The 142,206-nt window shown below is 34.6% G+C and overlaps 16 protein-coding genes, 1 long non-coding RNA gene and 1 pseudogene across 22 annotated transcripts in view; 13 read left to right on the forward strand and 5 right to left on the reverse strand.

Annotated features, from left to right (window-relative positions):
* The first annotated feature begins 607 nt into the window (after nt 1–607).
* LOC148787691 (uncharacterized) lies at nt 608–1,564 on the forward strand. The gene is made up of 2 exons (XM_088881073.1): nt 608–892; nt 983–1,564. Exons 1-2 carry the CDS (start codon nt 608–610, stop codon nt 1,562–1,564), a joined length of 867 nt encoding a protein of 288 aa, XP_088737199.1.
* Nucleotides 1,565–8,917: 7,353 nt separating this feature from the next.
* LOC105164624 (raucaffricine-O-beta-D-glucosidase) lies at nt 8,918–13,128 on the forward strand. The gene is made up of 13 exons (XM_011083317.3): nt 8,918–9,170; nt 9,293–9,362; nt 9,507–9,565; nt 9,648–9,723; nt 9,874–9,951; nt 10,112–10,199; nt 10,315–10,804; nt 10,929–11,047; nt 11,174–11,391; nt 11,501–11,532; nt 11,794–11,899; nt 11,997–12,108; nt 12,612–13,128. The coding sequence occupies exons 1-13, from the start codon at nt 9,009–9,011 to the stop codon at nt 12,877–12,879; spliced, it is 1,878 nt and encodes a 625-aa protein (XP_011081619.2). The 5' UTR covers nt 8,918–9,008; the 3' UTR covers nt 12,880–13,128.
* Nucleotides 13,129–14,329: 1,201 nt separating this feature from the next.
* Nucleotides 14,330–15,240, forward strand: LOC148787692 (uncharacterized). The gene is made up of 2 exons (XR_016065883.1): nt 14,330–14,542; nt 14,617–15,240. It is a non-coding gene; the product is annotated as an uncharacterized LOC148787692 (long non-coding RNA).
* A 507-nt stretch (nt 15,241–15,747) lies between these two features.
* Nucleotides 15,748–16,077, reverse strand: LOC148787693 (uncharacterized). The gene has a single exon (XM_088881082.1). The coding sequence runs from the start codon at nt 16,075–16,077 to the stop codon at nt 15,748–15,750; it is 330 nt and encodes a 109-aa protein (XP_088737208.1).
* Nucleotides 16,078–17,036: 959 nt separating this feature from the next.
* On the reverse strand, nt 17,037–18,681 carry LOC148787694 (uncharacterized). Its single transcript, XM_088881084.1, has 2 exons — nt 18,427–18,681; nt 17,037–17,885 (listed from the first exon to the last, which is right to left on the reverse strand). Exons 1-2 carry the CDS (start codon nt 18,679–18,681, stop codon nt 17,037–17,039), a joined length of 1,104 nt encoding a protein of 367 aa, XP_088737210.1.
* A 5,546-nt stretch (nt 18,682–24,227) lies between these two features.
* LOC105164625 (raucaffricine-O-beta-D-glucosidase) lies at nt 24,228–28,434 on the forward strand. The gene is made up of 13 exons (XM_011083318.3): nt 24,228–24,476; nt 24,599–24,668; nt 24,815–24,873; nt 24,956–25,031; nt 25,186–25,263; nt 25,420–25,507; nt 25,623–26,112; nt 26,237–26,355; nt 26,482–26,699; nt 26,809–26,840; nt 27,088–27,193; nt 27,291–27,402; nt 27,906–28,434. Exons 1-13 carry the CDS (start codon nt 24,315–24,317, stop codon nt 28,174–28,176), a joined length of 1,881 nt encoding a protein of 626 aa, XP_011081620.1. The 5' UTR covers nt 24,228–24,314; the 3' UTR covers nt 28,177–28,434.
* Nucleotides 28,435–31,208: 2,774 nt separating this feature from the next.
* On the forward strand, nt 31,209–35,048 carry LOC105164626 (raucaffricine-O-beta-D-glucosidase). The gene is made up of 13 exons (XM_011083319.3): nt 31,209–31,446; nt 31,625–31,694; nt 31,829–31,887; nt 31,969–32,044; nt 32,207–32,284; nt 32,441–32,528; nt 32,650–33,139; nt 33,264–33,382; nt 33,512–33,729; nt 33,838–33,869; nt 34,101–34,206; nt 34,301–34,412; nt 34,541–35,048. Exons 1-13 carry the CDS (start codon nt 31,297–31,299, stop codon nt 34,797–34,799), a joined length of 1,857 nt encoding a protein of 618 aa, XP_011081621.2. The 5' UTR covers nt 31,209–31,296; the 3' UTR covers nt 34,800–35,048.
* A 5,957-nt stretch (nt 35,049–41,005) lies between these two features.
* Nucleotides 41,006–44,791, forward strand: LOC105164627 (raucaffricine-O-beta-D-glucosidase). The gene is made up of 13 exons (XM_011083321.3): nt 41,006–41,223; nt 41,367–41,436; nt 41,587–41,645; nt 41,753–41,828; nt 41,991–42,068; nt 42,225–42,312; nt 42,428–42,917; nt 43,042–43,160; nt 43,294–43,511; nt 43,617–43,648; nt 43,864–43,969; nt 44,064–44,175; nt 44,304–44,791. Exons 1-13 carry the CDS (start codon nt 41,062–41,064, stop codon nt 44,560–44,562), a joined length of 1,869 nt encoding a protein of 622 aa, XP_011081623.2. The 5' UTR covers nt 41,006–41,061; the 3' UTR covers nt 44,563–44,791.
* A 5,004-nt stretch (nt 44,792–49,795) lies between these two features.
* On the forward strand, nt 49,796–56,464 carry LOC105164628 (putative beta-glucosidase 9; annotated as a pseudogene). The gene is made up of 7 exons (XR_016065722.1): nt 49,796–49,976; nt 54,911–54,980; nt 55,114–55,172; nt 55,279–55,339; nt 55,502–55,581; nt 55,738–55,825; nt 55,937–56,464. The product of XR_016065722.1 is annotated as a putative beta-glucosidase 9 (transcript).
* A 5,533-nt stretch (nt 56,465–61,997) lies between these two features.
* On the forward strand, nt 61,998–73,215 carry LOC105164621 (uncharacterized). Its single transcript, XM_088881088.1, has 27 exons — nt 61,998–62,201; nt 62,348–62,417; nt 62,636–62,694; nt 62,783–62,858; nt 62,959–63,036; nt 63,214–63,301; nt 63,441–63,936; nt 64,114–64,232; nt 64,353–64,570; nt 64,715–64,746; nt 64,933–65,038; nt 65,141–65,249; nt 65,368–65,612; nt 65,699–65,704; nt 68,940–69,073; nt 69,225–69,294; nt 69,459–69,517; nt 69,642–69,717; nt 69,892–69,969; nt 70,175–70,262; nt 70,370–70,778; nt 70,871–70,989; nt 71,260–71,483; nt 72,082–72,113; nt 72,297–72,408; nt 72,553–72,664; nt 72,797–73,215. Exons 1-27 carry the CDS (start codon nt 62,052–62,054, stop codon nt 73,008–73,010), a joined length of 3,579 nt encoding a protein of 1,192 aa, XP_088737214.1. The 5' UTR covers nt 61,998–62,051; the 3' UTR covers nt 73,011–73,215.
* A 3,123-nt stretch (nt 73,216–76,338) lies between these two features.
* On the forward strand, nt 76,339–80,598 carry LOC148787695 (putative beta-glucosidase 9). Its single transcript, XM_088881090.1, has 6 exons — nt 76,339–76,358; nt 77,510–77,585; nt 77,737–77,806; nt 77,961–78,019; nt 78,140–78,215; nt 78,391–80,598. Exons 1-6 carry the CDS (start codon nt 76,339–76,341, stop codon nt 78,471–78,473), a joined length of 384 nt encoding a protein of 127 aa, XP_088737216.1. The 3' UTR covers nt 78,474–80,598.
* Nucleotides 80,599–81,534: 936 nt separating this feature from the next.
* On the forward strand, nt 81,535–94,128 carry LOC105164618 (uncharacterized). The gene is made up of 18 exons (XM_011083310.3): nt 81,535–83,506; nt 83,747–83,806; nt 84,521–84,581; nt 84,714–85,107; nt 85,200–85,318; nt 85,583–85,706; nt 89,340–89,426; nt 90,896–90,962; nt 91,118–91,176; nt 91,263–91,338; nt 91,526–91,603; nt 91,705–91,792; nt 91,891–92,616; nt 92,703–92,923; nt 93,044–93,075; nt 93,310–93,421; nt 93,497–93,605; nt 93,680–94,128. The coding sequence occupies exons 1-18, from the start codon at nt 81,535–81,537 to the stop codon at nt 93,882–93,884; spliced, it is 4,590 nt and encodes a 1,529-aa protein (XP_011081612.2). The 3' UTR covers nt 93,885–94,128.
* An 8,272-nt stretch (nt 94,129–102,400) lies between these two features.
* On the forward strand, nt 102,401–104,330 carry NDHU (Chaperone DnaJ-domain superfamily protein). 2 transcript variants are annotated; one of them, XM_011083309.3, is made up of 5 exons: nt 102,412–102,873; nt 102,955–103,016; nt 103,098–103,187; nt 103,279–103,419; nt 104,105–104,330. In XM_011083309.3, the coding sequence occupies exons 1-5, from the start codon at nt 102,612–102,614 to the stop codon at nt 104,198–104,200; spliced, it is 651 nt and encodes a 216-aa protein (XP_011081611.1). In that variant the 5' UTR covers nt 102,412–102,611; the 3' UTR covers nt 104,201–104,330. The 2 variants fall into 2 exon arrangements, with proteins under 2 accessions (XP_011081609.1, XP_011081611.1); XM_011083307.3 differs by lacking the exon at nt 104,105–104,330 and having other exon boundaries at nt 102,401–102,873; nt 103,279–103,656.
* A 132-nt stretch (nt 104,331–104,462) lies between these two features.
* LOC105164616 (uncharacterized) lies at nt 104,463–113,308 on the reverse strand. 2 transcript variants are annotated; one of them, XM_088881684.1, is made up of 17 exons: nt 112,947–113,308; nt 112,616–112,700; nt 111,335–111,395; nt 110,899–111,035; nt 109,957–110,009; nt 109,814–109,880; nt 109,598–109,728; nt 109,260–109,430; nt 108,996–109,175; nt 108,830–108,886; nt 108,130–108,177; nt 107,998–108,035; nt 107,527–107,614; nt 107,263–107,461; nt 107,071–107,175; nt 105,751–106,449; nt 104,463–105,454 (listed from the first exon to the last, which is right to left on the reverse strand). In XM_088881684.1, the coding sequence occupies exons 1-16, from the start codon at nt 113,116–113,118 to the stop codon at nt 105,777–105,779; spliced, it is 2,265 nt and encodes a 754-aa protein (XP_088737810.1). In that variant the 5' UTR covers nt 113,119–113,308; the 3' UTR covers nt 104,463–105,454; nt 105,751–105,776. The 2 variants fall into 2 exon arrangements, with proteins under 2 accessions (XP_088737810.1, XP_011081607.1); XM_011083305.3 differs by lacking the exon at nt 104,463–105,454 and having other exon boundaries at nt 105,495–106,449.
* Nucleotides 113,309–116,825: 3,517 nt separating this feature from the next.
* Nucleotides 116,826–119,141, reverse strand: LOC105164615 (uncharacterized). Of its 2 annotated transcripts, XM_020694254.2 has the most exons (3): nt 118,393–119,141; nt 117,390–117,994; nt 116,826–117,312 (listed from the first exon to the last, which is right to left on the reverse strand). In XM_020694254.2, the coding sequence occupies exons 1-3, from the start codon at nt 118,854–118,856 to the stop codon at nt 117,236–117,238; spliced, it is 1,146 nt and encodes a 381-aa protein (XP_020549913.1). In that variant the 5' UTR covers nt 118,857–119,141; the 3' UTR covers nt 116,826–117,235. The 2 variants fall into 2 exon arrangements, with proteins under 2 accessions (XP_020549913.1, XP_011081606.1); XM_011083304.3 differs by having other exon boundaries at nt 116,826–117,994; nt 118,393–119,140.
* A 4,346-nt stretch (nt 119,142–123,487) lies between these two features.
* CKX7 (cytokinin oxidase 7) lies at nt 123,488–127,378 on the forward strand. Its single transcript, XM_011083303.3, has 4 exons — nt 123,488–124,463; nt 124,589–124,864; nt 125,789–126,051; nt 126,727–127,378. The coding sequence occupies exons 1-4, from the start codon at nt 123,756–123,758 to the stop codon at nt 127,040–127,042; spliced, it is 1,563 nt and encodes a 520-aa protein (XP_011081605.1). The 5' UTR covers nt 123,488–123,755; the 3' UTR covers nt 127,043–127,378.
* Nucleotides 127,379–132,981: 5,603 nt separating this feature from the next.
* SLOMO (F-box family protein) lies at nt 132,982–141,232 on the forward strand. 2 transcript variants are annotated; one of them, XM_011083300.3, is made up of 18 exons: nt 132,983–133,149; nt 133,489–133,907; nt 134,614–134,794; nt 134,883–135,015; nt 135,480–135,579; nt 135,661–135,858; nt 135,933–136,203; nt 136,303–136,401; nt 136,505–136,593; nt 136,670–136,769; nt 136,901–137,071; nt 137,557–137,709; nt 137,956–138,116; nt 138,238–138,436; nt 138,680–139,143; nt 139,237–139,300; nt 140,669–140,755; nt 140,874–141,232. In XM_011083300.3, the coding sequence occupies exons 2-18, from the start codon at nt 133,504–133,506 to the stop codon at nt 140,952–140,954; spliced, it is 2,955 nt and encodes a 984-aa protein (XP_011081602.1). In that variant the 5' UTR covers nt 132,983–133,149; nt 133,489–133,503; the 3' UTR covers nt 140,955–141,232. The 2 variants fall into 2 exon arrangements, with proteins under 2 accessions (XP_020550083.1, XP_011081602.1); XM_020694424.2 differs by having other exon boundaries at nt 132,982–133,907.
* Nucleotides 141,233–141,636: 404 nt separating this feature from the next.
* LOC105164612 (uncharacterized) overlaps nt 141,637–142,206 on the reverse strand; it is a 2,913-nt gene continuing 2,343 nt past the window's right edge. Inside the window, exons 6-7 of the mRNA XM_011083302.3 lie at nt 142,087–142,197; nt 141,637–141,939 (exon numbers count right to left, since the gene is read on the reverse strand). Coding sequence (XP_011081604.1) covers nt 141,807–141,939; nt 142,087–142,197 — 244 coding nt within the window. The 3' untranslated portion in view covers nt 141,637–141,806. The remainder of the gene's footprint in view (nt 141,940–142,086; nt 142,198–142,206) is intronic.

The raw sequence follows: 142,206 nt of genomic DNA on the forward strand, positions 1-142,206 counted from the left end.
ATTTTTATTTTTAAGTCTTCCATATATTATTATTTTTTATTATACAAATTATATTATATATATAGATATTAAATAAAATAAAAAAATTCAATTAACGAATCTGACCATTTAAATAATCAGTATAAATAATTATAAATGATTTAATGCATGTTTCAGTATAATTATTATCAAACTTATCAAGAAAATGAATACAGAATTATTGTAACACTCGCATAAATAATGATACAATTATCGCTTATTGACAAATGAAGTTTGTTTTCATTCATTCCCCAAAAAACATTACTGAACTACTACATGGAAAAACTAAAAATAATTTCATCTTTTATAATGGTGTTAACCAGATTATTATTTCAAAAAATTCAAGCAATCATCTCGTGGTACCATATGGTTTTATGTTCTAGTAACTCATTAGCGAGATGATTATTGTTTGTTTATAATTCCAACCCTTTGTGATGTGCGGCAGTTTTTTTCCTTATGGATATGTAAATGATTGTAATTAATTGTTACGAAACTTTGATATATAAGACAACCCACAAAGATGCAACACCCAAATGACGCTGGTTCCTCCCACTCATCTCGATACGATAAAGTATTGTGGACCACGGAAATGGAACGCGTGTTCATTGAGTTAATGCATGAGGAGTTCATCACACTCCGACTCCAATCATCCACATTTCCACCGTCAGTCTGGGCTCGTGTAACCGAGCGAATGAACTCGGTTATGAGTCAGGGTTGTCTTCTTACGACGGTACAGCTTAAGGGCAAACTTAACAGGCTGCGTCGTGCTTGGCGTTTGTTAAACGAAATATTGAATAGGGGGACTGGGTGGGGATGGGATTCAGAAAGGAATACCATAACAGACGATGCAGGACGCTTGGAGGAGCTGTATCGGGTAAAAATCTACTCCTGCTGCCTTCTTGATTGCAGTGTCCTTACAGAGTCGCAAACTAATTACATATCTTGACACTATAAATAAATGCAGGAAAATCCTGAATATAAAAAAATAGTTGAGCATGGGCTTCAACGCTTTGACCTATGTACTGAAATGTTCTCACGAAACACCGCAACTGGTGGGCTCGCGCGTTCGTCATCACAACAACGTCGGACAATCCACAACACCAACCACATAGACGATGAACAGATGGATGGCACACATTCGGGCAGCCGTCGTTCACGAGATGAGTACGAAGATACAACATTCTCTCAATCTGTTCCCATGACGTCCCCAGACGAATACTTTTCTTCCCCGGGACCATCGCATGCTTCCGCTGGTCCATCTGGCAGCGGGCGTCGATTCCGACGAGTAGCTAGTGAGTTGCAAGCTAAGAAGTGTCAGACGATGGATAAGTTGAATGAATCACTTCAAGGGAAGATTGACCGAACCGGGCCCAAAGCTACTGAATCAATTGAGCGGTGCGTAGACGAGTTGACAAAGTTTAATGATTTGCCAGATATCATCTTCACCACCGCATTGGAGCGTTTTCACAGTCACAGCACGCGCACGATCTTCTTACGTCTTAATGACGAGAATAAACTCCGATGGTTGTACTCTTTGGGCAAGTGACTGTATTGCTTGATTGTTAGAAAATTGGAATGTTACTGATTTTATTATGTCTATTCGTGCATGTATGTATTACCGATTTAATCATATTGCACTCAATCCAAGTACCCATGCTCGTTAAGTATTTTCATATCCCCAGCCAACAGACATCTAATGCATGTAACTTACACACTAATTTATCTTGTTTATGTTTAGCAATACATCAACGATCGGATATATGGCAAGCTCGGGAGTTGGTGGAGGTCTAGATTCGAACTCCGCAAGCGAGAGTCCGGGGACCCCAGGGACTCCAGGAAGTAACGAATCTGATGTTCCAGAGAAATTTTACGCATTCAGAGATTTAATATGCCCAGAGTTATTTAGGGAAAATGTGCCACGTAACACATCTTCACTACAAGGAGCAGGATGGGTTGCGGAGATTATGACGACCCCACACCAGGGAAGGTTTTTTGACAACATTTGCATGACCAAGCCATGCTTTTATGCTTTGGTTGATGCATTGACTAGTAGAGGTTTATTGCCTCATGGTCAGACGTCCAGAGTTACCTCAATTGAGGAGGTTGCACTTTCATGCAAACGGTTGGCATGCATAAAAGGCACCGCGACAATATGGAGCGATTTCAACACTCATTGGAGACTATTAATCGTAGATTCCACCGAGTGCTTTCTGCCTTGTGCGCTATGGCGCCAGAACTAATAACACATCCGAATTTTACAAACACACATCCGAGAGTGGCAAATAACCCAGAATTCTACCCATACTTCAAGGTACGTACCACATCTATCATTATCGTAATATTTCATGCATGTAGCTATACGTAATTGTTGAAATTCTTGTAGGATTGCGTTGGAGCGATGGACGGAACGTTGGTACCTGCATGGGTCCCCCAAGTTGACCAAAATCGATACAGGTCGCGGAAAGGCCGCCTAGCATAGAATGTACTAGCAATATGTGATTTCGACATGAATTTCACTTATGTGTATGCTGGGTGGGAAGGAAGTGCGGCCGATGCCCGTGTCCTGGACCATGCAGTTTCACAGGATCGAAATTTTCCTTTCCCTCCAATCGGTGAGTATTGTAATATATAAATTAGATTCCACCAACCTCTAGTTTAAGGACCAATTACGTGGCACTAGCGGTTCTCTTTATGATGATACCTTGTGACAATGCAGGTAAGTATTATTTGGTAGACGCGGGTTTCGCAAACTACCAATGTTTCCTGGCTCCTTATCGAGGAACAAGGTATCACCTACCTGAGTGGAGGGGACAAGGTCGTCGATATCATACCCCACAGGACATGTTTAACCATGCACATTCAAGGTTGAGAAACGTAATTGAACGATGCTTCGATGTACTGAAAAAACGTTTTTCAATACTACAGTGGGGGATGCCGAGCTACCTTCAGAACCACCAGGTCGATATAGTAATTGCCTGTTGCGCCCTTCATAACTTCATCCGTAAGTTCAGCAACGATGACATCATATTCAACGAACCAGATGAAGATATTCAGACTGACACGGATTCATTCTACCATAGGGGACATCCAACCACTTACGAGATAGAAGCCCAGCGCAACCTTCGAGATAGCATAGCGATGCAAATGTGGGCAGCCAACCATCGAAACTAGCAATGAACGTAGTGGACAGTGTTGATTCATATGTGAACTATTCAAACTACTTTCCTAATGTAACTTTGTCTTGTTTATGTTACGCTATAATATCGTTTAGTACTATTTGCATGAAAAATTATAGATGTGCTTGATTGTTCACATTTGTGAAACTGTTTAGATAGTAGTTTTAAACAAATTGACAGTTTTGTACATTTTTCAACTGCACACGTGCTGCGAATTTGCACAATAATTATTTTGCTGACCGTAATTCTTTGCAGCCATGGCATACCGCAGATATCTGGAGAGTGCTGGATTTCCATAGGACGACCACTAGAGTTTAAATATTGAGCAGCGCTTCATGTGGATGATACTTGACGACAACACTCGGGCGCCTATGAGAGACGATGCACTTGCGGAGGCGCAGATGAGTTACTGGGCACGCGCATTACGTAGACATTTTGGATATCCTTATACCCGAGACCAAGTCCGTGATAAATTCTACGAGTTTAAAAATCGATTTCAACAGTTCCACGGCATCACTCAACTACCAGGGATTTATTATGATATTGAAACATTTACTATGGTGTTTCCAGTAGAGCTACAACCACGTGCATTACGGGTACGTCATTTTAGTTCCAATATGATTATAGCTACTTAACCTGTATCGTTTGAAAATACTATTGTAATTTCCAACGCTAACAAATTTATAATTGGACCCTTTTTACAGCGTTTTTCATTTGCTAGACGGTACTATGAGTACCCAGAGCCACATTATCCCAGCATGTTAGAGGTGTGGGGGCGCATCATGTTGCCAGGTGTTCCTATTGAGGCACAAAGCGAAGCAGGAAATAACGAAAGTGGTAACATCGTGCGTAATCCGGTGAGAGGTAGCGTGGATGCACCTATTGTTGTATCGGATTCTACTGCCCCATCGTTACAGTCACATACGCACGTCGCCAGTTGGGATGCAGTGGACCATGTAGCTCGTGGAGATGGTGGCCCGGTTCTAGCATGCAGTACCTCAGTAGCTGCACGACGCAGTATCGACATGGGCTCAGAAGTGGGGGGGATTGGATCGTGGACTGACTACATTCGTCGGATTGGTGTGCAGTCTGATCGGGGTGCCCAGACGTACAGTGAGGGAGACAGCACAGCGCGCTCACCGCGACCACGAGGACTACCACCACACCGTCGTGACGGTCCTTAGACATACACTGCCGACAGGGAAACTTTCAAGTCGAATATTGATTTAATCATTTAAAAGAAAACAACTAATCGAGTAGTTTGTGTGTGTCAAATGCATTAGTTTCTTATATATCGTGCAGTTGTGTAATTACATTTTCATCATCCCCAAAAATTGACAGCCTTGTATGTCATGAGTAAAAATAATTTTAATTGTTCTGCTTTTGACTAATCAATGCTAATTGATTAAACTTTGATTATTTACATATTTTGGAATCAATATAGTTTTCTATTTGAACGATTTTTTTTTTTCAAAATTTGAACTGTGTGGACACTGTATAATTACTGCATGCGTAATGCAAGTACTTATTATTTGATTTATCAATTAAATATTTTCACCGCGAATATAAAGGCGGATGAAATCATTTTCAACATAATACTGTAGTGCATGTAATTATTTATTTAATTTTTAATTATTATTTAATATAAAGTAATAAACTCCACACCAAAACAGATGAGATATAGTGAATTTTTTTAAATTATCTATATAATGTATATTATATATTATTTAATATATATGCTATATGTTAAATCTAAGCAACAATTATACATAAAAATAATTTTTAACTTACAAAAATATTGATATTAAAAATATTTACTATCAGTGATACTGATTAAAAATATATTAAAATTTTCTACCTCAAGAAATTACTTAGTTTTGTATATTGCGGATAATACACCAGTACTATGTACGAAATTCATATTTTTTATTACTTTAATTATCTATTATAATTAATCAATCCGAATACAAAACAAACGAATGTATTTTCATCATATTACTATACTTCAATTTACTAAATATTAATTACAAATTTTTTGAACTTACACTATTTTAATATTTCGAACTCAAAATTTTTAATACTTATGTGAAATATTTGAGAAATTTGAAAATTGAGAAAAATATACAAATAATACGTACTTAAAAACAAATATCTATTATTCAAATGTTTATATATTATATTTTTGTTAGTCCAAATTGTAGGTGTAACAAGATCTAATTTGAGATAATATTACAGTGCAGTAAATTATTCATTAAATTTGTAATTATTATTTAAAATATTACAAAAAAATATTTAACAAAGATAATTACTTAATTTAAATATATATACTATATTTCACTAACAAACAAACTATTATATACATACACAATTATATTAATAAATATATACAAAAAAGACATGATTTGACATCCAACAGTAATTTGTCTCCTATATCCCAATATCAAACATACACCACTTATTTTAAACTATTTTATATTATATCAAAACACAAATCTGAACATACCATCTATCTCAAACACATACTTATTTATTTTTATTTTTCTCTCTCTATCTCCAAAACACAACCAAAACACCAAATTACAAATCCAAACACAATGAGACTATTTTAGTTTCCATACTTTGACAGAAGAAAAACACCATTCATCCCTTTAAACAATCAATCAAACACCCTTTCGTTACCGACAGCAAGCAGCAGTGATGAAGATCCGACATGTATTATGCTTTAGTACAAGGAATCTGTCTTCACATTCTTAAGGTTCTTGGCAGAGTTAAAACCAAGAATTATAAGTTCATTTGCCTTCTGTTTTAATTGGGTGGCAATGACTGATTACCTGAGTCAGTTCATAGCTAGTTTCATGTTGTTTGTTCAGGTATACACTAGTAGAGTATCTTGCACTCACTTCGTTATTGTCTATGTCAGAAAAAAAATTTCTGATCCATCAGAAAGATCGAAAACGGACGATGAACGTGAATCTGATACAACTATCATGCATTTCTGCAAACTCATTTTCGCAGAAAAAGGGGTTGCGTCATCAGAAGTTGGGGCCAACATACAAACATGAGATGTAAGGAAATCGACCAATTCTCAGATCTGCTGCACTTGTGATCACATAGCTATGGCTATCTAGAATCTTGGTTGGATTTCAAGTTTCATGTTACTCTCTGACATGCTACTTCTAATTACCACCAGTGTCCAGTGAAAACTTTATATTCCTATACACAATCAACTATGAAGAATGTTTGGAAAATTGTTGAAGTATTGGCTGCAAAATAGCTATATATTATCGTGAATTTCACATCGACGTAAAGCCTGAGTACTAGTATTTCGTTTAATATACTCGACCAGGATAACATTAATTGCACAGCAGTAGTTAGAACTACAAGTGGTGATACAAAACATATCTCCTCCGCACATCATTAGATACAAAATTTTTCAGAAATTTTGCTAATCGATAATTTACATTGTTGAACACATGGGTTAATTGGGCCATCATAATTCAGATCAAACCGTTAGATATGATAAAACTTACAAAAAAATACATTTGGTAAAGTTTTAGACTTATTGGATATACGGATGTCAAGATATCGTACTCGAAACATAAATATAATCATTCAAGACGGTGTATCATTGAATTAGGCCCTGTGATTTTAAATCATACCGTCTGATATGATCTAATGGACAGAGTCTTGTATATATTTAAATTTCGTATGAATCAGGTGCTCGAATTTTAAGATATCGTAATTATTGATTAAACTTTTTAATCTCATTATATATCTAATAAAATAATAATTAGAATTGTTCAACCATCATCATCATTATTATTATTGTTGTTGTTATTATTATTATTATTATGATTTTTAGATTAATTCATAGGAATTACTAAATTTTGACATAAATTTATAAATAATAAAAATCATAAGTGAATTACTTGTCAATTTAAAAAATGTATAACATAATACAAATATATATTAAAATATAAAATAAAAATATTATAATAATTTTAATTATAAAAAGTATTAATAATTTATTAAGTTGTTGATTAAATTTATTTTTATATAAAGATCAAATGTATAAATAAAAGTACCATAGTAACCATAATTTATTATTATCCAAAATAAAATGTATGATATTGATTAATAATTATAATATATAGTTAATTTACATTATAAAACTGATTAAATATTAAATATAAAATTAAATATATAAAGAATTCATAAATAAAAAATATTCTTATTTTTTGTGTTTTAATATTTTCATAAATAAAAAAATTCCTATTTACAGCATCAGAGATGGAAATTTCCGTGGCTAAATTAAAGAAAAAATTAGCTATGGAAATACAGATGGAAATAACCAAGTCTCAGCCATCTCGATTTTTAAGCAATCATTTAACAACATCAGAGACGAATTGTATAGCAAAACAAGTCATATTTAATGAACTATATATATTCGAGTTTGGGAATTGTATAGAATACCTTTGTCTGATAAAAAAATTAATATGCGATTGCTTTTCTTTTTCTTTATTCCTTTCAAAAGTCTCTTATTTATATAACAATCCATAGCTTATGTGTGTTAAGTTTTTGTACACAGCTCTTGTTGAGCAGTTAATTATGACCACATTTCATGTACTTTGGACATTTGAAGCTATGCTTTAATTCTTACTAAGCTTTCTTCAAGTTTGACAGTTGATGAAGATCGATCTTCTCTTCTTTCATTATTATACCTTTTTTTTTTTTTTGTGGAAATTAATGCGAAATGAGACAACATCAACTTTGATCATCTTATTGTATATGCAACTAACATTAATTGTTTACTTTTGAGTTTTTGGGTCGAAGATAAATTAGATTAGTAAAAGAATAATAAGCACACCAAAATGAGTCCCATAATAAAATTAATGCATGTTATAAATATAATTGCGTGTTCCTCGTGTACGGATATTTAATTACTCATATATATATATATATTTTTATTTTTATTCTTTTCTTTTTCTTATTCGTATTCGATTTCTTTCTTTTGCTTTAGTTTTGCTTTCTTTTTCCTCTCCTTCCTTTCGTCAAATCTTGGCCATCATCATACACATGGATGGCCCGCCATAAACTTATCCATGTCGTGATTAATCCTAGTTCTTTTTAAAAGCGTTACTGTTTGACGGTGATCTTCTAATGACCTAATTATATTAAAGCATGAAAAGTTTTATATTACCTAACAATCTTTGTTTTTGGGCATTTGTTATCATTCATTTTAGGCCAAAATTTTATTATTGGTCCAGGGTCGACATATTTAGTCCTACGTTTTCTAAGATTACCAATTTATTCCAAAAATTGAGAATTTTTAAAACATTTGGTCTAAAATTATGTAAGATGAAGTGTATATGCGCACATGTATAAGATTACCATCACGCGCACATGAAGTGTATATGCCTGTTAATGGGACACTTTGGAGGAAAGTGTGGAGCTAATTGTGTAATTTAAAAAAATATGGGACTAAATATATTGCTTCTGCTATCTTACGGGATAAAAGTAAAATTTTTTATTTTAAAATTGAAAAGGTATGGTGCCCAATATAGCAAAAACTAAAGTGCAGAAGAAGGAAGACAAATAAAATAAGATTGTGATGATTAGCATGCTTTAACTTTTGGATGATAGATACATAGGTACTTGGCAGACAAGGAAACAATTGGATTCTTGCATGAAGCCATATGGAACACCTATAAATACGTCCATTGTCTTATCATTTTTGTCAACCCAAAATTACAATAACTACTTTCTTGCATTCTATATATAACCAGCTTAGCTAGTACGTACCTACTGTCTGAAATGGAGAAGAACAACAGCCTCTCAGTCCTCCACAGTCCAGCAGCATATGAGGATCAGTTTAACGAATATCTCAACTCCAAAGTCCGCAACCACAACAGCAACATCAGTCGCCATGATTTCCCTTCAAATTTTATCTTTGGATCTGCGACAGCTGCTTATCAGGTTTAATACTCAATATTAATCCAAATTGCTAATGATCATATGTATATATATATAATCACAAGATTTTAATTATCATGGATGATCTTTTTGTGTTTCAAATTTAATATGTTGAATTAATTCAGTTTGAAGGTGGTGCTGCAAAAGGTGGGAGGGGGCCTAGTATCTGGGATACTTTTGCCCTCAAGACTCCTGGTCACTCTCTCTCTCTCTCTCTCATTCTCTCTGTGTATATACATATATATATATATATACATTTATATATAATGTGACTGCTATGCAAATTAGTTTAATTGCAAAATCCAACTGATAAATACATGGATTGATTCTGAGTGACAGGAAGAGTCATTGATGGATCCAATGGAAATGTGGCTACTGATTTGTATGCCAGATTCGAGGTCATCTTTTTTAACTCTCTTTAGAATTTAATGGGAATGTATAAAATTTTTATATACTTACATTTAATTAATTTATTTGCAGGAAGATATTACATTGATGAAGAAAATGGGGTTTGATGCCTATAGATTTTCAATTTCATGGTCAAGAATTTTGCCCGGTAAGATATACAATAAAATTTAATTACAATTTAATAAATTAATTATTTTTTTATCTTTGAACTTGGAGTCATGAAAAATAAAACTTCCTATATTTTTTCACATATATATATTAAGTGTTATTAACTGTGTTCTACTCGTTTCATTATTAGGTGGAAGGTGTTGTGCTGGAATCAACAAAGAAGGAATTGACTACTATAACACCGTTATCAATACTGTTATCAAACATGGTTGGAATCAAAATATATATGCAACAACTCATTTCTTGTGCAGTCTTTTCGTAAATTACATATTAATATGCACACAACACTGCATACACCTTCAAATAAGTAACTGCATATGGTTATGTCATTATAATTAACATGCATATATGTCGTCCCTGTAATGCAGGCCTTGAACCATATGTGACTCTTTTTCATTTTGATTTACCTCAAGCACTACAAGAAGAGTATGGTGGGTTCTTAAGCAAACAAATAGTGTAAGTGGACTTATTAAACGATATATTCATATATGTCTCCAAAATCTGTTGTATTATTTGTACATAGAAATGATGGATGTAACATTTAATTTTCTTTTTTTGGGTTTTGCAACAGGAAAGATTTTCGTGAATATGTTGAGTTATGCTTCTGGGAATTTGGTGATCGGGTGAAACATTGGATCACAGTGAATGAGCCGACAACCTATTGTGTTAATGGATATGCTTCATGCACTTTTCCACCTAGTCAAGCTATTTCTTCAGCTTATGTTTCAGCTTTAGCTCCACAATCAAAAGATTTTGTTTCTGATTCACCTCCAGCGGACGTCGATTTGACTTCTACTCCACCATACGTCCGCTCAGCTTTTACCTCACTTTTACGATCATCATCAACCGCTTTTAGAAATGGAACTAATATTCCTCCTCACAGAGGTCTTCATCATGACCCAAAGCATCTCTTATCCACATTTCAAAGCAGTAATATTAATAACCGTAATCTCTATGGTTCCGGTCCAAACACATATGATCCTAAGAATGTGTATACTGCTGCAAGAAATATGCTCCTTGCTCATTCCGAAGCTGTGCACAGTTACAGAACCAAATTTCAGGTTAATTTAGGCATTTTTAATGCATGTTTAGTTTATATAATTATTTAATTAGTTAGGATGCAATTTATAATGCCTCCATGTATAAAGTTTTGGCTTATTGGAAAACCGTATATAATAATTATAGGGACATCAAGGAGGGAAGATCGGTATAACACTTTGTTGCGTCTGGTACGAACCTCTATATGAACAAGATAAAGATGATATTGCCGCTCAAAAAAGAGCCCTCGATTTTTCATTGGGATGGTAAGCAAACTTGTTGTAATCCTCATTGCATGATACTAATTGCAGTGCATGCATGTATGTTCTGTTTCACTTAATTGTACTTAGGATGAAAAAGGTTTCTTAATATAGATTGATGAATCATGGCAGGTTTTTGGAACCTATAGTTACGGGAAACTATCCTCAAAATATGATTGATTATGTTCCTCCTGAAAATCTGGCTCCATTTTCATCAAGTGAATCCCAAAGGCTTAAAGGATCCTACGATTTTCTGGGATTGAACTACTATACAGCCATCTATGCTGCTAATGATCCTGATCCCCAATGTGAAGATGGCTACTTCAAAGATCAACATGTTAAATATCAGGGTATATATGTTGCAGACAATCTTATGTAGCAAAATCTTAGTTGTTTTTTTTTTTCTTTTTCCTTTTTATTTTAGAATTATAAGTCATATGATAATTTTTTTTTCTACAGACAATCGAGGAGGGATACTAATCGGCCCCGTGGTAAGATCCTCATTTTTAATTTTTCAAATAATGTTTTTTTTACTCTTGTTTTGTTTTTTTCTGGTGAAGTAACTAGTTGGCTAGCTATCACGTGCTAATATATGAAGCACGCACACACACACACACACACACACACACACACACACACATATATATATATATAATATATTTGCACGCATGCATTTTTTTATGTTTGTTTAAATTTATAAAATAATTGATCTATTCGTTAATGAATAAACTTGTTTTTTGCTTGGATTTTAGGCTGGTTCATCATGGTTACACATAGTCCCGTGGGGAATTAAAAAACTTTTGACGTATACAAAAGCGACATATGATAGCATACCGCCTATATACATCACAGAGAATGGTAACGTGCTAATTACTTTTTTATAATGCAAGTTGTTTCTAAATAGTTTTTTTATAAATGACATTTAGCAGTAAATTTTTGCAATTATTTTTTTCAGGTGTGGATGAAAAGAGTGATTGCAAGCTCACTGCTTGTGATGCTTGTGTTGATCCAGTGAGGGTGAAATACCACCAAGACCATCTTGCATATATTCTACAAGCAATGCATGAGTGAGTCTTTTAAGAAAAACTACTACATCTAGACTCCAAAATATTACTAAAATTAATTTATGCTCTTATCTAGATTGAAAAGATTATAATTTTAGTCTAATATCTTAAGAAGTGGAATTTTTTGTTGTGTATGAATTAATTTTTATAATAGTTCTTTTAAGTCAAGTTGGATAAAAAAATTAGTTTCCAAAGTTACAGGACTAGATTGCAATTTAATTAGATCATGTGCAAGTTATGTGCAATTTTTCAGCCAAATTGGCCAGGACAGGACTAAATTGACAAAATCTTAAAGGTACAACACTAAACTGCGAAATTCAGTTTGGGTAGGGTTAAAAATGCTATCCCTAAATTACAGAACCAAATTTATATTTTTCCCCAACAATATTGCTATCGAATCTTCATTTCTTCATTGTGGAATCTGATGTTCCAAATCATCCAATATCAATATATATACAATTCATTTTTTAATATTGCTCACAAAATTGATCATATTCCAATTGCAGCGAAGACACCCCCGTGGACGTAAGGGGTTACTTTGTATGGTCATGGTCTGACAACTATGAATGGACAGAAGGATACACAGTTAGATTCGGACTCATATATGTGGACTTCATGAATAATCTTACACGATATCCGAAACAGTCTGCAATTTGGTTCACAAATTTCTTAACAAGGAATGAGCCTTTGGGTGGCCTAAAAAAGAGGGAAATTACTGATACTGCGGAAAGTGAGATTGAGAAGAGGCTGAAAGCTGTGGAAAAAGTAAAGTGAATGATCTTACTATATACAATTAATGAATCCCAAGGTACTATATAAGTTGAAATATGTATCTCGCGCGTACGTGTGCTCTTTGTTTTTGGTTTGTGTGGTTTGATCAATATGAATAACTGGTTGTGGTTTACACACTAGTTCTTCAAATAATAAATGGAGCCCTATGAGGCCTCTTGCAATGTATGCTTGTTGTTGTAATGTATGGTGTGTTTGTTTAATAACATATATAAGAAGTTAATTATGATACAAGATTTTAATTTATATTGAATTATACGTTCAATTTTTTTAATATGGTCAATATGTGTATATATATATGTACGCAAATATATGATGGAGCAATTAAAGGAAATTTCAGGATAACTATAAGGTCATATAAGACGTGCGTACCTAATTTTAAATTTATGGGACCAAAATTGGAAACAAGTTCACTTATGAGACAAAAAATGTAATTTATCCTTATTTTGACTCTATTGACTAATGGAGAGAGCAATTGCCGTTATCAATTGGACGGAAATCCCTCAATGATCCTCAAATTGAAAAAACAAAAAAAAGAATACATACAGGACTTAATGTGCGAATTGACCTGAGTGTAGGACCAAAATTGAAAATAGATGCACTTATGGATTAAAAATATATTTTACCCTTCATTGTAATGGAAAGTTAGATTCAGTATAAGTACTGATTATTCATCAAATATATATACTCCTAAAGCTGCCTAAATTTTTTCGCATTGCAAAATGTGCAGCGGAAAAGTAAAGTTAGAAGGATGGTTTGGGTCATGTCCTTTTGAAAGTTTGATCAATGGAAGGAGTAATGTTACGATGACCAGTTTAATAAAATGCCAAAAATTAAGTTGGCCAGAGAATTTGTAATGGTTTGGAAGTGAGATAGTCCTTCTACTCTATCTTTTTCTGTTAATATATGCGAAATCTATTAATTAGTCTATGATGTGGTCGATGTTTTTTTACTAAAGGATAAAATTGAGATTTTTACCATGACGCAATTGCACACCAGGTGAAATGTAATTTTTGAAAAGTGGCTGCTGATTTCAAGAGAATCAATGAATAGCAACTTGGATTAAAAAATTAGTATTTTGGTATTTATAGTGGTATTGGCAATTATACGGTGTGATGGGTTGTATTTGCTTATGGTGTGTCTCCTACATATCCAATTACTTTTTTACCCTTATAATTTTATATGTATTTTTACTAATGTATATCATACAGCCCCCCCACTCTCGGATGGAATTTGCACTTGCTGGTGTAATATTTTATGTGAGAGTAAACACTAAAGAAGACTAACTACAAATAATAAATGAGAGTAGGTGGGTGGTTGGGGGCTATTAATTGTCTCCTATCTACTTACTTACATTTTTTTTCCTTGCATTTGCCCTCTTTCCATTTGCATCTCTATTTCCATACTTCTCCACATGGCTAGCAAAGGTAACTTCCTTGGTTAAATTTTTGCTTCCCTTTTCATTTGGTGCACTTGCTTATTTTTTACTTCTTTGATTGAGATGTGGAGTGGAGAGGGTGAATGTGAGAGTAGTCGACGGGTGACGACATGCCCGACAGAAGGGAGGGTAAGGCGAAGGTGGGGGGATGCGCCGTTGTCAGATCGAGGCGCCTCGAGGTGGGGGGGTTGGCTCCTCCCCCCAGCTCGGGTTTGTATTGTGCTTTTTACCCAACTACTTTGTGTGATTCCGTTGGTTTTGATTAGTCTATTTTATTTTTGTAGGATCTAGTTGTGACAACGGCGGTTAAAAATCGATGAGCTGCCCAACTGGCCGAAATGAAGCGTTTGGAGGCTGCTTTGGAGCAGCGGGAAGGCGACTTTTCCCGGCTCAAAGAAGAGAGGGATGATGCTTTAGGGAATATTGCTTCTTGGGAGCGTCGATTTGAGCGCGAGGTCTCCAGTGGGAAGAAATTTTTATCCTCGCCCTCCGGTGTTGCTTTTATTGCTAAGACTCAAGAGGAGGCGGTTTCGAAATTTCAGGAATCGGAGGAGTTCGAGACAATCTTAACTGATCGGGCAGCTCCAATTTATGACGACGCTATTCGAAAGTGCCGTCGAGTCCTTCGTCGGACCCTTCGCGAGAAAGGCCGAATTGTTGAGGAGGACATTGGACTCCTCGATCCCGAGGTGTCGGAGGGTAAAGAGGAGGTGATGGAAGTTGCCGACGGTTGAGCCCCCAAGTCTAGAAGTTTCGTAGTTTTTCATGTGTTTTCTAGGATTTATTATCGGCATGTGAGTGGATTTATTATTTAGTCTTTGACATCCGGCTTGTAATCGACTTTGATTCGTGATTGTAGTAGTTTACGTAATCGGCTTTTATTTTGTTTGCCTTGTACATTTCTTGGACGAGTTTGCCTTCTCTTACGCAAAGTATTTTGATTGGGTGTTGCCTCGAGGGATGGTTTTGCTCGAGTCCCAGAGTTAGATTTCTGCCAACTTCATTTATGGGGGGCAAAATTTTCCGGGGACAACATCGCTGGAGGGTGATCTTTGATGGACTTCTGTTTAGGGGTCCCTGGGCAAGTAATGCCTCAAGGGGGCCTCATGAAGATCCATAGTCCCCTTGTCGAAAAGATTAACTAGGGCAGGAAAATTAACTTTATTACTCGAGCACGAATTACAAGGGTTTCGCAAGGGGTCACCGGGGGGGGGGGGGGGGGAGAAAAACGTTACACTTCTACTTCGTCCTGTATTACAAATTGTTCAAAAAGTAACTCTATCTACTCAAACAACTTAACAGTAATACTTCTTCAGATTTTTTATGTTCCATGTGCGAGGGATGTTCTTCCCATCGAGCTGTTACAACTTGTAAGCCCCCGCACTCACCACATCTACAACTTTGTAGGGGCCTTCCTATTTGGGGTCCAGTTTCCCAATGGGGCCCAAGGCCTCGGCTTTTCGCATCACCAGGTCTCCTACTTGAAAGTTTCTGGGCTTGACTCTCGCATTGTATACTTTTGCCATTTTAGTTCTGTACACAGCAGCCTGGATTGCGGCTTTCTCTCTGACTTCTTCGACAAAGTCTAAGTTCATTCTCAATCTTTGCTCGTTGCAGTCTGGGTTGTAATATTTCACTCGGCAACTAAGTTCTCCTATCTTTGCGGGGACTACGGCGTCTATCCCATAGGTTAGGTTGAAAGGCGATTCTCCTGTTGGAGTCCTCGGCGTCGTTTGATACCCCATAAGACACTGGGAAGCTCATCCACCCATGGCCCCTTTGCATTTTCCAGACGTGTCTTCAAGTGTTGAAGTATCGTCCGATTGGTGACTTCTGTCTGCCCATTCGCTTGGGCATTACTAACTAAGGTGAAGACTTGTTTTATCGCCAGTCCCTTGCACCAGTCCTTAAGTTTATTTCCCGAAAACTGAGTCCCATTGTCAGAAATTATGGCGCGGGGGATGCCAAAGCGGCATATGATGTTCTTCCATAAAAACTTAATCACTTCCTTCTCTGATATTTTGGCTAACGGCTCGGCCTCAACCCACTTAGTAAAATAGTCCACTGCAATGATTAGGAACTTTCTTTGCCCCGCGGCTTGCGGAAATGGCCCCACTAGGTGCATGCCCCACTAATCAAAAGGGCAGGGGCTTTCCAGGGGATGCATCAACGCTGCCGGCTAGTGACTAATGTTTGCATGTTCTTGGCACGCCCGGCATCGCCTTACCAACCTATGCGCATCGAAGAGCATCGTTGGCCAAAAGAAACCCTGCCTGAGGGCTTTTCCCGCTAAGGCTTTTCCTCCGAGGTGGTTTCCGCAAATTCCCTCGTGTGTCTCTCGTAAGACATAATTTTCCTCTTCGGGGGTTAGGCATTTTAAGAGAGACAGTGAGAAACCGCGTTTGTACAATTCTCCATCCATTATGACAAAGCGGGACGCTTTTCCTCTCAAGGCCTTCGCCTCTTTTTGGTTCCCTGGTACGGCTCCACTACTTAGGAATTTGACGATCTCTTCCTTCCAGCTCGGAGGTATTGGGTCAGCACACATGATCTCCTCTTTCTCTCTATCGCGGCTCTTTCTGAAAAGAGAAAAGTGATTCTCCTGCTTCGGATGGCTGCCATCGAGCTTGCCAGTTTAGCTAGTTGGTCAGCCACAGCGTTTTCCGTCCTCGACACCTGGATAGCAGAGGCTTCTTCAAACTTTTCAAGTAGATTTTTTTGCTTTCAATGAATACTTAGCCATTTTTTCATCTCCGTTCTCGAATGAGCCTTGGATCTGGTTAACCACCAACTGTGAGTTGCTATAAATGATAATCTTCCTTGCCCCTACGGCTAGAGCTAACTCACCTCCTGCTAAGAATGCCTCGTATTCCGCTTCATTGTTCGACGAAGGGTATTCCAGCTTTATAGCATACTCGAATTGGTCACCTTCAGGGTTCTCTAGAACTATTCCGACCCCATTTCCCGTCATCGTTGACGATCCATCGACGTGTAGAGTCCAGGAAGACGTAGAAATACTTGCTTCATCATGTGCCAGCTCTACGATGAAGTCAGCTAGCACTTGTGCTTTAATGGCTGGCCTGGGGTGAAATTCAACGCCGAATTCACTCAACTCTATAGCCCACTTGACCATTCTTCTGGAGAGCTCTAGACTCGACAATACTTGTTTCAAGGGGTGATTCGTCAACACCACCACTTGGTGTGACTGAAAATACAGCCTCAACTTTCTGGCTGCGGTGATTAAAGAGAGGGCTAGTTTTTCAATTTGGGAGTACCTGGATTCGGCCCCCTGCAGCATCCTACTAATATAGTACACCGGGCGGTGTTCTCTATTTTCCTTTCGTACTAAAACTGAGCTGACAGCATCAACAGAAATCGCCAAGTAAAGGTAGAAGGTTTCTCCCATTTTTGATTTTGTCAATAGAGGCGGTGAAGACAAGTACCTATTCAGCTCGTCGAATGCTTCTTGGCTAGATCTGTTCCATTCAAACTTTGCCGCGCCACGAAGTATCTTGAAGAAATGACGGCCTTTATCCGCGACCGCGAAATGAATCTATTCAGGGAATCCAATTTTCTCGCAAGCTTTTGTACCTCTTTGATCGATTTGGGTGGGGGCATGTGCATGATAGCGCTGATTTTTTCGGGGTTTGCTTCTATCCCTCTTTCGGAGATCATGTAACCGAGAAATTTTCCCCCCCGTACCCCAAAGGTACACTTAGCAGGATTCAACTTCATGCCAAAAGCTTTTAGGATTTGGAGGCATTCGTCTAGATCCTTGACATGATCCTGTTCTTTAACACTTTTAACCCACATGTCGTCTATATATACTTCCATGTTTCGACCAATTTGGTTTTTGAACATGTCGTTGACCAGCCGTTGGTATGTTGCCCCTACATTTTTCAGGCTGAACGACATGACATTGTAACATAAGATCCCCTGGTTTGTGACAAAACTTGGTTTCTCTTGATCTTCAGGGGCAACAGAATTTGATTGTATCCTTGATACGCGTAAAAAAAACTCAACATTTCACATCCGGAGGTGGAGTCAACCAACAGGTCGATACGTGGGAGGGGGAAGGGATCCTTTGGACACACCTTGTTCAAATTTGTGAAGTCGATGCTGAGGCGCCATTTTCCGTTTGGCTTCGGAACCAAGACGACGTTAGCCATCCACTCTGGATATTGCACCGGGCGTATGTGCTTGGCTTCTAGCAGCTTATCCACCTCCATTTTTATTGCCTGATTTCTCTCCGGCTCGAATACCCTTCTCTTTTGTTTCACTGGTTTTGCCTCGGGATTTACGTTGAGTTGGTGAGTGATGACGCCGGGAGGGATCCCATAGAAATCCATCATGCTCCAAGCAAACACTTCCTCATTTTCAGTTAAAAATCGGGTCAAACTCTCTTCGGTGGACTAACACATCGCCGTGCCTATCTTTAATGTCTTTTCGCCATCTACAGAGAGATGGATCACCTTCAGCTCTTCCACGGCTTCAACTCTTTCTTCCCCACTGGGTGCTCCTACGTACTCTTCCGGGGGATCTGTTGCCTCTCGTCTCCCATCAGTTATTTTTCTCTTCATTTTTTCATCGGTCGCTTCATCCATCTTCTCGCGAGATCATTTAAATGTATTTATGTAGCATTCCCTCGCCATTCTCTCATCCCCTATTGCTTCCCCCACACCGTCAGGAGTGGGGAATTTCAGCTTCAAGTGGAAAGTAGATGCTATCGCTCAGAAGAGGTTTAGGCTTGGTCTCCCCAAGATGACATTGTAAGCGGATGGGGCTTTCACCACGAGGAACTTCACTAATTTCGTGGATCTCTTTGGATAAGAACCGAGGGATAACAGCAGCGTCACCTCCCCCACTGGTTGGATCATGTCTCCGCTAAAACCCGTGAGAGGGGTGTTCACCTTCCGAAGTTATGCGTTATCAATCCCTAACTAGACATATGCATCATGGAATATAATATCAACAGAACTTCCACTATCCACCAAAATTTTCTTGACCCAGAAGTTAGATATCGTGGCGGAGATGACCAGGGCGTCATTGTTTTGATTCCTCGTTGGGTCAAAGTCTTGCTAGCCGAATGAAATCTCGTCCTCTTGCTGCGATCTAATGTTATGAACTTGGATAGGGGTTTGCGCATGACTCCCCCTAGCTGCTCGGGTGAGGGCCCTTCTCGCATTGGCCGAGTCACCCCCAGCGGGGCCACCCGAAATCACGGCGATGACCCCTGTCGTGGGGAGGTTGTCGCCGTTCCCAGCTTGTTTGGAGGTTGAGTCCCGGGGTTGGGGCTTCGATCCCTGATTGACATATTCTTTTAAATATCCTCTTTGGATCAACTTTTCTATCTCATTTTTCAAATGGTGGCACTCCTCCATTGTGTGCCCTCTGTCTCGGTGGAAATGACAGTATTTGTCGGATTGAGCCTCTTAGGATTGTCTTTCATTTTTCTCGGCCATTGATTTATCAGTCTCTGCTGCTCAGCTACAACTAGTATCTCCTCTCTGGGAGCATTCAAAGGGGTATAGTGGGCGAAACCAGCTGGAGGTACATGTTTGCATTCTTCCTTCTTCTTTGGCGCTTTCTCTTCTTCCCGACCCTTCCTTTTGTTATTGAAGGAAGGATCCATCGCGTTCGACTCCTCAATGCGGATGTACTTTTGTGAGCACACAGGTAAATCCTCCATAGTGCTAGGGGGTTTGCCGGCTATAGACTCCTTGAATCTTTCCGGTTGTAAATTCTGTTGGACAATACTGGCTAACAACTCTTGATTGACATGGGGAACCTCATGCACTACATCTACGAACCTTTGCATGAAGTCTCTCAGGGTCTCGCCTTCTTTTTGGCGAATAGTTAACAGGTATGCCGCTGTTTTCGAGACCTTTTTGTTCATGAAGAAGTGGTGCAAAAAATGCTGAACCAACTGCTCAAGGCTGGAAATAGTTCCAGTGGGCAGTTGGTTAAACCAGACCAACGCGCGTTTTGAGAGTGTAGTGTGGAAAACTTTACAGTACGCAGCGTCACTCAGATCATACCAATCAATCTTGGCATAGAATTTGTCTAGGTGTTCCTGTGGATCTCCTGTCCCGTCACATTCTGATAGATTCGAAACCTTGAGACCAGCTGGGAGCGCCTCGGCCAGAATATTGGAGGCAAATGAGCTTCGTCTTGGAGGTGCCACAGCCAACGACAATTAGGAGTCCTCGGCTCCCCGAGTTGGTGGGGGGGGGGGGCAGAAGATTCTTGGTTATGGAGATTCCGATCTTGAGTTTGTACAACTTGGGGTCTAGAGATATGACTGTTTACTTCTTCTCGCCTCTGCTCCTCTTCCTCGGGAGCCGACGATAGTTCTCGACTTCTGCGAGGGGAAGGAGGGGGCGGGTTCACTGGTTGTTGCGCCACAAATTGGGCCATGGCTTGAGCTGCAGCTCGAGTAGACGCGTCTCATATCAAGGCTAGCAAGGGCTCCTGTGTCAGCTGAATCATTGGTTCTTGGGGTGGAGCATCCGAGGGGAGTACTCCGGTTAGGGACACGGGCAGAGATTGTTGATGTGACGAGGGACTCCCCCATTGAGGGATGCCTGCTCATGCGTCAGGGGGGTTACCTCCTGAGGAACTGGTTGTTCTCCAGCCGGGCTCTGTTCCATTCCGTTTGCTTGGGCTTCTCGGATTACATCTAGATCGTGTACGTCACGGGCTCGAGACCTGGTCATGCTCAACGTTGATGTAAATTTTTCCCACAGACGACGCCAATGATGTGGTCGAGGTTTTTTTACTAAAGGATAAAATTAGGATTTTTACCACGACGCAATTGCACACCAGGTGAAATGCAATTTTCGAAAAGTGGGTGCTGATTTCAAGAGAATCAATGAATAGTAACTTAGATTAAAAAATTAGTATTTTGGTATTTAAAGTGGTATTGGTAATTATACGGTGTGATGGGTTGTATTTGCTTATGGTGTGTCTCCTACATATCTAATTACTTTATTACCCTTACAATTTTATATGTATTTTTCACTAATGTATATCAGTCTACACACTATTGCAATTGAGTTGGCCAAAATAATTTTTTGGTCTCATGAAATAATTTTTTGGTCTCATAAAATTTATTTTGGTACCACAACTTTGATAGGTATCGCTTTTAGTCCCATAAAATTCATAATTACATACTTTTAATTCCAAAAGGTCACGTACATTATGGTTTTTGGGACAAAAAATGCGTTGTTTAATACTAAAAAGACGTAATTTTAGGACTAGAAAAAGACCCAAAATCACATTTTTTTTTTAACTAAAAAGATATTATTTTGAGTTTTATGTGGCTAAAAGCGTCATCTGCCATAGTTGTGGTACAAAAAAAAGTATGTCCTTATTTTATGGGACTAAAAAGATATTTTGCCCCAATTAAATACAACATTACTTTTAGGTTAATTTATGGACAAAATGCATAAAAACTCCCTGTGTTTTAAAGAATTTACCAAAAAAACGCTACTATTATGAGAATAGGCTAAAAGCTCCCATGTGTTTTGTAAAACTCAACTCAATCGCCCCATCTCCGTTAAATCCAACTAACAGTGTTAATTTTTTAGAAAATGACCGTTGTACCCTTACTTAATATATATTATTTATTATTTTATTGATCGTTGGATCTTTTTTTATTAAATATTGATCGTTAGATCTAATCAATTAGTTTCAACCGTTAGATTTTAAAAAAACAAAAGGTTTAGATTCAACAAATTATTTAACTTATATTATATATAAATAATTTAAAATTTTAAAAATATATTATTATTATATATTTAAGAAAAACAACTAACTACCCCACCCGCTGCCCCCCACCACCTTACCCTCGGCTTCCCCCCCCCCCCAACCACTATCTCATCGCTGGCGCAACAATTTTCTTAAATCCTTATATCTCTTTAAATTCTTTATCAAATTGAATGAGGCCGGTCTCGTTAGAATCTTATTGAAGAGACAAGTCTGATGGTGGTGGTATGAGATAGAGATTCGACGGGACGGAGACGAATCAACGACAAACATGTTCGACGATCGTGGCTCGAGTCTACTCTCTTTGATTGACGAAAACTCAAATTGAAAATATAAAAATGTTCGTCTTCAAGAGAGGATTCGAATGGTACCATTGGACGTCGGAAATTCATTCGGACGGCCCCGAAAACTTAGAAACAAGTTAAGTTTCCAGCGAAAAAAATGGCAAAATCGCAGTTTTTCTTTTTTTAATTTTTAATTAATTTTAGTTATATTAATTAAAATGTGTTTTAGTTAATTAAGAATATTTTAAATAATTTTAATAATTAAATATTTTGACTAATTAATAATAATTATTATTGTAATTAAATATATTTAATTAATTAAAATAATTTTAGATTTGATAATTAACATTTATCAAATTATTTGAATTTAAATATAATTTAATTTAATATTTAATATTAAATAAATTAAATATAATTTAAATTTAATATGACAAAATTTAATACTTATTTTTTAGGGTGAGAAATAGCAAAAGGAAGATACAAAATAAGTCAAAAAATCCTTTGTATGTTATATAGACCCATAGAGGGGTATTTTAGTCCAAAGTGTCACTAAATATGAACTGAAACCGCAGAAAATGACTACCAAACGCAGCTGACGCGCGTCTCCTCCACTTCTCGTTAGTTGCTAATAAAATAAGGGTTTTCTGCTGATCAAAACAAAATAGAGGGGGTTTTTAGCTTATTCTGAAAACAGAGGGGTATTTTTTGCATACTTTTTAAAATATAGGGGATTTTATAAAAAAATATAAAATTGATGAAAAAATATATTACAAATGTCAATATATAATTAGCAAAATTTTGACGAATTTCTGACAATGCACTCAATATCCTTAACAATTCATTGGAAACTAAATAACCGTAAAAAGTTACGCGAAATTTTAAGGGAAAATATGCAATTTTAGTCCTATAATTGGGGATAATAATTTTTATCATGTTCAAATTACAATTTACAATTTGATTCTATAACTTTCAGAATTGTAGTAATTTTAGTCATTTTCGGCAAATTTAGTAGAAAAATTCTATGTGATTAGCCATGCCAACACCAAAATTGTGGCTTCCGACGGAATTGATGGCATGACAATTCAAAATATTTTATTTGCATATATATTGAGCTTTTACATATTTTTTTGTATTATATTATAATATCAAAAATTGCACACCCACATTCTGTTGTGAGATATAAAATTTATATTGTCATTAACTTAAAACATAGAATTATTGTGTATTATATAGTTACGAATATAATTGCGTGTTCCTCATGTGCGGATATTTAATTTTTCTTTATTCTTTTCTTTTACCCTTTTCTTTTTGTTATTCGAATTCCACCTCTTTCTTTTGCTTTAATTTTGGTTTCTTTTCCATCTGCTTCCTCTTCTAAACCTTGGCCATCATCATAGTTAGATGGATGGCCCCTCTTACCCTTATCCAATCACCTTTGGTTAAAGGAGGAAATTATTTTGACAAACTTATTAATATAATATTACCAAACAATATTTGATATAATTAATTTCAGAGTGAGAAATGGCGACTTTTAATTCTATTTTCAATGGACAAATCACAAACATTAATCAATTCTATGTCATTTCATATATATGCGCATACCTTGACTATAAAATCTGTCTCTAATTTCATTTAATAAAATTTAGATTTTAAAATTGAAAAGGTATGGTGCCCAATATAGCAAAAACTAAAGTGCAGAAGAAGGAAGACAAATAAAATAAGATTGTGATGATTAGCATGCTTTAACTTTTGGATGATAGATACATAGGTACTTGGCAGACAAGGAAACAATTGGATTCTTGCATGAAGCCATATGGAACACCTATAAATACGTCCATTGTCTTATCATTTTTGTCAACCCAAAATTACAATAACTACTTTCTTGCATTCTATATATAACCAGCTTAGCTAGTACGTACCTACTGTCTGAAATGGAGAAGAACAACAGCCTCTCAGTCCTCCACAGTCCAGCAGCATATGAGGATCAGTTTAACGAATATCTCAACTCCAAAGTCCGCAACCACAACAGCAACATCAGTCGCCATGATTTCCCTTCAAATTTTATCTTTGGATCTGCGACAGCTGCTTATCAGGTTTAATACTCAATATTAATCCAAATTGCTAATGATCATATGTATATATATATAATCACAAGATTTTAATTATCATGGATGATCTTTTTGTGTTTCAAATTTAATATGTTGAATTAATTCAGTTTGAAGGTGGTGCTGCAAAAGGTGGGAGGGGGCCTAGTATCTGGGATACTTTTGCCCTCAAGACTCCTGGTCACTCTCTCTCTCTCTCTCTCATTCTCTCTGTGTATATACATATATATATATATATATACATTTATATATAATGTGACTGCTATGCAAATTAGTTTAATTGCAAAATCCAACTGATAAATACATGGATTGATTCTGAGTGACAGGAAGAGTCATTGATGGATCCAATGGAAATGTGGCTACTGATTTGTATGCCAGATTCGAGGTCATTTTTTTTAACTCTCTTTAGAATTTAATGGGAATGTATAAGATTTTTATATACTTACATTTAATTAATTTTCTTGCAGGAAGATATTACATTGATGAAGAAAATGGGGTTTGATGCCTATAGATTTTCAATTTCATGGTCAAGAATTTTGCCCGGTAAGATATACAATAAAATTTAATTACAATTTAATAAATTAATTATTTTTTTATCTTTGAACTTGGAGTCATGAAAAATAAAACTTCCTATATTTTTTCACATATATATATATATTAAGTGTTATTAACTGTGTTCTACTCGTTTCATTATTAGGTGGAAGGTGTTGTGCTGGAATCAACAAAGAAGGAATTGACTACTACAACACCGTTATCAATACTGTTATCAAACATGGTTGGAATCATAATATGCAACAACTCATTTCTTGTGCAGTCTTTTCGTAAATTACATATTAATATGCACACAACACTGCATACACCTTCAAATAAGTAACTGCATATGGTTATGTCATTATAATTAACATGCATATATGTCGTCCCTGTAATGCAGGCCTTGAACCATATGTGACTCTTTTTCATTTTGATTTACCTCAAGCACTACAAGAAGAGTATGGTGGGTTCTTAAGCAAACAAATAGTGTAAGTGGACTTATTAAACTATATATTCATATATGTCTCCAAAATCTGTTGTATTATTCGTACATAGAAAGGATGGATGTAACATTTAATTTTCATTTTTTGGGTTTTGCAACAGGAAAGATTTTCGTGAATATGTTGAGTTATGCTTCTGGGAATTTGGTGATCGGGTGAAATATTGGATCACAGTGAATGAGCCGACAACCTATTGTGTTAATGGATATGCTTCATGCACTTTTCCACCTAGTCAAGCTATTTCTTCAGCTTATGTTTCAGCTTTAGCTCCACAATCAAAAGATTTTGTTTCTGATTCACCTCCAGCGGACGTCGATTTGACTTCTACTCCACCATACGTCCGCTCAGCTTTTACCTCACTTTTACGATCATCATCAACCGCTTTTAGAAATGGAACTAATATTCCTCCTCACAGAGGTCTTCATCATGACCCAAAGCATCTCTTATCCACATTTCAAAGCAGTAATATTAATAACCGTAATCTCTATGGTTCCGGTCCAAACACATATGATCCTAAGAATGTGTATACTGCTGCAAGAAATATGCTCCTTGCTCATTCCGAAGCTGTGCACAGTTACAGAACCAAATTTCAGGTTAATTTAGGCATTTTTAATGCATGTTTTGTTTATATAATTATTTAATTAGTTATGATGCAATTTATAATGCCTCCATGTATAAAGTTTTGGCTTATTGGAAAATCGTATATAATAATTATAGGGACATCAAGGAGGGAAGATCGGTATAACACTTTGTTGCGTCTGGTACGAACCTCTATGTGAACAAGATAAAGATGATATTGCCGCTCAAAAAAGAGCCCTCGATTTTTCATTGGGATGGTAAGCAAACTTGTTGTAATCCTCATAGCATGATACTAATTGCAGTGCATGCATGTATGTTCTGTTTCACTTAATTGTACTTAGGATGAAAAAGGTTTCTTAATATAGATTGATGAATCATGGCAGGTTTTTGGAACCTATAGTTACGGGAAACTATCCTCAAAATATGATTGATTATGTTCCTCCTGAAAATCTGGCTCCATTTTCATCAAGTGAATCCCAAAGGCTTAAAGGATCCTACGATTTTCTGGGATTGAACTACTATACAGCCATCTATGCTGCTAATGATCCTGATCCCCAATGTGAAGATGGCTACTTCAAAGATCAACATGTTAAATATCAGGGTATATATGTTGCAGACAATCTTATGTAGCAAAATCTTAGTTGTTTTTTTTTTTCTTTTTCCTTTTTATTTTAGAATTATAAGTCATATGATAATTTTTTTTTCTACAGACAATCGAGGAGGGATACTAATCGGCCCCGTGGTAAGATCCTCATTTTTAATTTTTCAAATAATGTTTTTTTGACTCTTGTTTTGTTTTTTTCTGGTGAAGTAACTAGTTGGCTAGCTATCACGTGCTAATATATGAAGCACGCACACACACACACACACACACACACATATATATATATAATATAAGTGCACGCATGCATTTTTTTATGTTTGTTTAAATTTATAAAATAATTGATCTATTCGTTAATGAATAAACTTGTTTTTTGCTTGGATTTTAGGCTGGTTCATCATGGTTACACATAGTCCCGTGGGGAATTAAAAAACTTTTGACGTATACAAAAGCGACATATGATAGCATACCGCCTATATACATCACAGAGAATGGTAACGTGCTAATTACTTTTTTATAATGCAAGTTGTTTCTAAATAGTTTTTTTATAAATGACATTTAGCAGTAAATTTTTGCAATTATTTTTTTCAGGTGTGGATGAAAAGAGTGATTGCAAGCTCACTGCTTGTGATGCTTGTGTTGATCCTGTGAGGGTGAAATACCACCAAGACCATCTTGCATATATTCTACAAGCAATGCATGAGTGAGTCTTTTAAGACAAACTACTACATCTAGACTCCAAAATATTACTAAAATTAATTTATGCTCTTATCTAGATTGAAAAGATTATAATTTTAGTCTAATATCTTAAGAAGTGGAATTTTTTGCTGTGTATGAATTAATTTTTATAATAGTTCTTTTAAGTCAAGTTGGATAAAAAAATTAGTTTCCAAAGTTACAGGACTAGATTGCAATTTAATTAGATCATGTGCAAGTTATGTGCAATTTTTCAGCCAAATTGGCCAGGACAGGACTAAATTGACAAAATCTTAAAGGTACAACACTAAACTGCGAAATTCAGTTTGGGTAGGGTTAAAAATGCTATCCCTAAATTACAGAACCAAATTTATATTTTTCCCCAACAATATTGCTATCGAATCTTCATTTCTTCATTGTGGAATCTGATGTTCCAAATCATCCAATATCAATATATATACAATTCATTTTTTAATATTGCTCATAAAATTGATCATATTCCAATTGCAGCGAAGACACCCCCGTGGATGTAAGGGGTTACTTTGTATGGTCATGGTCTGACAACTATGAATGGACAGAAGGATACACAGTCAGATTCGGACTCATATATGTGGACTTCATGAATAATCTTACACGATATCCGAAACAGTCCGCAATTTGGTTCACAAATTTCTTAACAAGGAATGAGCCTTTGGGTGGCCTAAAAAAGAGGGAAATTACTGATACCGCGGAAAGTGAGATTGAGAAGAAGCTGAAAGCTGTGGAAAAAGTAAATGAATGATCTTACTATATACAATTAATGAATCCCAAACTATAAGTTGAACTATGTATCTCGCGTGTACGTGTGCTCTTTTCTTTTATCTTTTTCTTTGGTTTTGGTTTGTGTGGTTTGATCAATACGAATAACTGGTTGTGGTTTACACACTAGTTATTCAAATAATAATTGGAGCCCTATGAGGCCTCCAGCAATGTATGCTTCTTGTTGTAATGTATGGTGTGTTTCTTTTATAACATATATAATAAGTTTATTATGATACAAGATCTTTTTTTATATTTAATTTATATTGAATTATAAGTTCAAATTTTTTAATATGGTCAATATGTGTATATATATATATATGTATGCAAATATATGATGGAGCAATTAAATGAAATTTGAGGATAACTATAAGGTCATATAAGACGTGCGTACCTAATTTTAAATTTATGGGACCAAAATTAGAAACAAGTCTACTTATGAGATCAAAAATTTAATTTACCCTTATTTTTTATTGTATTGACTAACAGAAAGAGCATTATCAATTGAAAGAAAATTTCTCAATGTTTCTCAAATTGAAAAAAAAAAAAACCACATATAGGACTCAATGTGCGAATTGAACTGAGTAAAGGACCAAAATTAAAAATAGGTCCACTTATGATACCAAAAATATAATTTACCCTTCCTTGTAACCGAAATTTGGTTTCAGTGTAAGAAGTACTGATTATTCGTCAAATATATATATACTCCTAAAGCTGCCTGAATTTTTTCTCATTGCAAAATGTGCAGCGGAAAAGTAAAGTTAGAAGGATGGTTTGGGTCGGGTCTTTTCAAAGTTTGATCAATGGAAGGGGTAATGTTATGATGACCAGTTTAATAAATGCCAAAAATTAAGTTGGCCAGAGAATTTGTAATGGTCTGGAAGTGAGATAGTCCTTCTACTCTATCTTTTTCCATTAATATATACGAAATTTGTTAATTGGTCTACACACTATTGCAATTAAGTTACGATGCTATTGTGTAAAACGAATATGCACCTCACCACAGAAAAATAATTTTACAGAAATAGGATTTTCCGATGGATTTTCTGATGGATGTAACGCAAATTTCATGTTTTTAAATTTATTGAAACAAGAAAAATATCATAAATGATTTTTGAATTTAATTATACTTTTGCGGCTACAAAATCTCTATTTGGAACCCTGATTCTTCACTTCATGAATGCGATTTTAATTTTGGCAACTTTGGAGGTGGAGCTTGATGCTTTGATTTCCTACGATGTTGACTTGGGTTTTCGATAACATTAATTCAAGAATCTTTTAACTTATTCCCAAATTAAAAGCTATAAACTTGGAGTGTTTGACTTGAAGTTTGGGTATTTCTTGGTGGACTGGATATTTTCATCTTCCACCAAGATGGATTTGTGTCTTGACAATATTAATTCGCAGGTCTTTTGATTTCTTCAAGAATCAAATGTTGATTTTGGAAGGTTTCTGAGGCGAACACCTTAATTTTGTTTTGAACGTGTAGATCTTTCTTGATTTGCGCTTGAGAGGATTTTTGAGACTTCTTGAACGCTCTCTTGCTTTTTTCTTTGATTCTCTTAATTCTATTTTGAGTGATTTCTTGACTCGTTTTAACTCGTGTCCTGTCTGGTGCCTTGAATTGTATCTGTTGAGTGATGAAACACCCCTATTTATAATTGTAGGGTGGAAGACTTTGCCATATTCACTTGAGATGATATGGCGCAATATGATTGACCTTTTATTATTTGTTTCCTTAATCACAAGATGTGATATAAAATTACCAAATCACGGATATTTGCTTTCTTTATTGGCAAGAAAATAATTAATACAACGGATTCTGACTAAGTTCGCACCATGTACTCAATATCCTTGACAAAATCATTGGAAACTAAATAACCGTAAAAAGTTACATGAAAATTTAAGGGGAAATATGCAATTTTAGCCCTATAAATCAGGGAGTAATAATTTTTATCATGTTTAGATTACAATTTGCAATTTGATCCTATAACTTTAAAAATTATAGTAATTTTCAGCAAATTTAGTAGAAAAATACCACGTCATTAATCATGCCAACATCAAAATTGTGGCTTCCGACGGACTTGATGGCATGACAATTCAAAATATTTTGTTTGCATATATATTGAGCTTTTACATATTTTTTTGTATTATATAATATATATTTTATAAATTAATGCATGTTATTGTCATTAACTTAACACATAGAATTATTGTGTATTAATTATGAGAGCATGCATTCCAATTGAATTATTGTGTATTAATTATTGGGCCATTTGACTTAATTAGCTCTCTTTGATTTTGATCTTCTCTTTTGTTATAATTCTTGTTGCATCAATTTTAGATATATATGTATGTATATTTACGAATATATATAATTGCGTGTTCCCCGTGTACGGATATTTAATTATTCTTTATTCTTTTCTTTTACCCTTTTCTTTTTGTTATTCGAATTCCATCTCTTTCTTTTGCTTTAATTTTGGTTTCTTTTCCATCTCCTTCCTCTTCTAACCTTGGCCATCATCATAATTAGATCCATGGCCCCTCTCAATCTTATCCAATCACCTTTTGTTATTTTGACAAACTTATTAATATATATAATATTACCAAACCATATTTGATATAATTAATCTCAGAGTGAGATATGCCGACTTTTAATTCTATTTTCAATAAATTTTTCTTATTTTGCAGGTATTATTCATTTTTACACTAGTGCATGGACAAAGCACAAACATTAATTAATTCTATTTCATTGCATAAATGCGCAAACCTTGACTATAAAATCTATCTCTAATTTCATTTAATAAAATTTGGATGTTAAATTGGAAGAGGTATGGTGCCCCCTCAATATAGCAAAAACTAAAGTGCAAAAGAAGGAAAACAAATAAACTTAGATTGTAATGATTAGCATGCTTTAACTTTTGGATGATAGATACATAGGTACTTGGCAGACAAGGAAACAATTGGATTCTTGCATGAAGCCATATGGAACACCTATAAATACGTCCATTGTCTTATCATTTTTATCAACCCAAAATTACAATAACTACTTTCTTGAATTCTATATATAACCAGCTTAGCTAGTACGTACCTACTGTCTGAAATGGAGAGGAACAACAGCCTCAAAGTCCTCCACAGTCCAGCAGCATATGACGATCAGTTTGACGAATATCTCCGCAGCGACAACAGCAACATCACTCGCAATGATTTCCCTCCAAATTTTATCTTTGGATCTGCTACTGCTGCTTATCAGGTTTAATATACACTCAATTTTCCAAATTAATTGCTACTCATCATATTAATTATTTGACTTCAATTAATATATATATACATACTCATTATACATTATTAAGATAATATATAATCACAAGATTTTAATTATCATGCATGATCTTTTTGTATTTCAAATTTAATCTGTTGAATCAATTCAGTTTGAAGGGGCTGCTGCAAAAGGTGGTAGGGGACCTAGTATCTGGGACACGTTTGCCCTCAAGACTCCTGGTCTCTCTCTCTCTCTCTCTACATATATATATATATATATATATATACACATTTATATATAATGTGACTGCAATGCAAATTAGTTTAATTGCAAAATCAAGCTGATATATACATGGATTGATTCTGAGTGACAGGAAGAATCATTGATGGATCCAATGGAAATGTGGCTACTGATTTGTATGCCAGATTCGAGGTCATTTTTTTATTTCTCTTTAGAATTTAATGGGAATGTATAAAATTTTTATATACTTACATTTAATTAATTTTCTTGCAGGAAGATATTACATTGATGAAGAAAATGGGGTTTGATGCCTATAGATTTTCAATTTCATGGTCAAGAATTTTACCCGGTAGGGTTTACAATAAAATTTAATTACAATTTAATAAATTAATTATTTTTCGATCTTTGAACTTGGTGTAATGAAAAATAAAACTTCCTATATATTTCCAAATATATATATATGTATATATATTAAGTGTTATTAACTGTGTTTTACTCGTCTCATTATTAGGTGGAAGGTGTTGTGCCGGAATCAACAAAGAAGGAATTGACTACTATAACACCGTTATCAACACTGTCATCAAACATGGTCCGGAAAAAAATATACAATAATTCTTTGTTTGTGCATTCTTTTCGTAAATTATACATTAATCTGTGCACATCACTGCATACACCTTCAAATAAGTAACTACATATGGTTATGTCATTATAATTAACATGCATATATGTCATCCCTGTAGTGCAGGCCTTGAACCATATGTGACTCTTTTTCATTTTGATTTACCTCAAGCACTACAAGAAGAGTATGGTGGGTTCTTAAGCAAAAAAATAGTGTAAGTGAACTTATTATACCATATATATATATATATGCATGTCTCCAAAATCTTTTATATTATTGGTATATAGAAATCATGGATGTAACCTTCAATTTCCATTAATTGGGTTTTGCAACAGGAAAGATTTTCGTGAATATGTTGAGTTATGCTTCTGGGAATTTGGTGATCGAGTGAAGCATTGGATCACAGTGAATGAGCCGACAACCTATTGTGTTAATGGATATGCTTCATGCACTTTTCCACCTAGTCAAGCTATTTCTTCAGCTTATGTATCAGCTTTAGCTCCACAATCAATAGATTCTGTTTCTGATTCACCTCCAGCGGACGTTAATTTAACTTCTACTCCACCATACGTTCGCTCAGCTTTTACTTCACTTTTACGATCATCATCAACCGCTTTTAGAAATGGAACTAATATTCCTCCTCACAGAGGTCTTCATCATGATCCAAAGCATCTCTTATCCACATTTCAGAGCAGTAATATTAATAATCGTAATCTCTATGGTTCCGGTCCAAACACATATGACCCCAAGAATGTGTATACTGCTGCAAGAAATATGCTCCTTGCTCATTCCGAAGCTGTGCACACTTACAGAACCAAATTTCAGGTTAATTTAGGCATTTTTTATGCACCTTTAATTTGTATAATTATTTAATTAGTTAAGATGCAATTTATAATGCCTCCATGTATAAAGTTTTGGCTTATTGGAAAACCATATATAATAATTATAGGGACATCAAGGAGGGAAGATCGGTATAACACTTTGTTGCGTCTGGTACGAACCTCTAAGGGAACATGATAAAGATGATATTGCCGCTCATAAAAGAGCCCTCGATTTTTCATTGGGATGGTAAGCAATCTTGTTGTGATCCTCATTTCATGATACTAATTGCAGTGCATGCATGCATGTATGTTCTGTTCACTTAATTCTACTTTTCATGAAGTATGTTTCTTAATATAGATTGATGAACCATTGCAGGTTTTTGGAGCCTATAGTTACGGGAAACTATCCTCAAAATATGATTGATTATGTTCCTCCTGAAAATCTGGCTCCATTTTCACAACGTGAATCCCAAAGGCTTAAAGGATCCTACGATTTTCTAGGATTGAACTACTATACAGCCATCTATGCTACTAATGATCCTGATCCCCAATGTGAAGATGGCTACTTTAAAGATCAACATGTTAAATATCAGGGTATATATATTCCAGACAATCTTATGTGGCAAAACCTTAGTTGTTGTTTTTTTCTTTTTCCTTTTTATTTTAGAATTATGTGTCATATAATAATTTTTTTCTCTACAGACCATCGAGGTGGGATACTAATCGGCCCCGTGGTAATGTCCGCATTTTTAATTTTTCAAATATTATTTTTTTTCCTCTTCTTTTGTTTTTCTGGTGAAGTAACTAGTTGGCTATCACGCGCTAATATATGAAGCATAGACACACACACAGACATATATATATATATATATGTGTACACATGTATTTTTTTATATGTGTGTTCAAATTTATAAACTAAGTTATCTATTTGTTGATGAATAAATTTGTTTTTACTTGAATTTTAGGCCGGTTCATCATGGTTGCACATAGTCCCGTGGGGAATTAAAAAACTTCTGACATATACAAAAGCAACATATAATAGCATACCGCCTATATACATCACTGAGAATGGTAACGTACTAATTACTTTTACATAATGCAAGTTGTTTTCAAATATTTTTTATAAATGACATTTAGTGGCAAATTTTTGCAATTATTTTTCCAGGGGTGGATGAAAAGAGTGATTGCAAGCTCACTGCTTGTGATGCTTGTGTTGATCCAGTTAGGGTGAAATATCACCAAGACCATCTTGCAAATATTCTGAAAGCAATGCATGAGTGAGTTTTTTTTAAGACAAACTTCATTTCTTATTGTGAAATCTGATGTTCCAAATAAACCAATATCAATATATATACTATTCGATTTTGAATATTGCTCATAAAATTGATTATTATTGGAATTGCAGCAAACACCATCCCGTGGACGTTAGGGGTTACTTTGTATGGTCATGGTCTGACAACTATGAATGGACAGAAGGATACACAGTCAGATTCGGACTCATATATGTGGACTTCATGAATAATCTTACACGATATCCAAAACATTCAGCAATTTGGTTCACAAAGTTCTTAACTAGGAAGAAAATTTTGGGTGGCGAAAAGAGGCTAATAGCGAATGCTGAGGAAAGCGAGTTTGAGAAGAGGCTGAAATATATGGAAGAGTGAAGTTAATGCACCGATCATACAGTGAATCTTAAGTTATTATAAGTTGATGAACGATGTACCATGTGTGCTCTTTTATGGCTTGATCATGAATAACTGATTGTGGTTTACACACAAGTTATTCAAATAATAATTGGAGCCCTATGAGCCCTCCAACAATGTATGCTTATTATTATTGTAATGTATGGTGTGTTGTTTTAATAATGTATATAAGAAGTTAATTATGAAATAAGATGTTCTTTTAATTATTTATATTGGATTATATGTTCAAATTTCTTAATATGGTTAATATGTGTGTATATGTTGGAGCAATTAAAGGAAATATGAGGATAACTATTTTTTTTGTAATTTTACTAATGAACCCTTTTTCGATTTTTTTTTCATATATTAGAAAATAAATAAGTTAATATTATACTAAAATAATTTTAATATATAACAAATTTAAAAAATCTTATTAGTAAAAATTCGTCAAACTAGAACGAAAATATTTTTTATTAATAAAAATTGTCATCAAGAGTATTGTGCATTTATTCTAAGCGATTGGACTTAAATAAAATAAAAATTAATATCAATAACCATCATGTAATAGTATTTTCAGAAAACATTGATGTCTTTTTTAAAAAAATATATATGTACTGGTATTATTAGTGGGGATGAATAATGAATTGGAGGAAACTTATATATATATATATATATATATATATATATATATATATGAGTAAAAAATAAATAAAATAAAAATATGTATGTTTTGGGCTTATACTTTTACTTTTTCATCAATTTTGGACGGAAACGAGAAATGTTCATATAAATCTAGTTTTACTTTAACCGAAATTTCTTTTCCGTATAAGAAGTACTGATTATTCGTCAAATGTACACCCTCCTAAAGGTGTGGAGAATATGCTGTGGAAAAGTAAAGGTAGAAAGATGGTTTGGGTAGTTTTGGAAGTCCTTTTGAAGGTATATTTGAACAATCGAAGGAGTAATGTTATAATGACAGTTCAATAAAACGAGATAGCTTAAGTAATTAGCCAGAAAATTTGTAATGGTTTGGAAGTGAGATTGTCCTTCTATTCTTATCTTTTTTCGTTACGGGTAAATTCTCCTCAAATAAAAAATAATTATATTCTCTAGATGATTATGTGGAAATTACTATTTTATTCTTGATAATATTTTTTAAAAGATATTTGGAAAACAAAATTAATAGGATATTTATTTCAACAAGAATTCTTTATGCAGTCAAATAGTCTAACACTACAAAAAATGCCGGGATTTGTAACGGCTTTTTTGTAACGCCAAATACACACGACCTTTTTAACATTTTTATAACGGATTGGATGTGCTGCGTCATTGAAAGAGGTAATAAAAATGCATTTAGTTTGTAATGGCCAAAACCATTACAGTAGCAATTACAAGTTTTTGATATGCCTAAAACTGTTACTATTTATTGACCGTTACTAATGTGCTATGGTTTTTATAACGACTCATTATTTTTGTAACGACTTTTTGGTGAAATAAGGAGCCGATACAATGGCTGGAGAAAAATTGCGAAAAAATATACGAAAAGACAATGTTACAGAAATCGTGACATTAGAGACGATATTTTTTGTAATGCTCGTTACAAAATTCGTTGTAAAATAACGGCTACATTTTCTAACGGCTAGTTTTCAATTGATATATTAAGGGTTCCGAAGGCCGTTACAAAAGCCGCTACAAAAAATTTATATATGTGTAAGTTGTTTTAATTTCATTTTATTTGTTGTAGAAATTCTTACTAACGACACACACTATATCTCAAGATTCTGATTTTCGTACATATACATTTGATTAGCTTATAGATTAATACTCGAATTTTAGACCGTCGACTAGTGCTGATCATCACTTAAGTTGGTTGACTAGGTACCAGAGACTAATTTAATACTTTATTGTGTTTAATTAAATTAATTGTAGTTTACTTATTTTAATTTTATGATTTTTTATTAATCTTAAATCATTTTAATTATATATATTCTCTTAAATAGTGTACTGTAATATTTATACATTTGTAGGTCGTTAAATTAGAATATTAATTATATATGTACATGTGAATACAGTGATATATACACACTTACTCCAAATTTGCACATCGTTCTGTTCAAATATCGTTGGATCGATCCAGTAAGAGACATGAAGGTACACCCACGCTATCACTTCGTTGATGTAAACTTAAAAAAGATGTACCAGAAGGATGAGTCATTCATACTTGCACAACAAACAGTGCAAATGTACTACACTAAGTACCCAAGTATAAAAAAGAACAAAGCGGATTGGATGACTGTTTGCAAAATCAAGACTCGGGGAGTTGTTGATGAGTCCAAGTGGATTGAGATTGCATATCAACCGGAGGAAGTAGTACCAGTCCTTGAAGTTGTTATAGACAATCAGACGTACGATGTACGTGATCTCAATGGTTTACAAATTGTGGTCAATCTTTTGATTGCACACCAGCAGGATGCAGGTATTTCACGGACTCAAGCTGGTCAAACTAATAATGAAGATGAAGAGGATGATGAAGACAACTTCGATGACTACGAGACTAACGAGAATGAAGACGAGGCAGCATAATGTATATTTTTTTAATAAAATATTTTTATTTTGCAATATTATAAAATAAAAAAATATATATTTTTTTTTAAAAATTTATTTTTTTGTAACGGCCACATTAAGGCCAAAACCATCACAATTTAAAGTGGCCAACTTTTGGCGACAGACGAAAAATGAAATTTTGTAACGGAGACAACTCAAAGAGCCATTTGTCGCCGTTACAAAGCAGTTACAACTTAAAATTTTTGAAATCAAAATATAAAAAAAAAGGTGAGAATTTTAATTTCGATTGAATGTTACAAAGGGTGCTACAGAGGTTGTTACAATAGTAAATTATACCAACTGTTACAAAAGCAGCTACTGAAAACGAGCCATCTCTAAAATTCATATTGGAAAATGTCACATCTTTACATTTGGGCACCTGATTCATACCAAATTTAAATATGTACAAATATATGTCCATAAAATCATACTGTCATTATGATTTTAAATCATATAGCCTACTTTAGAAGTCTTGAATGATTACTATTACCGTTATAGGAACAATATGGCGAGATCCATATGCCCAATAAGGCTACAACTTGGCCGGATGGATTCTTTTATAAGTGTGATCGTACTTGACAGTTTGATATTAATTTTGACGGTCCGATTAATTCATGCAGTTCAATCCTTTAAGATGACCGTTATATCAATGTAATACTAACATTTATGAATAAATAAATTTATTGCATACTGCATACATGTATCAATGTCAAATAATTTTTTTTGTGTTTTTTAATGTATTTCAATTATATTGTTCCACTACAATGATACGTTTCACAATATTAAGTTGTCGAAAACGACAATTTTTTCTAAAACAATTTAAGTAAAAATAACTAATTATTTGGAACACTCTTTGTAACGTTAGGCACATCACTGAACAAAACGACGTCGTACCAATATCTTGTATTACCTTTTGTAACGGATTTTACACGACTATGTTTCCATAATTTCTTTTGTAACTCACTTTGCACCTATTTTTTCGGTAAAGGTATTTTTCATTAAGTAAAAAAAAAGTACAATAGTACAATACAATTTACTTAATCTAAGCGGTTTCCTCGACAGGCCAAGGAATCCACCATAAGCGGTAAAACGCACAAGTGCTAATAGCAGTAGGTAATTCTATACTAAGAATCCTCTGTTGCACATCTCGATCCATCAACGCAACGACAATGTGTGTATCTTTATGTACTCCATCAAATCGCCTAATGTTGCGCTCACACCAGATATGGTACACACACTTTGTACCTGTAACGGTCATGGCCGTTCCAAAAAAAAAAGTTATATAACCGACGCTTAGCAGTTTTTTCCCCCTTCTCCTCACTCACTCTCTTCTCTCGCTCTGTGTTCCTCTTCCTCTCCCTTCCCCCACCTGTTTACCGCCCTCATCTCTCTCTCTCTCCCCCACCCCCACACCACCACCCTGCCACCACCAGCCCAACATCGCAGCGCTCCCGACCTTGATGATCGTGTATTGGCCCTCGAGTGGTACGTTAGAAACACCTATCCCAACAGTCCGAGCATCTAGTTTCCAAGCCTCTAGCTGATCCTGGCATCCGACGACGAGGACGACGATGATGACAAACGCGCTGCTGCAGGGAATATTTAGATTATGATTTTTTTTGTATTTTGTAAAAATATAATTCTAAAATAATATTTTATTTTTGTAATTAATTTATTGTTGTTGGTTATATTATGTATTTTATATATAAATTTATTTATTTAATTTTACAAAAATAAATATTGAAAATGTATTAAATAAAATTAAATAAAATAAATATTAAAATATATTAGATGAATATTAAACTTTTGTAACTGCATTTATAACGACTTTTGTAATACACCAAAAATAGATAAAATTGTAAGGCCGTTACAAAAGACTGCCAAAAATAATTACTAATTTCGAAACTAACCGTTCCAAAATTTGTTATAAAAGCAGTGTGTAAAGCAGTGGCAAAAATAGATACAATATAATACAAAATCGTTACTAAGAGTATTACAAAAATTGATCTAAATATCTAGCACAATAATACCTAAATGTATTACAAAAACCGTTACAATAGCAATTAAATCAAATTCTACTTAGCCGTTACAGAAGCAGTTCCAAATCTATTTTTTTATCATGTGACTAGTTTTGTAACAGCTTATAGAAGTCAGAACAATGACCGTTACAAATTGTAACGACTTTCAGTCAAGTCGTTACAAATAATTATAAGCCCGATTTAGCCGCAGTAAGGAGTCTCCGTTACAAAAGCCATTACAATTTAAAAAACCCATTTGAAATAAATAAATAACGGTTATAAAAACCGTTTCAATAATATATATATATATATATATATATTGTATTGTATAGATCGCATATATGCCATCTATACACTAATATAGTCTTCATTTCCTTTCCTTGCTTTTGATATAAGTATAAAAGCTTCCGTGTTAAATAGATCTGATAACACTATTTAATATTATACAGATGATATAAATTAAAGATGTCAAGAGTATGATAGTGTAACTTTCTTTTACCTCCTAAAGATATATATAACGTCACTTGGAAGCTTAATTATAACTTTCACAAGTTATTACCAAAGATATAAACTATTTTTTTTTTTTCGTGACGAGTAATCTGTATTATTCAAATATTTCTCATTTTGAATATCTATTGTCACATCAATTTTTGAAAATTCAAATTTACCCTTTAAGTCATTTCTTTTCTTTAATAAAATTTTATCATAATAGTAATTTTAATATTTTTTTAATACATATACTAAAATATCGCTCAAACTTGCGCAACTTTTGATATTTTTATGTTTTTTTGAAGTCATTATCCCTTGACTGATAACCCTCATATATATAAATGTCACGAACACAAATGCGTTCTTCATGTACATTTCCCTGGATTTATTTATTTTTTCTTTTTCTCTTTTCCTTTTCTTTACTTATTCTTATTCTTTCTCTCCTTTTATTTTTTCCCCCTTTATCCTCTTCCTATGGCCCTCTCCATCTAATCCATGTTAATTACGACTCTCTCTCTTTTACAAGTTTTGGTGTTAGATGGTGGCGACCTCTCATTCTCTTGTCTTATTAAAGCTGGAAAAAGTTACAAATCGAAATCTTTCTTTCATGATATGATTATTTTTTATAATTTAATAGTTGGATGACCTATAGATTTTTTGTTCAATAATCAACAAAAAATAGATAAAAATATAAGTGAGATTGCTAACCACTCCGTCAATTACCTTAAAATACCTTATCAGATCAAAACGTTCAATCAATATTAGTGGAGCTGAGCAAAAGAAAAAAGATATATACATACATATATTAAGTGTTATTACACCAAACTTCAGGTATGCAATTATCCCTATATTTTAACTCAAACCTACCCAATATAGCAAAAAATTAAAGTATGCCATAAGTGCAAAAGAAGGAAAACTAAATTAAATTCTCATCCTTTAACTTTACCTGGAGAGGTACGTGCGTACTTGGTGGACAAGAAAATAATTGGATTCTTGCAGCTACCACCAATTAAGCCTTAGAGCAGTGACAGTGAGCACCTATAAATAGCTCCTGTCCCTCTTCATTTTTGTCAACCCAAAAAAATATATATCCACAAAACTTAGAGTACCTTTCTAGTGTTAATTTGTCTGAAATGGAGAGCAACAAAAGCCTCGAAGTCCTCAACAGTCCAGCGGACTATGAGGATCAGTTTACTGATGAACTCAAATCCAAAGTCCGCAACCACAACAGCCACATTACTCGCCACGATTTCCCTCCACATTTTATCTTTGGATCTGCTACTGCTGCTTATCAGGTTTAATACTCAATACTAATCAAAATTGCTAATGATCATATATATATATATATAATATATTTTATTAAGAAAATAATGACAAGATTTTAATTATCATGCATGATCTTTTTTTGTTTCAAATTTCATATGTTGAATTCATTCAGTTTGAGGGTGCTGCTGCAAAAGGTGGTAGGGGACCTAGTATCTGGGATACTTTTGCCCTCAAGACTCCTGGTCTCTCTCTCTCTCTCTCTCTCTCTCTCTCTCTCTCTATATATATATATATATATATATATATACATTTATATATAATGTGACTGCTATGTAAATTAGTTTAATTGCGAAATCAAGCTGATAAATACATGGATTGATTCTGAGTGACAGGAAGAATCATTGATGGATCCAATGGAAATGTGGCTACTGATTTGTATGCCAGATTCGAGGTCATTCTTTTTAACTCTCTTATACAATTTAATGGGAATATATAAAATTTATATATACACCTATGTAGGTGTATATATATACTTACATTTAATTAATTTACTTGCAGGAAGATATTACATTGATGAAGAAAATGGGGTTTGATGCCTATAGATTTTCAATTTCATGGTCAAGAATTTTGCCTGGTAGGATTTACAATAAAATTTAATAACAATTTAATAAATTAATTATTTTTTTATCTTTAAACTTGGTGTCATGAAAAATAAAACTTCCAACATATTTCCATATATATATATATATATATATATTAAGTGTTACTAACTGTGATTTACTCGTCTCATTATTAGGTGGAAGGTGTTGTGCCGGAATCAACAAAGAAGGAATTGACTACTATAACACCGTTATCAACACTGTCATCAAACATGGTTCGAATCAAAATATACAACAATTCTATTCTTGTGCAATCTTTTTGTAAATTATACATTAATCTGTGCACGTCACTGCATACACCTTCAAAAAAGTAACTACATATGGTTATGTCATTATAATTAACATGCATATATGTCGTCCCTGTAATGCAGGCCTTGAACCATATGTGACTCTTTTTCATTTTGATTTACCTCAAGCACTACAAGAAGAGTATGGTGGGTTCTTAAGCAAAAAAATAGTGTAAGTGAACTTATTATACTATATATATTTGCATGTCTCCAAAATCTATTGTATTATTGGTATATAGAAATGATGGATGTAACCTTCAGTTTCCATTAATTGGGTTTTGCAACAGGAAAGATTTTCGTGAATATGTTGAGTTATGCTTCTGGGAATTTGGTGATCGAGTGAAGCATTGGATCACAGTGAATGAGCCGACAACCTATTGTGTTAATGGATATGCTTCATGCACTTTTCCACCTAGTCAAGCTATTTCTTCAGCTTATGTTTCAGCTTTAGCTCCACAATCAAAAGATTCTGTTTCTGATCAAGCTCCAGCAGACGTCGATTTGAGTTCTACTCCACCATACGTCCGCTCAGCTTTTACTTCACTTTTACGATCATCATCAACCGCTTTTAGAAATGGAACTAATATTCCTCCTCACAGAGGTCTTCATCATGATCCAAAGCATCTCTTATCCACATTTCAGAGCAGTAATATTAATAACCGTAATCTCTATGGTTCCGATCCAAATACATATGATCCCAAGAATGTGTACACTGCTGCAAGAAATATGCTCCTTGCTCATTCCGAAGCTGTGCACACTTACAGAACCAAATTTCAGGTTAATTTGGGCATTATTGATGCACCTTTATTTTATATAATTATTTAATTAGTTAAGATGCAATTTATAATGCCTCCATGTATAAAGTTTTGGCTTATTGGAAAACCGTATATAATAATTATAGGGACATCAAGGAGGGAAGATCGGTATAACACTTTGTTGCGTCTGGTACGAACCTCTAAGGGAACATGATAAAGATGATATTGCCGCTCATAAAAGAGCGCTCGATTTTTCATTGGGATGGTAGGCAATCTTGTTGTAATCCTCATTTTATGATACTAATTGCAGTGCATGCATGCATGCATGTATGATTTGTTCACTTAATTCTACTTTTGATGAAAAATGTCTCTTAATATAGATTGATGAATCATTACAGGTTTTTGGAGCCTATAGTTACAGGAAACTATCCTCAAAATATGATTGATTATGTTCCTCCTGAAAATCTGGCTCCATTTTCACCTCGTGAATCCCAAAGGCTTAAAGGATCTTACGATTTTCTGGGATTGAACTACTATACAGCCATTTATGCTGCTAATGATCCTGATCCCCAATGTGAAGATGGCTACTTTAAAGATCAACATGTTAAATATCAGGGTATATATGTTCCAGACAATCTCATGTAGTAAAATCTTAGTTGTTTTTTTTTTTTTCCTTCTTGTTTTAGAATTATAAGTCATATGATAATTTTTTTTTCTACAGACCATCGAGGTGGGATACTAATCGGCCCCGTGGTAAGATCCTCATTTTCAATTCTTCAAATAATATTCTTTTTGCCTCTTTTTTTGTTCTTTTTCTGGTGAAGTAACTAGTTAGCTAGCTATCACGTGCTAATATATGAAGCATATACACACACATATGCACACATGCGTTTTTATATGTGTGTCTAAATTTATAAAATAATTGATCTATTTATTGATGAATAAACTTGTTTTTTCTTGGATTTTAGGCTGGTTCATCATGGTTGCACATAGTTCCGTGGGGAATTAAAAAACTTCTGACATATACAAAAGCAACATATAATAGCATACCGCCTATATACATCACAGAGAATGGTAACGTGCTAATTACTTTTACATAATGCAAGTTGTTTCCAAATATTTTTTATAAATGACATTTAGTGGCAAATTTTTGCAATTATTTTTTCAGGGGTGGATGAAAAGAGTGATTGCAAGCTCACTGCTTGTGATGCTTGTGTTGATCCAGTGAGGGTGAAATATCACCAAGACCATCTTGCAAATATTCTGAAAGCAATGCATGAGTGAGTTTTTTTAAGACAAACTTGATTTCTTCATTGTGAAATCTGATGTTACAAATAAACCAATATCAATATATATATTATTCGATTTTGAATATTGCTCATAAAATTGATCATTATTTGAATTGCAGCAAAGACCACCCCGTGGACGTAAGGGGTTACTTTGTATGGTCATGGTCTGACAACTATGAATGGACAGAAGGATACACAGTCAGATTCGGACTCATATATGTGGACTTCATGAATAATCTTACACGATATCCGAAACATTCAGCAATTTGGTTCACAAAGTTCTTAACTAGGAAGAAAGTTTTGGGTAGCGAAAAGAGGCTAATAGCTAATACTGAGGAAAGCGAGTTTGAGAAGAGGTTGAAATATATGGAAGAGTGAAGTCAATGCACCGATCATACGGTGAATCTTAAGTTATTATAAAATGATGAACTATGTACTGTGTACGCTCTTTTATGACTTGATCATGAATAACTGGTTGCGATTTACACACTAGTTATTCAAATAATAATTGGAGCCCTATGAGGCCTCCAACAGTGTATGCTTATTATTGTAATGTATGGTGTGTTGTTTTAATAATATATATAAGAAGTTAATTATGATATAAGAAGTTCTTTTAATTATTTATATTGGATTATAGTCAAATTTCTTAATATGGTCAATATGTGCGTATATGTCGGAGCAATTAAAGCAAATATGAGGATAACTAATTTTTTGGTAATTTTGCTGATGAAACCTTTTTCGATTTTTTTTTCTTCATATAATAGCAAATAAATAAGTTAATATAATACTAAAATAATTTTAAATCATAACAAATTTAGAAATTCTTATTAGTAAAAATTCGTCAAACTAGAACGAATATATTTTTTATTAATAAAAATAGTCATCAAAGTGACCACGATGTAGTAGTTTTTTCAGAAAATATGGATGTCTTTTCTAAAAAAATATATATATACCGGTATTATTAGGGGGGATGAATAATGAATTGGAGGAAACTTATATATATATATATATATATATGAGTTCAAAAATAAATAAAATAAAAATATATATGTTTTGGGCTTATACTTTTACTTTTCCATCAATTTTGGACGGAAACGAGAAATGTTCATATAAATCTGGTTTTACTTTAACCGGAATTACTAATGCATCTTTATTATTTGGAGAAATTATAAATTCTTTTTAAATGAAAAATAATTATGTAACCTCTAGACGGTGAGGAAGAAATTACTATTTTATTCTTGATAATATTTTTAAAAAGATATTTGGAAAAAAAATTAATAGGATATTTATTTCAACAAGAATTCTTTATGCAGTCAAACAGTCTAACAGTACAAAAAATGTCGGGATTTGTAACGGCTTTTTGGTAATGGTTACACACGGCCTTTTTAACATTTTTGTAATGGATTGGACGTACTGACGTCATTGAAGAGGTAACAAAATGTATTTATTTTGTAACCACCAGAACCGTTACAATAGCCATTACATATTTTCAGTGTGCCTAAAACCGTTATAATTTATTGACCGTTACTAATTTATTATGATTTTTATAACGACTTTTTGGTGAAATATGGAGCCGTTATAATGGCATGGAAAAAGACCGTGGAAAAATATACAGAAGACAATGTTACAAAAATCGTGACATTAGAGACGAATTTTTTGTAATGGTTGTAACAAAATCCGTTACGAAATAACGGCTATATTTTCTAACGGCTAGTTATTCAACAACTATATTAAGAGTTTCAGAGACCATTACAAAAGCCGCTACAAAAAAACTTATATATGTGCAAGTTGTTTTAATTTCATTTCATTTTTTGTAGAAATTCTTACTAACTACACACTCTCAACACTCTGATTTTCGTGCATATACATTTGATTAGCTTATAGATTATTACTAGAATTTTAGACCGTCGACTAGTGCTGATCATCACTTAAGCTGGTTGATAAGGTAACATAGACTAATTTAATACTTTATTGTGTTTAATTAATTAATTATAGTTTACTTATTTTAAGTTTATAATTTTTTAGTAATCGTATATCATATTAATTATATATATTCTTCTAAATAGTATAGTGTAATATTTATAAATTTGTAGGTCGTCAAATTAGAAAATTAATATATATATATATATACACGTACGTGCGAATATAATGATATGAACACACTTATTTCGAATTTTCACATCATCCTGTTCAAGTGTCGTTGGGTCGATCTAGTAAGATGCATGAAGGTACACCTACGCTATCACCTCGTTCTTGTAAACTTAAAAAACATGTACCAAAAGGATGAGTTATTCATACTTGCACAACAAGTAGTGTAAATGTACTACACTAAGTACCCCAGTATGAAAAAGGATAAAGCGATTGGATGGCTGTTTGCAAAATCAAGGCTCAGCGAGTTGTTGATGAGTCCAAGTGGACTGAGGTCACATATCAGCCGGAGGAAGTAGTACCAGTCCCTAAAGTTGCTGCAGACAATCTATCGTATAATCTACGTGATCCCATAGTTTACAAATTGTGGTTGATCTTTCGATTGTACACCAGTAGGGTGTAGATACTTCACGAACTCAAGCTGGTCAAACTAATAATGAAGATGAAGAGGATGATGAAGACAATTTCGAGGACTACGAGACTGACAAGGATGAATACGAGGTTACATAATGTATATTTTTTTAATGATATCTTTTTATTTTGCAATGTTGTCAAATAAGAAAAATTATAATTTTTTTAATTGTTCTAAATTTTTTTTAGTGACCACATTAAGGACAAAATTGTTACAATTTAAGGCAATCAACTTTTGGCGACAGGCGAAAAATAAAATTTTGTAACGGCGACAACGCAAATAGCCGTTACAAACCCAGTTACAACTTAAAACTTTTGAAATCAAAATAAAAAAAAATAGGAATTTTAATTTCAATTGGCCGTTACAAATTACAAAAGCCGTTATAATGGTAAATTATACTTGCTGTTACAAAAGCAGTAACAAAAAATGAGTCATCTCTAAATTCAGATTGAAAAGTAGGATATCTTTACATTCGGGCACCCGATTCATATCAAATTTAAATATATACAAGTACATGTCCATTAAATCATATCGACGGTATGATTTTAAATCATATGGTCTGATTTAGAAATACAACATTTTGAATGATTATTATTACGTTCTAGGAACAAATGTCGAAATCTGTGTACCGAATAAGGCTACAACTTGGCCTAATGGATTCTTTTATAAGTGTGATCATATATAATGGTTTGACCTTAATTTTGACAGCCCGATTAACCCATGCAGTTTAACACTATAAGATGATAGTTACATCAATGTAATTCTAACATCTAGAGTATACAAATTTATTGCATATTGCATACATGTACCAATGTCAAACAAAAAAATTTGGTTTTTTTCTTTTTTAATGTATTTCAATTATATTGTTCCACTACATACAATGATATGTTTCCACAATTTAAATAAAAATAATTAATTATTTGGAACACTCTTTGTAACGGCTTTAGGCACACCACTGAACAAAACGACGTCGTACTCATATTTTGTATTACCTTTAGGCAGATTTTCCCCCCTTCTCCTCCCTTACTCTCTTCTCCCACTCCCTCTTCCTCTTCCTCTTCCTCTCCCCTCCCCCACCACCCCCACTGCTGCCCCAGTCGTCCACCCGTCTCTCTCTCTCACTCTCTCTCTCCCTCTCCCCCCCCCCCCCCCATCACCCACCACCGCCACCACCAGTTCACTGCCCCTATGTAGTTTTTTTTTTCTAATTTATTTTTACTTGTATAATTATTTTTGGCATTGTTATTTTTTGAATCTTTATTTTTGTTATAAATTTTGAAAAATGTTTATATAATTATTGTGTTATTTTTATAATATTTATATAATTTTTATGGTTTTTAAAGTTTTTCTATTTTTTTTGGTAATTTTAGGAATTTTTAATACATTTATGAAATTTAAAAAAAAATTCTGAAACATTAAAAATTTTCATAATTTCTAACATTTATTTAAATTTCTGTAATTTTAAAAAAATCAGAATTTTTTCATAATTTTCTGAAATTTTTTATTCTCTATAATTTTAAAAAATTTTCAGAAAATTTTCATAATTTTTTAAATTTTTTATTTTTTGTAATTTTAAAAAAATTTCAAATTTTTTTCATAAATTTCTATTATTTAATTTCTGTAATTTTTAAAAAATTTCAGAAATTTTCTAATTTTTTATTTTTTTTATTTTTTATAATTTTAATAAAAAATTGGAAATTTTTCATAATTTCTGAAATGTTTTTGGAATTTTTGTAATTTGTGTAATTATTTAACATGTTTGCAAGAGATGTTCTTGAGGATGATGGAGGAATGCCAAAGACAACACAACAATAATGAAAAACCTCCATTATGGTCTCAAGGCTCCGTGGCCCCGACAAGCAGCAGGTCTGGCTGTAGCAGCTTGCCATCAGAAGAGGGGTCGAGTATTCAGTCTCGGCTCCAAGGCCCACCATTCAGTTGCTGGACTATCACATCTCAGCCATTCCTCTGCTCCATTGCTCTTGCCACCACAGCCGCAGCGCCTCGACCTTGAAGATCGGGTATTGGCCCTCGAGGGATACATCAGAAGTATCGATCCCAACTAACCCGATAATCTAGCGCCCAAGCCTCCAACTGATCCGCCAGCACCTAGCGGCCACCAAGACGACGACGAACACGCTGCCGCAGCGGATAATAATTTAGATTAGAATTTTTTTTAATTCTGTAAAAATATTATTTTAAAATAATATTTTTATTTTTGTAATTAATATAATATTTTTTGTTATATTATGTGTTTTTTATATAAATTTTACAAAATAAATATTAAAAAATATTTAATAAAATTAAACAAACTAAATATTAAAATATATTAAATAAAATTAAATCAAATAGATATTAAAATAAATTAAAAAAATAATAAGTTCTGTAACTGCATTTGTATCGACTTTTGTAATACACAAAAAACAAATAAAATCGTAAGACCGTTACAAAGACTAGGCCAAAAACAGTTATCAATTTCGAAACTGACTTTCCAAAAACTGTTACAAAATCAGTGTAAAAAGCAGTAATAAATGCAGTGGCAAAAATAGATACAATATAATTCAAAACTGTTACAAATAGCATTACAAATCGATCCAAATAACGAGCACAATAATAACGAAATATGTTACAAAGGTCATTACAATAACAATTAAATTAAATTCTACTGAGCCATTACAGAAGCAATTCCAAATTTATTTTTTTTCATGTCACTACTTTGTAACGGCCTATAGCAGTCAGAACAATAACCGTTACAAATCGTAACGGCTTTCAGTCAAGCCATTACAAATAATTTGTAATGCCCGATTTAGTCGCAGTAAGGCTCTTCGTTACAAAATCCGTTATAATTTAAAAAAGTCGTTTGAATAAAATGATTTTTTTTTGTATTGTATAGATCGCATATATGCCATCTATACAATAATATAGTCTTCATTTTCTTTCCTTGCTTTTGATATAAGTACAAAAGCTTCCGTGTTAAATAAATAGCTCCTGTCCTTCTTCATTTTTGTCAACCCAAAAAAATATATATCCTCAAAACTTAGATTACCTTTCTAGTGTTAATTTGTCTGAAATGGAGAGCAACAAAAGCCTCCAAGTCCACAACAGTCCAGCAGACTATGAGGATCAGTTTACTGATGCACTCAACTCCAAAGTCCGCAACCACAACAGCCACATTACTCGCCACGATTTCCCTCCACATTTTATCTTTGGATCTGCTACTGCTGCTTATCAGGTTTAATACTCAATATATGTTAGGAAATGGATCGGGTTAAGATGGACAACAGCTGGAATATGAAGGCGATAAAAGACACACGAATTTGTTAACCCAGTTCGGATATAAATCCTACGTCTGGGGGCGATACCAAGCCAGGAGAAAACACTCAAAGAGGAGGAAAATTGAGGAGTACAACACACACACACCTGTATGCAAGTTTTCATCACACGTGAAAGACAACACTCACTCTCGTCTCAGCTCTTTCTTTTCTCTCTCGATTACACAGAGAACTTATATGTTTTTCTCTCTACTCTACTCTACAAAACAATGCTAATAAGAGTAGTATTTATAGCCATGACTTATCCTTTTCCAACTCAACTTGGGATTTCTTAGTTGAATCGGGTTATCCTTCTTCTTCAAATCAATCTTCACAACTTAACAATCTCCCACTTGAAGATTGATTAGCTTTTCTCCACTTCTTTCTTGGTACCGCCGGGTTTGTCCACTCTAGCCATCAAGGCCAGTCGAAGCCGTACACAGCTTCAACTTCTCCATCGCAACCGCCTTGGTCAGCATGTCCCCAGGGTTCTTTTCTCCTTGGATCTTCTCCAGCTGCAGTGCCTTCTTCTCCAAAAGTTGTCGGATGAAATGGTACTTTATCTCGATGTGCTTTGTCCGCGAATGGAACGCGGGATTCTTTGCCAGATGGATCGCACTCTGGCTATCGCTATGAAGGATCACATCTGCCTGAGGTTTCCCTAATTCACCTAAGAAGTGTTGCAACCAAATGAGCTCCTTAGCCGCCTCAGTAACTGCCACGTACTCAGCTTCCGTCGTGGACAGTGTGACAACCTTCTGCAGCTTTGAGACCCAGGATACGGCTGTACCGCCATATGTGAACACGTACCCTGTAGTGCTCCTCCTTTTGTCATAGTCACTCCCTGCAAAATCAGCATCAACAAACCCAAACAAGGTAAGCTTGCCCTTACCAAACACCAATGCTCGATCTTTAGTACCCTTTAGGTACCTAAGAATCCATTTCACAGCTTCTCAGTGCATCACTCCTGGATTGCTCATAAAACGGCTAACTACTCCCACTACATGTGCTATATCCGGTCGAGTACAGATCATAGCATACATCAGGCTCCCAATTGCTGAGGCATACGGTGTGACTCTCATCTTTGCACGTTCGGAGTCAGTTTGGGGCGAATCACTGTTGGATAGTTTGAACTGATTTCCTAATGGCGTTCCAACCGGTTTTGCATTTTCCATCTTCAATCTGCATAATACCTTCTCAATATAATCAGATTGAAATAACCACAATTTACCAGTACCTTTGTCCCTTGTGATTTTCATGCCCAATATCTGTCTTGCTTCGCCAAGATCTTTCATGTCAAACTTCGTTGACAACTGATCCTTGAGCCTATTGATCTCCTTGACATTTGATCCTGCTATCAATATGTCATCAACATACAGGAGTAAAATGATAAAAAACTCATTGAACCTCTTCACGTAGCAGCAATGATCAGCATTGCATCTAGAGAAACCTATCTCTAGCATGAAGTTGTCAAACTTTCTGTACCACTGTCGCGGAGCCTGTTTCAATCCATACAGGCTTTTCTTCAGGTGACACACCTGCTGATCATCTCCATTATACCCCTCTGGTTGTACCATGTATATCTCCTCCTCAAGATCCCCGTGTAGGAAGGCTGTCTTCACATCCATCTGTTGTAACTCCAAGTTCTCTGCCGCTACCATGCTCAATACAAGACGAATAGTAATTAACTTGACAACAGGTGTAAAAACATCAGTAAAGTCAATACCGTATCTTTGTTGGAATCCCTTTACTATGAGTCTTGCCTTGTACCGCTTCTTCCAGTCTGATTCTTCCTTAACCCGATAGACCCATCTGTTCTGTAGGGCCTTCTTTCCTTTTGGGAGCTGACACAATTCCCATGTGTTGTTTTTCTTCAACGAGTTCATCTCGTCGTTCATCGCAAGTTCCCACTTGCTCTTGTAGGCATCCTTGATTGCCTCTGCATAACATTCGGGTTCTCCACAATCAGACAAAAGCAAATAATAAAGAGAGGGGGAGTACCTATCTGGGGCCCTTCTCAGCCTCGATTCTCGACCCAGTGCCAAGGGTGTGCTGCTTTCAGCAATCGGTTCCTCCGATGCTGGTTCTGGCTCTATCTCTGTCTGTTCGGTTTCGTCCGTCTGAACTCCCACTGAATCTGTATCTGCTGGTCTCATGATCCCAAAATTTGAAATGTAGAGATCAACAAATTCCCTTTCCTTCTTGTCATCGTCCGGGCTTACCTTCCTGTCGTTGTACATTACATCCTCATTGAATATAACATTCCTGCTACGAATTATTTTCCGATTTTGATCATCCCAGAATCTATACCCAAATTCGTCAGTCTCATACCCAATGAATGTACATTTAATTGACTTAGCATCCAGCTTATCCAATCATCGTTCAAAATATAGGCTGAACAACCAAAAGTACGTAAGAAAGAAATATCCACTTTCTTACCACTCCATACCTCTTCTGGTATCCTGTTGTTCAATGGGACAGAAGGCCCTCGATTGATCAAGAAAGCAGCCGTGTTGACTGCATCTGCCCAAAACATCTTTGGCAGTCCGCTCTTCAATCGCATGCATCTCGCACGCTCATTCAGTGTTCTGTTCATCCTCTCAGCAACGCCATTTTGCTGAGCTGTCCTCGAGATTGTTTTCTGCATTCGGATTCCATGGTCGGCACAATAATTCTTGATACCTTCACTGTTGTACTCGCCACCGTTATCCAATTTGAGACATTTCACTTGTAGACCTGTCTCATTTTCCACTAGTGCCCTCCATCTCCTGAATGTATCAAAGGCATCAGATTTTCTTTTTAAGAAATACACCCATACCTTTCTAGTGGAGTCATCGACGAATGTCATGTAGTACGTTGATCCACCAAGAGATGACACTGGTGCTGGCCCCCACAAATCGGTGTGAACAAGCTCCAACTTTTCTTTCCTCGGAGTTCTTTCTGTGGTCAAGAAGCTCACCCGCTTTTGCTTTCGGAACACGCAGTGTTCACAATGACCCACCTCCATCGATTTTAACTTGGGCAACCGTCCTTTCGACTTCAGCACGTTCATTCCTTTCTCGCTCATGTGGCCCAAGCGATTGTGCCACAAGTTAGCCTGCGATACAGTTGCTGCAAAGGGGATGTTTGAACTGGATCCTCCCGCCATGTAGAGCGTTCCCGACTTTAGTCCTCGTGCCAAAGTCATTGCTCCCCGACTGATCTTCCACTTCGCGTCTCCAAACTTCGTGTGGAATCCATCACTGTCCAGTTGTCCGACTAAAATCAAGTTCCTCTTCAGTCCTGGTATGTGTCTCACATCATGTAAGGTCCAGCATGACCCATTCGTTGATTTAATCCGCACATCTCCCTTTCCTACAATCTTGAGGGGTTTGTTATCTCCAAGATAAACTAAGCCAAAATCACCTGAGGTGTATGGCTCCATGATGTCTTTGTTGCTGCATGAGTGGAATGAGGCCCCTGAATCCACAATCCAATCATCGGAAGAACTGCTCACACTCAACAAGAGTGCATCCGTGATCTCTTCCGTCGCGGCATTCGCTGTCCGGCCCTCCTTTTCCTTCTTTGGTGCCCGACATTCGCTTTTCATGTGTCCGGGCTTCTCGCAGTTCCAACACACCATCTCCTTCTTGCCCTTGTTTTTCCCCCTGGACTTTGACCTTCCACGGTATTTACCCCGTGTGTCCGGTCTCCCTCTGGACTCTGTATGTAGTGCAGAGCCAGATGGTCCACCCGTTTGCCTTCTACGGGTTTCCTCGTTCAACATCATGTCCTTGATGTTGTCGAACTTCATCTTCTCCTTCCCTTACGAAGTGCTTACCGAAGTAACAACCACATCCCAACTGTCAAGTAAAGATGAGAGCAAAATTAACGCTTTTACCTCATCATCAAACACGATATCCACAGACGCCAGCTGTGTCGTGAGTTGGTTGAAGTCATTGAGGTGATCGGCCACCGACTTCCTCTCCTCCATCTGCAACCTGAATAGTTTCTTCATCAGCATGACCTTATTCATTGCTGAGGGTTTCTCGTACATATCGGCAAGAGTCTGTAGGACTTCCTTCGTGCTCTTCGCTCCCTTCACATGATAGGCGACATTCTAAGAGAGTGACAGGATTATTGCGCTCATCGCCTTTCGATCGAGCACCTTCCATTCTTCATCACTCGTCTTCTCGGGCTTCTCTGCAAGTGGTTCGTACACGTCCTTCCCGTATAGGTAGGCCTCCATCTGCATACGCCAAAACCCAAAGTCGGAACCATTGAACCGTTCGACTGGAACCTTTCCCTCCATCTTAACTCCTTGAACCAGGCTCTTGATACCAGTTGTTAAGAAATGGATCGAGTTAAGATGGACAACAGTTGGAATATGAAGGCGATAAAAGACACACGAATTTGTTAACCCAGTTCGGATATAAATTCTACGACTGGGGGCGATACCAAGCCAGGAGAAAACACTCAAAGAGGAGGAAAATTGAGGAGTACAACACACACACACCTGTATGCAAGTCTTCACCACACGTGAAAGACAACACTCACTCTCGTCTCAACTCTTTCTTTTCTCTCTCGATTACACAGAGAACTTATATGTTTTTCTCTCTACTTTACTCTACAAAACAATGCTAATAAGAGTAGTATTTATAGCCATGACTTATCCTTTTCCAACTTAACTTGGAATTTCTAAGTTGAATCGAGTTATCATTCTTCTTCAAATTATTCTTCACAACTTAACAATATAATCCAAATTGCTAATGATCATATATATACATATGTATATTATTAAGAAAATAATGACAAGATTTTAATTATCATGCATGATCTTTTTTTGTTTCAAATTTAATATGTTGAATTCATTCAGTTTGAGGGTGCTGCTGCAAAAGGTGGTAGGGGACCTAGTATCTGGGATACTTTTGCCCTCAAGGCTCCTGGTCTCTCTCTCTCTCTCTCTCTCTCTCTCTATATATATATATATATATACATTTATATATAATGTGACTGCTATGCAAATTAGTTTAATTGCAAAATCAGCTGATAAATACATGGATTGATTCTGAGTGACAGGAAGAATCATTGATGGATCCAATGGAAATGTGGCTACTGATTTGTATGCCAGATTCGAGGTCATTCTTTTTAACTCTCTTTACAATTTAATGGGAATGTATAAAATTTATATATACACCTATGTAGGTGTATATATATACTTATATTTAATTAATTTACTTGCAGGAAGATATTACATAGGGTTTGATGCCTATAGATTTTCAATTTCATGGTCAAGAATTTTGCCCGATAAGATATACAATAAAATTTAATTACAATTTAATAAATTAATTATTTTTTTATCTTTGAACTTGGAGTCATGAAAAATAAAACTTCCTATATATTTTCACATATATATATATATATATATATTAAGTGTTATTAACTGTGTTCTACTCGTTTCATTATTAGGTGGAAGGTGTTGTGCTGGAATCAATAAAGAAGGAATTGACTACTATAACACCGTTATCAATACTGTTATCAAACATGGTTGGAATCAAAATATGCAACAACTCATTTCTTGTGCAGTCTTTTCGTAAATTACATATTAATATGCACACAACACTGCATACACCTTCAAATAAGTAACTGCATATGGTTATGTCATTATAATTAACATGCATATATGTCGTCCCTGTAATGCAGGCCTTGAACCATATGTGACTCTTTTTCATTTTGATTTACCTCAAGCACTACAAGAAGAGTATGGTGGGTTCTTAAGCAAACAAATAGTGTAAGTGGACTTATTAAACTATATATTCATGTCTCCAAAATTTGTTGTATTATTCGTACATAGAAATGATGGATGTAACATTTAATTTCCATTAATTGGGTTTTGCAACAGGAAAGATTTTCGTGAATATGTTGAGTTATGCTTCTGGGACGGGTGAAATATTGGATCACAGTGAATGAGCCGACAACCTATTGTGTTAATGGATATGCTTCATGCACTTTTCCACCTAGTCAAGCTATTTCTTTAGCTTATGTTTCAGCTTTAGCTCCACAATCAAAAGATTCTGTTTCTGATAAAGCTCCAGCAGACGTCGATTTGACTTCTATTCCACCATACGTCCGCTCAGCTTTTACTTCACTTTTACGAACATCATCAACCGCTTTTAGAAATGGAACTAATATTCCTCCTCACAGAGGTCTTCATCATAACCCAAAGCATCTCTTATCCACATTTCAAAGCAGTAATATTAATAACCGTAATCTCTATGGTTCCGATCCAAACATATATGATCCCAAGAATGTGTATACTGCTGCAAGAAATATGCTCCTTGCTCATTCCGAAGCTGTGCACAGTTACAGAACCAAATTTCATGTTAATTTAGGCATTTTTAATGCATGTTTAGTTTATATTATTATTTAATTAGTTAGGATGCAATTTATAATGCCTCCATGTATAAAGTTTTGGCTTATTGGAAAATCGTATATAATAATTATAGGGACATCAAGGACGGAAGATCGGTATAGCACTTTGTTGTGTCTGGTACGAACCTCTATGTGAACAAGATAAAGATGATATTGCCGCTCATAAAAGAGCCCTCGATTTTTCATTGGGATGGTAAGCAATCTTGTTGTAATCCTCATTTCATGATACTAATTGCAGTGTATGCATGTATGTTCTGTTCACTTAATTGTACTTAGGATGAAAAAGGTTTCTTAGTATAGATTGATGAATCATGGCAGGTTTTTGGAGCCTATAGTTACGGAAAACTATCCTCAAAATATGATTGATTATGTTCCTCCTGAAAATCTGGCTCCATTTTCACAACATGAATCCCAAAGGCTTAAAGGATCCTACAATTTTTTGGGATTGAACTACTATACAGCCATCTATGATGCTAATGATCCTGATCCCCAATGTGAAGATGGTTACTTCAAAGATCAACATGTTAAATATCAAGGTATATATGTTGCAGACAATCTTATGTAGCAAAATCTTAGTTGTTTTTTTTTCTTTTTCCTTTTTATTTTAGAATTATAAGTCATATGATAATTTTTTTGTCTATAGACAATCGAGGAGGGATACTAATCGGCCCCGTGGTAAGATCCTCATTTTCAATTTTTCAAATAATATTTTTTTGCCTCTTGTTTTGTTTTTTTTTGAAGTAACTAGTTGGCTAGCTATCACGTACTAATATATGAAGCACGCACACACACACACACACACATATATATATATATATATATATATATATAATATATGTGCACGCATGCATTTTTTTATGTTTGTTTAAATTTATAAAATAATTGATCTATTCGTTAATGAATAAACTTATTTTTTGCTTGGATTTTAGGCTAGTTCATCATGGTTACACATAGTCCCATGGGGAATTAAAAAATTTCTGACATATACAAAAGCGACATATAATAGCATACCACCTATATACATCACAGAAAATGATAATGTGCTAATTACTTTTTTATAATGCAAGTAGTTTCTAAATATTTTTTATAAATGACATTTAGTAGCAATTTTTTGTAATTATTCTTTTCAGGGGTGGATAAAAAGAGTGATTGCAAGCTCACTGCTTGTGATGCTTGTGTTGATCCAGTGAGGGTGAAATATCACCAAGACCATCTTGCAAATATTCTCAAAGCAATGCATGAGTGAGTCTTTTAAGACAAACTATTATATCTAGACTCCAAAATATTATTAAAATCAATTTATGCTCTTAATTAGATTGAAAAAATTATAATTTTAGTCTGATATCTTAAGAAGTGGTATTTTCTGTATAAACTAATTTTTATAATATTTCTTTTAAGCCAATTCGGTTAAAAAATTATTTTTCAAAGTTACAGGACTAGAATTGCAATTTAATTAGATCATTTGCAAGTTATGTGTATTTTTTTGGCCAAATTGGCCAGGAAAGGACTAAATTAACAAAATTTTAAAGATACAACACTAAACTGCGAAATTCAGTTTGGGTAGGGTAAAAAATGCTACCCCTAAATTACAGGACCAAAATTATATTCTTCCCCAACAATATTGATATACGAATCTTCATTTCTTGATTGTGGAATCTGATGTTCCAAATCAACCAATAACAATATATGTACAATTCGTTTTTTTAATATTGCTCATAAAATTGATCATTATGGCAATTGCAGCGAAGACCACCCCGTGGACGTAAGGGGTTACTTTGTATAGTCATGGTCTGACAACTATGAATGGACTGAAGGATACACAGTCAGATTCGGACTTATATATGTGGACTTCATGAATAATCTTACACGATATCTGAAACAATCAGCAATTTGGTTCACAAATTTCTTAACAAGGAATAAGCCTTTGGGTGGCCTAAAAACGAGGGAAATTATTGATGTTGCGGAAAGTGAGGTTGAGAAGAGGCTGAAAGCTGTGGAAAAAGTAAAGTGAATGATCTTACTATATACAATTAATAAATCCCAAGGTACTATATAAGTTGAAATATGTATCTCTCGCGTACGTGTGTTCTTTGTTTTTGGTTTGTGTGGTTTGATCAAATATGAATAACTGGTTGTGGTTTACACACTAGTTCTTCAAATAATAAATGGAGCACTATGAGGCCTCCAGCAATGTATCTTTATTGTTGTAATGTATGGTGTGTTTTTTAATAATTTATATAAGAAGTTAATTATGATAAGGATGGATTTGATTTATCATTTATATATTGGATCTGACATGCAGATTTTTCATAGGTAAAATTATAATTTTTTTTCGTTATTAGAGATCGCTAGTATTTTTTGTCATGTAATTTTCTCTATTTACACATTTAATTCTTTATTTTATGAATTTAATTGTAAACATCTTCCATTTGATCCAATTTTGACAAATTTAATAACGTATTTATAATTTAGTCTCCTTCAAATTCAAGTATATATTATTTTTTGTCCTGTTAGCACCAAAACTATCAACACGGGACTAATTTTATCAGAAAATGATCAAATATGAGATATTCATGTCTAAATTTATAAGGTGAGTCTTAGTGCTACTTACAACTCTCCACCTTTTTAAACTTTTTTAGGTTTTTTTGAAAAATGTGGCCAAGTCATTAGTAGCACTAATGACTTGGGCACAACTTGTTTTTTTAATCTATATTTGTGTTATACTTAATAGTGATAATTATATACTAATTAATTAATAGTTATCATTATTTTAATTTTATAATGTAAAATATTAATAAAAATATTAATTTTAAATTAACTTTAACAACTAATAAAATTAAAAATTACATATAAATAAAAAAATTATTCAAGTATTGGCTTTATTATTTTAACATTTACAATTCTGCCTTAACATATTATTTTGATGTGATGGAGCTTCATTTTGTTTGTGATTGGACACGATTTGTTTTTTTATCTATGTTTGGGGTCAGTCCATCTCATTAGAATAGTGTCGTACATCAATTGAAATGTCCCAAAATTTCAATTGATCCACAACACTACTCTACACATATTTATAATATATATACTAATTATAATTCTATTTATGTATTTACTAATTATAATTTTTAACTGAATTACATTATAATTTTTTTATATAATATTTAATAATAAAAAATATATTAATTATTTTATTAATTTTTAACAATTATTAAAATTAAAAATTACATATAAATAAAAATATAAGAACTATAACGTGGCTCAGGGTTTAATTTAGTCCTTAGTTCTTGTTTGGTTTATTATCACATCTTATTTAAATATTTTTAATCTGTTTAGCATGTAGTAAACCAAAAATAGTATAATTATGTAATTATTAAAATGAAGAGAAAAATATTTAAAACAAAGTATGTTTATTTGTTAGTGTAGCACAATATTTAATAAAATTTAATATAAACAATACTTAACAAAAAAATTAAAAGAAATAAAAATGCCCAAGTCGTTAAAAAAATAAAAATAAAGGGGAGTGTTAGTAGCAGAAACGACTCCCCTTAGGATTGCAACTCTACCCATTTTGCGGTAGAGTTGCAATTTTATCTTTTTTTAATAATATATGAATAAATAACTCAATTATTTACTAAATTTAGATAAGAAAAAAAAAAAGGACTCTGGCTTGCATATAAAACAAAAATTAAGAGTATGATATATATCACTAGAAAAAAATTATTATTAAAAACAATATTAATGGTTATGATTAATTTTTTTAGTAAATAATTATAATTAATCACGGTTAAATAAGATTAATGTAAAAAATTAATTTTTTCATTATGACAAAATTATTTCGTTAAGAGCCATGTCAAAATATTTGTCATGGCTTTTAATCGTGGTAAATATTTTAGCTCCACTGGCAAAAATTACAACTAATAATCATTACAAGATCATGATCAATAACTATTAATTCGGTACTACTATTTATTATTAATCATGACAATGAATCATAATTAAATGAATTTTTTTGTAGTATATGGCTCTATTTGCAGCTACTGCATGGAGGTACGCCAACATTTCTATTACTGAAATACATGTAATGAGTACGTATTAATCGTGTTCCTCGTGTACGCTAATTTTATCGTCAATTGTTTTTTTTCTTTTCATCATTCCTTTCTTTTTATCTTCTCCTTTTCCTTTAATTATTCTTTCTCTTCTTTTGTTTTTTCTTCCTTTATCCTCTTCCTATATATTTCCTGTACTTGCTGTGTTTTCTAAGAGGATTAAAGGCAGTTTTAGTTTCCTAACTTCAAGATATTCTCATTTTAGTTCCGTAATTTACTAGGGTTCTATTTTAGTCCTTTATAACTTAAAAAAACTCAATTTTGATACACATTTAGTAGAAAATTCGCCTCAATCACCGGAAAAAGTCACATGGTCTTCACGTGACTTTTTAAATTGGAGGTTTCGTTTTTATTGGCTTAAAAAGCTCACGTGGCGACGACTTGGTGATGGCGTGGAAATAAAAACGTGTACAAAAATTGAGTTTTTTTAAGTTATAGAGGACTAAAATGGAACCCTAGTATGTTACGGGATTAAAATGAGAATTGCCTGAAGATAGGAGATTAAAATTGCCTTTAATCCCTAGGCCATGTGACTTTTTAAGCCAATAAAAATGAAACCCCCCATTTAAAAAGTCACGTGAAGGTCATGTGACCTTTTTTTCGGTAACTGAGGCAAATTTTCGACCAAATGAAAATTGAATTTTTTTAAGTTATAGAGGGCTAAAATGGAACTCTAGTAAGTTACGGGACTAAAATGAGAATTGGCTGAAATTAAGGGACTAAAATTGCCTTTAATCGTTTCCTAAAATCTAGGACGTCCAGCCATCGGGACACAAACGTCATTTTCTATGGACCTCTCCATCCCAGTAAAAATCATTTTCGGACTAGGTTTAATCAAACAAATCACAGAGTAAAGATATCACGCTTGCTATATGATTGGTCATTTTCTCTAAATTGTACACCAATTACACGGCAAGTGTAATGATTTAGGTCTGGTCGAGTTAAGTTTGGACTAGAATTTTCCCAATCGAGCTGAATTTGAACGAGCGTAGATATATTGGCTACAAATTTATAGTCCGTTGCCGTTAACTGCTCGGGCATCGACCCAAGAAGAATCAATTTTAGGCTTATTGGTAATCCATGATCAACTTCCTTTCGTTCCATTCAATCCTCCTCTTCTTTTTTTACAAGTTTTGCTGTTAGATGGTGACCTTGCAATCGTCTTGTCTTAAAGGTGGAAAAGTGCTAAATTGAATTGCTGTAGTAAAATCTTGTTATGTATATTAGTTTTTGATACTTTAATAGCACGGTTATAGAATGTGTGGTGTGTGCAGCAAGTTAGATAAGTTTCCAGAAAAGGAAAAAATAGAATCTAATGTTTTGGCTTTAATAAGCTTGGATGAGAAGCAAGAAATTGGATTCTTGCAAAATAGATGCAATGGAGCAGCTATAAATATGTGAAGTGGTTCTTCATTTTCTATATATAAGCATTAGAGAAAAAAACAATAGTAGGTACGTAGTTGTTGTGCAGGTGGTGAAATGGACAACGGTTCAACTGGATTATGGCCAGCAATTCTTGATAAGGTTTATGAGCTGATGAACCCGCCTTCCGCCGATGGCGACCTCAAAATCACTCGTAATGATTTCCCTCCTAATTTTGTGTTTGGAACTGGCACTTCTGCGTACCAGGTAATTTTTCATCAACACCACCACTAATTAATTCCAAATACCTACTTCTTCATTATTAATTAATTATGTACTGTACGATTGACTATTATAAAGGCCATCACAAGATTTTTTTTATTAATTCAAGATATTGATGTTTAATCCTGCAGAATGAAGGTGCTGCTGCACAAGGTGGTAAAGGCCCTAGTATCTGGGATACTTTTACCCTCAACACTCCTGGTCTCCCTCTCTCTCTCTCTCTCTTTGTGTTTATGTGTGCATGTATATGCATGCATGCAAGTTAATTATATATGCTCTCTCTCTCTCTCTCTCTCTCTCTCTCTCTCTCTCTCTCTCTCTCTCTCTCTCTCTCTCTCTTTGCGTGTATGTGTGCATGTATATGCATGCATGCAAGTTAATTTTATATGTTGATAAAATGGATGGATTCTGAGTGACAGGGAGGGTTGTTGATGGATCTAATGGAAATATGGCTACTGATATGTATACCAGATTCAAGGTAATTTTAACTCTCCTTGGAGTTTAATGGACTGTATATAATTTATAAATAGGGTGCATATACTTACATTTAATTTATTTTCTTGCAGGAAGATATTAAAATTATGAAGAAAATGGGGTTTGATGCCTATAGATTTTCCATTTCATGGCCAAGAATTTTGCCCCGTAAGGTTTACAACGACGATTAGAGTGTAATAAAAGAGCTCCCTATATGAGGTGTTATTACTACTTGTTGAACTGATTTATGTTGTAAATGTCTTATTAGGTGGAAGGTGTTGTGCTGGAATCAATCAAGAAGGAATTGACTACTACAACAACGTGATCGACACTCTCATTGAACATGGTTAGACAAAAAATCATCAACAATTCTTTTATTGCAACGTACAATTCCATCATTTGAGATACGTTGCTTTCACATATATATATAGGTTTCTGAAGAGAAATATCTAGATCTTTTAACCACTGAGATGGTACTTTCAGAATGCTAATGTTTATTTGTGCATGTGTCCCTGTCATGCAGGAATTGAGCCTTATGTGACTCTTTTTCACTGGGATCTTCCTCAGTGTTTACAAGATGAGTACGAGGGCTTCTTAAGCAAAAGAGTGGTGTAAGTTATTTCTGATGTCTCAAAAGTCGACTTGATGCATAAACAATAACAAGATTGGTCAAAATAGGTTGTCCTCATTAGGAGGGGAGATGGAGGTTATATATAACTTTGATGGTTTTTGGTGATCATACAACAACAGGGATGATTTTCGCGAGTATGCGGAGTTGTGCTTTTGGGAATTCGGTGATAGGGTGAAGCACTGGATTACGCTGAATGAGCCGACAACCTATAGTATTCAAGGATATGCGGCATGCACTTTTCCCCCCAGTCAAACCCCTTCTCCAACGTTCCTTTCAGCTCTAATTTCATCAGTGAGAGATTTCTTTCATGATCATCCAGCTATGCAAGGCTTTGATATCACTTCTATTCCATCAACTATTCGCTCACTTTTGGCTTCACTTCTCCACTCATATTCTTCAGACACTTACACAGATGGAACCAACGTTGTTGCTTACAGAGGCGTTTTTGAACCAACGCAACTCTTATCCACATTTCTCTATGATGATACTTGTACTAATTATAACAATTATAGTTCAAAGCCAAAGACAGATCAAACCAAAGATGTCTATATTGTTGGAAGAAATTTGCTCCTTGCTCATGCCGCCGCAGTGGACTCGTACAGGAAAAAATTCCAGGCTAACTAATATATGTCCATCGGCTTTGTTTGCTCATTGTATTTAATTTATATTATTAAGAATACAATTAATTTACTATATATATTTACTGATGCCTCCATGCATAATAATTTCTGATTTAAATTTTCCCCCTGTCTATTAATTATGGACTTAATTTGATTGAAAAATCTTGATTAGGAACATCAAGAAGGAAAGATAGGAATAACACTTGTCACCCACTGGCTTGAGCCTCTAAATGAACGTGACCCTGATGACATAAAGGCTGCTAAAAGAGGCGTCGATTTTATGTTGGGATGGTAATTAATTGAGTCAATTCACAACTCCCCCCCCCCCCTTAATTCTCTGTTATCTGATCGAAATTAATTAATTTTTTTGATACAAATGATCGAGTTTTGTTGGTTGATTAATAATTTCAGGTTCCTGGAACCTATAGTATCAGGCAAGTATCCGCAAAGTATGATAGATAATGTTCCAACAGAAAACCTGGCTCCGTTTACAAAGTCTGAATCTGAAATGGTGAAAGGATCATATGACTTTCTGGGTTTGAACTACTATACAGCAAATTATGCTTCCAATGATCCTGAACCCGACTGTGCAGATGGCTACTTTAAAGATCAACATATTAAGCTTCACAGTATGCTCCGAACAACCTTCTATATATAAGACAAATATAATTGCTTTTGTTTCCTTTGAAAACTATATATTTAATCAGATTAAATGAAACTTTTTAATCAACAATTAATTCTATATGTCCTTCTTTTGCCCCCTCTATATATAGCTCGTCGAGATTGGACGCCAATCGGCAAAATGGTAATGATCGATCTCCCATTCCATTATTCAAATTTTTATTTATTTATTTTAGTCAAATTAACAGGTACACACATGCATGAATCCTATATATATGTATTTGTACATAGATGAAATAAACTAGTTTGAAAGAACTGATTTATGCGTCCATTCATAATATATTTGTTTGTCATGCATTTGTGAAATTAGGCTGGTTCATCTTGGTTGTTCATAGTTCCATGGGGAATTTACAAGCTCCTCAAACACACAAACGAAACGTACAAGAACTTGCCACCAATATACATAACAGAGAACGGTACTATATACTCTTTTTTAATTACTTGCAATTGTTTGTATTTAAACCATAATTTATAGATATATGCGGTGATCAATATTGGCAAACGAATCACTTTGATAGGGGTGGATGAAAGGAGTAATCACAAACTTACTGCTCATCAAGCCTGTGACGACACAATGAGAGTGAACTATTACCAGGAACATCTTACATATGTTCGGAAGGCGATGGAGTGAGTTTTTTATTTATAAATTCGGATTTGCATCAGATATATTGCATGTCAACTCTAATATTCAAGTTATATATATATAAATATATTAAAGTTTTGATCATTATGATTATAATTGCAGTGAGCACGTGGACATAAGGGGTTATTTTGCATGGTCGTGGTGTGATAATTTTGAATGGACTGAAGGGTATTCAGTTAGATTCGGGATCATGTATGTGGACTTTATGAATGATCTCAAAAGATACCCCAAAAAGTCAGCTATATGGTTCAGTAAGTTTTTGAAAAGGAAGAAGAAGGTAATTGTGAATGCTAAGAAGAGGCAAAACACAAAAACTACTGATTATGATGATCTGGATGCGCTGGATTAAAGCTGCTGCTGCTTCAAGACTACTAAAACCAGTGCTTTTATGCACTGTGTCTGTGTGTCCTTTTACTATATGTATGTTTTTAAGTGTGTGGTTTGATGAATAACTGTTTGTGTTGGTTATTCTACGTACAATAAATGGAGCCCTACAGCTATGAGGCCTCCAGCAGGGTCTGCTTCTTGTTGCAATGTGTGATGTGCTTTATAAACAATATATATAACAACTTAATTATGAGTACATGGTTTCATTTATTTTCCTTATTATATTTAGATATATAGATACCAAATCAAATTATTGGCTTATTCTGGTTTATGGTCTGATGTAAGAGTACATCCGGGTTCATAGATTTGAACTCATACCTTTCAAAATTTTCAACTATAAACTTGAATTATATTTTGTTGAACAGTTACCAATAGATTTTAAATTCTTTTAACTTCGAGTAATTCAAAATTATTTCTTCAAATACTTCTCACAAATTTAAATTTACGAATCCAAATAGGTTTAATTGCATTTCTAGTTTTGTAGTTATAGTCATTTGGTATTTTGGCCATGATTTACTAGGTTAGCAATTTAGTCATGTACGCTTTTAAGTTTTTACAATTTTAAAATAAAATTGATCGAGATTTTTAAAATTGAACAGAAAAAGACAAAAATCGAACTTTGAAAAATTCTAACCAATTTGTCCTAAAATCCCAAAAGTTTAAAATGTATAAAACTAAATTATTATCCTAATAAATTACAAGATTAAAAATACATCTACATCGTCCAAATATAACAGCAGACCAACTTGGAATGCTAATTTCCAATAGCCTTATCCCCATACAGACAAATAAAAACTGGGTACATGACGTATAGGTGGGCAGCTGCACCCTTAATGACCGTGTGAGATATGATAAATAGTGTGAAAGAGAGTTTCATTAGTCAACTTTATTTGTTCAATCTTCCAGAAGGAAATTTTGTTGATAACTACAATTACTAAAAGTAAATGCAACTCTACTAAATTTATATTTCAGGACAGTACTATTTGAACAAATAAAATATTCCATGTCCCATAAATAACATTGCAACTTAGACTTTTTCGTCCTGACAGAATATATTACTTATGACCTAAGTTCTTATGAGATTGGATAATTAATTAAGGAACGTGACACTGATGCATGCACGTTTCGTTCCCCCGGTTTTTTTTTTTTTTTCTTCATTGTTTTTTAATTTTCAGATATATAGAAATCAATGGCTTTCAGAGAATAAATTAAATACCATTATCAAAAAATAAATTATTTTCTATATAATATAGATCGATGACTGTGACTTAAAAATCATAACAAATCAATATTATTTACAACAGCCAAACTAAAAATCAATGCGAAACTTAAGGTGTCTCAATCAAAATGTTAGGTGCCCAATCCCATCTCGACTAAATCATTATATACTAGAAAAAACAAAAGTTAAGTCAAGATCCAAAATAGAGCATTCCCAAGGCATAATTAATTAGATATTAGTCATAATTGTACAATGATTTGTAACTACAATGTATCAAGTGTTGGAATCGTTGCTAACAAAAATACTCGAGAAATCAATTAAGAAACATATTCATGGGAGTTAATTCAATCAAGTAATAATATCATATCATAATGTTGAAAGAAAACTAATAATATTAAATAACCAACTTCCAACTACTATTTTATAACTATATCCAAAAATTAACCAATTAGGCGACAGATGTTTTGGCAAAAGAAGCAGTAGCTTCTAATTTTGAATCACTATAATTCAAATTCTTGCCCCATATTTCTGACCTTAATTTTGTGTTAAGATATATATATATATATATGATAGTTATGTACCAAAGGTTATCCAATTTAAGCATCTAAAGCGTATATGTAATTATACTCTTGTGAGAAAACCTATTATATTTAATACTAATTATAATGTTATTGTTAAAAAAAGACAATATATACATTAATATTAAGACGTGAATGCAGCGACCTACCCTCGTATTGTCGTGATGGGACAAGCCAGTCAGTCAACTATATTAATTTTTGCAGTAAATTTTCTTACCCAATTTACAGGAAAGGGGCCTGCAGGTTGACATCGTACTACAAATATTTAATATGATATTGATTGAAGCTTACCAACATACAATTTGTCATATGCGACTGCCAACGTTAAATTCGTCGCATTTTATTAGTTCAACACTTCAACTAACGCCACAAAATTAGGATATATTTGAAACCATGAATCATTTATAAAAATATTTATATATTATTTATTAACTCAATTTTTATATGAATCAAAAATCAAACCCCTAATCATATGAATGAATAAGCAATTAACAAACGTAGGACATATATAGTTAATTATATATCAATTATCTTTTCATTGTTAGAAAAGAAGAGAAATAATAATAATAAAAAGAAAAAGAAGATGAAGAAAGGCAAGTGTGGAACCCGACAAGTTCGCTATTTATAATTATTAAAAAAAAAAAAAAAGGCAAGTGGGAACCACTCAAATTGGGAACAGAAAATTAATTTGTTAATTGACTTAATCATGTAGGTCAAGCATCGAGGAATGATCATGTTCATACACTAGAATGATGAGGCAATTAATTATAAGGTGGTTGATAGTCCAAAATAAAATTGCATTTTTCATTCTGTATTAAGAAAAGTGTCGCTACCGAATTATCTTATCAATATATTTAGAGTGAATAGGGGGTTGAACTCCCTAATGAGCAAGATATGTTTAAATTTCTCACCTATGAGACCTACGAAGCAAACCACTGTCAGAACTTCATTAGAAAGTTGTTGGTAATAGACCTCTTCAATGCTTAAGTCAGATAAGTCGTAGGTATAATGTATAAAGTTGTAAGCATATTAGGATAGTAAAAATTATACTTAGAATATGTGAGTGTAATTATTTATAAGTTTCCCCTAATTGTACAATTTTCAAGTTAAGTTATGAACCACAAATGATAAAAAGAAAATCGCATACATATTAGAACATTGGAGGTATCATGAGTATATCGGAAAAACCCGAAATAATTACAATTGACATACAGTAGGAAAATATATATGAAGCAGTATGTGATGTTACTACAATTGAATTTCCGGGAAAATGGGTTTAGCAACAGGGGGCAGTGGGCTTAGTTATGTGATTATTTAAGGCAAGTTGCAATAATATACTAAAATTAATATAAATTGAGATGAGGTGAAGAAGCCGGTGTTGAGCAGCTATAAATAAACGGAAGTGCATTGGGTGCTCATGTCTCATCAATTAACCCCAAAATCCCTTAGCAAGTAAAAGAAGGAGAGTGCATCCAGAATTAAGTTTTGAGGAGTTATGGAGAAGCAATTTAGCAGTATGAGCATCAGCGCAACAGAAATAACTAAGGCAGACAGCACATGTAACATCAGCTGTAATCAGTTCCCTAATGATTTTGTCTTCGGAGTTGGTACATCTGCTTACCAGGTAAATATAACTAGTACCACGTATTCTCTCATCCATCTCATTTCTAAACAAATATACTTAAGAAATCTGTGTACATACATAACTTATACGGTTTTTTGGGTCAATACGCTCATTTATTTTGTTTGTCATTTATAAATATATAAATTTAAAGCATGAAGGAGGTGCTGTAAAAGGCGGTAGAGGCCCTAGCATCTGGGATGTTTTCGCCTTGAACGCTCCAGGTCTCTCTCTCTCTCTCTCTCTCTCTCTCTCTCTCTCTCTCTCTCCATTTGTGTACATGTATGTATGTGTATGTAGACTGCATGAACAACGTATATATGTGCATGTGCAAGGCTGTATATAATTAGCGCAAGTTACTAGCTAGCTTCATTGATGCGAGTGACAGGCAGAATTGATGATGGATCCAATGGAAACGTAGCTGCTGATATGTATACCAAATATAAGGTAACTTAATTGACTCTCCATTTTTATTGAAGTTATAGATATGTATATATATATATATATATATATATACACACTTTACATGTTGACTTTGATTAAGGATAGATTTGTTACTTAATTTATATAGGATGATATTAAGATGATGAAGAGCATGGGTTTTGACGCCTATAGATTTTCGATTTCATGGTCAAGAATTTTGCCCGGTAAGATTTATACATGTTGATAAATAGTTATTGGTGATAAAAACAAATATTAATCAATAAATTTATGTGGTTCACATGTGATTAGTCATTAACAAATTTTTAAACCCAAGACGTGCAAGTCTTGATACATATGTCTGAGCTAATTTGTTTATTTGGGTTTATGTATATTGTTAGGTGGAAGACTTTCCCTTGGTGTCAACAAAGATGGAATTGACTATTATAATGATCTTATCAATACTATCATTGCGAATGGTTAGACTCATCACAGCTTCATAACTTACCCGCACTTATGCTGCATTTTAGGCTAGCAATTATTTGTACATATATACTACGATCATCATCTGGATATATAGTTCTATACTATATATGAAATTATATAATATATATATAATTAATTTTTAAAGTATTATATATTTATGAAGTATACATGATGCATTAAGTACTTGTGATGATGCAGACATGACACCTTTTGTTACTCTGTTTCACTTCGATCTTCCTCATTCTTTGCAACAAGAGTACGATGGCTTCTTAAGCAGAGACGTAGTGTAAGTAGTTCATTATCTCATTCATGTCCAATATCTTCCCAAACCACATAAATATATATACATTAATGTTCCAAGATTGTACTAATTACAACAACATTAATATATAGGGAGTTTTTCCGTGAGTTTGCCGAGCTGTGCTTTTGGGAATTTGGTGACCGAGTGAAATATTGGATCACATTGAACGAGCCATGGAGTTATGCTCATAATGGATATGTGACACGCCAATTTCCACCTCTGGGCCGTGATTTAACTGCAGCTCGACGTTCAGCAGCTCTAACTTCAACTCCGCCAGCTCTAACAAAAAGCACTACACCCAAAATGATGAACTACATCCCCTGCAGATGTAGGCCACATGATGAGCAACATCAATATCTCAAGGCAGCTGCAGCCTCCAATCAATTTAGTAGCAGTGGGTCCAGACTAAGATGGGATCCTGCCAAAGATGCATACACTGTTGCAAGAAACTTGCTGCTTGCTCATGCAGAAGCTTTTCACGCTTATAGAACCAAATTTGAGGTTGGTTTTGACCACTTAATTCATTTCTTCTTCACAAATTTAGAGAATAAATTGATGTCTATGAATTGATCGAAACTTTAAACTGTCATCAGGAACATCAAAAGGGCAAGATAGGAATTGCACTTAACTCAGTCTGGTGTGAGCCTTACAAGAAAGATGATGCTGATGATATAGAAGCCGCCAAAAGAGCTATGGATTTTATGTTTGGATGGTAATTAATCCACTTTAATTAATTATAACATCATTTGTCTCTTTTTTAATTATGTGACCGTATATGCATGATTAAAAGTGTAATTATGAATTGAAACATGGGCAAACGTTAACATATCTACAAGAGATGATATCCAGGTTGTTCAGTACTTGGATGTGATGGGTTCTTCCTCATTTTTAAAGTTTAACGATGCACACCTCCTCCCATGCATCTTAATTTAATTTTAATGTCATTTTTAATTTTGTTGTCCCAATTTACTATTAATTTCAGGTTCTTGGAGCCTGTATTAACTGGTCAATATCCAAAACGTATGAGAGATTACGTTCCTTCTGAAAATCTGGCACCTTTCTCAGATCGTGAAGCCGAGATGCTCAAGGGCTCCATTGATTTTCTTGGCATAAACTATTACACAGCCATTTATGCAGCCAATAATCCCAATCCCAGAGACGTCCAAGAAGGCCACTCTAGAGATCAGCACGTCAAATTTAGTTACAGTAAGTTTTTCAGAAAAATCTCCTTTTTCTTTATGAACCAAATGTAGTGCATCCTTTTCTTCTAAATTAATTAATAGGATTATTTTCATCCCCTAACTTCAGGACATTCTCGTTTTAGTTCCTAAGTTACTAGAGTTTCATTTTGGTCCCGTAAAACTGAAAAAATCTCAATTTTGGTACAAATTTGATCGAAAAGTTGAGTCACTCGCCGTAAAAAGTGACTTTTTAAATTAGGGCTTGCATTGTAATTGGCCATCCTAAAAGGCTTAAAGGTAATTTTCGTCCTCTAATTTCTGGCCTTTCTCGTTTTAGTCCCCTAACTTCAGGCCATGTCTTCACCACATCATTTTTTTCAGCCAATCACAATGCAAGCCCCAATTTAAAAAGTCATTCCGGCGAGTGACTCAAAACTTTCCAATCAAATTTGTACCAAAATTAGGATTTTTTTAGTTTTATGGGACCAAAATGGAACCCTAATAACTTAGAGGACTAAAACGAGAATGACCTGAAATTAGTGGATGAAAATTGCCTTTAAGCCTTAATTAATATATATATATACGTGCAACTGATTGTATCCTTTTACTATTGTTTTCTGCAGCTGATCCTCTTGGGACGCTAATAGGTCCACAGGTGAGATGGAGAGATTCTACAATATTAATATTGAAATTTATATTCCTAAATTTTCTCTCAACTTGCTAATTATTGTTAAATAGAAATAACTACGTTTATTGGACTGGAATATTTATTCGTATTACACATTAATAACAAACTAACTTATATAATCATATTTCCATTGATGGATGTATATTATAGGCTGGTTCGGAGTGGTTGCACATATATCCTGACGGACTTTACAATTTGCTGACAAAATATGTCAAAGACCAATATAAAGACAAGGTCCCGGTTATATACATTACAGAAAATGGTACCATTTTACGCACTACGTACCATACTCATTTGCTATGTTATACATATATATATATATATATATGTATATATATAGTTTAAGTGAATATTTATTAATCATAACTACGAAGTTTGCAATCTATATATGTACTTAATTAATTAGGGGTGGACGAAAAGAACGACTACACACTCACAGCTAAAGATGCTTGTGCCGACAGCATGAGAGAGGACTATCATAAACGCCATCTTCTAAAGCTTCTAGATGCAATGAATAAGTAAGTTCTGACATCGATCCCGTATATATTAATTAACTCTAAAATAGTACATATGATTGATTGAATTTTGACTTGTTTAATATTAGAGAGCAAGCTGTTCATAGTTGAGTGTGATTATTGTAAATATTGCAGAGATAAGGTGAATGTAAAAGGTTACTTTGCATGGTCGTGGTGTGATAATTTTGAATGGACTGAAGGATACACTGTCAGATTTGGACTTATTTATGTCGACTACATGAATTATCTCACAAGATATCCGAAAGCCTCAGCAATATGGTTCGCTAAGTTTTTGGCCACTAAGAAATTTGTGCGTGAACAGAAGAAACAAGAACCTGGGCAGAAATAAGCTGATGGAGGCCATGGCAGTGATGGATCTGTCTTATGTTGGATTAATGCGTATTTATTGTATTCTCTTTTGATTAATTTCCTCGGATGTTTGTCGTTACTGCATACCGCGAGCTCAGCTACTAATTAATACTCATCGTCGACAATGTTAATTTGTGGCGTTGAGCAGCATCAATAAACTGCTCCACCTTTGTGTTGTTTCCTAATTACTAAATGGTTTGTTTCTTTTGTTTATCGTCATTTATGTTTTTTGCTTGCTAATTTCCTCTCCTTGCTTTTAATATAAGTATAAAAGCTTCCGTGTTAAATAAATCTGATAACACTGTTTAATATTATATAGATGATATAAATTAAAGATGTTAAGAGTAGTGAATAATTTTCTTTAACCTCGTAAAGATATAATGCTACTTGGAGGCTTATTTATAACTTTACAAGGTATCACCAAGGATATAAACTGTTTTTTCTTTTTTTTTTTGATGATGAGTAATTTGTATTAACATATCTTTGCAAACGTTTGTCATTTTTTTTGTGATGAGCTTAGTGATATTTTTGTGCACATTCTGATTATCTGTCGCAAAATTCCATAGCAAATAAACTTCCTTTTGTTTTTGTTTTTTAGTGTAACTCTTGTAGTATAAAATTATAAGAATAGAAGTACATAGAAAATAAATTATCCTATTGATCAATATGATCAGATCAGAACTAAGTGTTTAAGTTACATTGTTTCTTATTTCAAACTATTCTTATGACGTTGAAGCTGGTTTTGACATATATATTACTCATCTATACTATTATAAAAGAGAACTCCATCGTATCAATTTTTGAATATTCAAATTTATCATTCAACTCATTTTTTTTCTATAATAAAATTTGATCATAATAATAATTTTAATATTTTTTAACAAATTTACTAAAATAGTCCTCAAACTTCCGCAACTTTTGACATTTTTATGTTTTTTTGAAGTCATTATCCCTAAATTGATAATCCTCAAACTTCCGCAACTTATTAAATATTTATAATTTTTAAATATTTTTGCACACACAATAAGCATGCCTTATATCGCTAGTTATTTATATACCTAGGTCTAGTTCCCAATTGTTTAATAATTTAATTGACATTATAAGATTAAAATCAAAGAAAAAAAAATTTTGGGAATTCACTGCAAGAGAACAGGGTATCAGAGACGGAAATTTCTGTCTCTGATACGCTGTTTTCCGTCTTTAAAATGAATCAGCGATGGAAAAATCCATCGCCACACTCTGTGGCTGAAAGCCCTGTGGATAAATATTATGACGAAAATATTCCATCTCTAATTTTGAGACCGAACATTTCCATCGCTAAACCGAGAACAAAGTTTTAGAGTAATCTGTCTCTAATTTTGGTAGGCAATCCGTCTCTGATTCCGTTGATAAAAAAAAGTAATATATGTCTTTGAAGGTAAAGTTTTTATTTGTTAGTTTTGTCTCTAATTCCGTCTCTGAAACGCACAAAATGTTCCGTCTCTAATCCTTCTATAATTTATTTTTGTTGTTTTTGGCAAATTTTTTAATTTTTGTACCCGAATTAATTTTTGGTCATTAAACCCTCAAATACATTCAACCAATACAAAATCTAAATTTTCCAAATCAAGAACAATAAATATTAAAAAAAAAATACTCATAATACAACCAACAATAATATAATTGATGTCGTTGTATCATCCAAATACTACCAAATTATATAAATCTCTGCACTCCCAAATCAATAAACATAATTCAAAGTGCAACCCAAATCAACATAAGCTAATTCATAAACAACCAACTGAAAAAATAAATTAACGATCTTTTTTGGAATGTTGTTGCTCCTACTATCCAGATCCACCGGCAAATTGATGGTTTGTGTGTCCCACATCTTGAAGTAATTTTCGAACTAATTCTTGTAGGTCTGCCTCCCTCTTTCGTGCTTCTTCAAGAGCAATTTGAAGCAATTTTTTATTTTCTTCTTCCATCTTTCTAGCGTTAGAGCGCGTGTCCTCCACAACTTTTGTTATCTCATTAAGCTTCTCCTCAGATGCTTTAAAAGTAGAACAAACTGAACTTGTACTTGTAAATTAGCCATTATTTTTGAAACCAAGATTTTTGATCTACTGATATAAAAAAAGAGGAACTAACATTTAAGCAAATTTGATGTAGTAACTCAACCTCTAATATATGAACATGCTCAGAATAAAGAACAGAGTTTGGATATTGGAATAAAAGACAAATTAGAAAGGATTTTACAGTTTAATATATAAAACATTTAATCCTTTATGAGTAAGCAATACCAGTTTGTGAATCATTTGTTGTGCATGTATTGAAATATTGATGAACTTCTTCAATGAAAAGTTCAACTGAGAATTGTCGCAAAATGTGTTATGTTCTAATGCCTATTATCTAGCATGAAGTTTCTGATTTTCTTAGTTTCAAGTAGCTGTCGGAAAAAAACAATTAGGAGCAAAGTAGCAGAACACGATTAAAAGAGGCGGTTGTATGGTTCTCAGCTTAACTTAACGAAAGGAAAAGATGGTTTTGAGTAATAGGAACCTTCTCAACTGAAAACGATTATACCTTGTGGACATAAAACTTCACATCCCCAACAGCAATCACCAAGTTAGTTGCCAACTCTGTGGCTACATATCTGAAATAGAAATGCTTCCAACAGTTAAATTGGCAAATTGCAATCACCTTTAATCCGCATCTTTCAATTGAATATAATTTAAATATATAATATATAATATAATATCATATCATATATAAAATATAATAATATATAATATATATTAATATATAATATAGAATATATATAATTAATAAAATTCAAATTAATTAATTAAAATTAAATAATGCATTATAATTATACAAATATATATATTATCATGTCATATAAAATTTTACAACTTAATTATTATTTTCATTAATAAAAAAAATTCTTATTCTTGTGTTTTAATATTTTCATAAATAAAAAATTCCTAATTACAACATCAGAGATGGAAATTTCCGTGGCTAAATTAAAGAAAAAATTAGCTACAGAAATACAGATGGAAATAAGCAAAAAAATTTAAGTGCTAGTCATCCCGATTTTTTAGGCAATCATTTAATAGTATCAGAGACGGATTATAACATACTTTAGCAAAATTATATATCCGTCTCTAAATAAAAATTATTAAAAGTTTATCATAAAAAAAAAATTGGTCTCTAAATTCATCTTTAATAAAGACGGATTTCATTCCGTCAATAAATTTTCGTCTTTAATACCCTGTTTTCTTGTAGTGATTATTTATTATAGAGAGAAAAAGAAGTTGCATGTAAAAATGCCATTAAGAGGACTCAGGTTCTATTTATCGCTACGTGTGTCGAGCACCAACATTTTTATCGATATTATATATATATAATCAAAAAGGGGTGATGCTTGATATATAAATTTTTTTTCTTTTTATTTTTCTCATACATCTTTTTCTCTCTCTTGCATAAATTATATATATCATTATTATCTTCTTTTATCAACAATTTCTTATACTTAATATATATGGTAACTTATTATTTTTGATATACATGCTTGAATAATAAAAGATAGATAAATAATTTAAATAAATGATGCTCATATATATATGAATGTTACGAACGCAAATGTGTTCCTCGTGTGCATTTCCCTCGATTTATTTATTTTTTCTTTTTCTCTTTTCCTTTTCTTGTACTTATTCTTATTCTTTCTCTCCTTTTATTTTTTCCCCCTTTATCCTCTTCCTATGGCCCTCTCCATCTAATCCATGTTAATTACGACTCTCTCTCCTTTACAAGTTTTGGTGTGAGATGGTGGCGACCTCTCATTATCTTGTCTAGTTAAAGCTGGAAAAGCCACAAATTGAAACCTTTCTTTCATGACATGATTATTTTTGATAATTTAATAGTTAGATTTTTAAAAATATATATAAAAATATAAGTGAGATTGCTAACCAATCCGTCAATTACCTTAAAATACCTTCTCAGGTCAAAACGTTCAATCAATATTACTGGAGTTGAGCAAAAGAAAAAGATATATACGTGTGTGTGTGTGTATATATACATATATATTAAGTGTTATTATACCAAACTTTAGGTTAAAAAAAAGTATAATTATCCTTATATTTTAACTCAAACCTACCCAATATAGCAAAAAATAAAGTATGCCATAAGTGCAAAAGAAGGAAAACTAAATTAAATTCTCATCCTTTAACTTTACCTGGAGAGGTACGTGCGTACTTGGTGGACAAGAAAATAATTGGATTCTTGCAGCTACCACCAATTAAGCCTTAGAGCAGTGACAGTGAGCACCTCACCGCAGCTATAAATAGATGGAAGTGCATTGGGTGCTCATGTTTCATCAAATTAACCCCAAAATCCCTTAGCAAGTAAAACAAAGAGAGTGCATCTAGAATTAAGTGTTAAGGAGTTATGGAGAAGCAATGTAGCAGTATGAGCATCAGCGCATCAGAAGTAACTAAGGCTGAACAGAAGTAACATCAGCTGTACTCAGTTCCCTAATGATTTTGTCTTCGGAGTTGGTACATCTGCTTACCAGGTAAATATAACTAGTACCACCTACTCTCTCATCCATCTTATTTCTAAACAAATATACTTAAGAAATCTGTGTACATACATAACTTATACGGTTTTTTGGGTCAATACGCTCATTTATTTTGTTTGTCATTTATAAATATATAAATTTAAAGCATGAAGGAGGTGCTGTAAAAGGCGGTAGAGGCCCTAGCATCTGGGATGTTTTCGCCTTGAACGCTCCTGGTCTCTCTCTCTCTCTCTCTCTCTCTCTCTCTCCCCATTTGTGTACATGTATGTATGTGTATGTAGACTGCATGAACAACGTATACATGTGCATGTGCAAGGCTGTATATAATTAGCGCAAGTTACTAGCTAGCTTCATTGATGCGAGTGACAGGCAGAATTGATGATGGATCCAATGGAAACGTAGCTGCTGATATGTATACCAAATATAAGGTAACTTAATTAACTCCCCTAAAATTTTTATTGTACCTACTCCAAGTTATGGATATGTGTATATATACACTTTACATGTTGACTATAATTAAGGATATATTTGTTACTTAATTTATATAGGATGATATTAAGATGATGAAGAGCATGGGTTTTAACGCCTATAGATTTTCGCTTTCATGGTCAAGAATTTTGCCTGGTAAGATTAATTATACATTTTCATAAATAATTATTGGTGATAAAAACAAATATTAATCAATAAATTTATTGGTTCACATGTGATTAGTCATTAATAAATTTTTAAGTCCAGGAGGTGCAGGTCTTGATACATATGTTTGAGCTAATTTGTTTATTGGGTTTGTGTAAATTGTTAGGTGGAAAACTTTCGCTTGGCGTCAATAAAGAAGCAATTGACTATTATAATGATCTTGTCAATACTGTCATTGCGAATGGTTAGACTCATCACAGCTTCATAACTTACCCGCACTTATGCTGCATTTTAGGCTAGCAGTTATTTGTACATATATACTACGATCATTATCTGGATATATAGTTCTATACTATATATAAAATTATATAATATATATAATAAATTCTTAAAGTATTATATATTTATGAAGTATACATGATGCATTAAGTACTTGTGATGATGCAGACATGACACCTTTTGTTACTCTATTTCACTTCGATCTTCCTCATTCTCTGTGTTAATAAAAATGATGGTCCAAACCAATATGATTGGGCCTTGCTCACTGGACGGCTGAATCCACTAAACCCATCCGCCCTCTATCCACCGACCCGGCCCATGGAAAGGTTTGACCCGGTGCTCTCACTACTTAAAACCTTTCCCCTCCATTACTAACCCTAATCCCCTATCAGCCGCTCCTTCTCCTCGTCTTCTTCTCCCACACGACCCTTCGGGTCTTCCCCGTTTCCTTTGTATTCTGTGCTCTTCCGTTCTCCGATAATGGCGGATAATGAGCCATTAAGGTCATGCCTCTTTAAATGGCTGATCCTTGTTGGCTCTAGGATAACGAAGTAACTACCTCTTCTCTCTTCCTCCTTACTCCGAAAATCAAAGCCTTTGTGGCCAGACCTTTGTGGTTTCTGTTGACAGCCTTTTGTGGCGGTTCCTTGGTGGATATTGGGTAACCTTTGTGGTTTACTAGCCTTTGTGGCTATTGTGGGATTCAAGCAACCGTGAGTAAGGTTGCGGCCTTCGGCCTTGCTAGGCCCTGGGTCTTAGGCCTCTGAGCCGAAAATTGCTAAGGTGTTTATGTTCCCCATTCTGTAATTCCCCGACTTATTTTTGTATGTTTATTTCTGTTCTATAGGGTCCTTGTAATTTGTATTAGAAAAAGCCTGTAATAATTTAGTTTCTGTAATCGCTTATATTGAATTGGTGCCGGAGACCGATCCACTTATAACAGTGGTATCAGAGCGGGGTTAAGTCTCTGGCCTGAGGCCACTCACGGTAACATCGTTCTAACCCTTTCCTCTTTATTTTCGATTCCAGTTTCCCGACCCCTTATTGCTAACCTCCCTTGGCCGGGCTTGTGAAGCCGTCGGGTATCTAGTGGAGGCGTAGTCAAGGCCCTAGCACTATTAACTGTGATTTATTTTCTGTTGTTTGGAATTTTCTGTGATTGGGAATTTGCTGTTGTTTAATATTTGCTTCTATTACTTGAACTGTGAATTTCTGTGATATTACTGAAACTTGCTAAAATGTCTGGTTATAATTTACAACCATTTGACGGAAAAACTGATTTTTCTATATGGCAACAAAAAATGAAAGGTATCTTAATACAACAGAAAGTTTTTAAAGCCATTGAAGGAAAATATTCTGAAACTGTTTCTGAAGAAAAACGGCTTGAAAATGATGAATATGCGTACAGTTCTATTATTTTAAACCTATCTGATTCTGTAATTAGGAAAGTAGGTAAACAAAACACTGCTAAAGAACTGTGGAATAGGTTAGAAGAACTTTACACAGAAACTTCTCTTCCTAGTAAATTATTTCTTTTGGAAAAAAATTTCAGATATAAACTGGATCTTTCAAAAAATATTGAGGAAAATATTGATGATTTTACTAAATTAATCCAAGACATAAAATTGACAGGGGATAAAAATATTGACGATTATACTCCTATAGTTTTATTAAATGCTATTCCTGAGTCTTATGGTGATGTTAAAGCTGCAATAAAATATGGACGTGATAATGTAACTTTAGAAACTGTAATTAGTGGCTTAAAATCAAAAGAAATGGATTTAAAAACTAATACTTCTAGTAATAACAATAATGAAGTGAACTTGGTAAGAGGAAGACCTAAAAATAGGAATAATAACCATAACTCGAAATTCAGAAAATACAGTAAAAGTCGTAGTAGAAGTAGGGGAAGAAGTCCGTCTAGAAATAGATATAATAACAATAATAATAAAAGAGATGAAGATAAAAACAAAAAGGATTTTAGGTGTTACAACTGTGGGGGTAGAGGTCATTTCATTAAAGACTATAAAAAACCTAAAAGAACCAACAAAATGAATCTGCTAATGTCTCAGAAGAAACAACTGATGAAGTTTATATGGTGTCTGATGTAAATTTTGTTGAAAGTTCTTTAAATAAATCTGAATGGCTTGTGGATTCTGGATGCACCTTTCATATGACACCTTATAAAGACATTTTGACAAATTTTAAAACTGAAAGACTAGGTTCTGTGTCAATGGCAAACCAAAAATTATGTGATGTGCTTGGTTTTGGTGATACTTGTCTTATTTTTGAAAATGGTTCGAAAATAACCCTTAAGAATGTTAGGTATGTCCCTGATCTTGCCCACAATTTAATGTCATGCTCTGCCCTAGAGGAAGAAGGGTTAGAGGGAAAATGGGGAAAAGGGATCATGAAAATTTCTAAGGGCTCCATGACTGTTTTCAAAGCAATCAAAAAGAGAAATCTGTATTTATGCACCGTTAAGTATGATTCTTTTTCTGGAAATGTTTCCACAGAAAATAAATCTGAAATTTGGCATAAGAGGTTGGGTCATATCAGCTTTAGGGGGCTTGAGTTGTTACACAAAAATGGTTTTTTGCATGAAAAACCTTCTGTTTTAAATTTCTGCGATGATTGCATATTAGGAAAACAACACAAAGTAAAGTTTCCTATCTCCTCATACCCGTCTCCCACTTCTTCAAATTGCATTTTAGAGTATGTGCATGCAGACGTGTGGGGTCCTGCTAATATTAGTACTCATGGGGGTAATAAGTATTTCCTATCTATTATTGATAATTATTCTAGGAAAGTATTTGTTTTTCTAATAAAGCAAAAATCTGATGCTTTTGAAAAATTTCAGAATTGGAAAAATCTGGTTGAAAACCAAACAGGTCATAGGCTTAAAGCATTAAGGACTGACAATAGTTTGGAGTTTTGTAACAAACAGTTTTCTGAATTATGCGATAAGTATGGTATTAAAAGACACAAAACCACACCATATACTCCTCAACAAAACGGGGTAGCTGAGAGGATGAATAGAACTTTGTTAAACAAAGTAAGATGTCTTTTAATAAGTTCTGGTCTATCTAAAACCTTTTGGGGAGAAGCTTTATTAACTGCAGCATATTTGATAAATAGGTCACCCTCTGTGCCTTTACTTGGAAATATTCCTGAAAAAGTTTGGTCAAATTCTGATGTTGATTTTTCTTCTCTGCGCATTTTTGGCTGTGCTGCTTTCTGTCATAATAATGGTGATAAATTAGATCCTAGGTCTCAAAAATGCGTATTTATTGGTTATCCACCCGGAGTGAAAGGATATAGGCTATGGCTTAAGAATCAACCTGGCTTTAAGGTGATAGTAAGTAGAGATGTGATCTTTAATGAATCAGAAATGCCATGCTTAAACACTTCCTCTAAAAATTCTGAAGATTTTAATATTGAAAATACCTTTAATAAGGTGGAACCTAGTAATGAGGATAACCAACAAGGGGAAGAAATAGTAAATAGAGAAGAAAATCAAGAAAATCAGGAAGAACACAATGATGAAGAAACTGAAAATGAAAATCCGAATACCTATCAGCTAGTTAGAGATCGAGTACCTAGGGAACGTAGGATTCCTTCTAGGCTTAAAGATTATCATTTAGCCCTAAATATTGGAAATTTAGAACCAAGTACTTATGAAGAAGCTTTAGAAAGTGCAAATTCAAAAGAATGGATAATTGCTATGAATGAAGAAATAAAAGCCTTAAAAGAAAATAACACTTGGGTTCTAGTTTTAAAGCCTAAAAATGCTTCTATAGTTGATTGTAAATGGGTTTTCAAAATAAAAGAAGAAAACAATGTTAAAAGATTTAAAGCAAGACTTGTAGCAAAAGGTTTTACACAAAAAGAAGGCATTGATTTTACTGAAATCTTCTCTCCTGTGGTTAAATTTACTACTGTTCGAATCTTGCTTGCTTTGGTTGCTCATTTTGACTGGGAATTAAAACAGATGGACGTTAAGACTGCATTCTTGCATGGAAATCTAGATGAACAAATTTACATGTCTCAGCCTCACGGTTTTGTTGATAAGCAAAATCCAAATCATGTATGCTTACTCAAAAGATCCTTATATGGTCTGAAACAATCCCCTAGGCAGTGGAATAAAAAGTTTGATCAGTTCATGCATTCTTTGGATTTTAAAAATAGTGCTTATGATCCATGTTTATATTTCAAGCATGAAAACAATGTGTCACTATTTCTTGTCTTATATGTGGATGACATGTTAATAGCTAGTCCTAGTCTTAATATGATTAAAAGCTTACAGCATCATTTATGCAAGAACTTTGAAATGAAAGATTTAGGAAATGCAAAGAAAATACTTGGTATGAACATAGAAAGAAACAGAACCAAGTCAACTATTTTCTTAAATCAAACCTCTCACATTCAAAGCATTCTTGAAAAATTTTCAATGGAAAAATCCAAACCATCCTCTGTACCACTTGCAGCACATTTTCAGCTAAGCAAAGATCTATGTCCTAAAACAGAATTTGAAAAAGACAAAATGAAAAATGTGCCCTACTCAAATGCTATAGGTTCCGTCATGTATCTAATGGTAAGTACTAGGCCAGACATTGCATATGCAGTTAGCTGCTTAAGTAGGTATATGTCCAATCCAGGTGCTTCCCATTGGGAAGCAGTGAAATATCTCTTTAGATACTTGAATGGTACTAAGAATGTTGGAATAACCTTCTCTAAAAATTCTGATGGTGTGAAACTTAAAGGATTTGTGGACTCTAACTATGCTAATGACAAAGACAGTAGAAAATCAACTACCTCCTACATCTTTACTCTTTGTAATGCCTGCATAAGTTGGAAATCACAACTTCAAAGTATAGTCGCTCTTTCCACTACAGAAGCTGAGTATATAGCAACCACTGAAGCAATAAAAGAAGCAATATGGTTAAAAGGCTTGATTTCTGAAATTGGGTTTCTGAAAGATAAACCTGTTGTTTACTCTGATAGTCAGTCTAGTATCCAACTATGTAAAAACCCAATCTTTCACTACAGAACCAAACACATAGATGTTAGGTATCACTTTATTAGAGATGTTATAAACAATGGAATTATCAACCTTGAAAAAATAAAGTCAGAAGAGAATCCTGCAGATATGGGAACAAAATGCTTAGCAATAGAGAAATTTAAAAACTGTCTTGATATGCTACATTTATAAACTGTTATTCCTTAACTTCTCTCTTTTGCAGGAAAAGGAAGCTATGGCAATGATGACAGCCTTTTGACCCACCATCTTGGTTTGGACCAAGGTGGAAAATGTTAATAAAAATGATGGCCCAAACCAATATGATTGGGCCTTGCTCACTGGACGGCTGAATCCACTAAACCCATCCGCCCTCTATCCACCGACCCGGCCCATGGAAAGGTTTGACCCGGTGCTCTCACTACTTAAAACCTTTCCCCTCCATTACTAACCCTAATCCCCTATCAGCCGCTCCTTCTCCTCGTCTTCTTCTCCCACACGACCCTTCGGGTCTTCCCCGTTTCCTTTGTATTCTGTGCTCTTCCGTTCTCCGATAATGGCGGATAATGAGCCATTAAGGTCATGCCTCTTTAAATGGCTGATCCTTGTTGGCTCTAGGATAACGAAGTAACTACCTCTTCTCTCTTCCTCCTTACTCCGAAAATCAAAGCCTTTGTGGCCAGACCTTTGTGGTTTCTGTTGACAGCCTTTTGTGGCGGTTCCTTGGTGGATATTGGGTAACCTTTGTGGTTTACTAGCCTTTGTGGCTATTGTGAGATTCAAGCAACCGTGAGTAAGGTTGCGGCCTTCGGCCTTGCTAGGCCCTGGGTCTTAGGCCTCTGAGCCGAAAATTGCTAAGGTGTTTATGTTCCCCATTCTGTAATTCCCCGACTTATTTTTGTATGTTTATTTCTGTTCTATAGGGTCCTTGTAATTTGTATTAGAAAAAGCCTGTAATAATTTAGTTTCTGTAATCGCTTATATTGAATTGGTGCCGAAGACCGATCCACTTATAACACTCTGCAACAAGAGTACGATGGCTTCTTAAGCAGAGACGTAGTGTAAGTAGTTCATTATCTCATTCATGTCCAATATCCTTCCAAACCACATAAATATATACACATTAATGTTTCAAGATTGTACTAATTACAAGAAAAATAAATTGGGTGCTACATGCATTAATTAATATATAGGGAGGATTTCCGTGAGTTTGCAGAGCTGTGCTTTTGGGAATTTGGTGACCGAGTGAAATATTGGATCACATTGAACGAGCCATGCAGTTATGCTCATAATGGATATGTGACACGCCACTTTCCACCTCTGGGCCATGATTTAACTGCAGCTCTAACTTCAACTCCGCCAGCTCTAACAAAACGCAGAACACCCAAACGGATGAACTACATCCCCTACAGAGGTAGGCCATATGATGAGCAACATCAATATCTCAAGACAGCTGCAGCCTCCAATCAATTTAGTAGCAGTGGCTCCAGACTAAGATGGGATCCTGCCAAAGATGCATACACTGTTGCAAGAAACTTGCTGCTTGCTCATGCAGAAGCTTTTCACGCTTATAGAACCAAATTTGAGGTTGGTTTTGACCACTTAATTCATTTCTTCTTCACAAATTTAGAGAACAAATTGATGTCCATGAATTGATCGAAACTTTAAACTGTCATCAGGAACATCAAAAGGGCAAGATAGGAATTGCACTTAACTCATTCTGGTGCGAGCCTTACAAGAAATTTAATGATGATGATATAGAAGCGGCCAAAAGAGCTATGGATTTTATGTTGGGATGGTAATTAATCCACTTTAATTAATTATAACATCATTTGTCTCTTTTTTAATTATGTGACCGTATATGCATGATTAAACGTGTAATTATGAGTTGAAACATGGGCAAACGTTAACATATCTACAAGAGAAGATATCCAGGTTGTTCACTACGTCGATGTGATGAGTTCTTCCTCATTTTTAAAGTTTAACGATGCACACCTCCTCCCATGCATCTTAATTTAATTTTAATATCATTTTTGTTGTCCCAATTTACTATTAATTTCAGGTTCTTGGAGCCTGTATTAACTGGTCAATATCCAAAACGTATGAGAGATTACGTTCCTTCTGAAATCTGGAACCATTCTCAGATCATGAAGCCGAGATGCTCGAGGGCTCCATTGATTTTCTTGGCATAAACTATTACACAGCCATTTATGCAGCCAATAATCGCAATCCCAGAGACGTCGAAGAAGGCTACTCTAGAGATCAGCACGTCAAATTTAGTTACAGTAAGTTTTTCAGAAAATTCTCCTTTTTCTTTATGAACCAAATGTAGTGCATCCTTTTTTTGTAAATTAATTAATATATACATGCAACTGATTGTATCTTTTTACTATTTTTTTCTGCAGCTGATCCTTTTGGGACGCTAATAGGTCCACAAGTGAGATCAAGAGATCTACAATATTAATATTGAAGTTTATATTCCTAAATTTTCTCTCAACTTGCTAATTATTGTTAAATAGAAATAACTACGTTTATTGGACTGGAATATTCATTCTTATTACATATTAATGACAAACTGACTTATATAATCATATTTCCATTGATGGATATATATTATAGGCTGGTTCGGAGTGGTTGCACATATATCCTGACGGACTTTACAATTTGCTGACAAAATACGTCAAAGACCAATATAAAGACAAGGTCCCGGTTATATACATTACAGAAAATGGTACCATTTTACGCACTACGTACCATACTCATTTGCTATGTTATACATATATATATATATATATATGTATATATATATAGTTTAAGTGAATATTTATTAATGATCACTACTAAGTTTGCAATCTATGTATGTACTTAATTAATTAGGGGTGGACGAAAAGAATGACTACAGGCTCACAGCTAAACACGCTTGTGCCGACATCATGAGGGAGGACTATCACAGAAGCCATCTTCTAACTCTTCTAATTGCAATGAATAAGTAAGTTGTGACATCGATCCCATATATATCAATTAACTCTCAATTAATACATATGATTGATTGAATTTTGACTTGTTTAATATTAGAGAGCAAGCTGATCATAGTTGAGTGTGATTATTGTAAATATTGCAGAGATAAGGTGAATGTAAAAGGTTACTTTGCATGGTCGTGGTGTGATAATTTTGAATGGACCGAAGGATACACTGTCAGATTTGGGCTTATTTACGTCGACTACATGAATTATCTCACAAGATATCCGAAAGCCTCAGCGATATGGTTCGCTAACTTTTTGGCCACTAAGAAATTTGTGCGTGAACAGAAGAAACAAGAATCTGGGCAGAAATAAGGTGATGGAGGCCATGGCAGTGATGGATCTGTCTTATGTTGGATTAATGCGTATTTATTGTATTCTCTTTTGATTAATTTCCTCTGGTGTTTGTTGTTACTGCACATCGCGCGCTCAGCTACTAATTAATACTCGTCGTCGACAATATTAATTTGTGCGTTTAGCAGCATCAATAAAATATTAGTATGTACAATTATATTGTCAAACAAACTAATAATAACTCTATTATTTCTAATTCACTTTTTAAATTTAATTGATTATGCACTACAAGAAAACAGGGTATTAGAGACGAAAATTTATTTCCGTTTCTGAAATTATGATTTCCGTCTGTAAAATAAATCAGCGATGGAAAATCGTCGCCGCACTCTGTGGCGGAAAGCCCAGTGCTAAATATTAGCGACAGAAATATTTCGTCTCTAATTCTGGATCGAACATTTTCGTCGTTGATTCTCGAACCAGAACAAATTTTAGAGTAATCCGTCTCAATTCCATTGATAAAAAAGTACTTCCGTCTCTAATCCATCTCTGAAGGTAAAATTTTTGTTTATTAATTCTGTCTCTAATTTGTCTGTAAAACCTTACAATTTTCGTCTCTAATATGTCTCTAAATCCTTACAAATTACCATCTCTGTTTCGATCTCTAAACTCCCAACATTTTTTGTCTCTAATTTTTTTTTGTTATTTTGCAGATTTTTTTCCTGATCATTATACTATCAAATACTTTCACTCAATACCAAAATCTGAATTTTTCAAACCAAAAACAATAAATATTAACAAAATTTTGTGTAAAATTCCTGCCTCTCATTTTGACCCAAATTTTGTATTCGAATACATGCAATACTGATGTACGAAAAGTTTCCCAATGTGAACATATAGAAAATAGTCTTGTATATAACCAAATTTATTAATATTAATAGTGTTATTGTTCAAAAAAAGCAATAAAATAATTTGAAGACATGAATGCAAACCTACACTTGTATTGTCATGAAGGGACGAGCGGTCAACTATATTAATTTTTGAAGTCGTGGATTTACTAATTACTCAATTTACAAGAAAGGTGCCTGCAGATTAAAGTCGTACTAGAAAATTTTAATATCACAGACATTGACTGAAGCTTATGTACCAACATACAATATATCGTATGCGACTACTATACCACGTAAATTTGCCACGTTTCATTAATTTGTTCAACTTCTTTTTTATATTATAAAAAATTTGATTAGAATTGATTTCCACCTCGATCACCCCGAATTATGACATATTTTGGAATCATAAATCACTTGTAAAAATATTTATAAATTATTTATTATTTAAAATTAAATGCATTTTGCACCTGTGAACTATATATATAATCGCATTAGTTCTTTTAAAATATAAAAAGTGACAAAAATGCTCTTGATAATAATTTGACATTGGTAGGACAAAAATACCCTTCCATATCTCTTATACTTTTTATTTTACTCCCTAAAGTATGTTTTATTAAAAAAAAAAATATCCCCTGAAATTACTTTTATATATAAGTGATTTAAAATTATAGCTTTTTATAAATTATATAATAAAAAAAATATTTACAAGCTCAATAGATGCAAATATATTTTAGAAAGTAAATTATTTGTCTTAAAAAATAAATATGCGTAAATACATAACACATATAATTTTATTTAAAAAAGAAAGTATGTTATATAACTTATAAATCTTTATCCAATTACATGTACACATGCATAATTAAAATAAATCATATCATTAAAGAAAATTATAGAATTTATAGATTTGTATATTTTACAGCGTGTATATAATATATATATATATATGTACAATGTAATATTTTAAAATTATATTGATAATTTTTATTTTGTAAAAGAATCAATATAGATATATAGCACAAGCTAAAACTATTTAAATTTTTTAATAGATTGTAAAGAAATATAAGAATTGTAAAATTATAAAATTTATACAGATTCTATATTCATTATAAAAATTATAAATTTTGGGTATAATTTATTTTAAATATTTCTTTTATAATAACTTAAATCATATTTTAGGTGAATGATTGTTAAAAGATACATTCTAGGGAGCGTAAATAATAAGGTCATTTTTTGTTACAAAAAAATTGAAACATAACACGACGCGATATTTTATTATATTTTATAGTTTAAGTAAATAAATGCACTTAATACATAATTTAGGTGCAGGTTGAAAAACTTATTTAACCTTATTATTTATTAAGAAAACTTTTATATGAACAAAAAAATAAAGAAATTGTTATATAGATAGAGTATGAAAGTATGATTGAAAATGGGTTATTAGAATTGAATTTCCAGGAAAATGGGTTTAAGGACAGGTGGCGTTGGCTTAATTATTAAGTCAATTAGGTTTAATAGTCTACTTAAATTAATGCAAATCACAGCTATAAAATAGGTAGAGTTGGGATTAGGTCTTCATCGTTCATCAACCCCAAAATCCTTTCAAAAAGAGTGTTATTAGGAATTAATGGAGAAGAAATTCTCTCAAATCACTCGTACTCACTTCCCTCCAGATTTTGTCTTCGGAGTTGCTACTTCTGCTTACCAGGTGAATAATATATAATTACAATCACTATTTCTATTATTTTTTATATTAATAAATACTTTTTTATTATTTGGCATCAAATTCAAACCCCTCCCATTTTAGCTTTTTATCTATTTCTCTTTATCAAAATGCTTCTGTAAATTATTAATTATAATTTTATTTATTTTTTAAAAAAAATTGAATTTTGTTATAACTTCAGTGGATAATTTTTTAAAATTTGCATCCACGTCGTCCTATTTTTTAAATCTTAAAAAAAATACAATAAAAATAAAATTGATAATTCCATCCAAATAGTACATAATTTCATTAAATATTAGAAGGCATTGAACGTTTTTTAAACAACATAAAGGTATTCGTAATAACATCATACATCAGAAAAGTTCATTGTAATTTACCACTTCTTTGTCCATCTTTATTCTAAAAATAATTCCATAAATACCTTTAACTGATATGTAGAAAATTGATAGATAGATTGATATACTTCAGAAACCTGTGTACGTCACTAAAAAAATTTACTATTGTTTATGCCCTAAAGTCATCGGAAATAATTATTATTAATCATAATTAAATAAAAATTAATATAAATTAGTTTATTTTCCATGAAAACTATTTTTATGATGCTCTTAGTCATGACAAATATTTTACCCGCAATCAAGAAAATCATGACCGACAATTATTGCGGGCAATAAACAATAATTATCTACTACAGCTATATACTTTTAACCATACAAATTAGTCATAATTAAATATTATATTTTTTCTACTGCATACATAATATATATGTTAACTTCTTTTGGATTAATATGTTGATTTTTATTTTGGAGAAAATTCAATTTTAGTTGTATAACTATATGGATTGCAATTTTGGTCTTGTTTAAATCAAATTTCGCAATTTAGTCTTGTAACTTAAAAGAAAAAAAAAAAGCAATTTTAGGACAACTCCAGCCAACTTTGCAGGAATTCTCAATTTAATTAGGTCATGTATACAAATCACATCTCATTTTCTGGCAAAATTGATTAGAGTTGTCCTAAAATTAAAAAAAAATAATAATAATTACTGTATGACCAAATTATGAAATTTGATTTCAACAAGGTCAAAATTACCATTTTTTATAATTACAAGACTAAAATTGTCTTTTCTCCAATGAGTAAAGTGCCAAATCTATATATATAATTTTAGTTCTATATTTATAGAGGTGGCAATTTGACCATGTTGAAATTAAATTTTGCAATAATTAAAAAAAATGCAATTTAGGGCAACTCCAGTCAATTTCGCCAAACTTCTAATTTAATTAGATCATGCATAAACTATACGTAATTTTCGAATAAAAATACTCAAATAAAAAATTTTTAAAAAATTACAGAATTAAATTAAAAAAATTAATTCGTCCATAATTAAAAATATCATCGCTAATTACAAGACTAAAATCGTATATTCCCCTTTATTTTGCTTATCCTTTACAATTTTTCAGCATGAAGGAGGTGCTGCAAAAGGCGGTAGAGGCCCTAGCATCTGGGACACTTTTACCCAAACTCGGGGTCTCTCTCTCTCTCTCTCTCTCTCTCTCTATATATATATATAAAGATTGCATGAATAATTTATGTGCATGTGTAAAGCTGTATATAATTAGGGCAAGTAGTTACCAGCTTCATTTATAACGCTTATATATGAATGGGTTGCTTGCGAGTGACAGGCAGAATTCATGATGGATCCAACGGAGACGTCTCTGCTGATATGTATACCAAATATAAGGTAACTTATTTTGTTCTTCTACCTATTTATATACTTCACTTACATATTGTTTACTAATTAAGGATAGATTTGTGTACTGTATTCAGGATGACATTAAGATGATGAAGAGCATGGGTTTTGATGCCTACAGATTTTCGATTTCATGGTCAAGAATTTTGCCTCGTAAGATATATAATTCATACAAACTAGACTCTTATATATATATATATCATTGATGACACAAACCAATATTACTAATTAATTATTCAATTTATTGGTTTACATATAAATGATTAGTCATTAATTAATTTTTAAACTCTGTACGTGCAAGTTTTGAAATACATATATTTGAAATTGAGTTGGTGTTTAGGTGGAAGGGTTAGCCTTGGTGTCAACAAACAAGGCATTGACTACTATAATGATCTTATCAACACTGTCATCGCAAATGGTTAGACTCACCGCCACTGTCAATTATGTACATATTCCGATCATTATCTGGATTACCATATGCATACATGATGCATTAATTAACTACTTGTGATGTTGCAGACATGAAACCCTTTGTCACTCTGTTTCACTTCGATCTTCCTCATTCTTTGCAACAAGAGTACGATGGCTTCTTAAGCAGAGACGTGGCGTGAGTACTTTATGATCTTATTTCAAGATTCTATGTACTAATTAACGATTACAAGTAAAAAATATTATTGTGATTGTGATACATGTTTTAATGTATAGGGAGTTCTTCCGGGAGTTTGCAGAGGTGTGCTTTCGGGAATTTGGTGACCGAGTGAAATATTGGATGACATTGAACGAGCCATGGAGTTATGCTTATAATGGATACGTGACATACGAATTTCCACCTGGTCTGGATCCTGCTTTAACCCCTTCACCTCCAATTCATTCTATTCCGGCAGTCATTGCACATGGACCTCCGCCTATAGCTTCTCAATATTATCTATACGCAACTCCGACAGATGTTGTAATGAATTCGTCTCCGCCAGCAGCTCTACCACAAACATCGCCCAAAATGTTGAAATTCATACCCTATAGGAGTAGACCACATCACCATATTGAGCAACACCATCGACTTATTGAGCAACATGATCATCGACTTTTGAAAGCAGTGCCCTCCAATTCCATTATAAATAATATTAGCACTAGTGTCTACAAACTATACTCGGAGGCAGATCCACCCAGAGATGCACATGCTCCCAACTCGAATCAAATTTATTACAGTGGCTCCAAACGAACGCGGGATCCAGCCAAAGATGCATATACTGTGGCAAGAAACTTGCTGCTCGCTCATGCACAAGCTGCTCACTCTTATAGAACCAAATTTCAAGGACGTCAAAAGGGCAAGATAGGAATCGCACTTAACTTTTTCTGGTGTGAGCCTCACGTGAAAGATGATGCTGATGATAAAGAAGCAGCCAAAAGAGCTATGGATTTTACATTGGGATGGTAATTAATTCATTCATTCATCATCCACTACTTTAACTATAACATCATTTGACGTCTCATTTTTAATTATGCGACCATAATTTCAGGTTTTTGGAGCCTGTATTAACCGGTCAATATCCAAAAAGTATGAGAGATTACGTCCCTTCTGGAAATCTGGCAGCTTTCTCAGATGGTGAAGCCAAGATGCTCAAGGGCTCTATTGATTTTCTGGGTCTAAACTATTACACAGCCTTTTATGTTGCCAATAACCCCAATCCCAGCCACAAACAAGGCTACAAGGAAGATCAGCGCCTGGATCTTAGTTACAGTAACTACTTTTTCACCTAATTATTATTTCTTTTCATCTCTTCACCTTAATTCTTCTTTTCGAACCAAATTAATTAATACATGCAGCTGATTCCATCCTTATGCTATTTTTTTTCTGCAGCTGATTCCCTTGAGAAGCTAATAGGCCCACAGGTGAAATCCAGAGATCTACATTAACTAATATTACTGAAGTTTATATGCATGTGCTTTAATAATTTATTAGTCCTAAATTTTCTCTCATCGACTTGCTAATTAATTTATTGTTAAGTAGAAATTATATCGCATCGCATCATGTAATCAACTAATTTTATTGGGCTGGAAAATTTAATCTTATTACATTTTAATAACAAATTGAGTTATGTAATAAATTTGTATGGATCGACATAGGCTGGTTCGGAGTGGTTACACGTATATCCAGAAGGAATTTACAATATGCTGATAAAATACGTCAACGGCAAATACAAAGACAAGATCCCTGCTATATACATCACTGAAAATGGTACATTACACACTCCATATGTACTCAGTTGCTATGTTATACTTGATAACTAGCTTTCAACTCGTACTTAATTAGGGGTGGATGAAAGGAACGACCTAATGCTTCCACTTAAAGATGCTTGTGCGGACCGCATGAGGGAGGACTATCATAAACGCCATCTTGAATATCTTCTAAAAGCAATGAAGTAAGTTTTCATGAAAACATATATGATTGATTGTATGGATTAGAGATGCATTAAATAATTGTTTGTGATTGCAGGGACAAGCAGGTACCTGCGAATGTTAAAGGTTACTTCGTGTGGTCATGGTGTGATAATTTTGAATGGGCTGCAGGATACACAGTCAGATTCGGGCTTATATATATAGACTACGAGAATCAACAAAAAAGATATCCCAAAGCCTCAGCCATATGGTTCTCTAAGTTTCTGGGCAGTAAGAAACTTGTAGGTGCAAGCAGTAGATGAGTGATGGATTGTCGAATGTTGAATAGCGTGTTGTGTCGTGTTCTCTTTTAATTGTTGTTGTTGTTGTTGTTAATGGCGCTGAGCAGGTGGATGAATAAGTACTAGTGCTATAGTGGTCGAGAATGTGCATTTGCATCAGCATAATTAAATAAACTGCTCCACCTCTGTCTTGTTTCCTTAATTTCTTCTACTGTCGTTGAGCAGCATCAATTAATAAATGTTTTTTCTTTTGTTTTAATCTATATTTTTTGCTTGCTAATTTAGATTTTTTGAGCGCCAAATATGATACGCATGCAACACATTACTGATTGGATCTACAGTTTATAAATTCAAGTATTACAGTTTAGAGTTTATTTTTTTTTAGATTTTGGCACTTTCATTTAATTTCCAAGTATTGATGCTTAATGCTTTTTTGGATCCGTAATTATGGTGGAGTGACATTTTTAGTCACTCTAATTTCAACTTTGCAATTCAGGATATTTGTTTTCCAAATAGTGTAGTTTACAGTTACAAATTTCGTTTGACTAATAGTATTTAATTGGATTAAATGTAATTTTTCTCCTCTAACTATAGCTCAATCCCATTTTAGTTCTTTATCTTTTTCAGGTTTGGATTTGGTCCCCTATGTAATTGAATTGCTCAATTTTAGGACTATTTTAGCCGGAAAAAATACCCAGCCCGTCGGAAATTTACACGTGGCTCCTATGTGGACATTTAAATTGGGGCTGGGGCCTCATTGGTTGACATTTAAATAACTTGACAAATTTTTGAATTAAAAAACATTGAAAAAGAAGCAAAACACTCAACAAACACACTAAACACTCAGCACGCACGATTCAATAGATAGAAATCCCCAAATTCCTAAAACCCGTCTCCCCCAAATCGAAACACTCACGCAATCCCCAAAAATCAGACGAAAATCTGGTCCACGATGGTGATGAAATGGCCAAAGCGTCACTTGGGCTTGCCTCCGCCTATGTACCGTAAGTTTTCTATGTTTTAAAGTTGGTTTTTTTTTTTTTATTGTTTTATGAGTTATTTGTTGTTTTTCCTCCGCCTTTTTGTTGTTTATTGCTTGTGTTGTTTATTGCGTGTGGTCCCAGAATGTTTTTTGTTTAGTATATGGTTGGCATGTGTTGTCTCTTTTCAGATATTGTTTATTGCTTGTGGTCCATATTTTTTATGATTTATATATTTAAAATAATGCTCTGTACGTACTGTTACTGTTACTGTTGAATGACTATGTTATTTTTTTTTTAAATATTGTACAGACCCTCAAAGTGATTCTATTACACTTTCTGTGCACTATGATGGTGTAGCCACACATGTTCCCGAAGGAAAGTATATAGGGGGTAGTGTCAGTAAATTTAACTATGTTTTGCCTAAAGAGTGTTGTATGGAGACATTGAATATTATATGTGATAGTATTGGGATAATAAGGGGTAGAAGGTTCTATATACTTCTTAACAAAGGGTTTAAATTGTTGATTGATATCAATAATTTCCAAAGGCAATATAAGAGGTTTAAAAAAGTTAGAGAGATGTCAATATATGTGGATGTGGATATGGGTGTGGGAAAGGGGACTGAGGGTGCTAATTGTTACACAGTTGAGATTTATGTGGCGGATGTTACACAGTTGAGACTTATAGGAGAGTGTATAACCCTGCCATACAACCTAAGTCATGTGGCCTTGTGGTCTGAGTCTTGCATAATTTCTCCTCTACCACCCAACTTTGGAAGGGGTGCAGGGAGGCCTCCAAAGGCAAGAAGAAGAGAAAGTGATGAGCCTACATTGAAGAACAAAAAGAAAAGCAAGAAGAAACAAGTGCAAAAGCTCAAAAGGTATCAGACCACAATTCACTGCAGAACATGTGGGGAACTTGGGCGTAATACAGCCAAGTGTCCAGAAAGAGTATCATTTCCAACACAAGAGGTTAAAAAAACTTGCAGTTTTTTTTTTTTTTTCAGTTTTCTGTTTTGCAAATGTAATAATTATATTTTAATTCAGTTTTAACCTTTACTTTTGCAGATGCCTGAACCAAGAATCAACACACAAGGCCCAAGTACTGACACAGAAGACACAAGTACTAATACTCGAGTAAGAAAGCATGATTACACTGCATGATCTTAATTATTCCTACATTTTGGATTGCTTTTCCATTTTAATGATTTCTGCATTTTGGAATGCTTTTCTATTTTAATAGGCTTCCAAGATAAAGAAGAAAACTCCTGATGTAGCACCCCCTACTCGCTACATCTATTTATTACTATTTCATCCTTTCTTTAATCAGAACTCATTCTATAAGTAATTCTCTTTCAACTCGTAAAATAAATTCTAATTTATCAATATAATATTATATATCACAAAAGATAATATATACCACCAAAAGTAATATTTACCCTCACTACATGTTCTCGTGTACATAACCTCAAGAAAAATCATACCACAACTTTAAACACAAATCCCGATAAAAGACCAGAATATTTAACAACCCAACAATCAAAAACTCTGGCTTCAGAAGTCACGGCTGACCCACCTAATAAGAACGACAGCACAGCTCAAAGTCCACTGTAGCTAGTCAGTGTGACCTATTCCCTGAAAAGTACGTGGCAAGGAATGAGCTGCCTACTCAATAAGTATAGCTAATCAGTCTATATATATTTATACAAAGACAAAGATTCACATACATGCAGTCACACCGACAATAGTCATTCGTCATACAGCAACATCAGATACAAGTAGTAATACATACTCACAACTGTAAATTAATCCACGACATAATATTCTTTCATTATCACTTCTTAGCTAAGGGCCCCACTTACTCTAGCTGGAGTACATCAGTCAATGGTTTCGCCGGCCATCATCATATCATATACAGCACAGGATACCCGTTGTGTGATATCCCCACACTCTTTTACTTCAGCTGTGTAGCAATATAGTATAGGACATCACAACAAACATGGTACCCCCACACCACCCCAGTGTGTAGCTAACAGCACAGGATATTCCCTGCTGCCCCGGAATACCCCGGTACCCTACGCGCCATGGTACCTAGCTTAAATCATATATTTTTCATATCTCAATATCAATCATATCATCATCAATCACATTTTCATAAACCATTGACTGTGTTCCCAACTAGGTAAGCATCATATTTTATTTCAACTCACGATCACCATTCTTTTCTTTATAATAATCACTTCCTCAACAACTCCCAATTTGATTTCATCAACAATCAATTATATGATTATCACATAATCATATCCCGCATATCTCTACATTATCATCACATATTACATAGTAACAATTTTACCAATATTATGATAATCTAACAAATAATCCACAACTAATTATACAAACAATCAATATACGAAAGTCAAGCATAATAATATAAAGCCAAATCCACGTTCGCATCCAAGAAATCAATATATATAATATATATAATACTACACATATATATATATAAATCCAATTAGCTATACTTACCTTATATCCCAAAATGCTTCGGTTTACGAGGGACTGCTCAACCCTCTACTTTGTCGTCACGTCCTATAATAGAATGTTATACGTATAATTAATATATTTATAGAATATCATAAACTCTAAATAAAATATTATATAATGTTCGTACATTTTCCACCAGTCTTTTAATATTCTATTTATATTAAAGTCCAAACCTATGTTCCACTTTCTTATAAATGACTATATTTTCTAAACTTCTCAAACATATATTTAATTTATCAACTAATTCATAAGAATTCATTTAATCAAACCCCATATATATTTATAACTATCGTTTTTAATAACATTCGTAAATTACATTACCACCGAAACCTCATTTTTCCTCACTAATAACATAATATTTCTAAAATATAACTTCCGAAATATTTTTATGAATTTTCTGTCAATTTACCGTTGCTATACAATTTAATTAAGCAATAATACATAGAATTACATATTTGGTTAATCGTTCCGATGGAATTGTGTAAATTAACTATAAGGATAATTAAATCTAACAAATTAAATAATTTATTTGCCCAACTATATCATTTTTATAGCAATTGTGATATTTAATTTGACACTAATTTAAATAGCCAAAATTATAAAATACTCCGGGTAAATAGTTTACCGCTCAATATAATCAACATTTACTAAATGGACTAATTAAATAATATAATTATATAAATTAATAAAAATTAAATTACAATTTCCGTTCCTCTGTTTTCCGAAATGGGTGTGTGCGTTACTGTGTGTGTATGAGTGTGTGTGAATTTGTATATTATGTGTATGTGTGTAGTGTATGTGTTTTAAATAGAAATTGGGTGGAGAGAGAGGCCCCACCGCCTCCATTTCAAACTCTCTCTCTCCTCCCTTATTACACACATAGATATATATATACTATTTATATATATAAAGTATTATTATTATTTTATATATTTAATTAAACTTTTCTTAAAATACCAATCACGTCCTTTCTAATTTCTTAATTACTATAATTTGCCCCAAATATTATAACGAACTCCAATTTAGTCCGTTCAAGTGTTATTATATTCCAAATTCAATCTATAATTTATTTACTAATTAAATTTAAATTTTTAATAATTACCAATTAGTTTCCCAATTACGTGAAAAATTTTACGGACGTCACACCTGAAGCAGCAATTAATACATATGGCCCAAATGTTAGAGTAAGAAATAATATCTGAAAATGTACTTATAACATGAATTGAATGTCTATTTTAATACCTTTTGAGTTAATGTAACAGGATGCCAAGAGAAAGAAGAAAGCAGCACAAGAAACTCAAGTTGGCAAACATATGGCAAACTCAACTGTAAGTTTAAGTTTCTACAGTTTTTTTTGAACTTACGACTGCAAACAGATGGATAAGAGGAAACACAAGGTGCTACCATTCTTCCACCTTTGCCCCCTGAAGAAGATCCCATGGATGAACCAACTGTTGATCCATGTATCACACAACAAGAGTCTCAAGTTGCAGCAGCTCCAGTATACAAGAAAGGTCCATCAATGTATCAACAACTGCAACAATCAAACCAGCACTTAACCTTACAACCTAGAGTTTAAATTCGAGCACCTCCACCTATGATTGGCAGCCAAGGATTACCAGTTTTTTCCAACACATCAAGAGCACCACAAGGAAACCGTGTTGCAATAATCAAATATGGAGGACAAAAGTTTTTAGATTTAAGCCAGATTAGTTCATTAGGTTGACAAGTGTATTTTGTTGTTTATGCTCTTTTTTTATGTAAGTAAAGCTGATTGCAAAAAGTTCACAGCTCATTTTGTTTTTGCTCTTATTTCTGCACATATGTTTGCAGAAACAATGAAAAGTTGCTCAATTCCCATCATTGTGAACCTTGTGTCATTCTCAAGTCAATGAAATGAAAATTTGCTCTTTTACTACAGATGTTCAATTCAATTGTTGCAGATGTTTAATTCCAGTTTTTCATTTTTTTAGATGTTTCATTCCAGTTTTTCAATTATTTCAGATTCTACATTTCAGGTTCCATAAAACCTAAACTCCAAAAAGAGCAACAACAACACAAAATTTACACTTGTACATTACCAAATATCATTTCAAATCAAAACCAAATACACTTGTACATTCGATAATTGCAAAGGAATATTTTCCTTCTACTACAACAGCAACAACAACACAAAATTTACCTACCTATTTCAACAACCAACACAAAATCATCAAAAGCAAAGCTAAACCAACAAAGATTTTTTTATTTTTCTTGTTTCTCTTCCTCAGCACTTCAACCTCTGCTTCCAGGCCATTTATTCTCTTCAACAAACCTGGAATAATGGCCCTAGCTCTTTGGCACATTGGGAGATCCTCCCATGCAAAAAACCTACACCCTCCTCTCTGCCAAAAACCACAAAAATTAACTCTTTAAACACAGCAAAAAAGAATTTTTTTAGAGAAATTCCAAACCAAGGTGAGTTTTCTTACCTTGTATTGCCGGCATGAGTGAAACCTTTCCCCGGGTTCTCGTTCGTCCATGCCATTTGCATCACTGTGGGTCTTCCACAATGACACTCGTTCGAACTTGTAACAGCGGACATTCAAGGAATTTTAGAGAGAGAAGTAGAGAGAAGAGTGAAATCGAGATTAAGGTTCTTCATTTGGGAAATGGGGCTGTTGCTTTCTCTTATAAAAAGCGTATGAGGTGTTGTGTTTGCTGAGAGTGTTTTGCTTCTTTTTCCACGTCACTGAGAAGCCATGTAATTTTATTTTGTTTTTAATTTAAAAATTTTCCAAGTCATTTAAATGTCAACTAATGAGGCCCCAGCCCCAATTTAAGTGTCCACGTAGGAGCCACGGGTAAATTTTTGGCGGGTTGAGTATTTATCCGGCCAAAATAGTCTTAAAATTGAGCAATTCAATTACATATATAGAGGACCAAATCCAAACCCTAGAAAGATAAAGAATTAAAATGGGATTGGGTTGTAATTAAAGGACGAAAATTGCATTTAATCCTATTTAATTATATGCCTTTACGGTGATGGTTAGTAATTAAAGCATAAGAAAGAAAGACATTTGTTTTTTCTCTATATCCGTAGAAGAAGAAGAAGAAACCTAGTTTACAGACTCACACTTCATTTTCTCTTTGTACGTAGAAGAAGAAAAAGAAAAGGACTGAGATATTCATTCTTAATTTTTCTTTCAATCAACAACTTCTTTTGAGAAACGTAATACCTACATTTTAATTTTTTAGTTGTTTGATCTTAGTATTTTTCTTGAACCCTTGAGATATAGTCAAGAAACAAACATATTTGTGAAATTGCTTAAGTTTTGTTTGGATTCATTTTAATACATCACTCTTGTCCTGTCAAAAAGACCCGAATTATCTTAATCTATATAGGTAAAAATAGCTGAAATAGTGAAAAATTCTCAATTTTTTACGATTTTGTGGACCCATTTGAGTAATTCCAGCCAAAATATATGATTGTTTGGATTAACATTGTAATTTTCTAAAAATTACAACCCTGAAATACTATTTTCAAATGGGTCTAGATCAAGAATTTCACCACTTCTGGTCAATGGACCAAAATTTTTTTTTTTTTTTTTCTAATTAGTAAGAACCCATGTTTTAGGGTCGTTTGGAACATTTAAATATTAATCCTATCTCCATCATATGACTTAAAATCTATGATCGTCTTATCTAATTTGCATATGTTGTGATGATACTATGTAATTAGTGCAAGAAACCTATATATTCTTCCAAGTAACTGTTGCAAAGTTGGCAGCATTTAGAAGGAAAAAAATAAAAATTTTAGTTAATATTAATAAAAATGGCCTAGCTCAAGGAGGCTTAAATGATTCAAATCAAAATAAAAAATAAAATAAAATAAAATAAAAAAAGAAAAAGAGAATGTAAGAGCCTAAAGTGGCCCTACAAGGCCCAATTCGGGCAAGGGCCATCATGCCACCAAAAAGTTTAGTCCGAATAAAACCCTTAAAGAATCCTGCAGGAAGTAGTGCCTGGAAGTTAGAGGTCCAAGTGGCCAAGATTCCAGAAGGCCCCTAGGGCTACAGAGATGCTTAGAAGCTTGAAATCCCCTAGCCAAAGTAGAAATTCATATCACGTGACGCGTAACCTAGGTGGTATACACATAGAAAGCTCTGAGCTCCACACCCCATAAAATCATATAAAAGTCCACCTCAACAGAAACATGTGGTACCTTCAGCCAGAAGTAAGCTTCGAATTTTAAAGTCTTTGAATTCTAATTGAGGAAAGATATCTCCTTAAATACTTTGCCAGAATTTGTAGAAGATATCCTTATCTTCAAAAGATACGTGCTCTCATTTGCAATAGATTCCAACCGCCCATGAGAATTGCGGATCTCCATTTGCTAAGAGATAACCTTCCATCAAATTATAAGAGATTTAATCTTATCTAACTATTGTGATGCTTCATCGAATCCACGAGAACACTCCCCCATATCCGTGAAGTATTCATTCTTATCCAACCAATCAAGGTTTGCCTACAAATTGAGAGCTACCCCATTAGGAAAATCTAACTTTTCCTTAAAAACAACTCTATTTTATTATTTGGAGATTTACAATCTACCTTCTGTTTCAATTTCTTTCTTCAACATAAGAAACGAGTAACTCAACTCTCAATTTCACTCATTATACCCTAACATCTTAATTCATTACTTTATACTCCAACTAAATCCAAGCACCATTTTTAAGAAGGGGTGGTTGGGACTTAAATTACAGCTCAAGGAACAAAATGTATTTAACTCTAATTTGTTATAAGTTTTGTCATCTAATATTTTTCAAAAAAGAAATCTTAACCTTCTCGCTGCCATATTGTTAGCAAATAAAGAAATTATATTTGCTTAAAGTTCATCAAGAGATCAATTAAATTAATTGGTTAGTTTTACAGATTACTATAATTTATGTGATACATATATATAGTCGAAATTAGAAGGCCTAACCTTCTCTATCTTATATGTAGGCAATCTGGTGGAGGGCACTAGTTCTTGAGTTCCCAAACAGAAAAGGTAAAAGTTATTCTTGGACTGTACTATTAGCGGCATTTCCTGTGACGTGGTAAGAAAAGCCGAAAGCTGGGGATAGCATTTCTTTGGCAACAAGAGGTCATCGGTCTATCCATTCTCAACAAACAAAAACAAAGACCATTCATACACCCACCTATACTCACACATTCCATCAACACACACACCACCAGTCATGGCTGCTGCATCGTCAACTACTGGCGCCAGTACCGCATATTATATTGCCACACAGAATCGCGTTTCCTCCAGAAATTATCGGTTTCCGACGTATTATGGTGCGATAAAGCAACGCAGAAGATTACTGGTCATCAAGAATTCCAGTGACGAAAGTGCTACGGCGACTAATGCCGAGTCAGCAGAGATTCCCGCGGAGCTCCCGAGAGGACCTCCGTCGCTTATATCAGCTCTTAATGTGGAGAAAGCTTTGCGTGGCATCGGTGACTAATTATCTTTCTTTTTTGGTTTTTGATGATTAGTTTTGGGAGGATTATTGACGATGTTCTGTTTTAGAGGTGCAGCAATATCGGATACGGATCATTACGGGATGCTAGGGCTTGGGACTGGATGTTCGTACGATCAGGTCAACATTCGTTACTACTGACTGATTTCCCGCTGAAATGTATACTGCTTATATATATGTATGTTTTTATACATACTCCAGGTTAATGTTGCGTATAAGAACAAAGTAGCAGAGGTGATGGATAAAGGGCTAGCTGAGGAAGAACTCAGCAAGGAGCTAGACCTCCTCAAGGTGTGTGTAAATCAGTATCTAAGAAGTTATTCTTAAGTATTTGATGAATTTGAGCTCTGTTTTGGCACAACAATTATTTTGTTTTGGACAGCAATCACATTCTATACTATCATCGGTGGAGGAAAGGAGGCTGTATGATTGGAGCTTGGCTAGGAGTGGGAAACCAGATAGATATATGTGGCCTTTTGAGGTCGACATTACTCAAACTCCGACAGAAGAACCTCCTCCTCGGGTAAAGTCTCCGTTCCGCTCCCCCACATACCCGTATAGAATATCTCAAGCGTTTGTTCATTTACGGGTCCAATTCTCTATGCGTAAGCGGTCTTACCCGTATTGTACTCTAGAGGCTGCCATTTCCGGTCCAATTCTCTAAGCGTAAGCGGTCTTTTACCCGTATTGTACTCTAGAGGACGGCAGCGAAACCAACAAATTTGAGTTTGGTGCAATTCTAATTTGTTCTTAGTAACTATTTTGTGTCGGATTTCTACTTTCGGTTCACTCCATATACGATCAAGATCTGGTTTATTACTTGTTCTTAGGCTCCCCACAAATATCTTAACATACCAACGGCTTGATCCGGTTTATTACTAGTTCTTAGCCACCCAACAAATATCTTAACATACCAACCACAGTGTCCCATTTCCCGCATTCGTTAATGGTACAAGATTTCAACCCATCAATCGGACTGTCCATTTTTCATAGTCGTCAATGGTGCGGAAATTCAGTCTGTGAATCTGTCCAAGCCTCCATAGTAAAGGTTCGGGTCATGTCCTCCGGACTACCATGTGATTTGTATTTCAAACAGTGTTATGTCTCAAAAGTTGTCCAGTAGTTTGTTAGAGGCCGCCCGTCATCTCCATGCAAGCTTTTGGTAATACGTTTCTTACAAGTACGTCTGATGCAATTTCCTTTTGCAGGAGCCAGAGGATGAAGGGCCGACAAAACTGGTGGGATACTTCTTTATAAGCTGGTTAATATTATCCTTTACATTGTTCATTGTCTTCAACCGTTAAGGCAGAATAGTCACATGATTATCTCAGATTTTACATATTTGTTATTTCGCCATGAGGCTTTTGTAGGTGAATGATTTATTTTGTCCAATTTCATACCAAAACCCTTAACAAAGTGAAACCATTTTTAGATTGTGAGATGTCTTATTATGGACTAATAGATTTGAAACAACTAACTTGTCTTCCAACATATTGCTTACCCTTTTCAGCTTTGGATTAATGCCGTAACCAACTAGTTACGGGAACCATATTCTTTTAAACATAAGGTGCAGTGCATGAAGAATATGCGGTGCATGAATGCTCAACTCTTATCCGGCTGGGGCGCTGGAAAGAATGCCGACACACCCATGCATATGAAGACTACTCGTAATAGACAAGAAAAGGAATTCATTTTTTATTTCCTTCTTTAATAGATGAGACCCACTAATCGCGGATATGACTTTTGACAACACAAAGCTTTTTATAACCAATGATGATGCAAATGTACGTTCACCACTTTCATGGACAAATGCTTTTAAACATGACCGACAACTTTCACGGGCAAATGCTTTTTGATCGGTCACTCAAAATGCAATAAACATGACCGACACAACGTGACTTCAGAATACGGGAAGAAATGACATGGAATCACAATCATGTGCAACTTATTTATATTTACAGAGTTTCGGGAATGATTTATGCACGAAAAGACCCATCACATGCGACTTGAATAACACAAGTAAATTCCCATCCCAAGTCATCCTGCCCTAGTAAACCCATTAGCGTAAGCACAAGATAAATCTCCGTACGATATTACGCTATGTTTGGAACTTGGATTTTAGCGACAAGAACAATTGCCGAAAATAAAGAATCAAATTGTACCGGAAAAACCTTTTCCGTATAGTTTCCTCACTAAAATCCAAGATTCAGACATAGTAATATCCTCCAAAAATTGATTCTTTGCCATCAAGTTAAACCAGATTTGAACAGATTGTACATCTTAATACGCGTTTGTGTTCATTATTCAGTTCCCCCCCACCCCACCCAAACCCCAATTCAGAATTAAAATAAACAAGCAAAACATGGAGGACCTAGAAGAGTGAAGATAGTGGGCTCCAACTTACTAGCATGCAGACAACGGTAGATGACCTGCGATTCTAGAAAACATACCTTCATCAGCAGCTATACCTCTGCGCATAGATCGATTGAGTGAGAAATTTAAACTTCCAAATAATATTTTCAATTGCCAGAGCTCTGGCAAAAGCTTTTTGCTAGCATCTGAACCTCACATTGAACAATGGAAGAAGGTTAGTCAGGATTAATCAACAAAAGATATTATACCAGATGGTGTTAATTCTAATAGGTAAACCAATCTAAAATTTCTGTAGTAATTTCTAAGTTAGAGCTGCCTTCAGCCTAAATGTATTAAAATATGTAGTATCAACCTTTAAGTATAAAAGACTCTCGACATGACTAAGATACAGCTATAACTACAAGTTGATACCAAGTACCTATTCAAACGGTAGCAGATGGATCAGTAAATCCATTCATCGCAACTTCATGTACAGTTTTACCTCAAAATTCATGCCACGAACTTGTTTCAATGTGCTCTTCGCTTATGGTAACGATATTCATCTTTGCGGTCCTCACCAGCGCCATTGATCATCTGCCACCTATCATCATGCTTTTGTTCTCTTGGGTGCTTTGTGCTATGCTTGGCATGTCTAGAATCATGGCCTGTATCCCTCTCTTTATGTCCAACCCTCCGGTCAACAGGTGAGCTAGGCTCAAAACCAGGCTCTGGATAACTCCTACGATTTTTATCAGAACCTCTGACATCAGACTCAACTCTTTTAACATCTTTTAGGGTCGACTTACGACCCAAACTTGAATCACTGTCAACATGTCCCCTTCTCTCATGGTACTTCTTTGACACTCCATGATGATGCTTGTGGATCCCATCACTATGCCGGTCAGAGCTTATGGGCAGATCTTCATTGCCCGAATTTGACCTCTCAACATGACTTGGCCTCTTGTCTCTTCCATCAAAAGATGAGCGGGAACCCTTCTCATGTCTCTCATCAACATAGCGGGCATCAGAATGCATATACTTGTCATGCTGAGTTTTCCTCCCCAGTCTTCGGGCTGAGTTATCACCAGAGTGACTCAAGCTCCGTTCCTTGTCTTTGTGTGATTTATAATCATGTGATTTTTCCGGACTTTTGAGCCGATAGTATTCTGGCGAATCATCCTCTTCCTCAGAAAATTGTTCTCTGATGATGCATAAAGCCTCCATTAGAAATTTTATCAAAACCCCAAAATTACCAGGAGTAAATAAAAAGGAAAGTGAAATGCCCAACAGGGGAAGAGTGAGAACAATTTTGTAAAGATGAACAAGCAAGTAAACTTTAACATCCTCTTGATGAAGAGAAAATAACACAGAAGAGCATCTATGTAGAGAAAGAAATCAATCGCAACACTGTCATGAAAGCTTGCAGAGTTGCAATCACTATAGTTGTTGACATAAACTAGTTACTGACATGTAACTGAATAACTGGTAAGATTAGAACAAATCTGAATCACCTCTTAGATAGTATTTTTAAAGTAAAAAGAAAATAATTAGGAAGTTGCTGCAAAAATTTGCAGTAAACACATAAGACTTGTGATAGAAAGCAGAAACACAGGATCTCAAAGTATGTTATTCTATTTACTACATAGATTAGTCCACATATAACTCACTTCCACTTTGTCATTTCCTCAGAATCATGCAGGGAACGGAGCAAGATACACACAAAGCAGGAGCGGAAGAGGGCAGGGGGATAGAGAGAGAGAGAGAGTAGATCTTCCTGCCAAGTGCCAACCATACTCTCCACTGTGTTTAATAGTTAAATTACCTTTCTTGATTTTCAGTTGAATGCTTCCTTTTATTTTCACAATGTTGAAGCACAATGTGATCAGGATGGCGAGGGGGTCCCATATTGCCCATTCTCATATTCCCACTGCAAGATGCACTTGGTGTCAAGATCTGCATATATTATTTTTGCAAGTGTCAACTTGAAGATGACAGAAACAGTCATTAAACCTACCCAGGGCCAGGCAGACGGCTGCACATGGAAGGAATGTAGGAAGGAACAGCAAAATGTGAAACTGGGACCATAGATGCATTGAAGGGCATCATCGCAGGGTTATTATACATATTTGCATACGGTCTAAAGGGAGGCAATGAAGAGGCATTCCAGTATGGTGGTGCATAGCCTGGCATGCCTCCATGAAACGCTCCATTTCCTAAAATGATTAACTAAATAAGCATCTGCAAATGTCAATAGAACAAGAAATATATTTGAGACTACCTGGTTGAAACACTGGATTTGGATTGGAAATAGGGCAGTCTCTCATGAGATGGTCAGGAGAACCACATGTGTAGCAGTTACGAGGCCCCTGAATTCCAACAAGGTAAATTCAAATCAATATAACTTCAGAAGCATGACATGTCACCTGTATAAAGATTTTCTGCATGAACTCCGTAAAACCTTTACCAATTCCAAATCTAGACTGCTCCATGAAAACAAAAATAGCTCAAGAAAGAAAAGAGAGGAAATCTGAGATGAGATAGAAAAAACTACATACAGAATATTTTTCTATTCACAAACCGAAAAAAACAATACAGAAAGGATTTTGGACTTTTCAAACTTTCCTTTTAAAGTTTTGCGGCTAAAACAGGTGCTGGTCCCAGCAGATTTTAATTAGGTTTCTACACGTAGAAGCCTTTATATAGCAAGAACACACAGACATTTATTACTAGATCCAGTATCTGAATTTACCTTTCTGTGTCCACCAAGACCGCATAAATTTCTATCACCTGAAAATAGCAGCACCACAGCAGATGTCAGAAATGATATCAAAATGCAACTATTAGTTACAGCGTTTACATCTGTTAAGATAGCATTGCTTACCTCCAGAGTCCATCCAAAACCCTCCTTTTCTTGTGGTGTTAGAATCAGCTGCAGTGAAATTGGATTATGTGAGGAACAGGAAACTGGAGGACAGTAAAAATTATCACAGGGAATAATTTGGTAACAAAGACTACTTTAAACACTGCATAGTACAAAACATACTAGCTCCATTCAAGTTATATATCCTGCCAGCAAAACAGAAGTGGCTCTTGGCAGCTATAGAAAGCAAGAGATGTTCATGAAGTCATTAAAACTTTTTACATTCAGAGCGATCAGTTAGTTCAAACAATCTGGCCTTCAATATTTCCCTCTCATACTATAATATCTTCTCGATTCCTTCATCTATATCCTCACTGTCCACTAGTTACTTCTCCAAGTTCCATTGGCATTAGAACAAGGTTCTTTTCTTGAGTAAGAAATTTATAATGGGCTTTTAGTGTGGAATCTCATTAATATTCTTTAGATAATAGCATTTTATATTATATGATTCTTCATACATGAAAATTATAATTTATAGACAAAGCACAATTGTTACTAGCCGTAAGGTACACCTCTGTAAAGGACCGGCTCCCTTAACAATTTAATACAACCCTCTAGTCCAAAGGCAGCGGTTTGCCATGACAAATGTATAATGATGGAAGTAATTATATTAGTAATGTCCTACAATCTAGAGATAATAGCATTGAGCTAAGGTCAGTACCTTCATCCTGAACATTAGTAGCTTCAGGCATAACAGGTTGATTTTCACCCTGAAATCCTGCCAAAGGAGCAAAATCTTCAGTTCCTCTGTGCTTATCATTATGAAGAGGTACTTGCTTCTAACAGCATCTATTGATTAGCTTTTTCTGATGGAAGAGCAGATATACCTCTATTACCAGGGTTCCCATATGGTACATTTCTTTGATGTTGTTGCTCATAGAATGCTTCTATAAAAACTTGATTGGATCCTTTACCAGTTGCACAAGATGACTGAGGCAATTCCAGCTCTCTTGGGACAACAGTAAAAGCACAAGAAACATCCTTACCATGAATTCCAGATTCACCATCTGCATTTATGGAGAAAGCATTTATGCACTGTGTTGTGAAGTCTCTATTTAGTACTGAAGATGTGTCTCAAAATAAGCTATCACCTGGCACATATTTCTGCATTGCTTTCTCCAAGTCAGTCTCAAGCATCTGAGATTCAAGGAAATGCTCAATTGCTTGACGCAGTGACAGATTAGGTAGCAAATTATCTATGTTACATTTGCTAGAAAAGCACTTTGGGCACCTCCCATTTTCAGTGAGCTCTTGCCGAATACCTACAGTAACACCAGCAAATACAATTTAATAAATGATTCAGGTAAATACTAGAGAAATCTCCCAAGGGATAGAATGAAGATAAAATTGAGAGATTAGCAGTAATGATTGAAAAATAGTAGCTCTGGTGAGGATGTCCAAACAGCTTATTACTGAAATAAGAACTCACACTTCTCACAAAAGCTATGCTGGCAACATGGTATCATCACAGCCTCCTTGAAGAAAGTTGTGCACAGAGCGCATTTCAGTTCCAATGGCAAGTTAGTACTTTGCAAAGCCAGAAAATTGGATGTTGGCAGCCTTTCAATAGCCAACAAATGATGTCAGATCTCAAGAATAACACTTTTAAGAAAAATACAAAGGGTAGAAGCAGCACGTTATTTACTTGTTTAACTTCATCTGCTCCTGAACTCTCGGTAAAGTATTTCTCTCGTTTCCAGATTGATTAACACCTGAGGTCGACATGACACCATTGTTAAACCAAGTTAACAGATAAACCAGAAAAAAGATGATGGAAACAGAACAAACCTCTTGGTATTGCTTGACTAAGGCCATTTAAGTCACGCTTGTGACAGTCTAACCTGGAGAGCATACACAATCTAAATCAAATGTTCAATAATCAAGTGGATCAAACAACAAAATAAGGCACCACAACCCCATCCCCACCACCATGAAGAGGTATTGCACTTGAAAATGTACTACCAAACATAATCATGAATCCAAGCGACAGACGCATTAATTTAAACATGCATATATCTTTCTGTGATTACCCAGATTGAAGTGAGGAGGATACAGACGCTAGTATTGAGACACCGCTATAGCAACAATCATAAATTACTAAAATAGAATTTGCAGAACTCATAATTTATTACCTCACATCCACAGAGACCATAACAAGCAAACACATTGTAAATATCCTAACTTAACTAAATGGTCCAACATGTCTGCATTATAGTATCTAGTCGAGGATATACACCCAGTGTTTGCACGATTAACGACATCCAAGTTTACCCTCTCCCTGCACCTATTAAGAACAAGGAAACAGTCGCAGACATCGAAGGTATTCATGATACATATAACTCTCTATTATATTGCTTGATCAGTGATTGAGAAAATACATTTCCTTTAAACTTGGTGAATAAATTAATCGATGCACCAATAAATCACCAATACACTACTGGTAGGTCACTCCAGCACTCCAGTAGAAACTAATCCAAGTAGGAAAACTTTCATAAAACCTCACTTCGTACAAACAGATGCAGGTTCAAACAAAAACTACACACAAATATTAAAAGAAATACTGGGAAAAGACATTAGTTGCCAAAAATTTTAATCAACATCGCAGCCTTGCACAAAAGAAAAGCTCTTTAAAGACACAGGCTGAGGCATGTTCATGCAAATGATCACCAAATCCCAACATCAAGCAAATCACAATCATATAATTTTCACAACCATTACAAGTCATTATACCTCGAACCAGCAACTTCTTCCTCCTTGTTACCAGTGAAGTTATTCTCATCAATTCCCAGGTTGAAGTCAGGGAAGTTTGGATCAGGCATGGAACATAAATCAGCACCGAAGTCATAAAATTCATCACTTGGTCCATTCTGCAGACAACAAAAATGCCCAATTGATCAGGAAAGCAGACGACAAACTGCAGCAGAGGTTGTCCAATTTAGTACAAAACACAATGGAAAAATTGGCAGAACCCCCATAAAACTAGAAATTCAAGTCATAATCAAAGAAACAACACCAGTAAGTGATGGCATACAGCATCATAATTTCATATTTGCGAATGCTGATGATTCAAGATATTTCAGATAAGAAATGTTGTCAATTTCAATACGAAAAGCAGATTTTGAAAAAAAAATCATTGACATGAAATAAATATTAAAGAACAGCTTACCCCTGGATTCAGATTAGGGGACTCTTTCATCCTAACTTCCTTTACAGCTTGAATGGGTAACCTGCAGCAAATAAACACTTATGTAAGTGAAACTTCAAGGATAAAAGAGAATCTTGATTCTGCAGCAGTCCTTATATCTAAGCTCTGAGAGTAACAATAAACTAATCTATTGCAACAGAAAATAGGTTAAATATGGGGAGATGTAGGAATTGATAAATTCCTATACTTAATATTAATGCATCCATGTTCTTAAATTTCTTATTACATTTCCAAAAGCTCGACATGGTTATAGCAATAACTCTAAATAGAGAGCAACTTGCAGTGAAATACCAAAACTTCACACATGCAGTAAACAAAGGTGAATAGTATTGGCTGCCAATTGCAAAGAAGGATTTTGTTTTACAATAGACATGTCGGAGACTCGGAGCAAACACGTCATAAAAGTCTTTACTTTCACAGTTACCGTTGGACATGTAACTAGTTCCATTTATTAAATGAATGGAGCATGTTCATTCTTCTTTTACAAGAAGCATCGGTTCATTTTGGCTAAACTAATTTGGATAATCTTGAGGTTTTACTTCAAGAGAATTTTTAACATGCCCATGTTAAATTGAGCAGTGTAATATTTAAAAAAATAGATTCAGCCAAAAGTGAGTTTTGCGCAGAAAGTAAGTTCCCCAACCACCGGAATAATGTAAGATTACCAAAATAGGCAATCACCATCTTTTAGATTGAATTTAGCAAATCTAGATCCTTCTTTTTGGGTTAGCAATTGGCACCCTACACGTGTTAAAGTATAAACCCCCGATTTACCGAACTCAGAAAGGAACTTAACAGATAACATTAATAGTCAATCTTCAAAGTAGAAGCATATTTAAACATAACGGTTTTTCAAACTGTGGACACGGAAGTTACGGATCCAATACACGACATCCAATTGCCATAATTGTGTTGATCATCAAATTCTATTGCAACCAAAGATGTATGATACACAACAGAGCTACATGATGAACAATTACGAACACCTATCAAGACCACCAAACCGTTGTTTTTCCCTAAATCTTCACTTTGTATAAATTCTGTTGCATATACAAAAGGAACCAACTCAAAATCTCATCAAGAATAAACGGCACAACTCCTAAACAAGCAAGAGCCACATGAATACAGTTAGCTATAGGTGAATGCACATGCATGCATCAGTAGAAACTCGCCAAGAAAGAATGTATTCAGTCAAGCAGTCAAACAATTAAGCTCATATACATATATATGTGTGTATCTTACAAATCGGAGGGGGGATTTCCACAAGGAACTCTTTTCACTATTACGCTGGATCCACTTGGAATTTGAGAATCATCGCCCTTGTACTCTGTCAAAAGATTTTCCAAAAATAAAATCTATATTAAATTAAAACCAACTCATGTAAATTATAACAAATTTTATGAACAGCAGAAGCTACTCAAGAATACAATAAATAAATAAATAACAGTGCACCGAAGAAACACAACAAAAAAACCACATTAAGACGACATAAAAAGAGAAGGATTAGAAAAAAAAAATTGAAACTGAATAAAATGAGACGGAATCAAAGCGAATTTGAGGAATTAAAGAATACCTAAACCGGAAACCGCATCTGAGAAAACGAGATCAAACCCTTGCTGTTGTTGTTGAGTAACTTTTCCACGCAAGATTTTCGCCCGTAGCTCTCCCAAGGGAATTGAGGGGCGGTCTCCAATCTCCACCGTATCAAAATTCAACGAGCTCCTGAATTTGAACCGAATCGACATGGCTTAAATTTTCTTCTCAGATCATCACTCACATGGACATATGCACGTACAAGTATCACCGCTTTAAGTATACGAGTGTATGTATACACAGGGTTCTGTAGATATATATGGCGAAGGGGGGCAACGTCAGAAAGGGTTTTCACCTTCCGGGTTTTGTATTGCTGATGTGTGTGTGGGAAAGAAATACAGTGGGTTGGGGGCGCTTTTATAGGCCGGGTTTCCGGAGAGAGTCACGTGACGTGTGTGTGTTACGTGTAATGGATAGAGGAAAGCAGATATCTACAGTTGGAAATTGTGCAATGACCAAATTGTGTGCTTCTTTTGGTTTGTACGTTGAGATGTCAGCTAGATTGGTCCGCGGTTAGACGAGTAGGGTACAAACTGCTGAAGCTCATTGTGGTTTGTGATACCGGAGAAACATTTGAATCGCAGCGTCCAGGTAGGATATGAGCAATGCTTGTTACCTTGTATTGTATGTACAATTATAGACGAGAAGGGCTGACCTAATTCATAATTCCATATATGCTGCCAATATTGTGATAAGATTTTTGTTGTGTTCCATTTTCCAAAAATTTAAACTTCCCTCCTCCAAAAATAAACATAGAATCTTTTAACTTCAATAGGAAAAAAATTATGTAACATATTCATTATTACAATTAATAGCTAATGTAGCTTGAGAATCGCGTCGACAAGAATGTTGCAAGAGTCAGTAGTAAAAGAATTCCAAAAATTATGACAAATGCCTTAGGATGTCCTATATAACAAACGGAATAAAAGATAATTTATTATCAGAAAGAATATAAATGTCTTTTGCGATATATGTGGAAGACATATTATGTAACTACTTATTACAAATTATTCAGTCGGTGTGATTTCGTACTTAATATCGTTGAAAGTTAATATGGGTCATTCATGTTGTTATAGTAAATTTATCTACACCGCCCAACTACTATGTCTAGATTCCAAGCAATATGTCAGACGATTTATACTTTTTTTGTCTTCATGGACCAAGTAATCATGCCGCACTATTAAATTTACTCGCCTGACTTTTTGTATCACAATACACGTGGAAAACTTATCATATTTAACTACTTATTATAAATTATTGAGTCAGTGCAATTCCGTACTTAATATCGGTGGAAGTTAATGTGGGTCATCCATGTCGTCATAGTAAATTTATCTACAAAACCCAACTACTAAGTCTAGATTCGGTGCAATATGTCAGGCGATTCATACTTTTTGTGTCTTCCTTGACCAAGCAATCATGCCGCACTATTACATTTGCTCATCTGACTTTTTGTATCACGATACACGTGGAAGACTCATCACATATAATTATTTATTACAAATTATTGAGCCGATGTAGTTTCATACTCAAGATCGTTGGTAGTTAATATGGGTCCTTCATTTTGTTATGGTAAATTTGTCTACACAACCCAACCACTGAATCCAATATTTTAGCAATATTTCATGTGATGTGTACGTTTTCTACCTTCAGTGGCCAAGCAATCATGCGATATTCCATTCTCAATATCATTGAAAGTTAATGTGGGTCATTCGCGTGGATATAGTACATTTTTCTACACAATGCAACCACTACATACAATATTTTTTGAGCAATATGTCGGGGTCTATACTTTTTGAGTCTCTCTGTCTATATATATATATATTGCTTTTGTATTAGATGAATAAAAAAATCTTAATGTTATTTGTGATTTCAATATTCTTTTGAAGTAACATTTCAGTAGTTGATCATAAGCATGTTCAAAATGATGAGCTCCCAAATGCCCCTCTTGGAGATCTGCTACGCCTATTCTCAAACCCAAACAGCTATACAAATACTTTAACAATTTGGGCCTAAGGGATAGCAGAAATCGACTGACTTTGTGTAGTCCAATGTTTGGATGGTAGGATGAGTTCTGTTAGGCAGTGGGCTCGCCAACCAAATAATTTTATTATTTGTCCATCCTATATATTGAAACTCAAGCCCTCAGCCAATGTTTTACTTTAAGTGATTGGGTGGATTATCCCTATATTCTATATCTCTCATCTAATTATTTGTTTACTTGCAACATCAATGCCCATATATAAATTAATGCCCGAATGTTTATTTTTCTCTAATAAATAGATCTTTTCATTAGTAAAAAATTCATTGAATTTATGGATATTAACAAAAAAAAAATTGAATGAAAATTGATATTTACTCTCGATTGATTTATTGCAGGTTAGATAATTTTTCTATGACTAAATTACCCTTATAAGGTGACGATAGATCTCTTTATATGTATTAACGCGCGACAATATATAAGAATAGTTTGGCCATTAAATGATTTATTTGACCTGTAACAAATCAGTAATAATTCAATCATGGGTGAATATGAATCTTCATGCAATTTTTTTATTAATATGAGTAAATTTGATAAATTTTGACTAATATTTAAACTTATTAGACAGAAGCAAATATCAAAAGTATAAAATATAATTTTCTAAACCACATAAAATATATAGATAATTACACGAAACTTCGAGAGAGCGGTATACTAATTGATGGTATTCCCGGTTTCTTGAATTTCATCTTCTTCACAATTCTAAAAGTAAACCATTAGTTTTGTATTTTTATTTAATTATTACCGGGCCCGTAAAAAAAACAAGAGTGAAACAGGGAACAGGCGGTGGAGGTACAGCATGAATATGATGCAGAAGAGAGGTGCAGGGAGGTATTAATGGGTGATGTCTCCTTCTGCTGCCACCAATCCCCTTACAACTTCTGAAATGCAAACTCACGTAATGTTAAACACCCTCACCCTCACCCTCACCTTCTGCCTCTGACCACCTTTTCTCGAAAGCTCAAGCACTTTTTACATCATATGGGCGGCGGGCCACCACCACAACCACACGCCGGAAGATACGCTGCTTTCATTTACTACTTTCCCCGCCCGCCACCCCTTTTTTACATGCACCTAATTACTACTTACGGGACTAGCTATATATAGATAGTAGTAATTTTAATTTATGAAAAACAAAATATTTAATTTATACATGATAAGTATCAACTTGAAGGTTTTAGAATGTGATTTTACTATTTCATATATAAATTAATATTTTTTCAACTTTAATATTTATGAGTTTTGAGTTTGAATTTTGTTTTTCTTCTAATTTAATTCAATTTCACTAATATCTCCTGCCATCTTGAGACAAAGGATAGAAAGTAGGTTCTGTCTCCATGCTACAAGTATATTGCATTTGACATATAATTAGTTCAGATTTAATTGAATGGGGTCTATGTTAGAATTTTCCCACAAAATAAATTCTTATATATATATATAATAAAGAGGAGAGATTAATAATTCAAATATATAAACATCCCTCAAAATGAGAAATGAAATACTATTCATAGATTTTGGAGCAACAGTAGAGAAGCCAAGCAACACACCTAGATTGTGCCATGTGTTGCATAAGCAAGTCGATCGCCCCACCTATAAAAGATGTGGATCCAGGGGGGGGGGGGAGGGGTGTTATTTTAATTTCAAAATCATGGTCTAGATCACTGCCTTAGGCTTTAGCCGAAACTAATTAAGGTTTATAACGACTAGACAACTGTATATATATAGAGAGAGAGAGATTCATGAAAAATGAATAACTAATTAAATGCCCGAACTATATAGTTTTCTTGTATTCGCTTATTTTGAACTCATCAGGACAGTAAATTAGTAGAAAATGAAATAAATTAGTGGTAATTAAAAGGAAGGCGTACTCAAAATACGGAACCAAATACAAACCCTAGCTAGTTACGTTGCTCTCTGATAGAATAAGATTGTGGTAAGCTGCTTAATTAATACATTAATCCTGCAGATCCATGCTATCTATCAAGCTACATACCTACTTAAATTAACAGCTAATTAAAACCTTCTTCCATGCACTGCCAAAATCTCCTTCGTCTGCAATGCACCTGCAGGATCAAATGTCTTGCTCCAAATTCATATTCATCTTCAAGTTTTAACCTCCATTCCATGCATTTATCTTCTCTCATCACTTCCCTTTTCACCCCAATCTCCCACCATTCAATTCTTTTCTACTCCTCCATCTCTACGTCTCCAACATTTGTATCTTGAAACTTTTATTCCCAATGCACAGTTTCCAACTTCAACAACGTTGGTCCTGGGGCTTCAGCTTCGGGCCTTCTCCAGCTCCATCCTGCACTCCAACTTCATCACTTGTGTTAGTATGGGTGATCTCTGTGGGATCAAATGTGTGAAGATTGATCTTTTGACCTGTAATTTTTTCCAAGTATGAAACAATCATGGCTTCTCTACTTTCTGCCAACGTCTTCTCACGGGCTCTCGCCGCAGATTCTTGCTCAAAATGGGCCAGTTCTTGATTCCTCCAAGCCTCCTCTCTTGCCCTTCTTTCTACATCTAATCTCTCAATCACTTCCGTGAACTTGTTGTGAAGATTTTCTTGATGATCCATCACTTGCTTCACCAAGTTGCCGAAGAATTCCGCCATGGGATTAAGCAGTAGTTGATCGTAGTAGCTGCAGGTTTTCTTCTTTTTCTTCTTCTTTTTCCTCTTCTTTCTGCTGGCTTCTTTGAGAGATGCTGAGGCTTCTTCTCCAATAGAAGCCTCGGACCCATGATCAATTAAGCCCACGGGCCGGTTGGGATTCACGGGCAGAGTTTCACTACTAGGACCTGTTTGGTTATTACTCTCGGCAGTACCAAGGCGTTTGTATATGGCTTCCAGCTCGCCAAACTGTACTCTACTTTTGCTGCTCTCCAAGCAGTTGATTAGAGCTTCTTTCTGGTTCATTTCTAAGTGTTCTTGTCTGTCAACTATTTCACTGTTTTCATTGGATACTTCTGCTGCTAGTGGTTCCCTACAAACATTAATTAATGCTTACATAAAAACCCCAATGACAGTACTCGTCTGTGTATACGTATATATACATAGATAGATAGACATATAGTACATGAAATTAAATTAACTTAACCGCCAAATAGAGCTAGCTTCTACCACATAATTAAAGCCACATTTTAACTTACTTATTATAAAGAACAATTGTTAATAGGTTGTGAAAGAAAGATGGAGAAAACTCGATGAAAACAAAGAGCTAGAGTAGTACTACTTCTGACTTGTTTTGAAGTTTGAAACTTGTCCATTTTTTAGTGTAAAAAAGGGAGCACAGGAGGAAAGAATTGTAGTACAGCAGTAGAACCAAAGGAAAGTAATGTTAGAATAATAAAGTAATTTAATGCAAAAGCACTGGAAAATTACCACAAGGGAGGTTGTTTAATGGCAGAATCTTCTTGGTTTTGCCAACAATGAAGCATTCCAAGAGAAGCCTGTCGGGCCTCGGGGACTTCATATTGCTCACTCCCACGAAGCAAAGCATCTCCACCGTCATTAATACTACTGACACTCCCATCTTTATACTCATTTCTCCGGCAAATATTGTCACTCAAACCTAGCTTGAAATTCACCGGGAAATAGGCCGTAGGAGCAGTACCACCGCCCACGTAGTGGTGGTGGTGGTGGTTCAGCCTACTCTGCTGGTGAGGCTGAAGAAAGTGATGGTGTTGGTTGAGGAACAGTTGTTGGGTTGTGGGTAGGGTATGGATTTGCTCCAGAAGATGTGTTTGGTTCATGGATAACAGAACTGGAGCACATGAAGCAGTCTCAGCTAATGGCTGCTGGTGTTGCTGGTGCTGGATCCCGGGTATACCGAAACCCGAATGCATCCCTTTTTGCTTTAACCACGATTTTCTATGTAGAAAACAAAACGGGTAGATCTTGAACAACAACAAGAAGAAGAAGAAGATATATATATATAACTGTAGTTTCAGAGAGCAATATATAAAATTAGGAAGAAAGGGGTGGAAGTGCTGAATTTGTAGTGGAAGAAAACCTAATAATGCGGAAGGGATTGGAAGAAAAGGGTAAGCAGATTGTAGCTAGTAGCTAGCTAGCAGAGGCTAGAGAGAGATGGTTGGGAACCCTTCTAAGAAGTCTGTTAAGAGCAACTGCGTAGGAAGATAAAAGGGCTGGGCAAATGGGGCGGGTTTTGACCCGCTTACCAGAAACCAAATCTTGTTAATATTTTTTTTCCCTGTCTTTTGTCCTCTTTTGTTCCTCTAGTTTATTAATCTACTTTGCTTTTTCAGATTCACCTCAATTTATTTAGTAAGTATTTATCTATCTTTTTTAATATACATCCCACATCCATTACGAACTAATATCCACCTTATCAAATAAATCAGGATTAAATCATTATAATCAGCAATTATTAACACAAAAATTATTTATAAATTGTTGTTATTGATTACATATATATTTCCTTATATGAAAAAAAATGTTAGTAACTATAAGATATAAGTAATATCAGAATTATTGTTATTTATAATACGCTAGGTGATAATAAGTTTTATTTTATTCATAATTAGAAAAAAAAAATTATTAATTAATAATTTAAGGAACTGTTTTTAAGTTTCAACACAGGAATATATCAATGTGTCTCCCTCACTAATGTAATTAAATCCTGTTTAATTATTCTTTTTCGATACAAATATAGCTTTAATTAAATAATATTGTGTCTATGGAATATTTTCACATGTAAAAGGATTATATTTATTTAGAATAAATAACTATTTTTATATTTTCAAATTTTTATCTGACCAACGGCAACGGCGTTGTTTCAAGTTTTGAACTATTCCAAATACTATATACCCCCAAAACAATAAATTTGGTAACAAAGTTAATGATCATTACCATTATATTGTTGGCAATCTTTTTTCTAAGTGGGTGGAAGCCCAAAGAGAGTATAGGGATCAACGGCCTTGATCTCTTTACATACAGAAAAGCCCAAAATACATATAAAAGAAATTCTTAATTAAAAAAATGAAAAAGGGAGAGAGAGAGAGAGAGAGAGAGAGAAGACAAAGGACACGTGTGGTAGTGTGTGTAGCAGAGCAGGTGAGTGCAGAGAGACATTCTGAAACGGAAGTATTAGAGGAATTGATGGTGGCGCACGTGAATGTGTCACTCTGTTGCTTCTCCTGCCTTTCTCCTTCACTGCATTAATTTCTGTGTCCTCTCCTGTCAACAACGCCTACCATCTATCTATATTGGACCCTCATCCAAGCCCACTTCATACTAAACGGCCCTTATTTCTCTATCTATATGTAAATGGGCCTAAATTGAAGTCGTGTTGGGCAGTTGAATAGAGTTCCAAAGCAGAGATTAGGCCAACTCATCATGATGATGCTCTCTTATGTTAACATTTGGTGAAACTATTGAGCTTTCTTGATATACATATGATCACGTTTGTTAATTGATTGGAGAAGGGTCCCATGGCAAAGCAGTATATATACATAAAAAAGCGACGAGGAAGATGGCGTCCTCCTTCTGTTAATGGTTGTTAAGGTGTGATAATTGTGTGGTGATTATGTCAGGAAAGGATAAGCATTTTAGGTAAACATCAAATGTCAAGTGGGAATAAAGGGTAAAAATAAAATGAACCAAAATTCAATTTCAATTCTAAGTAAATGATTTTCTAGCAACCCAAATCTTTACGGGACCACAATTTCTTTTCTTTTTTCAAAAAAAAAAAAAAAAAAGAAAGGGGGAAAATCCAGAACAGTGCATCACAAGATTTGTAGCTGTAGCCCAATTCAAGTTCCATCACGTAAGAAATCTACACCTACAGCTGCATATCTTTGATAACCGCAGCTTGGAGTATTCAATAATTTCTTTTTCCAATTTTTTAGTCTCAGAAATGGCCACATCCCATCGGCTGACAAAAACAACATTTTCTCCATTGCTTACTTGTTCAATCTTAGCCAGCTAACTAATACCTAGATTTAAGAATGTAATAGTTTATGATTTAATCACCTTTCCATCTCACACTCCCTCCCATATTCAAAAACCTTACACTCAATAAGTCGTGGGTTCGAGTTTTTTTTTTTCAAAAATAAAAATTAATTGTACAATATACTTGATAATGCTTATTTTATGAATAAACTTATCATATAATTGATTTTTATATGAGTCATGTCCAGTATGATTAATTTTTTATCGGGATCAAATATTTAATTACAATAATTAATTGTACACATATGACTTGCAATGGCTATGTCTAGAAACGAATCCAGTATACGTAATGTATTAGTTACACAATTTATTGAATTTTAATATTTTAATGAGGGTTACACATGAGATAAGTTGCAACATTAAACAAATGTAGATGATGAGATATCCAGACAAGGTTTTGAGATGGGATTAAATATTGCCGCCTTGGAACAAGTCTCAATCAGGACGGAGATTAGTACGCTAAAAATTAAGCTTACATTAGGTACAAAATCTTGCCTATCGTTTTGCCTCCACGTAGGAGAAAGATTAACCGAATCACATAACCAACACCAACAATTCAGTCAAGATTCGAGGTTATTATTTCATCAACCTAAAACTATATATATTGGTGGGAAAAAAAAAATAATTCAGGTTAAGAATTATGTACCTTAATTATAATAGACCGGGAATGCTGTCAAGTTTAATTTCAAGTAGTAAAATTGAAATTTCACGACTATAAGTTTATGGGTTTGAATTTTATTAATTTGTGAGTTTTTGTTTACGTTCATATCACTATTCGTCTATTTTTAATAGTAATTATCAGGTTATCGTAATATTACTTTTTTAAATATTTTTCCGATAATTTTAATTTAATCATAATCCCTTTTTTTCAAAAAAAGCAAATAAGTAGGGGAAATTAAGAAATACGTTATATATATATATATAGGAAATGGAGACAGTAATGTAGAAGGTGGGTAGACAAGAATTAATTCCAAGATGCATATATCCATGATAGCAAAAATGATTGGGATGTGATCTGATGTTGGGTACAAGAGGCAGCCCTTGATTGCTTAGCTGAAGCTGTATCATCATGTAATCTCACTGTCATCAACTCAAACGCCATAGATGCACGGCTTAAACTGATTGCCCTCCATCACCCTTTTTCTACATCATCATCTACAAATATATTAGAAAATAGATGACTATTATTAATTAGTAAGTAAATAAATGGTCGTAGATTCGGGTCGTGGATCTGCAACTCTAAATTAACGCAAATAAAATCGTAGATGAATTATTATTATTATTAATCATAAATAAAATAAATCAATACTGTTTAATTATTAGAAATAATAATAATAATAAAAAAGTCTTCAGTTATTTTCTGTTTTTATTCTATGAATTATTCTTCCTTTTTATAAGTTGTACTAATTAATACTACTTTTTTTAATAATTTTATTAAAAATAAATAAATAGTAAGATGATTCATTAGTTAAAGTGTCTCTTTAATGAAACGATTCAATGATTGAAAGGTAGAAAAGAAAGGCGTTTTAAAACTTGTTTAATGAAACCCATTCAAGATTGACGCCTCTTTCTTTTTTTGCTGGGGTCAAACTCCTAATTATCATTTCTTTGTTTATTACGCATCGAACTACTTTGGCTTTTTTTTTTTTTTTTAATCCAAGATTTCTTTAGCGTAAAAAAATATCGAGAACTAGAATCATATAATTTAATTCGTCTTGAGGAGTCATAAAATTATCATCTTATAACGCTCCTGTTATAACTTTTGGAGGATGAAGATCGATCAATTATGTAGGAACTACGTTCTTGATAACAAATTTACAAATTGAAGCCGTTTATTAAAAAGAGATTCGTCATTTTTAATAATGATTCACTTCTATTGTTATTCAAATAAACAAGAATTTGAAATATTCATCGACAAATAAATAAATAATAACTTGCTGGAGCATTTCCGACTTTTGTATATATTTTTTTTTTTTGCTGATAAATGTTGATATATATTGATCAATAATTATTATTTTGTGATATTCCCTTCATACGTCTTCTCTGTAAAATTATAATAAGAACCATTGTTGAATATTGTCATGTTGATAACAAATTATATATGTTTGTATATTATATGTAATTCAGTGAGAAGTTCAAGGAAAATATGTATATATATGCATCAAAGTTATGAAGCTGTATTTTATAAGATTGTGGTAGATGAATGTAGCTGAGACAAATTCGTAATAGAATTTATATATAGTTTATTTATTTCAATATGGCTGTACAACAAATCCAAGTGGGCTTAAGAACAAAAAATATATATTGGCAAATGACATTCAGCAGATGAGAAAATAATTTAGATAGGACATTTTATATCATTAATTATTTTGAGTGCACAAGTATTGTTGTTATCTTCAATAACAATAAAATTATTATTTTTTCGATGATTATTAATTATTTTGTTAGTAAAATACATCATATATATATATATAAGTCTGAAACAGGAAATATATATAATGTGGAGAAGTGGGAGACAGATGCAGGTGATAGGATACACAGAATGGAGAAGATATTGAATCCCTTTTCTCTCTTCCCTCTCCTTTCCTTCTTACGTCAAATTCATCAATTCCCCCACTTTTTTTTTTATTTTTTTATTTTCTTTTATTAAAATCACAGTCCACCCTCTCCCACTATTTAATTCTCTTACTGCCTATACATCTACGCCGTTATACCCCAAGATTTTCGTTTCATTTCAATAAACAAACCGTACCCACTGCCTGTATTCAACCATGATAGCTTACATAGAGCGGTTTGTCCATGACAACGACGTCGACTCCTTGCCAGAGCCCGAGACCGCCGAAGAACAAGCCGACCTCTCCCCCCTCTTCAACGGCGTCGACCTCCAGGGCACCGTTGAATTCGCCGGATGCGGCTCAGCCTCTGGTAGAGACTTCGGAGGCGTTCAGTTGTCCAAGCCGTTGGCCCTCATTAGACCAGCCAACAGCGATGACGTCGCCAAGGTTGTAAGGCTAGCGTCACGGTCGCCGCACCTGACCGTGGCTGCCCGCGGCAACGGGCACTCGGTCAACGGGCAGGCTATGGCCCACCGCGGCCTCGTCCTAGACATGAAAACTATTGAACCCAAGATCACCGTGGACCCCGCGACGGCGCAGGCTGACGTCAGCGGCGGTGCATTGTGGGAGGACGTCCTCAAACGCTGTGTTTTAGGCTACGGCCTCGCCCCTCGCTCTTGGACGGATTACTTGGGTTTGACGGTTGGTGGCACGCTATCGAACGCCGGCGTTAGTGGACAGACTTTCATTTACGGCCCGCAGACGGAAAATGTAACAGAGCTGGAAGTGGTCACCGGAAACGGCGACGTATTAGTTTGTTCAAAGAATGAGAATCCGGAGCTCTTCTTCAGCGTTCTTGGCGGACTCGGGCAGTTTGGAATTATCACTCGGGCCCGGGTTTTGCTCCAACCCGCACCCGACATGGTATGCACATATACAAACGCCTGTACATGAGTAGACACGTATGAGAAATGTGATTCTGAATATGAGGCGTAGGTTGGTGAGTTTTTAATTGGCTGATTATTTTAGTTGGTGGTTTTGGTGAACAGGTGAGGTGGATAAGAGTGGTGTACAGTGAGTTCAGCGAGTTCACTCGGGACGCCGAGTTCTTAGTGACCCGGGCTGAGGGTGACTCTTTCGACTACCTGGAAGGTTTCGTCTTTGTCAACAGTGATGACCCGGTTAATGGGTGGGCGTCCGTGCCGTTGGATTCGGACCAATTTTTTGACCCGAGCTGTATCCCGCGGGCGGCAGGTCCGGTTCTCTACTGCCTTGAAGTAGCCTTACATTACAAAAATGAGGACCCGCCATCCGCAGTTGACATGGTAAATTAATTTAATTTTAATTCAATCCTCTTTTTCGTGCGTTTTTTATACGTACAAAAATTAAATTAAAATACTTACAAAGAAAGGATTCGAATAATATGAAAATCTAATCTAATCCAGTGGATTTTACATAAGAATTATTAATTATATGGAATTACACACAAAATTCAACGCTGCATGAATATGTACATTTCTTGGCTGATTTTATAATAAAAGAAAAAATTATTGGTATTCTTTGTTTTTTTTTTTTGGGAAATAAATAATAGTAATTGATTTTGGTGGTTTAGATTTTGTAATAATCTGTCTGTGGGCCAATGGTTAAGTAAGGGAGGAGAGGAGACTAGGAGGAGGACTTAGTTTTGACCTCGGTGTCTGCTAATTGGGACCCACAAAATTTTGATGTCGACAACGAAGCAATAAGTGGGGCCCACTCAGCAGGACAGTGAAAAAAGTCAAAAAAAGGGCTTACCACGTGTAGTAACCATATCTCACCGTGGTGGAGGATGGCGCCTCCGCCGCGGCCTGGGCGGGGAAGTGAAAATTAAAAGGGATTGAAAACTGAGGACTCGGTGGGATATGTATCTTCCATTGGATTTTCTGACACCGGCAAGGTATGGAAGTGGACACAGAATCGGGTCCTTATTACGAGATTGACACCGTACTTCCCCTCTGACGACGTCCTTGTCGTTTATGACAAAATTTAGTCAGGGCCAAAACAGTAATGTTAGCATCACCTCCAACCTGTCCTTTTGCTTATTATCATCCAGATTTCTATTGACGTTTGCTGGTCCCCCCCGCCCCCCTCTCCTCTTCCACATAATCCAAAACCCACCCCTCAATTCTACCTGTCCTATTTTTTCTTATTAAAAAGACATTTATAATGTTTTTATCATATGTGTATGTGTATTTGTTGATGAGGTGCAGAGGTCGGAGAGATTGATGGGAGGGCTGAGATTCGTGGAAGGATTGAGGTTCTCGGTGGATGTGGGGTACATGGAATTTTTGTTGCGTGTGAAGCGTGCGGAGGAAGAGGCCAAGGCCAATGGTATATGGGACGCCCCACACCCGTGGCTCAACCTCTTTGTGTCCAAAACAGACATTGCTGATTTCGATCGTGTTGTTTTCAAGAATATTTTGAAGCATGGCGTTGGTGGACCTATCCTCATCTATCCTCTACTACCTTCCAAGTATGTACTTATATAATAATTACCTTCTCTCTCACTCTCCAAAATTCCACTCCCATTATTATTATCATCATCATCTTTAATTAACAGTAGCAGTAAAAATTCGGTGTGGAATACGGACCACCCACCCAATTGTAGTACACTCTCGGATCCGCTGACAATATCGGGTGGTTAAGATTTTCATATTTTGATTAAATACCACCGACCACACCCACATCCGCATACCCACTAAAAAAAAACACGACTATTACTTTTTTTGGTATTTAGGGTGCTTCAAATAGCACTTTCCCGCCTTTCCTAGTTTGTAACTGGAGTATCCACTTGGGGGGTGGGGTTGCAATAATTGTGAATTTCAATAGTTTGTTGGAAATAATATTAATTGTATATTTTAAAATGAATGTAGCTTTCAGGGCCAGTTTGCTGTGTATGTGAGGACAAAGGTATTAACTGGCCAAACCCACTAGCTTGCTAGCGACACCTTAACTTGTTTCAGCTCTACATTTTTCTAATGTCTTAATTACCCTTCTCTCCATCTCATCTGTTAATTTCCTGTATTTTCCTACTCCTTTTTCTATAAGGAAACTGATACGGAACATGGAATATCTGCATTATTAATATATCAAAATAAGAGAAATTGACTTAATTAATCCATTGGCTGAATATTTATTTGTAAAATAGGTGGGACAGTCGGAAATCCGTAGTTTTACCGGAAGGAGAGATGTTTTACTTGGTGGCGTTGCTACGCTTCTGCTTCCCCTATCCAAAAGGCTTATCAGCTCAAGAAATGATTGTACAAAATCAGGAAATTCTTCAAAGCTGCATTCAAAATGGGTTTGACTTCAAGTTGTACCTTCCCCACTACACCTCCAGGGAGGGGTGGAAGCGCCACTTTGGAAATCAATGGACCAGATTTCAGGAAAGGAAGGCCAGGTTTGATCCAATGGCCATCCTTGCACCTGGCCAGAAAATATTCCCAAGAAATTGGCACCCCTAATCATATCAACCCCACCATTCATTTCTCTGCCTTCAATTTTTCTTTAGGAGTTTCGTTTCCTATTGGTCAAGAAGCAGATCAAGCAATGTAAATGAATATCTTGAGGAAATTTTGATTTTCTTTTTTCTTTTTCTTTTTCTTTTTTTTTTTTTTTTGGGTTTCATAATTAGTGGCTTCTAGAAAATCCAAAAATGGTGCTTGTCTTTAGGAGAGAGAGTGACAATCAGCCTTAGTCGCAATCAATACAGTTCAAGTTCCCAATAATTAAAATGTTGGGCTGTAAAGTTGCAGATGCAGTGAGAGGCATCTCATTATCTACTCTACTATTTTTTGACACTCCCATAAACTTCCCCTTTTTCTTGTCATCATCATCATCATGTTTCCTAATTTCTTCTTCTTTTAAGATTTCCTCCTCCTAATCCTAATTTTAACTTCATCTCGTTATATTTAAATTATACATCCATCATATAATAAATATAATTTAAGAGCCCAATTTGAGTTACAAATTTAGAGATGAAATATCAACAAACTTTTCTTCATAAAAACAATGCTATCGAATACTAGTAACATATGCCTCTTGCTTTAAATAAATTAAAAGAATTATCCCTTAACTATACATTTATATTTATTCATGTAATTTCAAATAAAAATAGTATTACGTACATATATATGCATAATTATTTCCTATAACATTTATTTCTTGATCATGACGTGAAGAGTTTTATAAGAAAAGAAACCCATGGTATTGTTTCATTTCAATAATAATAAGAAGCATCTTATATTTACTCCACATTTTTTTATGATAAGACATATAATATAATATATACTTCTATATAGGGTAAGTGTATTTAACGACATTATATATATATATATATAATACTCTAAATGACAATAAGAATATAAAATTTGAGTTTTATTGATGTACATATATATATATATATGTATAATTAATTACACTTCTCTTTTCTGATGTTTGGTATAATTACACATAAATTTCATGTGGTTTGATAAATTACATATAGCACCATGAGGTTTGCTTCTGTCTAACAAATAAGTCCCCCAATTAATCAAAATTCATCGAATTAATTAATATTAACACAAAATTCTGGAAAAAAATCTATATTTACCCTAATTGACTTATTACTGACTTATAACAAGTCAAATATATTTTTTATGACCAAATTACCCTCATATGTCTTCATGCATTAATGCATGGGAGGAGGTATATCTTCACTGTTATAAGAGCAGTTTAGTTCGAAAAAAATTATTTGACCTACAATAAGTCAGTTTTAAGTCAATCAAGGGTAAATATCAATCTTCATTCAGTTTTTTCAGTTAATATTAGCAAAATTAGTAAACTTTAACAAATTGAGGAATTTATATGTTAGATAGAAGCAGACCTCAAGAGTGTTAGATGTGATTTTACAAATCATAAAAGGTTTACGTGTAATTACACTAAATGCTAGAGAAAATTAGCGTAATTATATGAGATATGGATTTAACTTTTCAATTTATTTGCAAGAAATATGGATCATATAAAATAATAAGAAAGTAATTAATACAAGCTGGTGGAATTTCTATGTAACGGTCAAAGATTTTTCCAACATAGGTATGTGTTCCAAATCCACAAGAGTAGTACGGTGCGAGAAGAAACTTTGAAGTCGACTATGGAGCAATGGAAGGTGTGTATGTATGTATTGTAGAGATGTGGGTATCAGATTCTCTTTTTCCCATGCAGCAAAGCAAAAGATCGAAAACTAGAAAAGCTTTATGAGCTTTTTATGGCCTCGGGCAAACACACCTTAATGCCTCCATGCAACAAAAAATCAAATCTACTTGGCTTATCCACCCCCACCCCCACCCCCCCTTACCTAATTCTATAGCTTCCACTTTTTATCTTTTCCTTTTCCCCTTTTGGCTTTCTCATCAAAAGTAGAGAAAAGTTTGAACAATATCGTATAATTTCTTGCTCACCACTCGGATATAATCCAATACTAAAATAAGTGATATTTGACTATTACCAATCATGATTAATAAAATTAATACAAAAATCTAATTTATTTTTTATGATAAAAAAAATTTGTCGTGACTGGCAAAACCATGATCAGCAAACAAACGTGGTCGTGATCAAATACTATTTATTTTTAATCATAATAAGTAACTATGACTAAATATTATATTTTATGCAATGTATCGGCATTTATTATTTTGATATTATTTAAATGGGGTTGTAAATTATTGAATCAATTTTAGATATCAATATTGTTGCCCAACATATTAAAAATTTATTGTTTTGAATCAAACGAATATCCAATGAGAGGTGTTAATTTGACATTCCTTATTTCTACATATTTAATTATCTATAATTGTTGTAAAAGAAATGAAAAGAAAAAGAAATAATCGTGTATTAGATATAAAGAAATTAATACACGTATGAAAGTGAGAGATAGAGTAGTGGGATTATTGCACTTAATTAATTAGGTGTAGGGGATCGTAGATTGCAATTTTTGGAGAAGCAATTGCATATATTTGAGTAAAACATGGGTTGGGTAATGATAAGATGATGATTTCTTTTGAAATGAACCAAAATCGTGTTAGTAAATACACCTTTTCCGCTCTGCGTACTGCAGTCCGAGGCAGAGTATCGGATACGTTTGTGTACCGGTGAGTGTGTCATATATACTCATGCAAAAGATACATACGTCCTCGGTATTCGTGTCATGCATGGACGTGCTTTTTCACCTCCAGATTGCGATAATCTTCTTTTTTCCCCCCATTTTAATTGTTTATTTAGATGTCCGGTGGTTTCAAATATTTTAAATTGGAAAAAAGGTTTTGAATTTCACATCAAATTGACCGATAAAGATAGTTTAATTTAAGAAATGTTGAAACAATTTCAACTAAAAGTATGAATATTTATGTTCATATATATATATATATGTAATGCATAAAATATAAATGTCTAGAAACATTTAAAATATCTTTGTAAGATAAAGACGGGATATTTTTTGTACATGTCGAATATACCCAACTTGATGACCATCCAAAAAAACTAGAATTAGAAGCATGCATTGATAGAGCGACACATGTCGTAATCTATAATTACCACCTTACACATGGTCATATCTTATAAATACTTTGAAATATTATTCTATATTATGGTAAATGATTTAAGCGTTCTAGTATTCTTGTCAAGCGAACTCGAATTGCTTTGATCTTGTGTTGAGCTGATCGATTTATATCAACGCCCACTATTATGAACAATTCATGACCACAAACCAATATATATTAGGCTTTTTATGCAACAACCCCACATATATATATATATATATATTAGAAAAAAATAAATAAAAAATTGAATTAAGTGGAGCGTAGAGGTAGAGTTTATATTGAAAATGGTGATAAGGAGCTTTTTGTTTTTGTGCATGATGATTACGAAAAGTTGTTTTCTTTTAGTGGGGCCTCAACAGTTGTTTAAAATGATGAATATTTGCACAAAAATTAGGAAAATTTTAATATATATATATATAATTGTTTGATAATATTTTTGTCGCCACTTATGTTTTTCCTTTACAACTGTAGTTTTAAGTGCACCAAAATCTTTTTCCACGCACATCTTTTGGCACCAATTACTGAACCCAAGTGTTTTCTTCCCTTTTCTTTTTATTTATTTTATATTTTTTAGTTTGATAATTCTTGTATTGCTTCTTGTCGTTTCCCGCTTTTAGGAATCTTTTTTTCCTAATCATTCATGACTCGCATTTACTTTTCTGCCTCACATTTCCTTTTTATTTTTCAGTTCAAGTTAGCTGCGCTTTTTGCCTTTTCTTTTGGTTTTTTTGTGTATGTACACACGCATTTATCTTCAATCAAATAGTTTGAATAATTCCGATTTTGTAATCACCCCACTCAATCGCTTTAATCAAAATGTTAATACCTTGTATGGGGTAATTGCGTTAATTTTTTTAAAAAAAATAAAAATAAAAATCATCATTTTGGGCCGTGGATGTAATTATTGGGCTATTAATGTTGTTAGATCTAAACCGAAGAAGCCGAATTCGATAGAGATTACAAGCCCCTTATCAGTTGGATATCTCTCTAGGCCCAGAAGCCTTTCTCCAAATTCACAAGAATCTAATTTAACGACAATTTGGGCCCAAAATGAACTAAGTGAATGGGCTTTGGATTTGTTTTTTGTTTCTACGAGGTGAGCCCATCATCGATTGATGAGTATGCACACACACATATATATATATATATATATGAAAGTGGAAGAAGGCAAGACAAAAAGGTACTACTGACAGGACAGCCAGCCCCCCCAACAGTAGTATACTAAAATAACACACAAACATATTTGAATCATGGGAGAATGAGGAGTGAGTGTGAGGTAAAAATAGTATGGTGTCGGCCACCTCATGCACCATAAATGATCTTGACCATGCCCAGGATTTGGTGGACCGGAGGATCTTATTTTACCATGTTTTTACAGCCATTGATGGGGCTTTATGGGCCCACATGTTTCTTCACCAGGGTTCTTTCAATTAATTCAAATCTCGTAATCATTCTTATGCATTAAAATTGTTGGTAAATTACATTTCATCTCTCACTACTTTTCTGCTCTACACACCAAACATCTTCTGCTCTCCATCTTTACCTTGTCCTTAATCAAACCTTAAACTCCACACCAACATTCATAATGTCTCTCACTCTCACTCTTTCCATTAAACTCTCTTCTCACCCATCATCAATTTTGTTTTTTTATTAAAATCATATCTCATTCAATCAAATTATTTATAAAATAAATATAATATACTCACTATATAATTAATTATTTTTTTAAATTATATATTAATTATAAGACCGTAAATATATTTAATTAAATTCAATCTAAATTAAAATTTCCCAAACTTCACTTGCTCGAGAGACCGACAGTGTGGTAGTGTAGTATATTTTTATGTGATTCTACTTATTAAGCCTGACTTGCCCTTGTTCACTTGTCTTTCTACCATTATTCAATTTTAATTTTTTTTTTAGTCGGCTTTAAAGTTAAGTATGTAAAATATTTTTTTTATTATTAACAACTATATTATTGTTATGTGTATGATACGTGTAATTTTTATATATAAATTTTTAACATGCTATTTGCTTTGTGATTCTTTTTAGAATAATCGACAATACCATTTAAAGTCAATGGAGTATTACTAAAATAGTAAAATTACGGTCTAATAATCGCTCGTAAATGTCAATATATGTTTATTTTTATATCAGTTTGTTGTTCGTTGCTTTATTTGAATATGTTTGTTAATTTGAAATTATTAATATATTAGAACAATGAATATTTAAATTTGAATTTATTGAAAGATATAATAAAATTACATTTAGTAAAAGAAAACATCACCTAAATAAAAAGCTTATAGTTTTCTTTTTGGGGATTTAAATGGCATATGCCGACTTTTATAATTGGGGACATTTTTGTGCCTATCTTAAATTAGTTATCGTAGCAAACCGTTTATGTGTGTACAAAATAAATAAATTTTTATATTTTAAAATATATTAAAAATAAAAATAAAATATATAAATCGATACATTACATTAAAAAAAAAGAAAAAAATTAATTTATAAATTAATATAAAATTTAAAAAAATTGAATAAGGCATTTTTGATGGCGTTGTTAAACCGCAATTTATGAGGATGGAAGCCATTCTTTTTTTAATATTAGTAACAGTATAGATAAGTTGCATTAGTTAAATCAATAATGGGGTAAGAAGTCGTACTGGGCCGGCCCAATAAGACATAAGTAAGTGGACAGTAATGGGCCCATTATTATGGGCCGAAGGATTGAATGCGTATGTGTCCTAAATAGCAGCGTGAGCGTGACCTCGGGCTACGTTGGTTTCACAAAATTAAGGAAGAAATCATAAAATTCCTGAAAAGGCCCTAAAACTCCGTATGAAATACCATTTCCGAGAACAAGTAAGCAAAGATCTCAAAGTCTTTTTCGCAGGAGAGGGGGAAAAGAGGAGAAAGGAAGGAAAACAAAAATCTCCATTGCTGCCCATCTTTTTGCAGTAGGGAGCTTTGCCGCTGCTCTAATTTCATCTGATCCGGTCTGTTTTAGCCTATATATATGGTTTTGTACATAATCATTTGCTTTTTCTTTTTTTCCCCCAATTTCTCCGTACTTGTGAAGCGGGAGGGGACAAATGGAGACCTAAATTTCGCTTCTCCTAATATGTTGGTCGACGGTTTATGATTTTTAGGGTTTTTTGGTGAAATAGGGCCGTTTCTGGGTGAAACATGTGGACTGGTTAGCTAGGGTTAGTGAAGTAGTCAGGAGCTTTTTCGTGTGTATGAAGATACGGTGTTTTCCTTTTCTGTGTTTTGGAGGAGAAGAGGAAGATAATAATATCAGTTCTACTAATTTATATTATTTTTATTGTTGTAAGACGGTAAAGAGCACAATGAGGAAGGACATTTGGGGGACTGAACCCGAGGAAATGGAGACCGATGATTCTGAATTAGGTTTTTGGCCTACTTTTCACAATGTTGGTGGCGGTGGTGCTGAGGGGGAGGGGTTAAGGCTACAGGCAAGTGGTGAGAGAGCAAATGGGAATGAGAGAAACGAAGGGTTTGGTGTTGATGTCGATTTCAACGAAAAAAGTGACAACTTCTTGCAGTGGATAATTGGGTCAAGGCATTCTGCCAGTGGTGGTAGTGGAAGCCAAGGGGTGAACTTGGATGTTAATTTGAATTTGGGGTTGGGTGGTGAGTCTTCATGTTCATCTTCATCAATGATTGCTACAGGAAGAGAGAATTGTGATCGAGATATACAGAATAAACGGCCCAAAGTTCATTCTTTTTCTCTGTGAGACCTCTCTCTCCCTCCTCTCTTTTTCTATCTATCTATCCCTGTATGTGGGGTGTGCCTGGGGCTCGGGCATTGCCGCATGTCTTTCCATGTAATTTGCATATGCCAGCAGCTTAATTTTTGAATTTGATTGTTAGCTGAATTTCGTGATTGAGATGTAACTTTTGTGGGGCTACTCTGGTAGGTGGTAGTTGGTCTAACTGCACATCCGAGGGTGTGCAAAAGTATGTTGGATTATTATTTTTTGTGTCGAAATGAACTGAACTTTAGTATTTTTATTACCGAAACCATTTTCTCATCATTCTAGTCCCATCACTTCAATGAGTTTGAGATTCTTCCTATGGTTGAAAAGCGCAGAGAGTATGCTTCCTTTTATTCTGTTAGCTGTTGCACCAATCTCCATAGCTTTTCTTGGAACATGGAAGTTGAGATTGAAAATTGGCTGAGTTGTGAAAATATGTGTGGTTTGGGTTTGAGAACTGTTATCTCTGCACCATTGAAGAGGCCTTGCCCTATCATCATGTGTTTTGCAAAGTATCCCTCGTCCTAATATACTCATGCATGGTGTTCCAGCTGGAGGGTTTTCAAGCCCGGCATGGTTGGGGCTGTTGCAACTGTATCCCTGGTTGCGTATTTTTTGGTTAATACTTGTTCTTACTTATGAAAACCATGAGCCTTGTCTTAATCTTATTCCCTTATTCAGGGATTGGGGCACTAATTTTGAAAATGAAATTCATGACCTTGCTCCCGTGCATGAGGAGGTTGGTGATGAGGATCTCCCTGATTCTAGCATTGCAGGAGGCAATGCTAGAAATCGTGATGATACTTTAAAAATAGCAGTTTCGGAGGTTCGGATGGATCTTACTGATGACTTACTGCATATGGTGGGTTTCATAATTGAAGCATATGAAACTGGTTTGATTTGGTTTGTTTTAGATGATGACTCATTCCTAATATTGCCATCTGCTATAGGTTTTCACTTTCTTGGATCACATTGATCTTTGTCGAGCAGCAAGAGTTTGCAGGCAGTGGAGAGATGCAAGTTCTCATGAAGATTTCTGGCGGTACTTGAATTTCGAGAATCGATTCATATCTGTGCAGCAATGTGAGTGTCATTTTATTTTTATAGTCTTGCACGTTTAGTTTAATGATGTTAGGATAGTGGCTGATGATATTTGACAAAAGGCCCAAATTAGGATTATAGACCATGAATTCAAGGCTTCTTGGGAGAGATCTACAAGCCTCACGGACGGTCTATGATATCTATAATTTGGAGAAATTGTATCCTTTTATGAAACTGGTCCCAATAATCTGTGTGTGCTTGGCCAAATTTTCGATTGCAATATATCTCCTGTAAGCTTTATTGGAGGATCCATGTATCCATGTGCTAAGTAGGTACTTTATGGCAATGTACTACACACTTGTAATGTAATTACTCATTTTGGCAGCAATTGCTTATTGGCTTGTAGGAAGGAAGGGAATGTTCTCTCCTTCCATTTGGCTGACAGCTTCTTCTTTCTTAATTTTTTGATCCCCTGTAGAAACTGACTTTGGTTAGTTGTTGCTTAGTTGATGACATGTGCCGGCGGTATCCTAACGCTACTGCAGTAAATATTTATGGTGCTCCTGCTATCCATCCTCTTGTGATGAAGGCCATCTCTTCATTGAGGTAAATTAGATTTTGATTAATGTCTTACAATCTTATTCTTGGTAATGTTTAGCTCGCCTTTGATCCTTGGATTTGTCTCAGAAATCTTGAGGTTTTAACTCTGGGCAAAGGCCAGTTAGGCGAGACCTTTTTCCAAGCCTTAACAGATTGCCACATGTTGAAGAGTTTAACCATCAATGACGCTACTTTGGGTAATGGAATTCAGGAAATTCCCATTTACCATGATAGATTGCATGATCTTCAGATAGTGAAATGCCGTGTGCTCCGTATTTCTATCAGGTGCTAAATCATTTGTCTTGTTTTCAAAATCATTGTTACTCTTCCATTATTTTATGAACCATTGGTTTGTACAGGTGCCCCCAGCTTGAAACCTTGTCCCTCAAGCGCAGTAGTATGCCTCATGCAGTTCTTAATTGCCCCCTTCTGCGAGAGCTTGATATAGCTTCCTGTCACAAGCTTTCAGATGCTGCAATCCGTTCAGCAGCCACATCATGCCCACTCTTGGAATCCTTGGACATGTCCAATTGCTCATGTGTCAGCGATGAGACACTGCGAGAAATAGCGATGACTTGTGGAAATCTCCATATTCTTGATGCTTCATACTGCCCAAACATATCTCTTGAAGTGAGATATTCGTTTTAACTTATTCTTATTATTGTTATTTCGCTTACTTCCGGTATTTGTATATTTATATGCCATCTAACTTAAAGTTACCTTTTGAAGACCGTGAGACTTCCAATGTTGACTGTTCTTAAGCTTCATAGCTGCGAGGGTATAACGTCTGCTTCAATGGCTGCTATAGCTTCTAGTTATATGCTTGAGGTTTGAATATAAAAACTTCTCGAGTATTTTATCATTTCCTAATTGTGAGGACATTATGATTTGATTATAGTTAGTAATTATCCTAGTTTGCTGATATATGTAGGTTCTTGAGCTTGATAATTGCAGTTTGTTGACGTCAGTATCTTTGGATCTGCCACGCCTGAAGAACATAAGGCTCGTACATTGCCGGAAGTATGTCTACTCGTGCACTTCAAGGCTTAACATCTGTTCTTTTCCAGAGAATGACTATTTACTTCCATATTTGCAGATTTGTTGATTTAAATTTAAGAAGCAGTGTGCTATCCTCCATCACAGTTTCTAATTGCGCCTCTCTCCAGAGAATCAGTATTACATCAAATGCGCTGAAAGTATGTCTTTTATTAATCAAATACATTGTTCCTAATCACATTGTGATTCTTTCAGTGAAAGAAATGCTTATCTTTTAAAACTTACTTTAATGGAAATCATAGGAGTAATTTAGCTTAAAATCTACTTGCAGAAACTGGTCTTGCAAAAGCAAGAAAGCTTGACAACATTAACACTGCAATGCCAAAGTTTGCAAGAAGTAGACCTTACTGAATGCGAGTCTTTGACCAACTCCATTTGCGAAGTTTTCAGCACAGGAGGAGGCTGTCCTTTGTTGAGATCATTAGTGCTTGATAGTTGTGAGGTCTGTAATTGGAATTTTCCTGTTTACTTTTAGTGCTTAATGAATTACATTGTGCCCTCTTGTATTACAACTGTTGTTGAAAGGAAGATTTAGATAATTTTTGATAAATTTCTCGGCACTTAAATAATTGAGAGTATCAATTTTTGTCCTAATGGAGCGCAGTAACATACTGTCAGTTAAAGCTAGTTTTGTTCACAGAAGAAAAAATAGATATTCTTCTGTTTGATAGAAATTCGGGAAATGGGAATGTCGTATCACAATTTATCATAGGTGATTTAGAAATTTAGGTTTCAAAATTTAATTGGAGATCTGAAAAAGAGTTGTCTTCTGGAATGGTTAAAGCTGTTGGACAAATGGTCTTCACTTGATTTTTGAGCCAATCAATCTCATACTATCATCTCTTAACCTATGTTACAAGCTCAATTCAATGCATTTTTATGTACTCATTCTTTCTTTATCTGATTGTTGCTATAACTCTTTGTCAGAGTTTGACAGCAGTGAGTTTCTGCAGTACATCTTTAGTCAGTTTGTCACTTGCTGGTTGCCGTGCAATAACTTCTCTTGAACTCAGATGCCCTTACCTGGAGCATGTCTCATTAGATGGTTGTGACCATCTTGAGAGGGCTTCATTTTCACCTGTAAGTGATCATCTTACTGACTCTTTATTTCACCTGCTTCGGTTGAAGTCCATGATGTTTAATGGTTGCCTTAAAGCCTTTAAATCTAAATTTCCCTTGAGAAGAACTCAGGAATTGAATCGTTCTCATTTTCTGTTTCCATATCTGGTGGTTAATACATTTTCTCCAAGTGTATCAGATGCTGTCTGATACACTGATTGGCCTTTTGCTTATCATACTTCCAATTATTTAAAAAATCCATTGCAGGTTGGTCTTAGGTCCTTGAATTTGGGCATTTGCCCCAAATTGAATGTGCTCCATGTTGAAGCACCACTTATGGTTTCACTTGAATTGAAGGGGTGTGGTGTATTATCTGAAGCATTGATCTATTGCCCACTTCTCACTTCTTTGGATGCATCTTTCTGCAGGTGATTTTGCGTTGTAGTAATCATGGGTGTTGAGATCCTTCCTGCTTGTTCTGGAAGTGATACTCAATCGTCTGTTCATCATTATGTCTAACCGTTATCTTTCTTTGATTGATCTGTGCAGCCAGCTCAAGGATGACTGCTTAGCTGCTACAACATCTTCGTGCCCGCTTATTGAATCATTGGTGTTGATGTCATGCCCCTCTGTTGGTCCTGATGGGCTTTCGTCTTTGCGCTGCCTTCCCCACTTGACCTACCTGGATCTGTCCTATACCTTTTTAGTCAATCTGCAGCCTGTTTTTGACTCCTGTTTGTATCTAAAGGTACTCTGTTGCATTTGTTTCCGCATCTTTATTTTTTGAGATGGATAATTATTCTATATCCATTTGGATATTTTGCCAGCCACGTTATTCAATAGTTATGTTGTTTATTCTATTGCGTCGTCAAAACGTGATAGAGTGGGGTCTGGGATTTTTGACAATTAACCCGAAGGATCAGTATGTTAATCCTACAAAATCTATCTGAACATGCTTCTTCTGTTATGTTGATTAGTACTTATTTTATAGGTTCTAAAATTGCAAGCATGTAAGTATCTTAGTGACACATCATTGGAGCCTCTCTACAAAGGTGGTGCTCTACCAGCCCTCTGTGAACTGGACTTGTCCTATGGGACACTCTGCCAGTCCGCAATAGAGGAGCTGCTTGCTGGATGTATGCATTTAACTCATGTCAGCTTGAACGGTTGTGTCAATATGCACGATCTGGATTGGGGATTTCATGATGGACTGTCTGAAATCAGCACCTTTTCCGGTTCATTTGACTCTACTTCTCGGGAAAATGGCCTCCCGTCTAAGGACCAACCTAGCCGCCTGCTGCAGAACCTAAACTGTGTTGGTTGCCCGAATATCAAGAAGGTGGTTATCCCTCCAACAGCCAGATGTTTCCATTTATCATCATTAAACCTCTCATTGTCTTCAAACTTGAAGGAAGTTGATATATCTTGTTGCAATTTGTTTTTTCTTAACTTGAGGTATGTTTGTTTATCTGTTTTATGATTTTGTTGCTCCGATAATGAGATATTAAATGTACCCTTCCTTGATCACTGTTCATATTTAACTTCCAGCAATTGTTACTCGTTGGAAATTTTGAAGCTTGACTGTCCAAGATTGACCAGTCTTTTCCTTCAGGTATGTTTTTATCAAGACTCTTAAATACTGCCTTACTTGCTAGGTAAAGTTTTATTTGGGGAGTTTTGTTAAGACTCTCTGTCGAACCCTGTCTACGTTGCGCATGATGTTTTAAATGAGAGTTGAGGCTGTGAACTTTTTACGTATCTTTTCATTTTTTCACCATAAATGCAGTGTTAGCAGTTAGTGATGCATCATTATTATTAGTAAGCGGTACTTTCAGGGGAGAAATACAATTTTAGGAAATGAGATATTATGTCTGGATGTACCAAAAAGAAAATGGTGGCATTATGGATACACGTGCCACTGTGGTCTATCAGAGTGTCTGCGTAGGTCTGAGCAACATTTATTTTCCTTTTAATTTTAATATCACCACATAAAGTTGATATCTGGACTTGAAAGTCTTCTTTTATGGTGGTGTGAATCATGAGAAATTTTTGAGCCCTCAGATTCAGAAAGTTTTCTTTATTTATTCTGAAAGGCAAGGTAGAGTGCTAAGCATTTGTGAGCTATGTATAACCTGCTTGTGAAACTTAACTCCTTCCGTCGAGATTCCAATTGCTCTGAGAACTTGTTTGTTGAATATGATTATATATTAGTCCTCAACAAAAGGGTTGAGAAGCGACATTCTGGGCTCTTGTGTGCATTTCATTCTCATGCTCAAGCTGCTTCATAGGGAGTGTGAGACTTAGCTTTATTCCGTTCTAGGGTCCTTGGTGCAATGTTCAGCAGAGGTTGTATCTTGTTTGTCCAGGATCACAAGATGTGTGGAAAGAAGGACAAAAAGGTCGTTCAATTATGAACTAGAACAGTTATTCAGTTGGAAGAAGTTCAAATTGAATTGGTAGGACTAGAAATACCCGTTATCTAGTGGCAGAAAGAGGTTGTTGCCGTCATGCATTAATCCACGACTAAGGAGCTTTCCCATTGCAGGCATGTTATGAAGGGTCCTCTGAGACATTGAGTGGTCTTTGACCCCTGCCTGCCTTCTTCCAGCTCAGGGCTGGAACTTGGTTGAATGAGTCCAAATTGGGATAGATTGAGTTAAGATATATAGAGTACACCATAGTTATGATGTTATTTGTCGTATTTCAAATTAAATTGTTATGCTTTTGAAATTACCTTCAATTTTTAACTGGGGTGAACTTTTGTTGTTGGATAAAAAATGATTTAGAGTGATGAATGTACTTTAAGCACATTTATTGCTTATACAAATGAGAATTCTATTTTCGCCCCCTGTTCCAGACTTCCAGTCCCCACTATGTTGATGCATTATCTTACTATTCTTTGACATTGTCAAGCTACCACATATATGATGTCATTTTCTAATCCCTTTTTATACTTTGGTGCATATATGGAATCTCTTAGTCGTGTAATATTGATGAGGATGCTGTGGAAACTGCCATAATGCAATGTAACATGCTGGAGACTCTTGATGTTCGCTTTTGTCCAAAGGTCAGACCATGTTTTCATCCGACCCTTCTGTACACACGCTCACACATAATTATTATATTAGGCCAAAACTTTCTATTTGTAGGTAAACCAATGCATAAGTTTTCCTTATACTTGACAGATATCTCCATTGAGCATGAGTTCATTGCGCATGGCATGCCCGAGTTTGAAACGCATCTTCAGCAGCTTGGCACCACCATGACCCAAACGGAAAATACATGGAAGCATGAACTGAGCATAGTTTGTATTTACAGTCAATACATAACATATTGATCATTTCCGCTAGAGTCGCATATATATAATATTATATATATTGATTTTCTGAGTGGTGTTCAACGCCTTGGTGCTTGAATCAGATGCTTGCTGAGGAGGATACCATAGGTCATTTTGTAGTATTTTCATCTGATTATTACATGCTTGGTTAATCAAGTGAAGCAGAATTCTATTACTCGTATTTTATTGAATTTACATTATTTGCTACTGGGGTGAGGTTCTTAATCTTGGTTATACCAGTTGATTATGGTCGAATATACTGCCTTCCGACGTATCAACTTGATACTCGGATTTCGTGTGGATGGTGTTCTGATTCATACAAGATCTGACGTACTGTAAGAATATTAGTGTATCATGTACAATGTTATATAATTATAGCTTTGGACCACCACATTCTTTACTATGATGTCCATGGATTCAGTGACTATTTCCACAACAATCTGAAAAATGCCAGGAATTTCTGTGACAGGTTTGCGGTTGTCAAACCTTGCAGATTTGAAACAATGCTGGGCTAGAGAAAAAAGAAATTGAGAAGCAGTATAAGCGTCACAGGGCTTTGTATAACACTGCAGGCCAGATTTGTTATATCATTATGTAAGTAGACGGGGAAATTGGTCAAAAAGAACGGTACAAATGGTACAAATTAGGATAATTCGGCAAGATTTGCCAGTTCATGCACAACACTCTAGAATCATTTGAACTATACTCAAAATGCCAGTTCATGTTTAACACGCCAGAATCATTTGATTTATACTTAAAATCTCTGTATTTTAGCTGTAATTCACAGTATTGATTCCAACTTCTTTAGGTCAGGGTCCAGCTCATCAGGTGCTAAATCATTTCCTGGATTGATGAATTCGTTGGCCATAGCCTTCCCCTTGTTCAGCACTTCTTCTGGAACAGTTTGAAGGACGCTATTGCAGGAGAGTATCATTATCAGAACATGAAACACCTAACCACTTCCACCTCATTTGCCAACAAATGTGCAGCATAAATATAAATATTGGTGCAACTTTCCAAGCTTCAGTAAAGACAAGAAAATATTAAACTGAATAAATTACCTGTTCAGTGCACCGAGTGCAGTAGCAACTTTAGCTTTCATTGATTCAATTGAAGTACCCGAATCATTTCTTGATGCACGCAAAAGCAGAGAATCAAGTTCCTCCAAGGCTCTACAATTT

The sequence above is a fragment of the Sesamum indicum genome, linkage group LG6, assembly GCF_026168435.1.
Source record: "Sesamum indicum cultivar Baizhima isolate 11 linkage group LG6, ASM2616843v1, whole genome shotgun sequence".
NCBI classification, from domain to species: domain Eukaryota; kingdom Viridiplantae; phylum Streptophyta; class Magnoliopsida; order Lamiales; family Pedaliaceae; genus Sesamum; species Sesamum indicum.

Excerpts from the sequence above, each read along its gene's own strand:
- LOC148787691 (XM_088881073.1), top strand. The coding sequence starts at position 608 with ATGGAACGCGTGTTCATTGAGTTAATGCATGAGGAGTTCATCACACTC. Across the intron at positions 893-982 it reads GCTTGGAGGAGCTGTATCGG|GAAAATCCTGAATATAAAAA; the intron begins GTAAAAATCTAC and ends AAATAAATGCAG.
- LOC105164624 (XM_011083317.3), top strand. The coding sequence starts at position 9,009 with ATGGAGAAGAACAACAGCCTCTCAGTCCTCCACAGTCCAGCAGCATAT. Across the intron at positions 10,200-10,314 it reads TTCTTAAGCAAACAAATAGT|GAAAGATTTTCGTGAATATG; the intron begins GTAAGTGGACTT and ends GTTTTGCAACAG. Across the intron at positions 10,805-10,928 it reads GTTACAGAACCAAATTTCAG|GGACATCAAGGAGGGAAGAT; the intron begins GTTAATTTAGGC and ends TAATAATTATAG.
- LOC148787693 (XM_088881082.1), bottom strand. The coding sequence starts at position 16,077 with ATGGGGTATCAAACGACGCCGAGGACTCCAACAGGAGAATCGCCTTTC.
- LOC148787694 (XM_088881084.1), bottom strand. The coding sequence starts at position 18,681 with ATGGATTTCTATGGGATCCCTCCCGGCGTCATCACTCACCAACTCAAC. Across the intron at positions 17,886-18,426 it reads ACTTCACAAATTTGAACAAG|ATTCATTTCGCGGTCGCGGA; the intron begins GTGTGTCCAAAG and ends TTCCCTGAATAG.
- LOC105164625 (XM_011083318.3), top strand. The coding sequence starts at position 24,315 with ATGGAGAAGAACAACAGCCTCTCAGTCCTCCACAGTCCAGCAGCATAT. Across the intron at positions 24,669-24,814 it reads TTTTGCCCTCAAGACTCCTG|GAAGAGTCATTGATGGATCC; the intron begins GTCACTCTCTCT and ends TCTGAGTGACAG. Across the intron at positions 24,874-24,955 it reads ATTTGTATGCCAGATTCGAG|GAAGATATTACATTGATGAA; the intron begins GTCATTTTTTTT and ends ATTTTCTTGCAG.
- LOC105164626 (XM_011083319.3), top strand. The coding sequence starts at position 31,297 with ATGGAGAGGAACAACAGCCTCAAAGTCCTCCACAGTCCAGCAGCATAT. Across the intron at positions 32,285-32,440 it reads CAACACTGTCATCAAACATG|GCCTTGAACCATATGTGACT; the intron begins GTCCGGAAAAAA and ends CCTGTAGTGCAG. Across the intron at positions 33,383-33,511 it reads CTCGATTTTTCATTGGGATG|GTTTTTGGAGCCTATAGTTA; the intron begins GTAAGCAATCTT and ends GAACCATTGCAG.
- LOC105164627 (XM_011083321.3), top strand. The coding sequence starts at position 41,062 with ATGGAGAGCAACAAAAGCCTCGAAGTCCTCAACAGTCCAGCGGACTAT. Across the intron at positions 42,313-42,427 it reads TTCTTAAGCAAAAAAATAGT|GAAAGATTTTCGTGAATATG; the intron begins GTAAGTGAACTT and ends GTTTTGCAACAG. Across the intron at positions 43,512-43,616 it reads TCAACATGTTAAATATCAGG|ACCATCGAGGTGGGATACTA; the intron begins GTATATATGTTC and ends TTTTTTCTACAG.
- LOC105164621 (XM_088881088.1), top strand. The coding sequence starts at position 62,052 with ATGGACAACGGTTCAACTGGATTATGGCCAGCAATTCTTGATAAGGTT. Across the intron at positions 62,695-62,782 it reads ATATGTATACCAGATTCAAG|GAAGATATTAAAATTATGAA; the intron begins GTAATTTTAACT and ends ATTTTCTTGCAG. Across the intron at positions 69,074-69,224 it reads TTGGTACATCTGCTTACCAG|CATGAAGGAGGTGCTGTAAA; the intron begins GTAAATATAACT and ends ATAAATTTAAAG.
- LOC148787695 (XM_088881090.1), top strand. The coding sequence starts at position 76,339 with ATGCCATTAAGAGGACTCAG. Across the intron at positions 76,359-77,509 it reads ATGCCATTAAGAGGACTCAG|GCTGAACAGAAGTAACATCA; the intron begins GTTCTATTTATC and ends GAAGTAACTAAG. Across the intron at positions 77,807-77,960 it reads TTTCGCCTTGAACGCTCCTG|GCAGAATTGATGATGGATCC; the intron begins GTCTCTCTCTCT and ends TGCGAGTGACAG.
- LOC105164618 (XM_011083310.3), top strand. The coding sequence starts at position 81,535 with ATGAATAGAACTTTGTTAAACAAAGTAAGATGTCTTTTAATAAGTTCT. Across the intron at positions 85,319-85,582 it reads ATGGATTTTATGTTGGGATG|GTTCTTGGAGCCTGTATTAA; the intron begins GTAATTAATCCA and ends TATTAATTTCAG. Across the intron at positions 91,604-91,704 it reads CAACACTGTCATCGCAAATG|ACATGAAACCCTTTGTCACT; the intron begins GTTAGACTCACC and ends GTGATGTTGCAG.
- NDHU (XM_011083307.3), top strand. The coding sequence starts at position 102,612 with ATGGCTGCTGCATCGTCAACTACTGGCGCCAGTACCGCATATTATATT. Across the intron at positions 103,017-103,097 it reads CTGGATGTTCGTACGATCAG|GTTAATGTTGCGTATAAGAA; the intron begins GTCAACATTCGT and ends TACATACTCCAG. Across the intron at positions 103,188-103,278 it reads AGGAGCTAGACCTCCTCAAG|CAATCACATTCTATACTATC; the intron begins GTGTGTGTAAAT and ends TGTTTTGGACAG.
- LOC105164616 (XM_088881684.1), bottom strand. The coding sequence starts at position 113,118 with ATGTCGATTCGGTTCAAATTCAGGAGCTCGTTGAATTTTGATACGGTG. Across the intron at positions 112,701-112,946 it reads AGATGCGGTTTCCGGTTTAG|AGTACAAGGGCGATGATTCT; the intron begins GTATTCTTTAAT and ends ATCTTTTGACAG. Across the intron at positions 108,178-108,829 it reads TACTAATGTTCAGGATGAAG|CTGATTCTAACACCACAAGA; the intron begins GTACTGACCTTA and ends ATTTCACTGCAG.
- LOC105164615 (XM_011083304.3), bottom strand. The coding sequence starts at position 118,856 with ATGCATTCGGGTTTCGGTATACCCGGGATCCAGCACCAGCAACACCAG. Across the intron at positions 117,995-118,392 it reads ATTAAACAACCTCCCTTGTG|GGAACCACTAGCAGCAGAAG; the intron begins GTAATTTTCCAG and ends TAATGTTTGTAG.
- CKX7 (XM_011083303.3), top strand. The coding sequence starts at position 123,756 with ATGATAGCTTACATAGAGCGGTTTGTCCATGACAACGACGTCGACTCC. Across the intron at positions 124,464-124,588 it reads TCCAACCCGCACCCGACATG|GTGAGGTGGATAAGAGTGGT; the intron begins GTATGCACATAT and ends TTTGGTGAACAG. Across the intron at positions 126,052-126,726 it reads TATCCTCTACTACCTTCCAA|GTGGGACAGTCGGAAATCCG; the intron begins GTATGTACTTAT and ends TTTGTAAAATAG.
- SLOMO (XM_020694424.2), top strand. The coding sequence starts at position 133,393 with ATGAAGATACGGTGTTTTCCTTTTCTGTGTTTTGGAGGAGAAGAGGAA. Across the intron at positions 136,594-136,669 it reads AGGCTCGTACATTGCCGGAA|ATTTGTTGATTTAAATTTAA; the intron begins GTATGTCTACTC and ends CCATATTTGCAG. Across the intron at positions 137,072-137,556 it reads TAGTGCTTGATAGTTGTGAG|AGTTTGACAGCAGTGAGTTT; the intron begins GTCTGTAATTGG and ends ACTCTTTGTCAG.